The sequence below is a fragment of the Brugia malayi genome, assembly GCF_000002995.4.
Source record: "Brugia malayi strain FR3 genome assembly, contig: Bm_v4_ChrX_scaffold_001, whole genome shotgun sequence".
Taxonomy (NCBI): Eukaryota; Metazoa; Nematoda; class Chromadorea; order Rhabditida; family Onchocercidae; genus Brugia; species Brugia malayi.
In genome coordinates this window covers 9,450,641-9,570,167 of record NW_025062479.1, presented here as the reverse complement: position 1 = coordinate 9,570,167, position 119,527 = coordinate 9,450,641, and the positions used below count along the sequence as shown (strand labels likewise).

The 119,527-nt window shown below is 31.3% G+C and overlaps 22 protein-coding genes and 1 non-coding gene across 35 annotated transcripts; 14 read left to right on the top strand and 9 right to left on the bottom strand.

Annotated features, from left to right (window-relative positions):
* Positions 1–1,027: 1,027 nt before the first annotated feature.
* On the bottom strand, positions 1,028–12,603 carry Bm2376 (Uncharacterized protein; the record flags this gene model as incomplete). Of its 2 annotated transcripts, XM_001898672.2 has the most annotated exons (26): positions 1,028–1,353; positions 1,596–1,812; positions 2,086–2,312; positions 2,560–2,650; positions 2,756–2,890; positions 3,167–3,372; positions 3,560–3,692; positions 4,001–4,146; positions 4,576–4,708; positions 4,891–5,066; positions 5,235–5,373; positions 5,739–5,986; positions 6,064–6,237; positions 6,551–6,645; positions 6,721–6,908; positions 7,129–7,283; positions 7,446–7,620; positions 8,043–8,164; positions 9,536–9,707; positions 9,895–10,084; positions 10,425–10,596; positions 10,683–10,885; positions 10,976–11,114; positions 11,413–11,604; positions 12,145–12,262; positions 12,442–12,603. In XM_001898672.2, 26 exons carry the CDS (start codon positions 12,601–12,603, stop codon positions 1,028–1,030), a joined length of 4,434 nt encoding a protein of 1,477 aa, XP_001898707.2. The 2 variants fall into 2 exon arrangements, with proteins under 2 accessions (XP_001898707.2, XP_042930185.1); XM_043074251.1 differs by lacking the exons at positions 8,043–8,164; positions 9,536–9,707; positions 9,895–10,084; ... (4 more) ...; positions 12,145–12,262; positions 12,442–12,603 and having other exon boundaries at positions 7,446–7,512.
* A 10,774-nt stretch (positions 12,604–23,377) lies between these two features.
* On the bottom strand, positions 23,378–25,992 carry Bm5266 (Uncharacterized protein; the record flags this gene model as incomplete). Of its 2 annotated transcripts, none has more annotated exons than XM_043074249.1 (9): positions 23,378–23,532; positions 23,714–23,896; positions 23,995–24,130; positions 24,316–24,414; positions 24,526–24,780; positions 25,012–25,143; positions 25,371–25,492; positions 25,577–25,639; positions 25,836–25,992. In XM_043074249.1, the coding sequence occupies 9 exons, from the start codon at positions 25,990–25,992 to the stop codon at positions 23,378–23,380; spliced, it is 1,302 nt and encodes a 433-aa protein (XP_042930183.1). The 2 variants fall into 2 exon arrangements, with proteins under 2 accessions (XP_042930183.1, XP_042930184.1); XM_043074250.1 differs by having other exon boundaries at positions 25,582–25,639; positions 25,836–25,904.
* A 914-nt stretch (positions 25,993–26,906) lies between these two features.
* Bma-sna-2 (Uncharacterized protein) lies at positions 26,907–31,272 on the top strand (the record flags this gene model as incomplete). The annotated part of the gene is made up of 13 exons (XM_001898675.1): positions 26,907–27,147; positions 27,412–27,564; positions 27,695–27,823; positions 27,937–28,145; positions 28,281–28,375; positions 28,700–28,928; positions 29,068–29,264; positions 29,510–29,742; positions 29,906–30,032; positions 30,252–30,411; positions 30,573–30,697; positions 30,951–31,101; positions 31,180–31,272. The coding sequence occupies 13 exons, from the start codon at positions 26,907–26,909 to the stop codon at positions 31,270–31,272; spliced, it is 2,142 nt and encodes a 713-aa protein (XP_001898710.1).
* Positions 31,273–32,563: 1,291 nt separating this feature from the next.
* On the top strand, positions 32,564–36,024 carry Bm956 (Uncharacterized protein; the record flags this gene model as incomplete). Its single annotated transcript, XM_001898676.1, has 10 exons — positions 32,564–32,630; positions 32,705–32,799; positions 32,933–33,083; positions 33,330–33,507; positions 33,821–34,054; positions 34,447–34,548; positions 34,718–34,830; positions 35,190–35,312; positions 35,459–35,676; positions 35,872–36,024. 10 exons carry the CDS (start codon positions 32,564–32,566, stop codon positions 36,022–36,024), a joined length of 1,434 nt encoding a protein of 477 aa, XP_001898711.1.
* Positions 36,025–39,432: 3,408 nt separating this feature from the next.
* On the top strand, positions 39,433–40,133 carry Bm17955 (Uncharacterized protein; the record flags this gene model as incomplete). The annotated part of the gene is made up of 3 exons (XM_043074248.1): positions 39,433–39,605; positions 39,861–39,973; positions 40,066–40,133. 3 exons carry the CDS (start codon positions 39,433–39,435, stop codon positions 40,131–40,133), a joined length of 354 nt encoding a protein of 117 aa, XP_042930182.1.
* A 15-nt stretch (positions 40,134–40,148) lies between these two features.
* Bma-mir-228 lies at positions 40,149–40,236 on the top strand. The gene has a single exon (XR_006228217.1). It is a non-coding gene; the product is annotated as a pre-microRNA Bma-mir-228 (primary transcript).
* Positions 40,237–45,736: 5,500 nt separating this feature from the next.
* Bma-tes-1 (Uncharacterized protein) lies at positions 45,737–49,119 on the top strand (the record flags this gene model as incomplete). Its single annotated transcript, XM_001898677.2, has 12 exons — positions 45,737–45,832; positions 46,246–46,325; positions 46,409–46,494; positions 46,634–46,746; positions 46,869–47,063; positions 47,338–47,436; positions 47,560–47,682; positions 47,849–47,920; positions 47,999–48,142; positions 48,460–48,618; positions 48,779–48,870; positions 49,020–49,119. 12 exons carry the CDS (start codon positions 45,737–45,739, stop codon positions 49,117–49,119), a joined length of 1,359 nt encoding a protein of 452 aa, XP_001898712.2.
* A 1,362-nt stretch (positions 49,120–50,481) lies between these two features.
* Bma-srf-3 (Uncharacterized protein) lies at positions 50,482–52,820 on the top strand (the record flags this gene model as incomplete). Of its 2 annotated transcripts, none has more annotated exons than XM_001898678.1 (6): positions 50,482–50,547; positions 50,657–50,889; positions 51,255–51,393; positions 51,490–51,661; positions 52,002–52,159; positions 52,557–52,820. In XM_001898678.1, 6 exons carry the CDS (start codon positions 50,482–50,484, stop codon positions 52,818–52,820), a joined length of 1,032 nt encoding a protein of 343 aa, XP_001898713.1. The 2 variants fall into 2 exon arrangements, with proteins under 2 accessions (XP_001898713.1, XP_042930181.1); XM_043074247.1 differs by having other exon boundaries at positions 50,657–50,949.
* Positions 52,821–54,618: 1,798 nt separating this feature from the next.
* Positions 54,619–55,219, top strand: Bm4218 (Uncharacterized protein; the record flags this gene model as incomplete). Its single annotated transcript, XM_001898679.2, has 2 exons — positions 54,619–54,834; positions 55,097–55,219. The coding sequence occupies 2 exons, from the start codon at positions 54,619–54,621 to the stop codon at positions 55,217–55,219; spliced, it is 339 nt and encodes a 112-aa protein (XP_001898714.1).
* A 267-nt stretch (positions 55,220–55,486) lies between these two features.
* Positions 55,487–58,198, bottom strand: Bm2907 (Uncharacterized protein; the record flags this gene model as incomplete). Of its 3 annotated transcripts, none has more annotated exons than XM_001898680.1 (9): positions 55,487–55,549; positions 55,735–55,806; positions 55,991–56,084; positions 56,333–56,451; positions 56,626–56,753; positions 56,817–56,921; positions 57,198–57,390; positions 57,546–57,791; positions 58,055–58,198. In XM_001898680.1, 9 exons carry the CDS (start codon positions 58,196–58,198, stop codon positions 55,487–55,489), a joined length of 1,164 nt encoding a protein of 387 aa, XP_001898715.1. The 3 variants fall into 3 exon arrangements, with proteins under 3 accessions (XP_001898715.1, XP_042930179.1, XP_042930180.1); XM_043074245.1 differs by having other exon boundaries at positions 58,055–58,132; XM_043074246.1 differs by lacking the exon at positions 58,055–58,198 and having other exon boundaries at positions 57,546–57,632.
* Positions 58,199–62,077: 3,879 nt separating this feature from the next.
* On the bottom strand, positions 62,078–62,275 carry Bm18581 (Uncharacterized protein; the record flags this gene model as incomplete). Its single annotated transcript, XM_043074244.1, has 2 exons — positions 62,078–62,115; positions 62,215–62,275. The coding sequence occupies 2 exons, from the start codon at positions 62,273–62,275 to the stop codon at positions 62,078–62,080; spliced, it is 99 nt and encodes a 32-aa protein (XP_042930178.1).
* Positions 62,276–63,494: 1,219 nt separating this feature from the next.
* Bm312 (Uncharacterized protein) lies at positions 63,495–64,141 on the bottom strand (the record flags this gene model as incomplete). Its single annotated transcript, XM_043074243.1, has 3 exons — positions 63,495–63,558; positions 63,764–63,886; positions 64,008–64,141. 3 exons carry the CDS (start codon positions 64,139–64,141, stop codon positions 63,495–63,497), a joined length of 321 nt encoding a protein of 106 aa, XP_042930177.1.
* Positions 64,142–65,255: 1,114 nt separating this feature from the next.
* Bm18118 (Uncharacterized protein) lies at positions 65,256–69,146 on the top strand (the record flags this gene model as incomplete). The annotated part of the gene is made up of 12 exons (XM_001898681.2): positions 65,256–65,310; positions 65,370–65,536; positions 65,848–65,913; positions 66,002–66,143; positions 66,659–66,916; positions 67,138–67,334; positions 67,551–67,640; positions 67,788–67,876; positions 68,074–68,152; positions 68,312–68,434; positions 68,777–68,911; positions 69,003–69,146. The coding sequence occupies 12 exons, from the start codon at positions 65,256–65,258 to the stop codon at positions 69,144–69,146; spliced, it is 1,545 nt and encodes a 514-aa protein (XP_001898716.2).
* Positions 69,147–69,846: 700 nt separating this feature from the next.
* On the top strand, positions 69,847–70,965 carry Bm4252 (Uncharacterized protein; the record flags this gene model as incomplete). Its single annotated transcript, XM_001898682.2, has 3 exons — positions 69,847–69,955; positions 70,217–70,419; positions 70,561–70,965. 3 exons carry the CDS (start codon positions 69,847–69,849, stop codon positions 70,963–70,965), a joined length of 717 nt encoding a protein of 238 aa, XP_001898717.2.
* Positions 70,966–71,119: 154 nt separating this feature from the next.
* On the bottom strand, positions 71,120–72,279 carry Bm4217 (Uncharacterized protein; the record flags this gene model as incomplete). 2 transcript variants are annotated; one of them, XM_001898683.1, is made up of 3 exons in its annotated part: positions 71,120–71,392; positions 71,450–71,687; positions 71,969–72,279. In XM_001898683.1, 3 exons carry the CDS (start codon positions 72,277–72,279, stop codon positions 71,120–71,122), a joined length of 822 nt encoding a protein of 273 aa, XP_001898718.1. The 2 variants fall into 2 exon arrangements, with proteins under 2 accessions (XP_001898718.1, XP_042930176.1); XM_043074242.1 differs by having other exon boundaries at positions 71,969–72,168.
* Positions 72,280–76,748: 4,469 nt separating this feature from the next.
* Positions 76,749–80,217, top strand: Bma-cpna-3 (Uncharacterized protein; the record flags this gene model as incomplete). Its single annotated transcript, XM_001898684.2, has 11 exons — positions 76,749–76,783; positions 77,064–77,142; positions 77,407–77,510; positions 77,632–77,750; positions 78,009–78,303; positions 78,699–78,774; positions 78,862–78,962; positions 79,089–79,181; positions 79,360–79,495; positions 79,590–79,717; positions 79,857–80,217. The coding sequence occupies 11 exons, from the start codon at positions 76,749–76,751 to the stop codon at positions 80,215–80,217; spliced, it is 1,527 nt and encodes a 508-aa protein (XP_001898719.2).
* Positions 80,218–80,898: 681 nt separating this feature from the next.
* On the bottom strand, positions 80,899–84,744 carry Bma-lron-2 (Uncharacterized protein; the record flags this gene model as incomplete). Its single annotated transcript, XM_001898686.2, has 7 exons — positions 80,899–81,011; positions 81,144–81,275; positions 81,449–81,765; positions 81,978–82,103; positions 82,351–82,472; positions 83,033–83,761; positions 84,526–84,744. 7 exons carry the CDS (start codon positions 84,742–84,744, stop codon positions 80,899–80,901), a joined length of 1,758 nt encoding a protein of 585 aa, XP_001898721.2.
* Positions 84,745–87,489: 2,745 nt separating this feature from the next.
* Bma-tdpt-1 (Uncharacterized protein) lies at positions 87,490–90,376 on the bottom strand (the record flags this gene model as incomplete). Its single annotated transcript, XM_043074241.1, has 7 exons — positions 87,490–87,598; positions 87,927–88,072; positions 88,354–88,527; positions 88,820–89,033; positions 89,422–89,615; positions 89,771–89,887; positions 90,305–90,376. The coding sequence occupies 7 exons, from the start codon at positions 90,374–90,376 to the stop codon at positions 87,490–87,492; spliced, it is 1,026 nt and encodes a 341-aa protein (XP_042930175.1).
* Positions 90,377–91,293: 917 nt separating this feature from the next.
* On the top strand, positions 91,294–92,662 carry Bm5251 (Uncharacterized protein; the record flags this gene model as incomplete). The annotated part of the gene is made up of 6 exons (XM_043074240.1): positions 91,294–91,364; positions 91,565–91,658; positions 91,810–91,863; positions 91,989–92,134; positions 92,324–92,448; positions 92,538–92,662. 6 exons carry the CDS (start codon positions 91,294–91,296, stop codon positions 92,660–92,662), a joined length of 615 nt encoding a protein of 204 aa, XP_042930174.1.
* A 500-nt stretch (positions 92,663–93,162) lies between these two features.
* On the top strand, positions 93,163–95,673 carry Bma-yars-2 (Uncharacterized protein; the record flags this gene model as incomplete). Of its 3 annotated transcripts, XM_043074237.1 has the most annotated exons (8): positions 93,163–93,230; positions 93,325–93,488; positions 93,604–93,750; positions 93,880–94,031; positions 94,285–94,467; positions 94,644–94,882; positions 95,130–95,299; positions 95,372–95,673. In XM_043074237.1, 8 exons carry the CDS (start codon positions 93,163–93,165, stop codon positions 95,671–95,673), a joined length of 1,425 nt encoding a protein of 474 aa, XP_042930171.1. The 3 variants fall into 3 exon arrangements, with proteins under 3 accessions (XP_042930171.1, XP_042930172.1, XP_042930173.1); XM_043074238.1 differs by lacking the exon at positions 93,325–93,488 and having other exon boundaries at positions 93,163–93,235; XM_043074239.1 differs by lacking the exons at positions 93,163–93,230; positions 93,325–93,488; positions 93,604–93,750; positions 93,880–94,031 and having other exon boundaries at positions 94,644–94,894.
* A 1,377-nt stretch (positions 95,674–97,050) lies between these two features.
* On the top strand, positions 97,051–100,682 carry Bma-chaf-2 (Uncharacterized protein; the record flags this gene model as incomplete). Its single annotated transcript, XM_001898690.1, has 12 exons — positions 97,051–97,185; positions 97,494–97,644; positions 97,744–97,885; positions 98,109–98,209; positions 98,342–98,541; positions 98,660–98,747; positions 98,952–99,021; positions 99,305–99,409; positions 99,563–99,748; positions 99,991–100,088; positions 100,215–100,335; positions 100,508–100,682. 12 exons carry the CDS (start codon positions 97,051–97,053, stop codon positions 100,680–100,682), a joined length of 1,572 nt encoding a protein of 523 aa, XP_001898725.1.
* Positions 100,683–103,006: 2,324 nt separating this feature from the next.
* On the bottom strand, positions 103,007–103,599 carry Bm5230 (Uncharacterized protein; the record flags this gene model as incomplete). Of its 2 annotated transcripts, none has more annotated exons than XM_043074236.1 (2): positions 103,007–103,243; positions 103,393–103,599. In XM_043074236.1, the coding sequence occupies 2 exons, from the start codon at positions 103,597–103,599 to the stop codon at positions 103,007–103,009; spliced, it is 444 nt and encodes a 147-aa protein (XP_042930170.1). The 2 variants fall into 2 exon arrangements, with proteins under 2 accessions (XP_042930170.1, XP_001898726.1); XM_001898691.1 differs by having other exon boundaries at positions 103,393–103,548.
* An 8,728-nt stretch (positions 103,600–112,327) lies between these two features.
* Bm5234 (Uncharacterized protein) lies at positions 112,328–116,329 on the top strand (the record flags this gene model as incomplete). Of its 4 annotated transcripts, none has more annotated exons than XM_001898692.2 (11): positions 112,328–112,489; positions 112,900–113,070; positions 113,195–113,263; positions 113,619–113,705; positions 113,807–113,872; positions 113,998–114,063; positions 114,222–114,452; positions 115,305–115,439; positions 115,564–115,659; positions 115,940–116,063; positions 116,235–116,329. In XM_001898692.2, 11 exons carry the CDS (start codon positions 112,328–112,330, stop codon positions 116,327–116,329), a joined length of 1,302 nt encoding a protein of 433 aa, XP_001898727.2. The 4 variants fall into 4 exon arrangements, with proteins under 4 accessions (XP_001898727.2, XP_042930167.1, XP_042930168.1 ...); XM_043074233.1 differs by having other exon boundaries at positions 115,299–115,439; XM_043074234.1 differs by lacking the exon at positions 115,564–115,659.
* Positions 116,330–119,527: the final 3,198 nt, after the last annotated feature.

Below are 119,527 nucleotides of genomic sequence, written 5' to 3'. Positions count from 1 at the left end.
TCCCGCTCTTGGTTAGTTTCGTTCATACATTGTCGAGAACCAAATTTTTTATATCTATTTATTTTGTGAAACGTCAAATTGACATCAGAATAATTTTCTGAAATGCATATTGTATTGCAAAAAAAAGAACATTTTCAATCATTTGTAGTAAACGGTATATGCACAACACAATCAGTTTATTCCACATTCTACTCATGTCATGTAATCATGATCGTCTAAGTTACGCTTTTCAAAAGAAGCAGTATATGTCGCAATTTGATACTTTCAAATCAGTTCTTTGCTTCGAGAATAATACATAAAAATAGCAGTTTTGTTGAATTAAAATAAAATATCTCTCCGAAAACTTAAAGAGACCACTTTTACACATTCTCAAGAGAAAGTATCATAAATTTATAACGTACTGATTAAATTCTTCTGTACTATTCACAGATCGTGCTTATCATTTAACGTCATCTATTGAAACAGAATTTTAGAGGCATTCTAAAATGGAAAGAGGAGAGATGTAATACATATCAAATGCCCATTATGCATATTTTATATATTAGGAACAAAACAAGCCATTTCTATCACGACACAAATGCATCCTGGTAAGGGCAACCAACCAGAAAAAAAGCGGAACTATGTTTATACAGTAAACACCTAGAGTTACAATGCGAGAATAAATGATTAACCCGTTCTTTGAATGTTAAGTAGATCTGATGATATTTAAAGGGAAAGAGGAGAGATAGAAAGAGAGGAGAGGAGGGGAGCGTAATATTGTCGCAAAAAAACTTTTAACTTTTCCTCCAGCAATATTGGAAAATCACAATCATGTGCACCAACAATAATAATAATAGGAAAATAAGCTCCGTAAAATAGACGCAACACCTTTACGTATGTTGCGTCGTCGTCTTTGGTTTACGAAAATATCGAAAATGTACTATATAACATGTAGACTATTTCGATGTAACGGAGCAATCGAAATATCGGGAGGAAAAATGAGCAAAATTAGTGGGAGCACTGATCAATTTCAGTTCCAGAACGAATCCTAGGAGGAATTCAGTTTCGCGTACCTCATACCATTGTTAGCTTCCGTAGGCAAATTATCCGCCACTTCAAGATCAGCATTTTGCCATTCCGTAGCTGCAATTGGATCCGAATGTGCCAATCCTCGGATCTGCACTTCGGTTCCATAACCTGGATTTTCAAAAGCTACTGATGGGTCTCGGTCTGAAAGTGGTTGACTTCGATGAAGTTTCTGGATTACCCTTAACCAAGCGTTTGTCCGTATTGTATATACAACAAATGATGCTGCCGCAGCCACCAGAAATGTAAAGAAAAATGCCGAAATGAATGTATGACTTCGTGTTAGACCTAAATGTATTTATTAAGTTTAAATGTCACTTTATTAGTATTATCAGCAAGATGGCAAGTTTTCAGCTCACTACGTTTAGTTTTACTGGGATGAAAAACACATGAATGCTTAAGGCTATTACATAATTACCAATTCTGGTCCATCATTTTTTAAGTGAAGAAGATTTTTTTCAGCTTAATGAAGGCAAGAGTCACCAATTTAAAACTGATGAACTAAAAATTGACAATATAATGGATTTTACCGAAAGTATTGATGATTTTTGTTTCCAAAAATGGTGAATGGCCGAGAGCATTCGCAGAGACTAATGCAAGGTCGTAATTTGTATTAGGATCGAGGCCGTCTATAACAACTTCCGTGTTGCTAGTTTTCACAACTGTAAAGTTTCCATTGCTGTTTTCCTGACGGTAATAAATAGCATATACTTTATATGGGTCAGCTTCTGTTTCATTCCAGGATATCTAAAAATCTAACATTATCGTGATTCGGGAATAAAGTAGATCACAAAATGTGAATAGCGAGCGAAAGTTTCTTCATGTACACTGTAATGATAGGCCAGTATGGTACAATCTACGCTTCAGTGATAAATTAAAACAATGAAAGATCGGAAGGTGGGATTCACTTGGATGATTACTAAAATCTATTTCTTTCCATTAGAACTATCTACAATTCATGTTGAAGTGTAATTTTGAAGGTTAATTTGATTAAAAATTCATACAAAAGATAGAACTAACCTTGATTGAATCAGGGGAAACGTTTTCATAACGAAGTAATGTCGGAGGTGAGGGGGCCCGTTCATGTCCCCTAATCATGCAGGCTACAGCTCTTGGTGCAAATATTGAGCATAACGCATTGTTCGAAACTTTGTTACCGCTGCACATACCTAGGCAATCCGATGGAATGCGTGTCTTCATGCAGCATGCCCGATGATCACGACCGTCATTTGCACATCGTAGCAAGTCTACAATTTTTTCAAGTAAAATATTTGTTTAATCTTAAAACAACATTTCTACAAAAAAAAAAAATAAGGATCACTTCATTGAATCCACTGTCTTAGAAGAGAAGACGTGTGAAGATGTTCTTGAAATATGGTCTTCATTAAAAACCCCACAACAAATAATCAATTCACTTCATGGAAATAATTTTGAAGTTTTACAGCATCTGCGAAATAAATTAGAAGTTTATGAAGGAAGAGGAAAAAAAAAAACCTTCTGAAAAAGCCGAACAATCGCTATCAATTTCGGGGTTTACTGAACAAACACGCAAGCACTTTTCCGAAATCTTCGCTTCGACACAACACTGCAATACAATTCCTAATTTCATAACAATATTTCGCATTTGGATAAACAGTAAATTAAGAATTGTATTACAAATTGCAATCTTTATGATTTTTTTTTATGATACCTGTAATATGAAACGAGGTGTCAACGGTAAGGCAGCTTTAGCAATGTTCAATTCGGCACTTTTTGTAATCTCAGTACCATCTGCACCAACTGCTTTACAAGAGTATATTCCATTTCGACCTGTTACATTCTTTATCTAAAAGAATCAAAAGTGTCTTTTCAAAGAGACTAATAATGTTAACCAACAAAAAGACAAAGATTCAAACGAACCATATAATATTTACACCGAGATTAGAGTGAACATAGTTTATTCAGTGTTTATGATGAAATCAATAGAAAGAAAGCAACATTGAAAATAGAAACTCTAAATTTCTATATATGGAAAACTCCCGAAAACTATATCTTGCCTTTTCTTAACTCCAGCTGTATGTTATTTTATCAGGAAAAAAAAGAATGTTTCAAGAAAACATACAAGAAGTGTGTGCACATATTGATTTAAAGCTGTCGTCTTCACAAGAACCGGATCGTTTAGGCGTTCCGTACGAATAGCATTCGGTGATTTTTGATAATGCCACTCCAGCATGGGTTCTGGATAACCTTGTACGATGCACTGGATTTCAGCTGATAGGTCATCATAAGCATAGATCTGTTCTGTTACCATATTTACTATGGGCCCAACTGCAAATTTAAATAAAATTTGTGTGCATGTTTTTTTTCTATTAATTTCATAATTTCAGAAAATTTAAGAGAATGGTATGTAATATACATTATGTAAAATGATGCAAAATTGTAGAAAATGATTCCTTCACATTTGTTTAAAATTTCTTTCAAACATACAAAAAAATTTGGATATTTTAAAACATACATTGTACAAAAATATGCATTTGAGCACGATTCTGACGGCCATCAGTGTCCATAACCGTGCATGTTATCAGATTATTGTTTTCAGCTACATTTAAAAATGTTTCGACAGTCATTTTTGACGGTTCACTATGTATCTACAAAATTAAACGCATGGTTTAATTTGCTTCAAATATATCATGAGGATTTCAAATGATTGAATATTTAATAAACGATTTTAATTACTCAACTTTTTCCTCCTAAAAATTTTACACAGTTGGATGCTATTTAATTACAATAACTTAAGTTAACTTATTAGCTGTAGTAATATTTTTACAAAAATTCTAATTGTGCCTCAATTATGGCTAAGGATCCAATACAAAATCTTCCAGCATCATGGCATATACCTTTTAAACACCGACTGATGTGAAGAATTTGTTTAAGAAAGAAACAATATGCTAATTACCAATGTCTTCCCAATTAACAAATCCAAATTAAGTACTCGATCACTGTGAACGGTACATTTAACAGCAATTTGTTCATTCACACGATAGGTTCGATTAGCATTCTCCGGTGTAATTGTGATCTGCGGTTCCGGTAAGGAATATTCATCTAAATTTATTTTTGATATCGAGAGAATAGGAAAAAAACTTCACTTTGCGCCTAATTTGACAATTTAGAAAATTTTATTTCTAAATAGTAATTCCAATACTGTTATTTAGTTTGAACAACGCTCTTGATCAAAATGATATTATTAAGTGCGTGCATCCACCTAGATGCATTCTATCTTTGCTTCAAATTTTAGCAAAGTTGAATTCATTAACTATGTCGTCCAGTTTTAAAATATTGAAATTTCAAAACTTAATAGATATTCTACATAAATCATTAACACCTATTTCTAAGATAATCTTTTATGCATCGAGTAATCTTGGTGAGAATCATCCATCAAACTGTGGTTAAAATGAGGAAACAAGTAGACAGGAGGAGAATGTGCAATTTGAAAGCAAAATTAATACCGTAACATAAATGAAATGAAGATACCTGGAGCAGCAAGCACAGTTACAACTGATGAACTTCTGCTTTGCAAATTGCCATCACTCACATATACGTATACTTCATAAAGAGAATTCATCGTTAGATTTTCCATTACATGCCACATATTTTGTGTTTTAACCTGAAAATATGATAAGCGATAAAAAAATTAATCACAAAATTTCCACTTCTATTATTATAATCAAATTCTAATCGTTTTTTTTTTTTTCTTTTTTTAATTTAACAGGAAATCTCTATATAGTACACACATTTAATACCAATACCTAGAATAAAGATGCAGAAATGTGATTATGAAAGTAGTACCGAATTCCAAACAGATGCATTTCCAGTTGAGACATAATTAACTGTGTATGTTACAGGACCAGTAATCCTTTGTCCATTATAACGAACTGAACTCCAATTCCATGTTATATTTATACGTCGTCCATGATTCCACACAATATGCAACCCAAATGGCGGTACTGGTCTATCATTTTGTTCTGAAAAAAAAAAAAAAAAAAAAAATTGAAAACGTATCAATTTGTGAGAGAAAATATAGCAAAAAATTAATTACATTTTTTCAAATTTTCAAATCTTTACTTAAAAATGTCTTTGTTTATTTGAAAAAAGAAAAAATATGCTGATGTAAAACATTTCAAAACACTTACCGTTATCAGGTAGCGTTTCAAAAGAAATTTTGAACGATGGAGGACTCGAACCATGCTTATTAAATGCTGTCACAAAGGCTGTATAATTTGTACTTGGCTGCAGATCGTCAAAACGAGCAGAATTAGTTGTAACATTAATCTAAATGATGTAAGGAAAATTAAAGAAATACAAAATCTTTTAGGTTTTAACTCTTTTTTAAGGAATCTTTTAGCTTTATTCTTTTTTGCAGTGAAATATATTTCCGGAAAAATTGGTGTATTATCCTCAATCATTCACGTGCCAGCTATTTGGAGGATTAAATAAGATGCTTTACGACTAAAATCATGGGCTTCTTACGTGAAATACATATATGTCTCTGTCTGATATGCAACTATATCATTACTTGCATTTTTTGATCCAACAGTCTAGTGAATTTAAATGGTAGGATTGATCGACATTACATACAAGAAATATCATTATATTGTTTTTAAAATTACAACAAATTGAGGTTGTTGAAATCTAACCTGCCTGAATACACTGGTGCTCTTCTCGAGTGTTACTTGATAAACATCTGCAGGCCTTTGCAATGGTATATCCCATGAAAATATAACTGAAGACGAATTCCTAGAGGTCACTTCTAAATTTGCAACTGCACTAGGAAGATTTGTTGTGAGCCATGAAAAGCATTTAGCCAGCACTGGAGTATATTCTATACAACTTCTCTCAAAAGTGAATGGATGTCTGCATGCCGAAATGCATTCATCGGGTATACCTGCAAAACTCTTCATTGTATAAAGAAAAATGATTAGCGCAAAAATTATAAATCTAAGTTTGCTTTTAAAGAATCACCTGATTCTGCACAACATCTAGTATGATCATGTCCTTCAGAAGTACACTGAACCCATATATCACCATATTCCGAACACTCCAATGTCAGTGGGGTACTGTTAGAACACATAGATAAACAATTTGCTGGAACACCCCGTTGTTGACAGCAATCTTTTGCAAGATTGATTTTTAGGGCTAAAAATAAGCAACAATGTTAATCTTTTGTGTGCTGATTATTAGTTAAAAAAGGAACTTGAATAATGATCAATACAGTTCTCTACTATAAATAACATTTATAATATTATTTATGAGAGAGAACACAAACTGAGCTATGTACTTATTAAATATTTCTATGAATTGATATCACAATGTATCACTTCACAGGAACGTTTCAGAATTTCGTCATATGTTTTATACAATAGCAATTCCGCCGAATAAAAATGAATTCTTCTTAGTTTTTTAGAGATTTTTTTAGTTACTATACTAAGCTATGGAAAGATTTGCTAACGTTTCGAGCAGCAGAATGTGTCAGTTTCGGAAGTCCCAGCTACCACACAGTCATAATTAGGTGGACAGTCTCGTATGCCAGCACCACAATAATATCTGAAAGAGTTAGCATTCGCTAGAAAGATTCATTTTAAGATTACAAAAGCAAAAAAGCCAAGAATTAGGAAATACCTGTGTCCATTTGGATCATATAACGGTTCCCCATGTGGACAGAAGGATGATACCAAAGGATGTGTGAAGAAAACCTGAGCTGTTGACATCAAACTATCACCAGTAGTTCCATGACTTTGTAAATAGACTGTGTATTCAGTATCTGGTGTAAGGCCATACTCAGTATGCGGTGAAGTTACATTATGTACCTGTAACTCATAATTTGATTTGCGAATGATCTAGTTGACTGCTTTTTCAGCAACCTTCAAAATCATCCCACAGCACCTAGAACTACCATTATTTTCATTATCGCATATTCTAGTGGTGTAGGATTAACAGCTACTCATAGACATACAGTAGAAGTCATCGCTCTCTTCAATCCATCTGCTACTAGTCCACTGATTTTAGTGAAAAAGCAAATCAGTACACCTCTATGACATTTGGGCTGCGATCATCCTTTCTCAAAAAGAGTGAATACGAAACAACAAGATGAGCATTTACAGCTGGTTCAGTCCATTCAACTTCAGCAGAATTTTCTGTTACAGTTGTTACAGTTACATTCTGAGGTGGGGAAGGTCGGGTATCTGAAAAGTAACACACTTTAGATTCAAAATGGAAAATGAATTCGGAAAGTCCAAAAACTAATTTACATTAGTGTTAAAAACACATGGAAGCTTGAACCAAAATTCACACAGCAAATTTTCAGAATTAAAATTAGATGTTATGATAACATGTAGAATGCATACCGTAGCCTTGTCGTAAACACTGATAAATTGCAGCAATATCCAAATTGAGACACAATAATGAATGCATTGTCAAAGGTTCAGCAACCCCACCACATATTTTTAAACAGTCATGCTGTACACCCTTTTTAATACAACAATCCGTGTGATTACGTCCATCGGCAAGACACGGACTCACCTTCAATCATTAATCATACAAGAATTTGAATTTCAAAATGCACGTCTGTTTTTAGTATCTACGCGTTTATTTATGTCATGACAGCTTTTCCTGCACTTATAAAATTTTAAATATAAAGGAGTAAAATCGTCCTTCCCCAATTCTCTTGTGAATATTACCAAGATTGTGAAATCTTTTTAGTAGATAAGTTCAACCAGTATTGATCCATTTTATCTCGAATTAAGTTAATCACCCACATAAAGTTTCATATAAAGCTTTACCTAGAAAAATTAAAATATATTTATGGAGTGGGACTAGCCCTCCACCAAAAATTTCCCCGAATGTTTTATAATTTATAATTCAAGAATAACTTTTTGATATGAGAATTAAAAAAAAAAAAAAAAAAAAAACAAAACAAAACCTTAAGAAAAACCAAAACTAACTTTAGACCATTCAGTTCGACAAGATGTTGATATGGCAATCGTTTCAAGGGCGTTTGGAATAGTTCGTACATCGCACATTTTTGAAGCACAGTACGGTGATACTCCGTTCGATGAGCAACACTCTAGAAGGATTCTTGATGGAAAACGATGGACGATGACGTCCAAATATATATTTATACTATCTAATACAATAATAATTATCTATATTTAATAACACCTGTCTACATTTACTTATTTTCAAGTATCATGAAAGAAGTCCGTGATCTTGATAAATATAAGTCTTCAAGAAAAAAAAAGATGTTGGATAAGTTCATTTGGTAAATAATGAAAGTTTTCCTGAACAATCACAATAAAAACTTCAATTTTAAGATTGGAAGCAAAAAATGGCCTGAATTCTAGTTGAAAGATAATTGATACACTAAAAATTAATGATGTGAAAGAATAAAATACTGTTGAACACTAGCAAAAGGGAAAAGTTTGATTGAAAATGAAGCTATTAACAATGACAAAACAGCGGTAATCTCAAGTGCAATATGCACAGCATGTATTTATGCTAACACTTCATTCTTTTAATCGGTATCCTAAAAAGAAACACTTTATAAGCGTGCCTTCATTTTTCTACAATGCTACCACAACAATACGAAAAGTGGAGTAAAAAAAAAAAAAAAAAGGTACTGACTCCTAAGGTATTACGTTTTGAACAAAAATATCTTCAGTGTAAGTCAATTAAAATTGTTGTAAATATAGATGGTCAACTATGGAAGCATGCAAAACTGGTGTTTAAAATATTTTGAAAATCGCCAACTGCATTACATTTATAATTAATTTTTACTCAGTATGACATTCTGTTTAAACATAAACTGTTACGACTAGTACCATTTTCATCAAAATGATGATTTTATTTATTCTTAAACTTCAAGCTAATTGCAAAATTAAATAATTAAGCGTGAAAAATGCTAGCAAAGCTAGCTTATGATGATTTATTTTTTTTTTTACATGCATTTTATGCTTTGCAATAATGCTAATGTGTACAAAGGTAAAAAGATGTCGACGGTTATAAGCTAATGTTAGCGTCGACGCAAAAGTTTTCCAAACGGGAAAAAAGCAAAAGATTAGTGTAAATTTGTAGCATGCAACAGCAGAACAAGGGAATTTTCTTGAAAGTAAGATTTTCTACTCAAATGCAACTAAACTTTCAAATATTGAAGTTTTCACTTGAAACAAAACGAAAATTCCATAGCTTAATCAGAAAAAAATAAACTTCGATCTAACGTGAATTATTGAATACCTGTGGTAAATGGAATATTTTTTTCCTCTTTTTTTCTTTTATCACGGAACAATTATTTCTGGTTTCCTCCCAGTACTGAATTCCTTATAAAGAGGATAAGTTATTTTGGTGTTTGAGAGCGGAAGTCTTTTTCGACCTTCAACAATACTTCTAAGTGACGTAGTCAGTGGTACTACAAAAATTTGAACAAACGAGTAAGGAATACGCTCGATCTGCGGTAGTGTTGAATTGATTGGTGTGACAATCGCATTTGTCGCAGCCAAAGCTCGTGATGACGGTACTGACATGCCATATTCATTCGATGCTGTTACATAGACTATGTAACGTGTTGCTGAGCGTAAATCTTTTAATGTAACACACGTGTCCGTCGTATTTACCTATAATTTCATGCTTTCATTTCTGTTAAATATTATATGTTTTTTCATATTTACTCTGTTTTAGTGGATTTTTACGACAAATGACTCACATGTTTGTCAATAAAGGTATTCATTTTTGATATAATTTCTTTTCTTGTATAGGAAATTATGATTACAGAAATTAGCACTTAAGCTATTCTTCCATTACTTCATCAAACTTGAATTCGCGAACGGTTGAATCGTTTGTAGATGAATCATGTGTCACAAAAAGCCATGTCTGTCGTTTCCCACGTTTCAAGGATCCAACGTCAGATGGTGTAATATCGCCAGCGATATCATCCTCAGCCATTCCACCTGGGATGCTTTCTTCGTAATCACCCGATAAAAGAGGTATTCCACTGCAACAATTGTAAAGTATAATTAATGGAAAGTGACAAAACTTCCGTATATTATCTTATCAAAAATTGAGGATATGATACAATATTTGATTTTCGATATATTGAAGATTTCCAAGTAATCGCAATGTTGCTCATGAGGAGTTAATTAAATGCTAAAAAGAAAAGAAATGAAAGGAATATTAAATAGAGGGAACGATGAAAGGGAAAAATTTGCAGAAATCATGGGCTACATTTTTGAAGAGCCAAGGAACAATTTAAGCTAAGCAATGAAGCAAGTAATTAAATACAGATAGACAGGTAGACATCAAGTAAAATGATAAACCTAACGTGAAAAACTTACTCATCTCCTCCCAAGAATGGAAATGATGGTATTTGCTTATAATACACAGTATAATGATCAATTCCAAGATGTTTGTTCGATGTTTGAGGTTGTGGTGGACGCCAGCACACACGCAACTCATCTGATCGAATCGCATTAACAGTTAAATCCTGTGGATGCTCAGGAAACGGCACTAAAAAATATACAATTTATAGAATAAAGTTCTAAAATAAAAGGAAAATAGACCCAAAAATTAGGTCCATTGTGACGAAAACTCACAGTACGCGCGATTATAACATTCAAATATTTCCGGGAGATAATATAAGCATAATCGATGAGATTTGCGTAACATTTGGAAATTTCCGGAACAAAAATCGTAGCAAAACGAAGGCACCAGCTGTGTTTTACAGCACTGTACATGACTTCTGTTACCACCTTCTGTAGCACATGATAAGAAATTTTTATAATCGTCCGTTTTGCAACTGAAATACAAATCTTTTTTCTTTCACAAACTTTTTCTTTTTCGAAATAAACTTTAAAATATCACGAAGATATCATTAACAGTTGTTTACCTTGTTGGGTCGAAATGATGAATGTGCATGTCTCTTGGCTTACACATTGCCTGACATAACGGTGAAATTCCTTTTTCTGCACAGCATTTACTGTAATCGTAACTGATATTTTCATGAAACCCGCCTTTTAATCCACTCTCTGAAATTTCTCTTCCTTTCAGCAAATAATTTGATGCTATGCCAAAGTTTGAACTTCAAAAAATAAAAGCAGCAAATCATAAAAGTGGAAAAAATGTTGATGTAATAATGACATATGCATTATTATGACTATGCATATAATTTTCAAAGGTTGACAATATCTAACTATATTTTCGACTTTTCACTGAAGGTTTTTTTGAAGATTTTACATTATTATCATCATTATCAATATGAAAATTTGTTGAATTTCCCGAAAGACATTCTCTTATCATCTAAACACTATGACATTAAAAGTATACCGAGAACTTCCAGTTGAAATTCTAGCTGCTGAGGCTGATTCGATATTTGACATCGATAACGACCTGCATCTTCAAATGTAAGATTTTTCAAAACAAGAGTAAAATCTTCCGATGCACACTGACAACATTTATTGTCCATACAATGTGACCCGTCAGAGCAAGCGTCGGTATCTGAACAACTACCCGTACATTCTGAAAATTGCACCAATTATTTCGGGTAAAAATTTTGTTTTTATAGCACATTTTGAAATTCTTACCTTGTTCAGTCTGTTTTTGCAAATTTCAAAAACAATGTAATATACCAGTTAATGTATCTCAAACAATTAGTTAATATTTGCTAACTTATGAATTGATGATCTCAGTTACTTTTTGTATTAACCATAATTTCTACAACATCGAGGAAGTACTCCTTCCAAACTTTTAATTTCAGTTCCTGATTTCATTTAATTCAAAGTTTTTTTCTGATTTCTATGTTCTGAATTATATCCTAAATCATCTCTGCATTTTTGCACTTATGTAACACGCGTATAGCTTACATTAATATTTTGAATCACGATTTTAAATTTTATTACGCCTTTTATCATCAGATGAGATTTGTTTTGAAAGCATGCACCATTATCATGCACCTCCTACTATGATGCAGTGCTTTTGGTTCAACAAATTAGAATATTTAAAATTTTTTCTATTTCATCTCAAAAACTGATTAGTTAATTAGACCACTTAGATATCTACCTTTATCCTTATCAGTTTCAATATTATGTTGTAGCAAAACAGAATTGGCGTCCACACCGGAATTATCCAAAAATTTTGTTGAATTAAATATTGGCACATCATCTTTCAACCAAATTACCTGCAATAATGAAATATCTTCTATCATTCACGAATATCTGAGTGTTTGTTGTGTGTAAATTTTCTCTCCTAAGAAATATCTTTTCCTAAATTAGTAATTTTTTTAAATCAAAAAAAAAAAAAAACTTTTTTAAGAAAATCCAAAAAAAGAAAAATCAATTAAAAAATTTTGAAACTTACAGTAGAAGCATGTCGAACACAAGTATTAAGCATGCATTCAAGACGTGCAGCAAAACCTTGTATAACAGTCATATATCCCTCATCAGATGTCGTTAGATGTAGCTCCTTCGTTTCGCATCTTAACACTATGCAATATAGCAGAACTAGTAATAACTGTACCATCTAAAATTCATTCATTATATTATTTTTATAATTAATATTTGGCATATATAAATCAAACTTAAAAATGATAGCATTATTTTCGATCGGATTGTTATTTTTCTATTCGATAAAGTTAAAATTGTTATAGCAAATCTACATTAATGGTTTTTGCATTGTTAAAGTAATTTCTCATTTAAAATTATCTACTGAAATATTCTAGAAATGATAAATAGAAATTTAAGAAAAGTACAGTAATGATTAACGATAATATCAGTAGTTTTAGGACCTAAAAAGTTAGGTCACTTATAAAACATTCGGTACACAACATTCACAGATCACATGACTCTTTATTTCTCAATCATAGATCACCACCAAACCAAAAGTCACGCAACAATTTTTTTTTCACAAGTCTTAAGTAACGCTGATAAAATAATTTTTCTTCACCAGATACAGGTAAACTAATTAAGATTTAAAATATTTTACATTGATAGGGTAGGAAATTTAAAATAATAATAACTGTAAGTAAAAATTAAATTTAAATAAGAAAATCATAAAATTTTATACAATTTAAAATTGAAATAAAGTCTAAAACTTTAACCTAATCAAGAAATAATAAACAAGAATATTTTCTCCAAAATTTGTCCTAATTCATAAGCAAACAACAACAATTATAATTGTAATTCTTTCTATATGTCAAAACTAATTACACTAAATTTGACAACAACATTGATAGAAGTGTGCAGTTGATTTTTGCGCCCATATTAAATTTAAGTCACACAGTGTCATTCACAAAATGACCTATATTACATATTTTTTTTCTCTTTTTCTCTTTTACTAAAGCCTTCTCTACCGCTCAAATACTTTTTTCCCAAACAATTATCAATTTATTTATTTTTTTTTATTGCATTAAATTCTGGAAAACAAAGTAATAACTCTAAAGACAAATTTAGTCAGTTACATAACAAATTCGAATGAATATTTCTTTTCCTTTCTTTTCGCGTTTTTCGATTTAAAATGAAATAAATAATCAATTAATTTGACTAATAAAATTGTTGAAATTATTATAGAACATTTTAATAAGGAAACTTAAAATAATTTTTATTTTCCTTATTTGTAATTGTTGTTGTAATCATGAACAATCAATTAATTGTATTCTGGAAGAAATAATAAGTGACGGATATTAGATAAAATACATGGTATAATGGAGAATTATGTATGACTATTAGTTTATGCTATTGTAAAACTGTATCAGTCTTTAAAATTCTGAAAATACAGGAAAACAAATAAACAAATATATTAAAAAAGAGAAAAACAAGAGAGAAAATGAAAAACAGAACATTATAAATTGAAATTACAATTGTTTAAATTCATAGAACTTTTCTTAATTTGATTTTGCCTTTAAAAAAAGAACATTAATGAAATTCCAACAAAAAATTTGCTGGAATTTCGAATTTAATTTTAGGAAAAAAGAAATTAAAAAAAAACATCAGTTATGTAATGTTAATTAAGAAAAAAGAGAAAGAAAAATGAAGGAAAAGACAAACCAATGAAAGAGAAAAAAAGTAAGACAAGCAGCTATTTTGTCACAATATAACTAAAATTACTAAACAATCAAATGAAACTTTTGCAATGAGGACGAAGAACTAATTATAAATCATTTTTTCCTGTTTTCACTCCTAAAATAAAATTAAATGCTGCAAAGAATTTAGAAAAGTAAGAAAAAAATAAAGTTGAAAAAAAAAGACTTATCTTTTCATGTATTTTTTTCCTTTTTCCTTTTCATTCCAATTAAATTTATAATGATTTCTTTTTTTAAAAAAAAATCTTTATTTCTTTATTACTACAGTTAATTATTCAACTACAATGTAAAATGTAACATTTAAATGTATGCTTGTTCTCATTTATATAAAATTTTTTACATTGCTAATTCTTATAGAAAGAATAAGACAACAGGAGTAAAATAAGTATATGAGATAAGGGAGAAAATATTAATGAGAAAAGTAAACTGAACATAAAACTAGAGGATGGGAACGGAGGAATCAGAAAAGGGAGGACAAAGGGAAGGTATGTGACAAAGTAGACATATCCTAAAATTAGCCCGGTAAATTGAGGTTGCATGAGGACAAGGAACTGTACATCTATATATAGATGTCTGTATGTATTTATGTATACATGTATGTATCTGTATGTGTGTATTTATGTATACACGTATGTATGTGTGCGTGTGTAATCCATTAATATTATGAAACGCAACAATGACAAATCCGTTCGAACTGATGTCACACGTTCGGCGATTTACATAGATCCTTTTTTTTTTGTAATTTTAATTCTGTAAAGCATTCCTCTTCCTTTGATCTCTATTCATCGTCTCTTATCCTGGACAATGCTATCTTTACAAAATAGAGAGAGAGGGAGGGAGAGAGAGAGAGAATTGGTTAAAATTAATAGCCATACACTCAATCATTCGTTTTCGCTTAGAATTTCGACGTAAACTTTTTTGATTACTTGGAGCATTGTTCAATTTAACTAATTGGTTTAAGCGCGAGTATTTTTAAATAATTCCCTAGTAATTTATGCAAGTATTAATGAAGTGAAAGAAATCTTGTAAAAAAATTTGAAAATTATTTTAAAATACTGAAGAAATATCTGAATTTATGCTTAAAAAATTGCTGTATAAATTCTTTTTCAATTTGTTGACTAATAAAACAAAGAATAGAAAAATGGTATAATATAAATTCAACAATTGTGCAAAATTTTGAAATGTCTCCAGTTAAGAGAATAGATGTTTGAAATTTCGAAAATTTAATTTAAGGAATTTACAACTTAATCAGTCCATTTTATGGATCAAAACTTTTGATGCAGTATGAAATACCACTAATTGATGAGTAGGTATTTATGAGATGTCAATAATGTGTTTGTCACCGAGAAATTTCCTGTAAATCTATTCAACAAATCTCATATTTCAAATGAAAAAGCAAAAAAACGTGGAAATTAAAAAGGGAGAGAGAAAAAGGGAAAAAAGCTTCATATTATCATTTGAAGAAAAAATAAACTGAACTGGTAACACTTGGAGCAATAGCAGAATAATTCTCGAGAATATAATGAGTGAATTTTGAAAATATGGTAAAATGATTCTCGAAATCAAAATACGGCACGCGTCACTATTAAAATATAAATCGTCGTCGACATCAATTCGATAAAGGCATTATTTGTTTTGTATAAATGTGGCATACGATGAGCATATTTAAATAATTGCAAAAAAAGCAATAAGAGAGGCAGATAGAAAACTTTTTGACTTTGATGTTGACTATTCAGATACTCATCGATTAAGACAAGGTTAGTGTTACTTAGCAACCAGGAGGGGAAAAAAAAGAAAGAAAGACATCCTTTGAAATTTATGTCCGTATTGCTTCTCGAGAAGAAACAACAATAGTAAAGCAATATACAAAAAGGAATTGAAATGTTTTTAAAATGCTTTTGAAAAAATCCAAATGAAAAGATCAAATCATTAGTTGAAAATTTCCATTAAGTTAACAAAACGTCTGGGAATGACCGATTATTAGCAAATTTGAATATTTCATTTCATTAAAGTTGAAAAATTTATCATTTACCCATTTCCACCAGTTGTTAAATCATTATTTTCTAATTTGTAACTTTCACTAACAAAATAAACAAATTAATGCAAGCCAATTTGATGCAGCAAGATAAGATGTAAGGACTGTGATATGCAGTAAGAAAAATGACACGAGGAGGAAGAAGAGGAGGTTGAAACAGCGAGTACAACGGATAAAGATATTATCAATGATGCTAAATGCTAAGCAGTGGTTTTGCAGGTGTTGCGCTAACTTTTCTTTTAATAATTCATTCATTCATTTTGTAAATAAATAATAGCGAAATAATGATTAGATAACAGTAATTAATCATAATATTTTGTTACTTTTACTTATTAAATGCTGAACAATTAAACATTATCTATATATAGGTTGTTGTCTTAAGCGTAACGTATATTACTACGAATAAATGATGTCTTTTAATTGTAATTAAAATAAATGACGTGCACTTCATATTCATTCTCTTCGAAATTTTCGAGACAAATTTTTGCTCTTTTCCCCACTTTTCTTTATGAAGTAAATAAATTTCGAAATGTTTCATTTTGCATATTTAATGAAGAAACTAAATAAACATAACGAATAATTTTTATTAATTTTATTTCCTAAATTGAAATTTTAGAAAGAACGATTTTCTTTATGAATGAGTTTTTTTTTCGATTTTTAATTAACTTTAACTTTTAAGTAAAAACTTCAAGATCTTTTAATTCTTAACTTTTTTAAACAATAACTCTTCATGACAATAAATCCTCATTTTGAGTACAATTTTTTCCCAATTCTCTCTCGTTTTTCTAATAATTAGTCCAACAGTCTTTTTTCAATCTTTAAACATTTGATTGTTTCATTAAAAAGAAAAAAAAAACTCTCAGGAGAAAATTTGCGAATGATTATGTAAACATAACTATGAACACATAACCTAGTAGTAGTAGTAGGTAATTAATAATAATAATAACTATACTAACAATAGTAATAACAATAATAATAATAATAATTTAATAGTCCTTTTCACCTTCCTCTCTATGTCACATTTCCCTCTTATTTCAAATTCATACCAGCCAGAATGTTACACAATTTATTGACACTATCAAAATTTTAAATTTCAATATATCTAAAGTATCAAAATTCCCCTACACAATTCCTTCCTTCACATTCATTCATTTCAATCAGTAATTAATGTCTTTTCTTCATTCTTTTTATCCAATAATTTACATTTTTCAAAAAACAAATTCATCAATGTCACCAAGTTTTTATTACAAATCGATATTTTTATGCATTAAAGAAGAATATGATGATGAAAATTTCAAATTTGATATAATAAATTAAATAAAAATTATTTTAGGAAAAGGTGAGGAGGAAAGAGAGGGAGAAAAAAGAAAAGGAAAGAGAAAAAAAGGAGTTGCAATGTGATTGAAATAGATGTTTTTCACTATTTTTAAATGAATAACAAAATGAAAAATCCTTATTGTGATGCATTTTGTTAGCTGAAGATGAGTTTGCCACCATAAAAGGTAACATTAATGACATACATGCTTTGATGAAAGCATTCATTGATTACAATTTCCTATGCTATACCATCATAGACTGTTAAAAAGAAATTTTCTTTTTTTTTAAAAAAAAATTACAAAAGAGAGAAAGGGAAAGCGGGAGGAAGAAAGAAAAAAAAGTGAACAATTAGAGCATTAAAAAAAAATTTTCGAAGTATTCCTGACAATTCCAATTATTTATCTCCGTTTTATATATATATATTGGAAGATAAAGAACATAAGGATACATTTTTTTTTGAAATATATAATATATAATTTTAGGTTTAAATAATAATTTAATTTAAATAGTACCGAGAAATTCATACTTTATATAGAGATAAACTCTGAAAATATCGAACTAAAAAATGCATATCATGAAACTACTTACTATTAAAAATGGAATAATTATGTAAAATTTGAACTTAATGATGGTCATTTGATATGAAGTTCACAAAGGACAAGAATTCAGTTTATTATTAAATAATAACAAGAATGAATATGAAATAGAACGAATAAGATGTTGTTGTCGCAATTTTGGTTACATTTTCCAAATAATATAATGTATAAAATGTGTTTTATCATTGTTTAGATCAACAACTATTTATTCATTTTTTATTTATTTTTCCGTCATAGTTTTGCTTTGAAAAAAGTAATATTAATTTATTCGTAGTTGTAATTTTATTCTGATAAATCATGAGATTCAAGAAGAGGAAGAAAAAGTGTTGAACGGATAATTAAAATATTTAGAAACTGGAAAAAGAAAAGCAATTTTAATATATCAATATGAATAATACTTTAAATAGTTGAGTTACAAAGAAGAAAAAGAAAGTAAGATTAAGGAATTAATGCATAAAGATATTTTCATTACTGCAATTTTAATTTAGATAAAACATCGTATATTCAATGGAATGATATTTTTTTTCTTGTATAATGAAGTATTTCTTGGACTATTAGTATGCATTAAGAAAATGAATAATATATTCTAATAAATTTAACTGACAATAAGTTTGGTCTATTTCATATTGGAAAATCATACAATATAATTTTAAAAAGTACCAAAAACTTTTTTCATTTTTCGTATAAAGAATGATGAGATGCAATAAACAAGCACAAAAAGAAAAAATATGGATTTATAAAATTAGTCTAAAACTTTCCAAGTATCAAGATTTAAATTACTATCCTCCTTCAATCACATAAATGCACAGGAAAAAAAAAGAGAAAAACATTTTCGAAATTTGACTTTCGTTACGGCTTACTCATTCCACAAAGCGATTGTTAGCTGTTCAACAACAGGAGAGAATAAGTAATTCATCTGTTAAAATGATTGGTTCACCTATTTCTCCTGCTTTCTCTTTCTGTCTCCCTCTCTCTCTATCTTCCCAATAAAAAAATTAAATACAAAATCTCTTTTTCAACAACATTCCTATATGACACGACTCTTTCAAAGATTAGTCATTTGGTAAGCAAAATTTTAGCTGTCATCTGCCTTGATAATCAAATTCAATGCATATCATTTCAAAAGATCAAAAGGAAAAAAAAAATGAAGGAGAAATTAGTGAACCAATCATTTTGACAAAAGTGTTACTTATTCTCTTCTGTTGTTGAATAACCTAACACGATAAGTCTATAAATAAATAATCCAACCCATCAGTTAGAGGGAGTTGGAAGAATGGTTACTTTTCTGGACTTATTTTAATCATCAATTTCTGACAGAAATATGATATTAAATTCACATTTTATGATATTATTCAGGCTATTTCATACTTTATCTTAATTTTGGATGAATAATTCTTTTTTTTTTTTCTTGTATAATACAAATATTTTACTTGGTAGATTATCGATATTGCATATCTCACTTCTACAATTCTAGCTAGTTTAATCAATAATTTGCTTCATGCTTTTCATAGCTTTCATTTAGATTTTAATTTCTATTTTAAAAAGTGTGAGGAATAAATGAAAAATAGCTTTGCATCTATTTTAACAGATTACGAGAAAAACTTGTCATACAGAAAGATTCGGAACAAATCAATTGGAATAAGGTAATAAAAACGAAATTATTGAATATTAGTGGAAAGAATTATGTCATTATTTGTTAACTATTTTCGAATGCTAAAATTAATACTTGTCATCGAATAATCGCTTGTTGGTTTTTATTTCCTTATCATTTGTATTTCATATTTTTATTAGTTGTAATTCACAAAATTTTATATTGTTATCATTTATATTTCATTTATAATAACAATATGTGAACTATTTAAATATATGATTTAGTATTTATTTCGTATACAGTCTGCAATACATCATTTACTACTTATTATGACAGATTTTGAGAATGTTATGTATTCGCTAATTTGTATAATCATAAATTGGTATGATATATTTCTAAAACAAGTTGATACCTATCAATCAATTACGTACAATTCTTATGTATTAGCTAAAAGATCTTTTGAACTAAAATGAGAAATATTTGATCTTAAAGCAAATTTCGAAATGAGTGCATAAAATGTCGATGATAATTAAAAAATATTAGAAAGAAATATCTTTTCCAGAAATACATCTATCATCACAGCCTAAAACTTTTCTCATAAAAGACACATTATGGATAAATATTGACAATGAAATAAAAATTTAAGCTGTTGACAATAACAATTTCATATATCAAAAATTATAAAATGAATGAGAAAAGAAAAAAAAAAAAAGCAAACTAATTGATTTGCTTCTTAAATATCCATTGAAAAAAGAAAATTAATTTAATTTATGTCATATTCATTTAACATTAGTAAAAATATTAGTTATTACCATTATCTATCATAACATTTAAAATCATAGGATTAACAAACTACAAAAACAGTATGCTAATAGTCCTATCAAAAACTTAATAGAATATTATTTTTCATTCAAATATTTAAGTTTGAATTTTCCCCAATCAATTTTATGACATTTTATTTTTTTGTTTTATAACGAAATTAAAGAAAAAAAGGCAGAAAAAAAAGAGAAAAAAAATTGAGTAATTAAAATAAGTGTTAAAATGAGGGTAATAGATAAGATGAATATGAATATGAAAGGAAAGCAATAAGGCATGTTAGGTGACACGAAACATATCTTTACATCGGGAGGAGAAGAGGATCAAATTGATGAATTCATTCAGCTATGCAGAAAAACTCGTTTTCAGATGATTCCCTTCAACATACCCCGCGCATACCCAACCGTACATACCTCTGCACCCATCTACATCTCTCTTTTTAAAATAATCACATTTAGAAAATTTGATATGCCTTTCCAAAGTTTTGTTATTCACTTCATTCAACTGTTTTTCTTTTCTTTCCTTTTTTTTTTTCATCTTCAGTCCCGTACATTCATCTTTAATTTAATAGTGAAATGACCATAAAACCTATATAGTTTCTTCATATAATGACCTCCACTTCTTAATGCTTCTTCATTATTCTTAAACAAAATTTTATATAGGGAATGATATATGAGTGAACGATCAATAAGCTTGACTTGCTCAAATGTAAGAAATCAGAATAGTTGAAGCTATTTCGTTAAAATTTTCACAACTAATTTAAAAAAGAAAAGAAAAAACTGAAATCTGGTTATCAAATTAACTGATTCAAGTGTTAATATTTTTTCATGGATTATGACAAAATATTAATTCATTCAATTTGAACTCGAACAATAAATAAATAATGCTAAATTTCCCATCTAAAGTTTTACTTCAAAAAAAAAAATTCTAGTTTTTCTTTTTCTAAAATGAATTAAACAACTATTTCCAGTAATATTGATTTTTAAGCTTTTATACTATATGAATTACTAAACTTTCTCAAACGATCCCGCGCTTTTCTTATATTCATCTTTTCCTAGTGGATCAAGCCGTTACCACCCGAGGCTCTATATCCCCCGATTTCTTGAATCACTTTCGAAAAAACCTTTTCCCTGGGTCAGTTTCCCTCAGTGAAATTTCCCACAATTCGAAAGTATCTTTTTCCTTTTTCGAATTTTACAGTATTTTGATTCAGTTATTTACAAATTTATATTTCTCATCACGAGGTCTTTCATGGAAAGAGAAAAAAACAAACAAAATGGCGCATTCAATGAGAACAGCCAACAAATAGGTAAATATATGGAATGCAGAAGAATCGAATGCATTAGTGTTTAACTGTTTGAAGGTATTCAAAAACATCCGTTGCGGAGGTATGAACTTACGGGGTCAACGAGAAGGGAGGAGACCAATTTCTCAATGCAAAGGTAGGGGAAGAGATGTTAGATGAAACTTTCATTGATTGCAGATGAAATGAACCAAATGGGGGAAAGATCAGAAAGATGTATCGATGGCACTATTTTCCTACTCCTTGTGCGGGTACTGTCGATAGAAGCTTGGCAGATGGATAGACGAAGAGAAAGATGAAGACAGGTAAGTTGTTTGGGTTGGTCTTTCACCTATACCATCGGTCAGATGACGTATTGTCAAGGTCGTCCAACAGAACCCTCCATCTCCACACCATCAGCATTACCACTATAATCAATACTGTCCAATCATCAAAACACATCTCAAATGAGCAATGTTTAATAATTCCACATATACCATACCCCACGATATCTTGTATTTCACTGGCCAAAGAAATAATACACATACCCACTTAAAACATTTGACATTTTACCTACTGAAAAATGTGAAGTCTTGAAAGTATGTATTGTAGCAAGTCACCATAAGTTATTTCAAAAAAAGCACGACACAGTAAATACAGTTCCGCACACTTGAAGCAATTAACACTGAATTCATAATTCAGAAACAAAATGACTAAAACAAACTAATAAATCCTAAGTGATAGAGCTTGGACATTACCTGTTTCAAATCTACGATTCTATTCTGATCGGATGAAGAGTTTATCCGAGAATAATGAAATAAGGAACATTATTTTTCTTTTTTCACTGCTCGAAGCAGCGAATCAAAGCGAAACAGAAGAGTAAAAGATAACATCTATGTGGCATCCTGAATTTTGAATACCAAAATATTTAAAGCATCTCTAAAAACCATTCGAAATATATAGTACATGATATTAAAATAAATAAGTCCTGAATTTACGCAAGAATAATTCACTGAGTGTATATAATATGAAATTTGTGTTGACAAAAACTTTAGAAAATATGAACTCATAGTCAGGGCAAGTTCGCACAAAGCGTTCATATAGCGAAGCATATATTTATATTATTGTAAGACGAGAGAAAAAAAGTTGCACCATAAAAGGAGCTTCATCATAATAATAAAAACAACTCCGTTTATGACATTAATATAATACATACATGAAAGAAACAAATCTGTTTATAAAGCTACCATCCGAAATTATACAAATATCCATAACCTTCTCTGAATCCTGCTGATTTGTAGGTCAGTCCAACCAATCAAAAGAAATATATTGTCGATCAAATTTAGAATACACGCTATCTGCTTTCATGCAATAGTATTATACTTATAAGTTTGCATTGGATATTTTTGTTTAAAACATCAAAAACAGCCAGACTGCAGTACAAAAAGAAAAAAAAAAAAAAAAAAAACAGTACAAAAGAATGTTGAAGGAGATGATAAGAAATTGATAAAACACTTCATTATTACAATATATACAAATTTATGAAAATTGGGCGGTGAACAGGACGCTATAAGGATGCCTATCGTGGTTGCCATCGTAAAAGTCGAGGTCGTAACAACAGACGCGGCTTTTTCGCAACACCTGTTTTCCAGCAGTGTAACAGAAATCGTTGCGTGACATATAATACATGGTCACCTTTCCAGTAGCGCGTCAATTTCAGAGAGTGAAGCGTTTCTAAAGAGTACTATAATCAAATCAAGCTGTTAAAGAAAAGATCAACTCATATTTGCTTGAATAACCACAGCTAACATGCCATCACCACTTCAATGTGTCTTTTGGTATTGTCTAAGGATTGAGAGGATTAAGTTTGATGTAACTGGATATTGTTGATAACTTCTTTCAGAACTCCGCTCACCAATAATGTCATTGACATGAATAGCTGTTCTTCGGCTTAAATCTGTTATCGAAATTTTTGAACAGGTTCTTAATACTTCCAGAACTGCCCACGACCAATAAGACCGGTAACTCAATTTGCCCAAATCGCTTAATGGCTTTTCAGGTGAACCAATTAAGCCTTCTCGTTTCGAAATTTCATAGCCTGAAATAAAACCGAATACATTTTTATCTGAATTCCAAGCGCGGAAATAGCACTACTACTTAATCTCTTCGAAAATTAAATGATGTCTTAGCACTCACTCAGCTGGATAAGAAACTTTCCATAACCGCTTCGCTGAAAAGGAGGAAGTATACAAATGCAGGCAAGGTTATTTCCATCAGGATTACCTTGCTCCTTCGAAAAATAACCTACCATCTGAGCACCCCGACTGTCGACCTGCAATAAAACAGATTTTAAAAATGAAATGCATACAAACGCTACATGCGACCATATCTTACAAAATTCAAAAAAAAAAAAAAAAAACACCTACTGTACGATCATTGTAGATTCAATGTAAATTCATGTAAACTCAAAGCTACATTATTGTAGATAACACCAGAAATAATAAAATCTGACCGAACCTCACAGAGTACGTAGAATAGGAAAGGTTCAACATCGAAATAAAGCGTTTTGTGATCCAGAAACAATTTCGCAAGAAGACACAAGCACTGACAATAAACCTAAAAACGAATAGTTAAAAATTATGAATAAAATTAATCAGGAAAACTGCAGCTACGCAAAAATAAAGACACAAGCACGGTAAAAAAAAAACAAAACAGATAGACCTTTACCTTGTCGTTACTACCCAGGACCTCATATACGGACATTGATTTTTCTTTGTAAATTTCAATGCCTGGTGGTTCCTTTCTTCGACATTCATGTAGATGAATACGATAGCTTCGTTCAAACTTCATATATCGCATACAGTACTGGCATATGTAAAGGCTGTGTGTTTTTCCATAATCATCCGGATAAGGCGAAAAATACCACGTGTCGATTTCATAGTTCCCGTATCTGATGCGTTCAATATGCTTCACTCTAGTAACCTTAATATGAAGATTATATTTCCTATGACTAGGAAAAAGTGTAATACGTCGCACAAATCACTAAGCAAAATCCGACAAAATTTTATCTCAAGTTTCTTTAATTTTGTGTATATAGTGTAGAAGAATGCAGTGGCTCACGAAATACGAAAATCTTTAACTTCTGGATTTCAAAAGAAGAATCTCTTAAGTTAATTTAGTATACTAAACAGATTATCACCATAACTAACCAACCTGTTCGTGTTCTTTCTCCAGTGCTGTTCTTTCATCGTCTATACTGGAATGTGAATTAGGAGATTCGATCATATCGATATGCGTCCTCTTCCGCACTCTTGTTATTTTTCTGCGATCATCATCAATTAATGTCTGCAATGTATAATTTCTCAATTACGCTTGCTGAACCTTCTAAAAAAAAAAAAGATTTACAAGTCAAAAGCCTGAGTTTTCTGTTCAAGATAACAGCAATACATGATACATCAAATTCCGTCATAAAGTTCTATCTTAAATTCGACTAGAAACATGCACACATTTATATCTAAATGTGTTTTGTAAACAGATTTTAATCCTCACTATGTTTTCCTTCAAATACTTACATTTCTTTGGACAAGAATTTTTTGAATCTGACTACGTTGAGCCCATTCATCAAGACGTCGATCGGTCCCTTCATAATGTACATAATACTCATTCCCCGTTCCTCTTTCCGCTGGTCTTTTATCTATAATTACAGCACGTCGTCGTCTAGAACTTCCATGACGCAAAACCATACATACTTCACCCAATGCTAATTGATCATTTAAACCTGACTGATCGTCTGAAACTTCGTAGTTTGTTGAATTACGATCACATCGCATCGAATCCATAGCTAAAGTTAATTTAGATTATTTAAATATCAGAAATCATAAAAGAAAAAAAGTGTGTGAAATGAGCAATCCTTTCATATATAACTTGTAATGTGGATACATCTATGTTACATTAATTATTAGTATATCTGAAATATACATTAAAGTGAATATATTAAAAAAAAGGTATGAAATATTAAAACATATAAGAATACTCACCTCTGTGTAGTATAATGCCATTACGTCGAAGATAACGATGTTGTCGTGTTGTGATGTACTCACGCTCATAAAGAGCTGAGCCAACGTTACTTCGGCTATGGCTTGTTATGGTGGTTCTGCTTCTACACTCCGCCGATACCCTGAAAGTAATACTCATCTCTGTTACTTCATCAACGTAAGTTATCAAGCAATACAACGATAACCATCTCGTACCCTCTATCCTTTACGACAAAAGGACGAGTCCGAACTTTACATACCTTCGTTTGCGCGAATTTCCGATCGCTATGCAACACCTTTGCAAAATCATAAATGTTAGGCAAAACCAAGCAGCGCTTGTGAGATAGGGGGAAGATATTTGGATTAGGGAAATTTATAAGAATATTTCATTCTGATTTAATTTCATTTTTTTGAACTTATTTAGATAATGATGTAAACAGTTACTGTTATTTTTAGTGGATTTGTAGAAGATTAGAGCAGATTATTTGTAGTGGCAAAGCTATTATTGGATTATTTGACAAGAAAATTTTGCATAGAAATGAGTCAGTGACAAATATTAGTGTAATATTTTCAAAGATAAAGTGATGAGTATACGTGATGACAGACTTCTTGATATCCATTCTAGAAAGTGATTGTTTCAGAGCCCAATTATCCAAATGGAATTTGGTGGAAGAAATTAACACTTCATCTGTAATCTCTACTAACTAACAAATCCTTCGTACGTAGCCAATATTTTGTTCATTATTGCACTTGTCCCAATTGTTGGTTAAAATGTTTATGATTAAATTAACTAAATTTTAATTCAACTCATGATTGTATCTAAACTTTGAATATCAAGAAGGGGTTTTGCATGTTACTACTGCATCTTTAAGCATGTGCCAAATTATAATGCAGGATTGGCTTATTCGTGACAAGCTGAGAAAACGAGCAGTCTGTGTAAGGAAAATAAGGATATGACTCGTACTTAAAGACAGTCTTAGTCAAATATCCTAGTCGTTTTGTGCAAACAGGCTTATTATTCCTTCGATATTATTAATTCCGTTATTTTTGAGCTGCTTTTTAGGTTACTCAAATATGGATGATGGCACAGTGTTGGAAGTTCGAATAAACGGTGAAATTAACGGCGATACAGCTTGTTTGGCAAAATTGCAAAATGCAGCAGAAAGTATTTCCAGTCCTTCTACACCAGGAATTGAGACCAGCAGTAGTCTCTCTGATACAGCAATCTCGTTAATGCGGAAGGAATTTGAACATGAAAACTGTGCAGCCAAACCAAAATCAAACGATCAAATTCATGTCGAAAATTGCGTCAAATGTATGAACTCATGGTTTTCTTTTCATACTACTAAATAGGAATAACAAGAAAAACAAAATAACTAACTGTGTAATAGAATTTCGTAAACTCGCAGAAAGTTATTTCTGGCATTTAACTGACCACTGCACTAAACAGACTTATCAAATTTGGAATGCTGCTTCTTGTTTATTATGGTGGTCAGATTTTCTTCTTTAATTGATGAACTAAAACACGGCAATACTAGATGTTATTAAAGAACTAGAATTATTAAGCAGTTTTTTCTAGCTAATGAACAAGTTTTGGATTCGAATGATTCAAAGCGAAAGTTTCGAGTTCTTGGATTAACTTTTCCTGGAAAATGGATGACAAGTGAAAAATTTTGGGATTTGCTTGAAAAAAGCGAGTCGTTTCATATGTGGTTTGATAAAACCACGAAGGGTTTGTAGCTTTCTTTACGTTCACAATAGTTTTCATTCTCTTGAAAAAACCTGTGCTTTAAAATGTCTAGAACATTTACACTAAAAAGTTAATCGATGAATTAACGCAATAAATTTAATTGTTAGTGCAGGTGGTACTAAATGTGGCGGACTGAGTACTGTTTATGACACACCGGAAGAAGCGAAGCTAGCATTCGCTGCGTTTCACAAAATGACGTTTGATGGGAATCCGTTGAAGTTACAGGCGTCTAAACCTTTTTGTACGTTTTTTAGTCGTCTAAATATTTTTGTTATGGAAATTCAAAGTAAAGGACTTTTCCATTGACGTAATCATTCTACTTATTTGTTTTCAGTGCTCTGAGTAATATTTTAGATGATCTGACACCAAATTCTCGAACTATACAACCACCTATGCCATTCAAAATAAGTCTTTCGGATCCCGATGCTTCGAGACGACTCTATGCTCTTCATTTGTCTTCAGCTACTGATCAGACCGTACTATCATCTATATTCGGCAGCGAATGTATTGAAACAGTACAGTTGGAGGTCGATCCGTTCATTGCATCTGAGAAGCAAGCTGAGGTTACTTGTATTATTGAAATATAGAAATTTTGGGAATTGAAGAAAATTCACCAAGACTAAAAGTTAGAAGTGATCAAATATACTTAGTATCTGTAAACCATCAATGACGCATTTTTATTATGTAGATTTTCACAGATTGTGTTCCATACTGTGCAAGAAGCGAACGATGCCCGAATGGAGTTGGCAGATGGATTTGAGATTGATGAAGGCGATCGTCAGCTTACCATGAGGTTTTCTGTGTCAATTGATATAATTCGTTTTGTGTTTCATAATTATTTTTTGATGAATCGTAATATACTTAATCTTCTATTTGCTTTTTTTTTACATTTTTGTTCAGTACTAACAACTGAGCCATTGTGAGCTGTGTCCCCAAAGAAGAGCGATAATATTTTAAACCAAGTTTCGGAGCAAGAACTTCACATAATTGTTGCTCTGAACCTTAAATCGAAATATGTTGAAAATCTGAAATGAAAGATAGTGAAGGTCTTTGATTTGAAGTTTAGAATCTCGGTTCAGAGTCTCAAGTCTATCATAATCATGGGTGATGGTTTCAGACTGTTGACGGCGGATGAATATATTTCGTACATGAAAACAGAAAATGATAAAATCCTCAATGCTCGGGTTGTACCCGTAAGCGCTTCTTCAGCTCCATCTTCATCCTCTTCCCAACCGTCACCATCAGTATCGTCGATAGCAGTTGCAGTTACTTCAGAAACTGCTGTCGTACCATTTGTTCCTGCTCCTGAAATCACAGTAGAAGATGTAACGGGTTTCCTACAACAGGTGCTTTTTCTTTTTTAGTTATATCGTCTCTTTCGGCAAATAATGATCGAATACGTATGTTAGATTAGATTGTCAATAAAAGTTTATTACTCAGAATCTTAGCTTTCTTCATGGATAGTATTGAACCTATTATTTTCAGTATGTTGATGACACACGAACAAATTGGGCAGAACTTAATGAATTAAATGAACTGTGGAAATTGTGCGATGAAGTAAGTCAACTACACAGAGGGATTCCTGATTCTTTATTGAAAATTGCTCTACTGAATGTTTTGGAACGACATCAGCAAACTCTTCCAACACATTGGATGAGACAACATGTTGACAACCTTATCAGGTCATAAAAATATTATGCATATATTTCTTACATAACTCTCGAAAGTTCTTTTTTATTGAAACAATTAAAATTTTTGGTGTAAATCACATATCCAATACTGGCAATTTTTTTCCGGCTTTCTGTGGTCCTGCTGCATATTGTTACTTACTGAATCAAGATGCCATTACAACTTGGGATTGTAAAGTAATGCTTAATTAATCATACATAAAATACTGTTCACAAATACGTTCAGTGTGTTTATTTAGGATATGGAAAAAAGAAGTGCAAAATACAAAAGGTGTTCAGCGTTCCACATCGTACATGATGTCTGCTGCACCATACATTCCCTACGATGTTCCTGAACGAAGAAATTCTAAAATAAGTACGACAAGGAAACGCGCTTTAGCAACAATAATGGGCGTCGGCGAAGTATTAGCCAAAGTTCGGACCATGCTAGCAACGGAAGAAGGGGAATTGGATGTTGATGAAGATGAACACGGTTCTTTTCTCACACTATATACTTTTTTTTTCTGATCTGTTTCATTTTTTTTTTTTTTTTTTTTTTTTTTTAAATTCTCATCTATTATCTTTATAAAGTAAGTTTGAGATTCACAACCTAAAAAAGGATGCCTCTTTTTTCAGTTTACAATTATGAATTTTAGGGAATTATACTATTGATGGACAACCACTATCGTTTGAATCATGGGCTAATATTAATAAACCGGTGAACCCAGCTCCAGTTTATGAACGGCCCCAGTTATTTATCCACCCCAAGATGCGAAAGTTCAGGTTATTTTAAGAGAAAATATATTTCAAGCGGAAAATTGGTAGTAAATATCATGTTTTTTAACTGTTCAATCCTTCTTTACAGTTTTACTTTTCGCGTCTTTATTTTTAGGAGATGGATTTTGCAAAAGTCATAAACTCTCTGATCATATGTCCTTCACATCTTTTAGTTAATGAAAATGTCTCAATTTTCTCGTTTTATTTATAAAACTGTAATTTTAGAAACCAGTGGAAAAAAGAGACGTGGCAGAAGAAAATGAAAGAAGAAAAAATTAAAAAAACGCAGGAAGTAGAGCTAGAAATCCAAAATGAAAAGGATGAAGAATCAGCTCCAGATGGCGAAGTTAAGGCAGAGACAGAAACTCCTGTAATCAGGCGGGAGGTTTGTTTATTTCTTTTATTGTTTTAGATGGATGCATTCGTTATTCCTACTCTTGCTGATGCTTTATTCTGAGCTTTTTTTTTTTTCAGAAAACATGCTAGATTTTTTAGTAGACATAAAAAGCCAAATACAAGAATTATAGTGTCAGTATTCTATTTAAGTTGGAAGAAGGAGAAATGTCATCAGAAAGTTCATCATCATCGTCAGCTTCGACATCATCAGATGAGGATATTGATGATGGAGCAACGTCCAGACACCGTCGACGAAAGCGTCGGAGACATGAAAAGTGATTTTTTTCTTTTCTGAACTTCCGTACAACTTTTTTCGTTTTTTACGTATGTGACATTTCATACCAATTTTGAGCTTAAAATTCAAATCGACTTTTAGAAAATCTTATTTACCTCTGTTTTATTTAAAAGAAGTTTTGTCGTTTAATTTTTCTATTACTCCATAATTCATTTATCATCAGGTCGTTACGACATTGTACACTCAACATTTTATTCTTCGTTGTTAGTATTTTCTCAGTTTATTTTTTGCAGGAACAATCAGTTAAATCCCGTACAGGCTGCAATGGATTCTGTTAATCCACAGTTCACGACACTGTTTGCACAACTCTATGAACATCGACATACACTGTGTCGATTGCTCTTATCTTCACACAAGAATGCTTTTGCATCTGTACTGGGACAGGTAAGGATGTAATCAGATGTACATTTGAAATTTTCTCGAAAAATTAAACTTCAAAAGAAAAGTGCTATCCAATTTCAGGTACTTTCATCACCGCAAGGCATGACATCAGCTCAGCAAAACCAGATGAATTTGTTTATCCAAAATTTCTCAGCACAGAATTTACCAAAATAACATTATTTTTTACATTTTTAATATGGTATTAGGAATATTCTGTTGTGTATTATCTTTTAGAATTATCCTATCCTCCTGTTATTAACGATCGAGACAAGATTCTGTTTATAGATTAGATAAAATAGTTTTCTAACCTGCAATATCTTATTCATTTACTTCCATGAAGCATATGGTTCGAGACAGCAGAGAGAAATTGTGAGTGATAACCTAAGATGTCGAAAAGGTGCACTTCGTTTCTTATTCCAAAATCCAAAGGGAAATGAATAACTGCACTTTATTACCTGATAACCGTAGCGAGCATACTTGGTTATTCCCATTTTTGCTGATACTGTCTCTGTGATCAGTTCAGCTGCTTTATTATGCAGTAACTATTCATGTTTATGGCAGCATAAGTTCATTTTTTTACATAACTTATAACACAGTGTATTGCTTTTATTGGTTTTAATACTGTTTCGGATTTCATTTTTTTCTTTACTCAACTTTCTTGTTATGTTTTGTGCTGCATTGTAAGCTGTCAATTTTTTAAAATATGATTTATCTTAACAACTATTTGTGAATGCATATCGTCTTGTACATCTGTTTGAAATAAGCCTAATTTTATGGTGAAAATCTGTATAATCGTATCAAATTTGCCATTCTTTTATTGTACAAATTTGAACGTCGTGCACTTTGAACTCTAGCCATGTTCATAATTTGTCCCAGTGTTTTATCATACATGTAAACTTCTTTCCATGAAATTCATTCAGATAACTTACAAAACTTTAATTTTTTGCTCCTTCTTGCGTCGTTCCCTTCATAGGTTTATTCTGAGTTCTAAACTTTGGATTTGAATTCATTCGACCCTCTATACTGTTACAAAATATGTTCCGTTTATTCTCATTTGTTCGATGCAGGATTTTTTTAAATGTTTTTCATTTAACATTTTTTTTATCCAAATGACAGGCAAATGTTGCAACATTTTATATTTAAATAAATGTTTAGTAAGCAAATGTTGCTTATCTGGAATGCTTACTAAAGTGCTGTTTTTGTCAGGAATGCGTGCTTGCATTATCATATGGAAAGGATGTAAAGGAAAAGTATTCGCTATGAGGCGTCAGTGAACTAACATATCAAGTTTTATTTTATGTAATTTTTAAAATTATTTGGGTAAATTATACTTCCCCAAATGTGTCGTTGATAAGCGGGAAGCCCTACGCTGAAAATTTTCAGTTTGCGTGACTTAAACTATGCATCGTTGGAGGAAATCCCAGATATTCATTTTTAGCTCGAGTCTCTCTTCTCTTCCGTTCGGATGGAGTGTGGCGATGCACCTGCTGATAGTCCTTCTTTTTCGGACGATGAAGCAGATTACGATTATGGTTGGTACATTCTGTTCAGTTGTACTTCTCATAAAATGTTTTTTGTTGAATTCCACTGAAATGATCACATTTAGATGACTTTTACTGCAATGGAGAAAATTGTGGAATGGAGATATTTGAAAGAGAAGATCCGGAATACATTGAATATGCATGCCTAAAAGTTCCGGAGGTATGTATCATAAAGTTTTCGGTAATTGTTATCAATATAATGTAATGTTATAAGGGAGAAAACGATGCTCGGGATAGATTTTATCTGCTTCTCAACTATATTTCTGATGTAGACTAATTTCATAAATATTTAGGTCGAACGTCTCTTGAAGGAAACTGTGGATCATGTCGTTTCAACTTTGAATGTATCATCTTCACTTGCCAAAATCCTCTTGCATTTTTACAAGTGGGACGACTCCACTTTAATCCAGTTGTACCGCGTTGATCCTTGTAAAGTTCTAGTCGGTAAGCTTTATGCAATTAGTTTTAATCAATGCCTTTTTAGAAGTTGATTAATTGATTAGACATAATAAATTTCTCATATTACGTGGCTTTCTGTTATTGAGTCGGGAGCCTCAACAGCTAGCTTAAACGGAACAATTACTTGGCTAACATTGTTAGCCTTTACTAGAAAACACGTGCATTCTGTCAACTAACACTGCATGTGCTGTGTGTTACTATGTGCTTGTTATTCTACTGCTTAAATTTTAGATTGCTTTGTGTGCGCTGGTTCTTCAAAGCAACAGCCAGACACTATGAGCTGTGTGGTTTGTACGAGGTTACAAGACGAATGTACCAAAATGTATGCATTGGATTGTGGGCATAGCTTTTGTTCAGCATGTTGGATGGAATATATCGAAACACAGCTTTGTAATGGCTTATCAATCACGTCAGCTCTTATCACTTAGTTCCTTAAATGATTCGTTTTTAATTTAGTTCAAAATTTAAAATAGTTTTTTTTTCCTGGTGTATTGGTACATTCTGCTAACCGTTGTTTTATTCCGACCATTTCATCAATTACATAACTTAACGAGTCTAGAGGGAGTTCGATATAAACAACTTCAAATTTTTATAGAAACATTTCATTTTTTTCTGGTAGCTTTGAAGTTAATTAGTTGTTATGCCAATCTCAAAAGGTCATGTTTATGAAGATGAGTAAAAAGTGGATTTTGGGGAAAGGAAAGTGAGCAGTTTGTTTACAGGATTGGTTGTATGGCAAGCGGGTGTACATTACTGTGTTTAGAAGATTTTGTACTAAGGATATTGAGCGAACGCACAGAAATAAGAGATAAATATGAAAGGTTGATATTCAAAGATTGTGTAGAATCACATCCACAGTTGCGATTTTGTCCGGGTATTGATTGTCATGTCGTTATCAAAGCACAGTGCCAAAAGGCCAAGAAAGTTACTTGTACCAGTTGCCGAATTTCTTTTTGGTATGTTCCAAGTTTGCTTCTACAAAACCTGACTGTACATTCTGTCGTCCTGCAAGTGGTGACCAGTTTGGACAAGACCTGTGCATGTTGGTCATTTCCGGAAATGCGAAGTAGCTTTTGTTGGTTGACGATTCAAGCAGTTAGAATTAAAATTAGAGTCCTGCGGTAACCTAATTTTATCGGGGGCATGGATGAAATCGTTATAACAATTTACATCGTAAAAAATTTTTTGAAGTTTTATTCTCTGCCCTACTTTGGATACATTTTTGCCATTATCTAATTACATCCTGGGTTGAAAGACTGGACAATTTTAGTTTCGAATTTGAATTTGTGATTTTTGTTTTTGCTGCCAAAGTTTTGCAAATGTCTTTTATGTTCAGTTTTGTTTATAGTTTTCAATGCGGTTGTGATTACCACGCACCGACCTCCTGCGAAACAATACGCAAATGGTTAACAAAGTGTGCTGATGACAGTGAAACTGCAAATTATATAAGGTTAAAATAGATTCTGCCATATGCATCTTACACTGGAATCATACACTAATATTTTTCATAGCCTTTTTGTGCACGTCACAGAGAATACTTTTCATTTTTTTTATCTGCAATTTCCATTTAGTGTTTTATGTAATTTGGTTTGTTATTTATGCATATTTGGGTAATTTAGTGCACATACAAAAGATTGTCCCAATTGCCATTCATGCATCGAAAAAAACGGCGGATGCAATCATATGCAGTGCGCCAAGTGCAAATATCACTTTTGTTGGATGTGTTTTGGAGGTCACTCATATTTTTTTTTTAATTTCCATTAATTAGAGTCTATTTTATTAATGTTTAATAAAGGATAACTAATGCGGGACTTAAATTCCCTTTCATATCCCAATATTTTGCTGCATGCATATCAGATTAAAATAATTTTTTTTTTCCTTTTGTTTGCAGCAACAAAAACATTCAGCTAAGGAAGTTACCCAGAAAAAATCTGTTCTGTATAAATTGGAGTTCAGATCTTCGTCTCAAGATAGATTTTGAATTTCAAATAAACAAAATGCCATTGCGTATTACGTATTTTCTGCTTCAAATTTCCACTTCTTCATATAAACAATTTAGAACATAATTTTTACGTTTTTTTTTTTGTATAGACTGGAAGAACCATGGAAGCGAATATTATGAATGTAGTCGCTATAAAGAGAACCCATCTATAGCCCAGGAAGCAAATCATGTCAAAGCCCGTCGTGCACTTGAAAAATATTTACATTATTATGGTATGTTTTTATCTGTTTTCGTAGGATTTGCAGAATATTTTTACTTTACCAGCTAATTAATACATTGACCGTTTGTTATGTACCATACTAGAGAAATGCATAACATAATATTTTTTTAAAAAAAAGGTGTTTGTTAAGTTTTACAGAGCGTTATGAAAATCATCACAAATCCTTAAAGATGGAAGAAAATTTGCGGAATTGTATAATGAAAAAAATCGATGAGAAAGTAAATGGGTATGAAGGGACATGGATTGATTGGCAGTATTTGCATAGAGCAGCCACATTACTTACAAAATGTCGTTACACGCTGCAGTACACTTATCCATATGCATATTATATGGAAAATGGACCAAGAAAACAGCTGGTATGATCTTTTGAGACTGTCGAATAGTTAAAACTTTACATGTAACTCCCAAATCTTTTTTTTTTTTTTTTTTAAATACACGTCATTTTAGTTAAACGCGACTTTTCTTTGAGGTTTCATTAGCCATCATATAAGAGACAAGTGATATAAGTTAGAACTGAAATGTTCTTGTCACTTAATTATTTATTTGTTCAGTTTGAATATCAGCAAGCTCAGCTAGAAAAAGAGATTGAAGAGTTGTCCTGGAAAGTCGAAAGAGCAGAAAGTACGGAACGAGGTGATTTGGAAACACAAATGCATGTAGCGGAATGTAAACGACGTACACTTCTACAAGATTTCTTCGACTGACAGTTCCACAGAGTAGTTAAATCTCCTGCTTATATCATAAGAAGTTTTTTCATCGTGCTGTTTTATCGGGTTGTATGTAGTTAGTCGCTGCGTGACATTTTTTTGTTATTATTGAAACCGTCTTTGTATTTTTGCTCAGAACTTCGTTTCATATTGATTATTTTCCAATCATTTCCTTCCATTTATGTGTTCTATTTTACAAATTCATTGTGATTCGGAATTTTTTTTTCAAAAGATTTCTTTAATATTGCCTATTTTGTTGCTTTTAACCAATCGATATTTTGCATTCTATTACCTACATTCTGAAGAGTATGCAAATGATTTACTAGGATTTATATTACTATTGGTTTATATTCTGTAGTTACTTATTCTTTCAGAAAATGATCATGTCTCGAATTATGCCTTTTAATTTATAGTAATAAGTTGCTGTTTGTGTCATGTTTTCGATGTTTTTTTTTTTTTTTTACATTGAAATATTGAGTTTATGCGCCTTTGATCATTTAGCTTGCAGTGCTTCGACCTCGTATTTATGTCCAGTAAGATCTGTGAAATTGAAAGGGGTTTAGTGAAGTATTTTAATTTTAATATTCGAATTTACGTAGTCGAAAATAGTTTATGGATTAATCCAGGATTTCATTCTCGCTTTCTTAAGCTTATTTCCGTAGCATGCAGATTTGAAGTTTGAGATAATAGAACGGTCCTGAAATATCACTTTGTATTGATATTGTTGAAATTAGGATACACTTCTTTTTTATTTCACAACAAAGAAATAAATTGACAGTTATTGTTAAGTATTTTATGAAAACAGTTTCACTGTTTTTGAATATGCGCCATTTTACATGCACCATTGTTGTGTCCTCAGTTGAACATTTGCCTTTTTTATTGGGGAATACTTTGTTTTGTGTATTCGCACTGTCTTTAAGGCCATTTTTCTTATTACTGACGTTTGGTTCGTGTGTATGTATCCTTATATTGTGTTTTTAGAAATCATTATGAAGTCTTCATTATTTCTGACAGGATGTATCGGATATTATGGAGCGAAACATCATTAAGATGTCGAAATTTAACGATTGGTAGTGTGAATTAATAGAAGTGATTGTACAGATAGTGTAACCTCGGGGTGGATGATAGGTTTTGCACTTCGAATCTGCTGACAGCAACTGTGAAGTGTTTCAAAATGCATAAAAATCGCTGGTGAGTTGGCGAACACCAGCACTGTAAAAGAAAAAGGTAGTCGAAATTTGGCTTATTGTCTTAACTGGTTCCCGTCACTTCGTCTGACTTTTCGACGTAACGTTTTTAACGGTGCAATCATGAAATGGTTCAGTGATATTTTTATATTTTTCGTTTATTTTTGATATAGAACTGCAATAGTCAAGGGGCTGGAGTGAAGAGAGTTCAAATTCACATTTTTGTCAATGGCGGTGTTAAATAGATCGGCGGAAAGGAAATTATGTGCCATTTTGCGCAATTAATGATAAATTATGTGCTTATGAAGAGAAGAAATGGAATTGGTGATTCAAAATTGCCGTTTCAAACTGAATTTCTGTTGTCGTCGATTACATCAAGCATTACACTATCGGTTACCGTTTAAAGCTCAAAATAATCAGGAACGATAGGCATCCGAGAGATAATCCTAGTTGTTATTCTGAACGACGAAGAAACGTTTAGAGTCGGAAGGTTGCTTGCAACTCTTCATTCATTATTGAAAAATAATTATGAAACTATCAAATCAAAATTTACTCATAATTTGAATTTCAGAACTGGATTATTGAATAGAAGTATCGTTAGTGATTAAGTGGGAAACTGAATGAATAAAATTATGAAACAAACAAGACAAATGATGTCTCCGTGAGGAGGTTTCAGATTTGAACGACATCCCAACTTTGTTACGAAATGAATTCACAGCAATGTTTTAGCAAAAAAGTTCAGATATCAGGCTTTGATTCTGGCATTTTTTGTATCTATTGGTGAATATTTGTTGATAATTGATTTCTCAAATAAGAAAAACAGAAAAAAAGACATATTAGCTGTAATTTAAAAATAGATGTGGGTCGCTGATAAAAATAACATGATAAAAACTTCAGATGACAATATTATACATATGTACAATTATCTTCCTCACTTAATTATACTGAAAGAGCACAAACTTTCTCATCTGATGTAGTCATCAAAATGATTAGGTTATTTTGTTGTAGTTAAGGTTTCCTTTTGATTATACCAAAAATTCTTTTCACTTAGGATATGTTTGAATAGTAACCATGACTTTGAAACTAAAATTCCAAAATAATTTGTTAAGTAAAATAAATGTCCATCTAAGCTCTTCAAGTAAGTAAACCAGTAAGAAGCACACTATTCTGTCAACTCATTTTGTAAGAACTGACAGGGAAAGTAGTGGTTATGTCGGTGTATATCTGGGGATGTATTTGAGGATGATACACTGAAAAACAAATTTCCCTCTTACGCGGATAGCTTTTAGTTCTTTCACAGTTGCGGTGTATCTTTGTGTAACGAATGTAGATTTGTTGCATATGATAACTGATCAAAGTTTCGACTTTTCCGATTAATGAGTGTGACCTAAATCATAGAATATTGAGAATGTTCAATTGGAAATAATATTGAGGTAGATGGATGCAGTAAATTGATTTTGATGGTGATGAAGAATAGATCTCGTGATGATTGTGTATTTGAGGGTTGTGTACATCTCACGCTTACTTCCCATATGTAAATGTTTGGTAGGTTGGGGGAATAAGAAAGGTGTATGGAATGAAGACCAGGGTGTATAAAGTGAACTTTCGAAATTGGTACAGCCCAAGGACATATCGCGTGACGATGATGCGGGAGAACGATAGAATGGCAGCAAGAGAAGGGGAAGGAGAATAATAGAATGGCTGTTACCAATCACGGGTAAAACTCCTCACAATATTTCTACCTCGTTATTGAGGGATAGATGTATGTGTGTATGTATGTATGTGTATGTTTGCCTGCCCATTTGTAGCTACACCTAGAGGTCGTCTCCCGAGGTTTTGAACTGGAAAAAAGTGAGGAGGGGAGGCTCTGTTTGTTTCCTCGGGTATTAGACACGAAAAGAATGGGATTGAGTGTTTGAGCTGGGTTAGGTTGAGTACAACGCAGACGGTAAAGCAAGTATTGGATGATGGACGGATGAATAATGAATGGGAAGTTTAGCTTCAGGAATAATCAGAGGAGAGAGGAGTAGTATAGTGGCACAGTTGCAAAGGACGAGAGGTCGAAATTAGAGGGAAGAAGTGAAAGGTAGGATGGCAGTGGTATCAATTGAGTGTCTCGAAGATTTTTCGCCAGTTCCAGAGGCATAAAAGGGATAGCTAGACGGATTGGGTGAGGGCGAAGGTTGCGAGGAGAATAGAAAAGCAGTTGTGTGTGTATATGTATGTGCATCATGTCTCCGAGTCAATGATGCCTCCTGATGGTGGCGCGACAGGACGGATGCTCGGTCGGTTGATCGGTCGGGTAAATAGATTGGTTGTTCAATCACTCACAAGAGTTATAATTGCTATTGTCCTGCTGTCACTCACTGTCGATGTTGCTGTACTGACGAGGTAGATGGTGCTGCTGTATTACCCGCGATGGTACTGGTCATGTGTTGTTACCAATAACAGCAGTGACGGGGAGGGACTAGGGGTAGAAGAGAGGAGAACAGTATATCTGCTAAATGGGAAAGTGACAGGTTTCCCTAAGTTCTGCATCCTTCTGCCTCATAGATCCTTCTGTGCTTATGTACGATCTTCTATCCTATACTGATCCGTCAAACATTGCAGGGAAATAATTGTTTAATGAGTATATTTTGTATCCAGGATAGTGACAAATTTTAATGGAATATTAGCACAGTTCGTAGAGTATCAGACTGCTACCAAAAAGGGATGCAGTAAATTCCAGGAGGAGGCCATTGATCTTATCGTTCCACACCGTAACGTTTCCTTTTTTCTCACTGTTCACATTTTTTCTTCCCATTTCTCAGTTTCCAATCAGTTCAATTTCTATAGAATATTAACTGATTAGCATCTGCAAGTGAACCTGATATACCCTGTTCCGGCATTCAACCGAATACAACATGTAATGCTGGATAAACATACCTGAATTGCTGCTGGCACATACTCAATGGCACTAGATGAATTCACGGTTCACCTCTCCTATCCGTGTATTCGCCAGTTCCATAGAGCTGTGCAAGTATTTGCTATCTCCAATTAATTTTCCCTCCAATATGTTAACAATTGCGCATCTTAAATTTTTTTTCTCATTCACGCTATTAATGATTATCCCATTTACCTGGTGGTATCCTCGACCAATCTCTTCAATCTGCTGTACACTTTTCGCAATGAGTAAAGTGATTTTTGCATTTTAATTTGCGCCATCTTTTACGAATTACGCTCGTTTGTTTGTTTTGAAATTTCGGCATATTTCTCACTTCAGTTCACTAATTTCATAATCTTTCACGTAAATGCTTTTAACAAAGATTTTGCGTCATCTTAATTCAAACTGTTTCTACATTCTCCGACTGCGTCATTCTGTTTAACTGGCCCTGATTCGGTCCTGCATAGCAATAATTTAGGGAAGAAATTTCATGGATAACCTTTTCTTTTAATTTGGAATTGTTCTCGCTATCCTTCAAAATCAATGCTTTTTGGATAATTCGATTTTTTTAATTGTTAACAAATCATTGATAATAAAAGAAAAATCACCATTTTGATCTTTCCTTTGTTTTTGAATTTGCTGAAAAGATCCAAATGGATAGCTGAGAGAGATGACGAGTCCATTGTTCAAATACATATATATATATATGTCTCTATATGTTGAATCCATTGTTCAGACATTGTCAAAATCTCCCTCCTAAAAGAATGATCAGTGACCAAACATTAAGCTGATCTAGTCCATTTTGATTTGTGACTTCAGGTGCAAATGATGTCTCACTACTAAGTGTATCTCCCAACAGAATTTAATAAGTGATCAAATCCAATTTTCATTAACACAATAAACTCACTTAACTTGCTAATTGATTTAAACAGATTGGTGAAGGAATCCTCTAACAATTGTTTTAATCACACAAAAAAAGAAAAAGGCCCTTAAGTACTCTGAAAAATCATACCTCGTTATTTTTCTAACGAATTATATTTTTTTAATCATTAACTGATGACATTTAAACCGACTTAGGAACCATGAAAAAAGATAATTAATTTTAAAATAGATAATAAATCAAAATTGCGAGAAAATTTCCGCAGCGAAGTGAGTTTTGACTAACGGAGGAGAAGTACTAGTGTAAAAGGACGGAAACAAGCATTCGAGTTTGGATTTAAAACATCAAGCTAAAATTATTAGGAATTCCGCATTGTTTGCCTAGACATTTATATATATAGTTTTTTTTTTTTTTTTTTTTTTTTTTAAAGTTTAATCTCACATGCAGAAACATTTAGTATTTTAAATAAATGCAGTAGAATTATTAAAAATTTTCCTATTGTTTGTAATATAATTATCACCATCACTCATTTTGCAAATGTCGCTTTAATCTAACATATTTTTTAATTTAAGTTAAAATTGGAATTACAAGCTGGATTCTAGTTGCATCACTAATCTATCAAGGGGTTCAATTTTAGGCGAAAAACAAATGGAATGGTTTCGAAAAGTACGAAAAAAATAAACTGATTGGATGAACGATAAATTTGTGATAATCTTATCCATGCTGTCAACAGTTTCCACATGAATAATGAGTTATATCTTCATTAGTAAACCTCATTAATCTTATTTTTAAAGATACATCAATGTTTAAATTAATAAAATTAAATTTTTTTTTTGTTTAATCATATTTATCTGTAACCATTTTTGTATATTATTTGCGTTAAAATTAAGTTTACCTAATTTACTGCAGATCCTTGAATCATTCATTTTCCTTTCTTTCCCTTTTCTTTTTTGTTTCCAAATCCTTGCAACACATGTTTTAAAGTAAATACACAAACGATGAATGAAAAAATGCGGATGATTTCACAAAGGTCTGAGATTTAAAAATTTCGGATCAAAAACACTTGAATGTCTGATAATGATTTTCAGGTATTTGTTTGTTGATAGCGCTTTTGCATATGCAATTAGTTAGTATCTTCAGTTCGAATTTTTGTTGGGAAATCTAAAATATAAAAAATTATTACTTTTGCTTGCACACAGTTTCTTTCTTAATAAAATTTAAGGAATTGTTAAATTATATGGTTAGCATCATTTTATCATTGATTGTCAAATATTTTTGTATGAAATATTTCGCAATAGTTAATTACTGAATACTTATCGAAAGCTGTTACCAAAATATTATTGCAAATATTTGAAACAAAAAAATAAAACGTAAACTCAAAGTGACAGTTTATGAACAAGTTTTTCCAACACTTTTTGGTGGTCTTAATGTTGTAGCTATTAAAGTTGCATAACTAATATTATTATGCATTGATTTACAATTTCCATACGCTATGATACATACCGGAAGATGTGATAAATTTTCCCATAAATTCCATATTTTCAACTTGAATGAAATATAGAATAGACAAAATGTAAATTAAATTCTATTTAGATAAACGAAATCAAATTTATCTCCTTTATTTGTGTTTAATTTTAGTTGAAAATTTGAACTGTTAGATTGTCCAAAAGCAAGTTTTTCTCTGGATTTTATCTTCCAACTCAACTTCAACTTATTTGTTTAAAAACAGTGGTAGTTTTAAAATCAAATATTTGCTGGAGTTGTAAGAGATCAAATAACTTTATGGTATCGTTAATTGATGATAATAAGAAATTTGTCATATAAGACATTTTTACACTCTTAAATGATTATCATCCTGCTTTTTTCTTTTTTCGTCCTTTTTTTTCAAAACCAAATCTTGAAAATTTTCACATTTTGTGGGAATTTAAAAGTTCCGAATGTGAGGTTAATTAGACTGGACCAATACTTTCAGGATACGTCTCAAAATGAAAATAGTTTGGAAACAAATAATATTGCAGTTCATCTTAATTTAAGGATTAAAAAGGTAATTTGATGAGAAAACAGCTCATTTAAGATCCATTCTAAATATTTCAGTTTAAATTAGATGCTTTCAACCTTTTTAAAAAAGAATTTATAGTTTGCGACAAAAGAAAAAAGAGTTCGAAAGTTTTTACAATAACGTTGGTAAGATAACTGCTATCTTTGTTCTTTTAATTTTGCGTAAAACACTTTAACTCTTTCACCTATCCATTAACATGAAGTACTGCCATTTAGAAATGATTTTTTTTTTTTTTTATTTGAAGATATTCATATATTTCTTATTTTAATTTGACGTGTATTTTAAACTGCAATTACTTTTATCAAAATATATTATGGCTATTTCCTACCTATTGTAATGACTCGAACGAATAATTCGGGTTTCAGTATATACGTTTACTCATTATTTGCATAAATTTGATAGTAAATTAATTAACTGTGGCAATGAGCATTGTTAATTTATGACACTGTTGTCTTTCATGAAGGATCTTTGAATTTATTCTATTTTGTAAACAATCTTTTATCTACTCATTAAGTCCTCTTTCTTTTTTTTGTATTTATTGTGTGGCTGAAATAAATTTTTATATTCATGCGACAGCTCATAAAATGCTATATGAAAGAGCTATTGTTCAGACAGAAGTGCAAGCAAATAAGGTCTAATTCATGTCAATTTCCTGTTAAAAGATACTGTGAACGGATGAAAAATGAAAAACTATCATAATTGTTAGGATCTCAATGATTAGCTGTTTTATAACAGTATGAAAATAAGCTATAAAATGTCACATTTTCATGATTTAAATCTAAAAAAAGCAATAAACATAGTCGTTGTCGTTTTTTCTTTTTCTTTTTCAAACATTTCCAAATTTACTTTTCTTGTTTTCAATTCATCGTTCCCATCCTCTACAATGACTGAGAGAGGGAAATTATTTGATGGTGTGCTGTTTCATGGAAATTGATCGATATAACACAATGGAACATTTCAATAATATTCCCTTCTATTACACGAAATTACCCGTCGTGACAAAAAATTACCACTTATATATATGAGTGAACTCCATATAATAAAATGGAGCAGTATTTGTTGTAAGGTAGGTCAGAGGAATAAAATTCACTCTCTTGTACGGAGGAGTTTAGATCAACATTAACGAAAAGAAGGCATTACCACAAATGGACAATCTTTTGTCACGGACGGGCAATAAGCATAACCAACCAACAACAATAGTAAGCTAATGATGACAGTGACATAACTTATTGGTAACCTCAAGAAAACATTGGGACAATTAATAGATGAATTTTGTGAGAAAAGAGAATATGATTGTATTTATATCAAATGAAAAATTTATTCATCATTCTTTATGATACATATTTCAGCAAAGTAATATTAGCATAGCACATGCTAACAATTCACATCTATCAAACAATGATTCTAGAAATATTTTAAATTTTAAACTTGCAAGATGAGATTAAAAGATAATCCATTAATGAGGGAAGAGAAAGAGAATGAGAGAGAAGGACAGATTACGAATAATAAATCTGCTTGGTTATTGCAGTTATTTTTGCAAAAGAAAAGAGAAAAAAACACGAGAACTGAAATGCTAAGCACAATGTCAACGATGGACGGAAGAAGGGATATTGACGTTGTCACGGCGACTCAATCGGTGTGCTACAATACAATATTGATTGTGAGTTCGATTCCGGATCATTGCAGAAAAACTTTGCTGTATGTGTTTTACAATGGAGGCAAGAGCTTTTTAAGGTCAGAGGTTATGAGAAAATCAAGAGATGTTTTGAGTGTGAAATGATATAAACTGAGTTACTGGTTATACATCTACCAGTCACAATAGTGATGTTGATTGGCAAATAAATGAATGAATTTTCGATTGTATCACTAGTAATCACTTATCATATCACCAGTAGCTTATCACTGACCAGCGAAGTTTGTTAAAAAAAGTCTCTTAATTATCATTTATCTATTAGAGATTAGAAATCATTTGATTAATAGTAATTGATAGTGCCGGATGGTCATTTCATTTTGTCGTTTTTGGATGATAAATCTTCATTTTTTTAATATCATAGTTGAATTGAGAATGATTAAACACATTTAGGGTCTTTAACACACTGAGATATTCAGTTTACAATTTTTGCTATCGAAAAATTTCGTAATAAAGAAATTAATGCATACTTCTTTTTCGCTATGACGGAAAAATGTTCCTAAAATTAACCTTAATAGGGTCACGTTGGACAAAAAGATTTCACATTAATGAGTAACTTTACGAACCTTTTTTCTCCCTAAATCCAACACTTAGGCATTTAAAAGGCTACACAGTTTCTCAAAAGATGGCAATTATGGCAGTTTGGATCGATTGAAGCTACTCATAGTCATCGGTTTTTTTCGCTTTTCATCTATAAATTGCTTCCATGTTAGCTTACGAGTTCACTTCCCGTTAAATAACGTAGTGAAAATGATTGGACTTCTTCATGCTGTGACTGTTGCTTATTTTCAAGTTTAGTGTTATAGCATTTCTATTCGGGTTCTGCATCCTTTTTTTCCTTTTTGGTACATGCGATAAAATATTGACAAAAGATGAATCTTAACTATTTGATCAATGCTTTCTATTACAGTATAACGGTATTGATAAAAGATTACAACCTGGTCTATTTGGTGAGTATATTCGTAATCCGATGCATGTGTTGGTTGTGGAAATGATCAGTGAAGTGGATTGTCGTCGTGGCGCACATGTCAATCCAGACATTTTCAAGCTTGAAAATAAACCTAAGGTTTGCTGTTTATCGTTTACGCTAAACTGAGGTTCAAAGGAAAAATCAGCTTCAGTTTTTCTAATGAAGTTTTTATATGTTTGATGTTTGTTTAAAAAAAAAGTCCTTCCAAGAATTTGAAGGCAATCGTTCGGAGATCGGAGCTTAAAGAAATTGTTACCATGATATAAAAGCACTTATCGTAATACGTTAGCCGCTTAATAACTGCGGAAACAGTTCCCTGAGGATTAGTAGTTTATACTTTATTTTTTACGTTTTAAAGAATATACTTCAAGCCTTTCTTCTTTATTCCTTCTGTAAGATGCGGTAGGTATTTAACTTTTCCAATGTCAGCTTCACGTTTGGGAATATTGCTGCTTTAGTTACTCTTAAAGTTTATAGAAATATTATGGATGTTTAATGACTGTTTTCAGAATATATTATGTCACGAGATCGGTGCAGGTTCTCCTTGTTTAAAATGTAATTGTCCGGGTCTCGATTTGCACTACTGGAGGTAATTTTTTTTAATGCTTGGTAAGGACAGAGATATTTTCTTTTCATATCTTTTTTACTGCACTGTAAAAATAACTTTTGCAGAAAAATGTGTAAAGTATGTTCGTGCAGAATGGATGATCACGATGTAATTTTGCCACGAAACATGGATCATGGTCAAATAGTGATAGGTTCTCATTTTATTTCATCTTTCGCTGATTATTTTCGTTCATTTTGTTTAAAAACCCAAGCATGTCGATCTTACACATTAACTTCAGTGTTTAAGAATATACTAATCCATATTTCGTTAATTATGTAATTCTTTTACAGGTCGTTTGTTTGACTTTATACCCGAGTTTGAAAGCAAATTACATTTACATCCACCATCACCTTCATTACCGTACTCAAGAAAGGCTTATCCCGTTCATAATATTAAATATGAGGTCTACAGTTTTCATGTGAAAGAAGTAATTAGGTATATCACTGAAAATATTTGCACTTTAATTTAAGAAATCTTTAAATTAGCTCGCAAAAACTGATTCGCATTATCTTAAGCAACTTTCAGAAAATCAAACCAGAGTCAATGTACAATGTGAAACTTGAAGATGCTAAAGAAAAAAACAAAATGTCGGAGTATACGTGGGTTCCAACAACTGACAGAGTATTAGCTGAAAAATATTTCAGTACTCTTCCAGAAAATGAACGCCCTATTGCTGATACTGAAGGTGCCCTAGATCGGCGTCATAAATTGCTGCATCAGGTTTGATTCCGTTTTTTTTTTTTTTTTCTTAAGCAACCTTATATGTGTGTGCATCTTTTTTTGAACCTTGGTAGAGTGATTTAATCAAAGTTCTATTTAAAAAGACAATTTTACTGTTTTTCTTCATCATTCATATCACTGATCCTATCTTTGTACGAATGATTTTAAATTTCACTTTTTAATCTCCTTCTTTTGTCAGATTTGAATGCTCACCCACGCAATACATTCGAACGTTTCTTTCACCTTGTTTCCTCATTTGAATATTTCTCTTCAGTTACCACATCATGATTCTGATGCATCTGCAGCGAAATCTTTGAAGACTGAATTGGATAGGAAGGAGCACGCGAAGTATGTAAATACTGTGAAGGAAAGGGTTCGTTGCATGTTCTTTCTAATTCTGATTTCTATATTGCAATGATTTATGTAGCCGAACCACATGTTCTACTTCAGATGAGAACAAACGGTAATGCCACTTAAAATATTTTGGAAAGTTTAGATTGTTGGTGTGGGCAAGTTGATTGAGTTCTCTGAAACGAATGCGTTTTATGATAGCTGGAAGAAAACTACAGCACCTGGATCACATAGTATTGGAAGCGTCGGTTTGCAAGACAATTATGGGGTTATCAAGAATTTTGCTGTTACATTCATTTTGTACTTCAAACTTTCTGCATATTTAATCTCACCTATAAACGATTTTTATTTCAAATATCTCCAGCTTTATTTGGAATGTTGATGAAACCGGTGTTTTTTCATATCAGACAGTCATTGAAATTTTTGAGTTTTAGGAGTGTAAATTTTGCCACAAGAATTTGCAAATCGGAGAGATCGCTGTTGTGACAGATCATGGATCACCAGATGTCAGTCTTTTTAAATTTTTTTGATTAACCAATTTTTCGGAAAAATTGCTGTATGCTTCCATAAACTTGAATTTTTAGGAAATGTGGCATGTCAACTGCTTCAAGTGCCATGTTTGTAATCAGAAGCTTGTGGACCTTCTGTATTTTTATAGGAATGGTATTTATTACTGCGGTCGTCACTTCGGCGATTCTGTTTATCCGAGATGTTCCGGTTGTGATGAGGCTGGTTTCATTACTTATAAAAATTCTGATGTGAAAGTTTGGACCGAAAAGGCTTATTTTTGGATTTAGGAGGTGTAATGGATGCTTCTGGACTATTAACAAATAAACCAATAGATAAATTAAACGTTATCCTTTAATGAATGACATTGTCTATCTCTCTGAGCTCAGTAATATCCATGCTTATCGATAGTTATGGCTTATCCTAAGATCTAAGGGCGTACTTTTGTTGATGACTGAATATTCCTAGGGATAGAATCCTCAGTTTTCTTAAGTATCTTACTTTTGTTGAGAGTCAATAATTATGGGTGCTATTTTAGCTTATTTTCTCGAAAGAATATACTTTCGCGGAGGATAAAAGTTGGCACTTGGATCATTTTTGTTGTTTTGGGTGTGATATGCAACTCGGTGGCCATCGTTATATGATGAAAGATGAACAGCCTTACTGCTTTCATTGCTATATGAAAAGATATGCAAAGGTGGATCCTAAAATGTTATTTCATAATAGATATTTCCATCTTAACATATTAGAAAAAAATCTTGTATACTTCTAACAATGGGTAATTCCACATGTAATTATGTAATTGCAGTTAAATCAAAAATTTATTTTCTTATGTTGAATAGCTCATAAACATTTAGACTTGCCGATTTTGCCTCATCAAAATAGCACCTGATCAACAGCGGATTTCATTCAAAGACCTACACTGGCATGCTGGAGACAATTGCTTCCGGTGTGTTGTCATTTTCTTTTTTCAGACTGACTTTAGAAAGGAATGTCTGATACCGATCGCTTATAATTGACTACTGCGATAAGATTCTATGTACTTCTCATGTGACAGTACTCATATGCATCCTTTCATCATATGGAAGCTGTTTTTAGGTGCAGATACTGCAGTAAAGTGCTGCTGAATCAAAGGTTCATCGTCAAAAATGAGGAGGTTTTTTGTAGTTCAGAATGCAAAAGAAATTTTGTGGTTTGAATATTGGTGTTTATGAAAATAAAGACACTCTTATTGTATTATCTTCCTCTTATTTTTGGATTTACTGTCTTGTTTCTCTTTCTTGATGTGTCACCATTACGTTTCCTGTTTTCTAACTTCATTTATAAGCTTGATTGAGTCTACACTTTACTAGTAGTAACATGAAACTTCACTTCTTTTCGGCTTATTTTTGTTTTTGTATTTTTTAAGGCTTACTTATTAGAAATATTAATAAATGTTCATTCAGCAGGTCAGTTATAACGATAATAAACTTGAACAAACACATTTAGTTATGTTTCACTTAGCAATTGCAGACACTGATAGTGCGATATGCATATGTATCTTTGTCAGCTGTAAATCTACCGGTGTATTGTCATATTTCATTCCTGAAAACCGTATATTGCTATACATGCGTGCCTGAAAAGCATTAGGTTTACTTTCATTTGTTTTCATATTTCACCTATTTATAATGTTTTACACTTATCATCCAAGTTTATTTTTCACATCTTCCATGATGATTTTTTCCTGATGTTGATTTTCAAAGAAAGTTGCAGTTTTTCTTTTTTTTTCCTGCTAATGTTAAAAGTCACATTGTTGTGTGGTGTTTGGTTGGTTTTTGTTACAGTTTCATCCCATGGTCACCTTTCGGAAGGGAAGATGTTTAAGTTCCCAAGATTAAAATACTTTAAAAATGATTGTAATTAAACGCCCAAAACATGCATATAGTCAGGAATGGGAGAAAGTGAGTATGGTTCTCACTCTTACAATATTTTATAGCGTTTTAAAAATGGAAGAACAACTAGGAAATCGGGACTTGAAATAGAGGGAGATGAAAAACTAAGTGGGGAGAAAATCAAAAGAAAAGATGGAATAAAAGGATAAAACTGTGGAGATTATCAAGTCGATGGGATTATGCATGGATTGACTCATCCAAGATCATATTTTACAATATTATATATCCTCATATCTATTTTTCTTTTGTCCTGCTTACAGTTTAGCAGTTGATTCGTTCATTCGTTAGATTTCATTTGCACCACAGCAACACTTCAACCTTGACATCAGTCATCTCCTCCTTCTCTCCGTTACCATAATTTTGTACTAGATACATTTGATACCGAATTTGTCAAAAAGTTTGCGAAGTAGCGACTTACTGCGTCACAAATCAGCATTTTAAATAATGTTCAAAACTCGATTTGTTACTACACTTTGATATTTAGCATTACGACAAATGATTGAAATAACAATCCATAATATATAGGGGAAGATGAAGTCCATACAGTCGTGAGAATTTCCGCGATCTGTAAATCATGACTATCGTTCGGTGTAGTGCATTTCAGGAAGGTCATTTTGATACCCATTCCGATGACTGAAAAAGATAATGAAGTATTGGCTGATCACAATCAACATTTAGTCAAGAAATTCTACCCTGTAAGTCCTATGCGTTTCATCATTTGCGCTTCAATTTATATGTTTGAGAAAGGGAAACCTTAAGAGATTGCCTGGAAATGAACGGTGACAATCAATTTGCTCATTGTAGATGAACATTTCTGTGGTACGAAAGCGTACGGAAAGTCAGGGAATAATCCTACAGTTAAGTGCTTTGATATGGTTAACCTTACAAAATTCATCACATACATTACTGTTGCGGTATTCGAGAGTGCGAGTTGTCGAGAAGGTGTTTCTTCCCTCAGTTGCTGTATTTTACACTGAGCTTCTCAAATTAATCATTTGCCTGCTTTTCATCATTTATGAAGAAAAGAGCGTATGCAGGTTATTTAACTTCATCCTTAAAGTTTCGGTTCCTTCGAGAGTCAAAAATTTCCCATGCAGGTGCATTCTCAGAAAAAAGTTCTGTTTGTTCCGATAGTTAACTGATTTGATAACCTATATCACTGTTAACAAGTGAGTTCGTAACACTTTAGAAATGGTGAATTTGTTTTTGTTTTCTCTTTAAGACTTTTAAAAACTATAGTGGGTGCTTCATTGGCACCATATTTAGTATGACAACGTTATAATACTTGGATTCAATTGTGGTAGGTAGTTTGTTGCCATTTTATTTAATTCAAAAGGCTAAAAAATAGGCTTTACTTCTGTAGCTGGATGATTATCTGATTATGCTCGCGAGTGAATTTCAGTATGTTGAATCTTGTGAAGCGACAAGTATTTTATAATTTGAAAGATACTTTCAAAGTCTGCATTCCTGCAGTGATCTACATTATACAAAATAATCTGTTTTATTTGGCAGCATCTCATCTGGAAGCAGTAACATATATGGTTACTTTTTCTCTTTATAATTTTGCATGAGAGAGAATGAAGAAGGAAAGTAGTTATCATGATTTTGAAGAAAGAATATGAATTTGCATTTTCCAGGTGACTGCACAGTTGAAAATTTTTACAACAGCAATATTTGCAGTAATTATGTTGAAAAGAACCATTACTAGAAAGCAATGGCTATCGCTTGGTGTTCTTTTTGTTGGTGTATGTCTTGTTCAGTTAGACCAACAAGGAACAAAGAAGACCTTTTTCAGTGATCCTTATTTAGGTAGCACTTTTCTGATTTTAATCGTCAATTCAGCCTTTCTAGCCAGTTGCCGCTAAAGAAATAGTTCTAAAACTTCCGTGGTAAGGTACTTGGGGAAATGCGAGGTACGGAAGGAGAGTCTATGTGTACTATACAATTGTTCCAGTAGTGGAGGATACGCTGTAGTGTATACTTTAATCAATCCTTCTGTATTTTATCACTGAAGGTTGTTAACCCTTAAGTTGTATTACAAGTAGTAACTTATTGTACAAACAGAAATTATTATTTGTATTTATCAAAAGATTTTTAAATGATAGAATAAATAATAAGTTTCTCACTGTTAATTTCCCGTTCTTTTCAGGATTTTTGGCTTCTGTTTCTGCATGCGTTCTTTCCGGTTTTGCAGGAATATATTTCGAAAAGATTTTAAATACCAGTCCATCTGTATCGGTATGGATACGTAATGTGCAGTTGGCATTGTTTGGAATACCTTCAAGTTTCATTGCTTCTTTTATGAAGGTTTTGTATATAAAAATATATACAAAATAGGAAATTTCCTATGTTTATTATTGTACTACGTCACTGATTTTTACACTTTTTTGTTGCATAAATAAAAAAAAAAAAAGCCGAAAAAGCATTATCGAGGAAGTCTAAGATATCCGGAAGTGTTCGGTAATTTGGTAGACGGTTCATGTTTAAATGGTACCATTACTATAATGCAGTTCTATACTGCATTTATGATCATTCATCTGATGAGGCTTCCAGTGTCGGCCGTAATTCCGTTTTAACGGATTGCATGGAATCCGTTTGCTTAAATCATTAGGAAGCATGTCCCACTGTGCCTTAGTGTTTTTCGTTACTGCCACATTCAAAGTGATTCTGAGTCATAAGATTGTTATATAATAATTTGTTTCAGGATCATGAAACAATTTTTAATGAAGGTATGCTATATGGTTTTGATATGCTAGTTTGGGTTGTTGTTTTCTGGTATTGCATTGGTGGTTTATCCGTTGCAGTATGTATTAAATATTCTGGCAATATAGCGAAAAATTTTGCAACATCGGCTGCTATAATTATTAGTATGGTAGCGTCAATATATCTTTTCGACTTCATTCCTAATCCATTATTTTTACTTGGAACCGGATTGGTTATCACCAGTATCTTCCTATATTCTTCTTGAATTTTTCCATGAGATCATGGAATTTGCTGGGTGAGGGAAATTAAATTTCTGCAAGATTTATGCATTGAAAAGCTTAAAATTTTCCTTTTGGTGATCTATTTGAGAAAATATTTCAAAGATCACCCTTTTTAATTAGTGTAGTATATGTGGAAGACTACATTTTTCTCATCTGTTACCATTTTCTACTTAATGCACTGATCACTTTTAATTAGTTAATATAGAGATTGAAACAATTCCAGATACTTTAGATCACTTGAACAACCATAAACCTCTGTCCATTTTAAAATAATATTTATACTTATAAGTAGGAGACATTTATCAAGAAAGTCATATGAAGGATCATTTGTTTTTTGCTACAAGTAAGTCAATATTAGTTGTCATTAAGAATATAGCTGCAAAAAATTTCTACAATATTGGAATAGGTAGTACGATCCCAGTTACTTTAACTCCACTTAAAACCCCACTTAATGGTCCCAAAGTAAAACCCCTAATTATGGAGAGAGTGGCAGAAAATTTATTCACCATTTAAATTTAACAATGAACCTGCGATACTATTCAGACACGTATTTCATTTTATAATCTAAAGATATTTTTTATTGTTTCTTATCCTGTCCGTTTTTTTTTTTTTGTATTTTCATTTTTTTTAAAAAAATTTTATGGCTATATTCCTTAGAAACATCATATTAGAAACATCACATCATATCAACTTCTATTCATAAATTTACTCTTCGAGAAAAGAATCGGAGAACGCATTTTTTGTATTTGTTGGGAGTGCTTTTTTTTTTCCTCTAAAAGAATGAAACTCTAAAAGTGTTTCATTAGTGTGCTTTTTTTTTTTTTTTTTTATTTATATTCATGAAAATTTCTGGGCGATAATACAGTTAAATGTGCCTCGATTTCTTTTGCATTGACTACAAGGCATACTGTGTCTTTCATTCTATTTCTCGTTTTTAAATTCATTTGAAAAAAAAATTGTTATAATACTTCAGGTGAAATCAATAAATGTATCTTGATAAGGGTCATAAGTTTCAAATATTTTACTAATATTTTGAAATTAAAAATGTGAAACTCTAAAACATTACGTGGCAACATTATGAAAGAGATACCCAAGTGTAGAGGAAATGCTAAATGACAGTATGTTATTTGCTGTACAATGTTATCTCTTCGCTTTCAATGTATGATATAATGTCATAGTGTATAACAGCTAATAATATTCGACTATCCATCACTAAAACGGACAATTTCGAGTATTTCTACTATTATTGTACTGTGAGTTCAACATTTTTTAGGCAATAAAAGGAAAATTGTCACAGACTAAACTTAGATTAATGAAAAGAAAAATATGGGTGGCTGTTACTGTTTTCATAATGGCTCACGACGAATGAAACATGCGTTACCGAATTTTACAAGCGATGGAGTGGTTTTTCAGATTCTGAATAGCCTCTGATGGGTGATGTTCGTGTGGAATTAGTAGTGGTTGGGCTGAGATTCTTCGTTGGTTAGGTTGTGATGTGCGAAGGACCTTGAAATGGAGGATTGAGAGGGGTAACTCTTCCAGTTAATCCCTTTCATTCCGTTAACTCTAATTCGGGATTGGCAAATTGTTGATCACTAGATATCATCCTTATTATTACCATTTGCTCTACAATAATTTAAAGAGATCTTTGTCAGTATTGTAAGCTATGTATCCTGGATTCCCACACTATGTTTGTATGGGTTTCCCTGTAAATTGGATGTTTGAATTGTGAATTTATACAAGCTTTCTAAGTTTCAAGTGTTAAGACATCCATATCTTAGGATGCTACTACTGGTAAATGATGCTAATTTTGATACCAGTAATGATTTGAAAGGAAAATGGATGAACATGCGGTTGGTACCGTCCCACAATTTATATTTTTGTTTTTCCTTAGCGTGTATCTTATTGACATATCACTTCACGTCAATGTCTGGTCGTCAAGGAGGCAAAGCGAAACCCTTAAAAAAGCCTAAAAAGGGACAGAAGGAGCTCACTGAGGTTTGTCTTAGCATACTTTATTGATCAAATAGGGCCGATCCCTTTATGTAACAGGACTTTTATGATGTAAAAAGGTCATATGAGATTCTTCTGCACATGTCTTTCTCCAAATCATAATCATGAAGGATTTTTTGCCATTGAGGAGAGATATCGACGAGTTATCTGATGAAGTTTGTAAGAGTGTCAAAATCTTGATTTTCGCATTTTATTCAGAAATTTGTTTCGAAAAAAAAATCGTCTGCAATAATACATCGGTGTTTAGGAGGACATTGCATTCAGGAAGAAACAACAGGAAGAAGCCAAGAAATTGCAAGAAATTCAGGCAAAAGCAGCTCAAAAGGGTCCGCTTGTTGGTGGTGGTATCAAAAAATCAGGCAAAAAATAGAGCTTGGATGATAATCTCTGACATTATTTCATCGTGTTGTGGGTCGTTTATGTTTCAACGCCATGTAATGATATAAATTACTGACAAATAATAACAGTCACACATATGTTAGCTGGTTTCTAAATTTCATTTCGTAACAACTGGAAATTTTTTCCATACTTAAAGAAGAGGGGAGGTAGCAGGTTGGCTGCGCTCTATGTACACATATGGGTATTTTCGTATATATGTGCATGAGAATGAACACTGTTTACTAAGGGTTCATTTCTTTTAGGCCATTGGGTTTGATTTCATGAGTTGTAAATCGCTTGCTACCATTTCTTTCACGAGCTCCTGAAAAGCAATACTTGTGCTAGTAGTGTGTGCAATAATTTTTGTAGGCCTTCTCTTGAAGGGAATACCCAATGATGCACTTACAAAAAAAAAAACTTTCCACTGTTCATCAGCTTAGTGTACTAAAATGGTGAGTAAGGACAAGTACGGCATGAAAAAGGAAAAGTTGAAAATTTATAACATACCTCAAGTGTAGTTTTTGCCTCCCAGTTGAGTTTTTGTTTCGCTTTTGTAGAATCACCTATGAGTAGATCCACCTGGAATTCATTCTTTTCAACATCATCCACTTTCACTCTATTAACGGCTTACAAAGATATAATGAAGCCCCAGGTAAATGACTGTTGGGCACATGGCTTAGCTGGCTAAGTAGTACAGGACGAACTCATTTATTATCGAGACTTGAAGAAAAGCCCTTACTTTCCAATCTTAACCTTCACTTACCTCCGTTGGTCTGTAGTATTTGGAACTGACTCTGACTCGAACGATACCAGTGTCCTCTTCTTTCCCAACTTCATGCACTCCTTCACCCTCCCAACTGTAAAGTGTAAAAAAATAACCAGTCAGCATAGTGTGTTTCCATTCAGTAATCAGAACTGGAAGGTCGAGCACTAGGTCTGTGGCTTAATATGCTATGCAACCTTATTTACAAAGTGTACACACCATGTGATATGGATCACACATAAAAAACAAATGAACCTGAAAGAACAAAGAAGATTTTTTTGTATACCATGTACTGGACGTAACCAACTATGGGTCAAGTCATTGGTAAGTGATAAGATTTACATTATTTTTTTCCCAATTTCCTCGAAAGCAAGCTCGGCGAATCGGCGAACAGTATAGCTCTTCCCCGTTGCAATAACAAAATCATCAGGCTTATCATATTGTAATATTCTCCACATGGCCTGCATATCAGAACTACACGTGAAATTCGGTGTTAAAATTGATTACGTATCTCTGGACAGTTGTCACTGATCATCACGAACATACTATGTGGTGAGATCTGACAGTAATGTTTGACACAGATACATTGTTTTATTGGCTATAAAACTGCGGGATGCAACTATAGGAACACTAACCTCGACATACTCTTTGGCGTGTCCCCAATCACGACTGGAGCTCAAATTTCCCAATTCCAATACTTCTTGCTGCCCTAAGGCAATTTTTGCAACTGCTCTCGTGATCTTACGTGTAACGAATGTCTCGCCTGTACACATGGCATTTTTAATGACTGATAATATGAGCAGTGTAAACAGAAAGAAAAAGTTACCTCGTCGTGGGCTTTCATGATTGAATAAAATTCCATTGCAAGCGAACATGCTGTATGCTTCACGATAATTGACCACAATCCAGTAGCTATAAAGCTTCGCGGCAGCTGTAATCAAAAAGAAAAAAAATTAAACATCGAGATTATTTCAGTTGTTCAATTACCAACTAATAATCAGCCAAATATGGTACTCTACCATATACAAATTCCTTAAATAGGGTAGCGATCAGTTAAAAGTCTCTCATTTGTCCTAACTACGATATCGATGAATATTATCATTGAAGAAAAAGAAGTTATCAAAAAACTGATTTAAAATAGTTCTAGAACGACAAGATATGATAAACTTTCTTCCGATAATTATCAAATATGTTAAATAGAACATACCATAAGGTGAACGAGGATAGAACGGTGTGGTTTCTTTTTGAGGCACTTCTTGTACTTTACCATACAATTCGGATGTTGAGGCTTGATAGAATTTTACTTTATTAGTTAAACCACAGGCATGAATGGAATCCAGTAAACGCAGCGTTCCAACAGCATCAACTTCAGCTGTATATTCTGGCAAGTCAAAAGATACCTATAACATCCATCATCAATCGTCAGACAAAAAATGACTTAGCTAATATTTGAATAGCTAAGTATTTGAAATATATGATATATATTCAAATGTATTAAATCTTCAGAAATGCAAACAACTAAAAAATTAAGGAAAAGAATTTTCAAGAAATAAACCTTGACATGACTTTGAGCAGCCAAGTGATACACTTCTGTTGGTTGAATCTGACTGACAATTTTAATCAGGCAGGATGAATCTGTCATATCACCATAATGGAGCGTGAAGCTGGAGTCGGCATGATGAGTTATTGGATTTGAATACAAATGCTCTATGCGGGCTGTGTTGAAGGATGACGATCGTCGGATAATTCCATGCACTTCATAACCTTTCGACAACAACAATTCGGCAAGATAGGAACCATCCTAATATAATTAAAAGAACATCACGAACAGAACTGATTACTACTTATTATATTTGATCATTTTAAACCAATTTATTCAATATAATGATTACAAAAATATAACCCTAAAACAGTACTATTTGGATAGCTGCCTAGTAAAAAAATAGCAATTAATGAATCGATATTGTACTATCTCATATATCCCTGCAAAGGATCTTAATCGATTTTTTATCCAACAAAATTGTATATATAAAGCTGAAATGAGATAAAGAAAAAAATGACTACCTGTCCCGATATTCCAGTAATTAAAGCAATTTTCCGTGCCCGACATTTGTATCTTTCCACTTCAGAAATAGTCTTCATTGAACTCCTATTACCAAGACAGTTTTCTTGCGTCTCTGTATTCATTTTCGTTGCATTAATCGTCATAATAAAATATTTAAGCTAAGACAAAAGAAAAGAACGGTTCTGAATCGACCGAAGAAAATACTGAAAACAAGGTGATATTTCGGGAATCATTTCTACATCCGAAAAATTTTGGAGAAATCAATATTCAGGTTTTTTTTCCTTTCCCATAGGAAAAATTTTTGTTATTTTTCACGAAATATCTGTAGATGTAATTTATATCATACTAATACATTAACATTTCTTGCTAACAATGCTCGTAAAAATACAGAGGAAATCATTAAAAGGTTTTATGCTTCATTTGTTGAACATTTTTGTTGAACATAACATTTTTGTAACTTCAATAAGCAATGAAAATGAATAAAATCACTTGATATTATTGTAAAAGATGAATTTTCATCCTTCTAAATAATATAGAACGTTATTATTCACACTGAAGTTGCTGATTTGATAATTGAAACACAGATATAAAACTAACTGCTTGAATTTTAGTGATAACGGTTGATAATTAGCCGGATTTATATTATCCAAATTTCAACTGACTCCCATGTAGTTATTCATTCATTGTCCGATTATCAAATCAATATTTGAGCAAATGGAAAAAATAAAACTATTTTCTCCCAACTTTAAATAGAAGAGGTTATGAGGAATACCAACCGAAACTTCCATACTCTACGACCATTTTCAAATGTTATCACAAATCAGTCTAAGTTAATATATAACTATTTTTAAGTAACTTCCTCATTCCTGGATGACTAGATTAGAAGAAACTAACACAATTTTAAAGTTCATTCTGGAATCACTAAGTTGGATCTGTCAGAACTGCTGGAAACGTTTGGTATAATTAAAAGTAAGCCTAAGTTTTTACTTATTTGTTTTACAACATGGAAAAAAAAATAAACTTCAACCACTGAATCAAAAACTTTACACAACATATTGTTATTCAGTGTAAACAACAAACCAGGAAGTTTGTGGAAATTAGAAGAGCCTAAATGTAGAAGAAGTTGAAATTTATCATTTAGACGTGTAAATAAGAGTCAGAAAATACAAAACACTGCTTTTAAAAGTCTAAATGTGCATCTTCCTCGATCTTTTCAATATTCTTGGAGATGAGTAAGATGGAAAAGAGGATAGTAAAATGGATTCAAACAAATACAATCTCACGCCTAATTATCGACTACAGCAGCTTTCTCTACTTATTTGCGACATATTCCTTCAATTGATGAAATTTTTTTTTTGAGGAAAGAGGGAAGGAACGCGAGGAAAATTATTCCTGCATCAGTAAATATTTACAAAAACTTCATAATTAGTTTAGCAAAAAGAACATTTTTGGCTGAAATGTTCTGGAAATGATTTTAAACATTATTATTAAATGACATTTACTTTTACATATTCCATAAGAAGAGTGATAACACATATCAACTTGCTGCGTAAATGTCATTATTCAGTAATTTCAATTATTTATTTACGATCATAAAATCCTTTAAAACTTGTAAAATTCTTGTGGGAAATGGAACAAATCACAGCCAACTAAATCTCAATTACACGAGTGATAAAACGCCTCTATCATGTTTAGGTCATTCTAATTAATGATTCCACGAATATGGGAACAGTGTTGTTCAGTAAATTTCGGATTCTCTGTTTATTCAGCTAGGAGTACGATAACAATAACTGAATAAATAATGAATAAATCCAGTTCTACGTAATAGCATTTGACTTATTAATTCTGTTACTCATTTTTGTCCAATAAAAGCCCTAGAAAACTTTACTATTTTCAGTGGAAAGTTGGTACTTCATCAAAACATCAGCATTATAAACTCAGAAATTTTTGGAAACAAAAAACATAATAAATGCACACTGAATATGTAATAGAATGAAGGCATTAAATGTTTGTAGAATTATGACCAAAGCTGACTACTATTTCATATGGCACGACATGCACAATGTATTCTGCAATAAAAATTGTAACCAAAAAAAAAGGCAACCTCACCCTTCCTTGCCTTTAGAAGTAGTATTTCCCAAAACTCTTATTTCAATTCCTTTTAAGTAAAATTTAAAAGCTAATGTAAACATATAAATCACCAGTCATTTGAGATTTTTATTATGCTCTCCTCATTGTAAGTGAACCCATGTAGAACTCTTTCATTCACTGGAACTTTTTGAAAAATATTCCAAAATTCGAAATGGCGACCAGTACAAAAGAGGCAAAAAAAGTACGTTATCCCTGCAGTTTCGAACATAAAAAACGTCTATAAAACTTCGCATGAAATAAAAGTAGGGAAGGGGAATAAAAATCTCTGGAATGATGTATTGAGATTTGTTCTCATTTTGTTTTAAAAGTTAGTGTGAAGTATGCAGACAGCATTTCTAATCTGATCATGCTGTACTGGAAAATCCCCATTTGTTCGAAAGAAATAACGAGATGTAATCTCTTCCTTACGAGACAACGATCAATAACAGATGATAAAAATAAAAAAGAAACTCCTATACTTCTATATTTAAATCTACCATGTAGAGTACAGCAGCATTCCATTAAAATATAGTAATAAAATAGTAATAAATGACAAACAAATTGTGTCTTGACATAATCAGTATATCAATTTGTAAAAAAATTCGAAGTTTTTTTAAAGTAGATGCGACCATGTCGCGTTTATGGATACACAAAAGAAACCAAATTTTGTGCCCACTATGTAAATGACCCAACAGATTACTTCTTTCAAAGTAAGCAGCTGCTTTACTAGCATTTCCTGTTTTTACTTATTTTATCAATGCTCATCATGCTTGTTCAACTTATATTCTGGAATCATATCAGTGAATTTTTTTTTTTTTTTTTTTGGTTTTTTGGTTAAAACTGACGATTCCAAAACGAAACATCACAAGAGAAAGGCAACTTTTACAATAACGAGAACAGGAATTAATTTCATTAGTAATAAAAGCTTATGAACATTGTACAAATGCATAGAAAGAAGAAACTATAACAAAACTTGAATAAAAGAAAACGGGGCCAAAAGACAAAGCTAGAATCTACTATTTATTCCTATGGTAATAATTCAGAAAGTGCTAGCAGAGAAATCAAAAATATATCAGAAATATGCTTACAGTAGAGGTTCTTTTACAATATTTTTAACCATATTTTCACCTAAGAATTGTATAAAATCTGTTATAACCTATCCACACATATCTACACACTTTTCTTCCGTGCAAACTTAAATTTGAAATCGCACAAAGTGGACGCTATGGTACCGAGTAATACAAGGAGACAGCCTATACAATGCATAAATGTAAATGGGTTTTTGAATAAAATAACTGAAAGAACCATCAATAAGAATTTCCTTAGCGTTATAACCATTGCAACATTCAGCGATGTAGTCAGCGAAATAAGTGTATGCACATTCGTAATACATATCCATCTGCAATTCGTTAACATTTCCGGTTTTTAGAATAATTATCTAATAATTATCCGTTAAAGAATTTGGTTCAAAAATAGAAAACTGATTGCTAATTAACCACAGAGAGTATCTCAATACTTATTTCTGACTTTTTTTTTTTGTCAGGAGTCTCATCCATCACAGCATCTTAATAGCTTCGCTCTGAAAACATAACTTATAATTGTGAATAGCAAAATTATATTAACCTAGGAACTATAAATGATGAATTAAAAACATTAAAACTGGAGCTCTTGACATCTCGGACTATATTATTCTTGAATAATATATGGTCAAACAAATAAGTAATCATGTCAATCTACCATTACAGTTGAGGACAATAAAAAAGAAGAAAAAAACTGCTCACTGGAATATGCAGTTCAAAACCATATAAATCCACAATAAAAGAAGAGGAAAACGTAGTCCAAAAATGAAGAAAACATCCGAATTGTTAAAATGGACTAGAGCTTGCCAGATATCATTGAAAAGAAAAAAGCCCGGTAATGATAAAAAATGCTGCAAAATTTTCTGTGTGGAAATTTTATTTCCAGAAAAATTAGAATAAACCTACTGATAACAGCATACATAAAAACAATACGAACACATTAGACTTACAATAAAAAATATTGCTTCCCGTGAATGATTCCCATATGTACAATACAGATTTTCTTGACATATGCCTAGATAAGCAGACAAGAAAGTTGCAAACATTAGTAAAAATCTTCCTGAAACAAAAAGCCAATCAGTAAAAGACAGACAACATAGATTGTTGAAATTTTGTAGAACAGAAACGATGGATAAGCTGGAACTGTGGATAAGATGGGTTGCACCACTGTTTCCACCTGCAAGCTAGAGAGAATACTCACTAATTTCTACTCTAATTGGAATCTATTTTTACATGCTTCCGAAATTACTGATATGCATTCAATCCAAAATGAAATTCTCAAAAGCTGATGCTCAAGGAATTGCCTCATTGATCTTATAATAATCCTAGACAATTACAGTTTATATTCAGGATAAAAGTTCAAATAATAAAATCGTTAAGTTCCAAACAATATCTTTTTAGCGAATAAGTACTTTAACACAAACAAGAAACAAATAGAACCTGGATTGAAATGCAAATTAGATAATGAATGTACACTTTTTCCATCCTTTTCTATTATGTGATATTTCGAAAACTGATCAGCTAATGTGAAAAGTACAACACCCACGCTAACGAACATTATCGACAAGAGCTTTCCCAAAGAACAAATTCTGTTCCTCAAACAGAAACACATTTGCAAGCAATATTCTCTGCACAACAGACCATCATTAACCAAAGGAACATTAACTGTAACTTGTGAAAATAGTTTTGGTAGCACCTTTAAAGATCCACATAAGTTGGAAGTGAAACATATAAAGTAAAAAAAAAAAGCGTGGGACGAAAGATAATTACTATTTAGCCAAACCGAAATGTTCAATCATTAACTTCCATTAAATCTTATCGGGTTACCAGAGCATGTTTTACACATAACAAATGGCTTGGACTTTGTATGTTAAAATAATATAACGTCATTCCGAAACAAGTCTACATCATTAGCCACCAAATATCACCTCATGGTTTACAGTTACGCTTTTCATGTACTGCTAAAACTTAAATGAACATATTTCAAAAGCTAGTAAGCATATCTTTGTAATCAGTAATGTTAAACTTGTGCTGGAAAGCAAAACAGATCAAACATATCAAGAGTTTTCATTCCTATTTTTTATAAATGCACTTTAAAAACATTAATCGATGATATTTGACGAAAAATAACGAGACCGTTCTCTTTGAGGCCGGTTATCGGAATGGGTGGAGAACGAAATAAAAAAAAAAACTTACCGAACGGAATATGATAAATAGCGGTATGGAAACATTATATCGCAATGCCAAATTGTTCGAAACATTCACCACAAAGAACATAAAAACAATGCGTGCCTCTAAAATAACCTCTAAAATATATTTTAAAAAATAAAAAAAAAAATAAAAAAAAAAATAAAAAATAACCTCTAAAAAAAAACTAAAACTGTTTAGCCATTTTGAAAAAAATTTAAGGGTGCAAACAATGAGATTTTTTCTGCTTAGATCATTTACGAATAAGGTCCCTAACAAAGCTTATCAATTTTTGAAAAATGGAAAAGTAACCGTAACAACGGCACTCTGCTTCGTGATAACTGCTTGAAGTAATGCGACTGTTTGAGAAAGCCAATAAATGATACAAAAATGAATGTTGAACAAGTTAGCAAATTCATACATTCCGGACTACCCCTTAAAATCTTTTTTTGAATTATCGAAGCACTTTTGTGCAATAAGAAGACTTCTTTTTATTTATCTTAAATTATTCTTGATGATTTTGAGTTATTGTATGATTATAGATAAAATAAGATACTTTGTAAGAATTTCAACAGTAACCATACAACCAATGCATCCAGTCAACACTCCTCCAATTGCAATACCCGCCATGAAACGATGCGTTTGAAGCTTCACCTGATTATTTTTACAATAAAATCCGATTAAATGCATTGCTTTATGGAACTGCTTTTTCTATTCCCCAATATTTTACAAATATTTGAACAAATCAAGATTATTCAGTAATAATCACCACTCTGAAAGGTGATCATTTACACGAAATTAGTCTAACAGTGAAGAGTGGGTCGGCGCTAACGAAGAACTAATTGTTTATTTCCTTCATTCATAATCAGGTGATTTCTTGGACTGACAGTCAGGTTACTAAGAAATAGCATCAGATGTGATTATATGCTAATTTCTTCGATGGTATGGAAGTTAATTTGCATGTTAATTCGTTAATCTGATAAAACAAAGTTTTTGGAGTTATTGTTCACTTTTGTTTCTTGCGCATTCGGTTGCTCTTGTGTGATAATCGGTAGCTTCTGACTTCTCGACCTACCATAAAGAAGGAAAGGAATACGTGTAGAAAAAAAAAGGTATTTTGAGGTCGTTATGTAATAATCTGCCAGCGTATTAAAGCTTGATCTGGATATTTTTTAAGAATAAAGCTTGATTAAATGTGTGGTTTATGAAAACTGCAAGATGTAAATTTAAGATTCTTCTTTATTAAGTAAAGGTTAGGGATATCTCGGCGTATATTATATTTCAGCATACAATATTACGGGGGATCACTAAAGTAGTCGAAAGTGTGAGCAAAACTAATAAAACCCACAAAAGGTTTTGTCCAGGCTTATTATATTATCCCTATAACACCGTGAAACAGAAGAGATTCATAAGTTACTTGAAAGAGAAACCTTACCTCATAATCCTGTGCGGTATTTCCGAGAACCTGAAGACTCATCAATCTCTAACCATTCTCGACGAATGACACCCATCTGGCAAGGTATCACCGCAGCATACTGCGGTCTATTCTACTTTGTAGTAACTCAGGTTTGTTTCTCACTTTTCTGTATGGGTATCACTGCATTTCCGTTGAGATGTGAAGGATTTTATCAGTTTAACATGAAAATTAAGTAACATTCAAAAATCCGACAATATCGTTTACGGAACGCAATGAAAGATACAGCTTAACAAGGTATTAAAGTATGGTTTCATTAGCATAAATTTACATGAAATGTTCCGGGTTTTTCAACAATCAGTGCTGGTTGATGATGGAAGCTACTAGTTCATGACGATTTGGATGCTTCAGCGTCGGCTATATGTTGGGCTGACGTCGCTTAACGGTAGCGTTTCTTTCATATGGTACTTTTTTTGCATGCTTTGATCACTTCTTATATTTCAGTACGTTTAATGGATGGACGCAGATCACGCAGCGCGAATAAGGCTTCAACGTCGGCTATGTGTTCATCGTTAGGTGATTGCTCATTATCAACTAGTAAACGAAAGAAAATGAATGGTTCGGCATTTGATCCAGCATATGATTTCTTTTCTGATATCGATCTTATAAAGGTTATTATAATTTTCCATCTTCAGTGACTAATACGAATTAATCATTTCAATTCTGACCGCAATATCCGTCGACATGCACTCAAAGCAATAAATTCGATATGCCCTTAAAACATCAATTATCCGAGAAAATGCCATAGTAGACATGCTATATAGAATACTGGAAACTCGTATCAGTAATCGTGATAGGCACGATATGTCATGTCCCATTTTAATTATGTAAATATTCATCGTTAACACTTTCCTTTCGAATTTTGTGGCATTTGTACCAAACTTTAAAAATGACATTATAATTATCCATCACTCTATTTCAGTATCTTCGATTTCATCTAAAGCAAACCGATACGGAACAGAAAAATGCACTGCTTTTCGAAATATTGGTAAAAAGATTCTGATGTTATTGTTCTTTTTAATTACAAAACTTTTATTAAATTTAATTACTAACATCGTCCTTAACATATTTTCCAGAATGTCTGTGATCCATCAAATTTGGAATATGCAACTTCGTTGCTGGAAGAAATGCGCAGCAATGTGAGCACTGAAGAGATCGATTTGTTTAGTTCACTTCCGCTGCCAGTTGCTTTAAAGATTTTTCGCCTTTTGGATCCAAGTGAGAATTTCATCATATTTTCACTACTGTCATGACCGAAAATATGTTTTTAAAAAATGCATACTAGTAAATGTAAATGTCATAAAAAGATGAATGAAAAAAAAATCTAATAAATTTTGCATTAGGAAGAAGGAATTGACGTGATTATCAGAATTTTTAGCTCGAGTAATTTAATATATATATTCTAAAGCAAGTTTACGATAGTAACCTATTGGTATTGTCATGCATTTGATTTGAAGTAGATTTATTGTACTAATCATGAAATTATTGTATCAATTATTACTTTAATCTATCCGATGAAGACTGTCAATACTTGCTATCTATCCTCTGTTGATTATATAAAATATATTTTTAGATTTGTTGTTTTGCTTAGAGATTCTGTGATCACTGTTATAGTGCAGTAATATTAACGATTATTACTTCTACATCTTGCTGTTATGTCCAGACTGCGTTGAACAGAAGAGAAATCTATGAAATGAGAATTTCTTTTCTCTAAATTTTTAATTTTATTACAGAGTCACTTTGCAAATGCATGCTGGTATGTACTGCTTGGAGAAATTTATGTATGGCGCCATGCTTATGGAAAAGACTATGCACACTTCAGCGCATGTTTCGACTGTGTTCAGCTGAAACTGAAAATGAGCAGCTGAAGAAGCACACAACACGCGATGGTGTAGTACTGTGGAAGGAAGCATTTAGTGAGCGTTATCGTTTATGGAGGAACTGGCATGCAGGTCGTTGTGTTATTCGTACATTTGAGGGTCACACTCAAGGTAATTTTTTCGCCTTATTCTTAAAATTATCGTTAGTTATATTGTAACACTGTTTTGATTAACAAATTAAAGCTTATCGATGGTCGGGTGGCTTTACATTATCAAGTAGGACCAGTTGGTTTATTAGATCGTGTTAAAATGGTCAACTTATCTAAAAACTTATCATCAAACTGCACTGTTTCTAATTACTAGCTGAAATATTGTAGCACAGCATCTCTTAGGTATATCTTGCGTTCAATTCGACGGTGATCGTATTGTGTCGGGAAGCAGCGATAATACCATTCGTGTTTGGGATATGAAGAGTTCTGCTATGTCGGGTTTAGGTACCATGACATTGACAGGCCATTCTGATACCGTTCGCTGTTTGCACTTAAGTGGTAATCGACTTGCTTCTGGCTCCAATGATTTAACTATCAAAGTTAGTGGACTTCATTTTTTTTTTAAGATCAAGATTTTTTTAATGGTCATCTCTGAACTACAGTGATTTTAAATACATTATCACTATTGGTTATTTTAAGATATTTTCATTTTCGATCAGCATCGATTAGGAATCGAGGTATGTTCTACCCAGTAAAATACCAAGTAAGACGTGATTTTAACGAAATCACTTTATTACAGTGAAAAAATCTTGAAGGTTTGGGGTCTTGCTGTAAATCGAACATGGTCTTCTATTGCTTGTCGTCAAACAATGATCGGGCATACGAATTTCGTTCGGTGCCTGCAGGTAATTCATTTTTGTTTAAAACGATATGCACTTTTTTTTTCATTGAATCCTAACTTGTATTTTTTTTTTTTTTTTTTTTTTTTTAATACTTTCTTTGAAACTGGGAAAATTATATCACTTATGACATTCAAGGTGGATTTCGTTTAGATGGAAAAGGAACGATTGATCAGTGGTTCATATGATCATACTTTGAAAATATGGTCTACTGAAACAGGACAGTGTACGAAGACTTTAATGTAAGTTTTACATGAATCAAATCATCAAAGCTATCAGATCATAACATCTCCTAACAGTGACGTTATCTGTCAAAAAAAAAAAAAAACTGATTGTGCAGAATGTAACCGTCCATGTTTATAAATGTCTTTTATCATCTCACTTTATCATGAAATTGGGTTTAATGCAGTTGTTCATTTGGTATCTTTATAAGTTTTAGAGGTCATAATGGAGCAGTGATCTGTATGCAGTCCGACGGACACTTGCTTGTATCGGGTTCGGCTGATCTGTCGATGAAAGTTAGTTTATTAGTATTCCAATGCAGATGATTTCGAGAGAAGTATTTGATAACAAATGAAAACAATGGAAAATTATTCCTTTTTTTCTGTCACTGTTTTTAGCATAAGATTTACCATGCTGAACAAAATCCATGCTTGCTGTGAAAGCAACTATTTAAGTGCTGGGATGAACGAATGGATATCTGTGCAATGACACTGCACAACGCACATGACAATGCGGTAACATGTCTTCGATTTGATAATGAGAGAATTGTATCAGGATCTGTCGATCGAACAATTAAGGTTAGATTTTCTCAATTTTTGTGTTTAAATTTGCTTGCACATCTTTAGTGACATAATGAATGCTAACAACTACTATTCTATGCATGTCGAAGCTTGACTTTACCGTAGCAAATTGTAACGCATTTTTCAAAAACTAGGGAACTTCCTTCTGTTTTAAATGACAGGATACGCAAGTTTGAATCACTGCTAGCTAGAATCGCTGTGGGTCAGGTCAAAGTCTTCCTGGCGAGCACAGTTTTTTAAAACAGAAAGGATGAAAAGTTTTCTTGGAGTATTCGAATTTGTTTTTTTTTTTTTTTTTTTTTTTTTTGAAGGTGAGATAAGAATTTTATGACTTTTAAGATGTGGGATTTACGAACTGGAAAATGTGTGCAAACATTAGATTGGAAATTAAGTGAAGGTCATACAGGTGTAGTTCGATGTCTTCAAGTCGACTCATGGAGAATTGTCTCAGCAGCAGATGATCGGACTATCAAGGTGCATGCTCTGCTTTTTCGATGATAAATTATTTTAATAATTTTATCGCTCTGCTTTATCCAAATTTGTGCAGTAACCTTGTAAAGTTTAGGTATGGAATTTGCATACGGGTGAAAGAATATGTACTCTTCATAGCCATACCGACGGTGTTACATGTGTGCAATTCAGTGATCAACAAATTGTATCAGGCTCTTATGACATGACCGTCAAATTATGGGATTTTGGTGTTTTTTGACGACCTCTCATTCTCCCCTTGATAAATTTCACTTGACATCTACATTTTTATACACTTTTATTGTTATCTCTATGATATTTTCAGTTATGTGTTAACGTTCCCTGACTGAAGATAATTCCCGAAAATAATGATTTGCTAGCAAATTTAGCGAAGGAGTAGTTTATGCATGCATCATTTGAAGTTTTTCTAATCCATGATTTTTGATGGTTGATAAGTGGAAGGAAAGGTGTAACTGCGGTAATTTAATGTCGAAGAATGTGTCATAGTTGGATTTGTTATATATATATATATATATATATAATGGCAGAGGTGATCGTGAATGTTTTTACATGGATTTCCCAAGTGTAGAATTCCAATCATTTATGACGCATCTCCCATACAGTAGATGTAGATCATTATTGTTGATTTGTTTGATTAGTGCACATGTTTGTAATATTTTATTGAGTAGATCCATACTGTTAAGCGAAATTACACTAAGCTCAATGTATGTATTGCGAATATTTATAACTGTTATTTTTGGTGTTATGTAACAAATGTTTCTGCGTTATTTCATTATTCATAAATCAAACACTGGTTAAATTTCCATATTTCCTTCTCTCTTTTGGATTTTTAAATTTGATTCATTTTATGTCTGATTCTTTTTATGTCGTACGTGTAGCGGTATATTATACTTCAGATTTAGATATTCGTAAATAAGGAAATGTTTTCTGGAATGGAATATACTATGTGTCGCCGAACAACACGCCTCACAAATGAAAAAGATTCTGACAGTGAGGAAGATGCAGTTTGGGGACTTCCCTTCAGTTTAGGTAAGCCACAAAGTATTTCTTGCTCAATATTTCATATTCATTGAAAAATTTATTTCATATTTGTTTTTCGTATCGTTCATCAATGTGCAGATCAAAGCGCAGATACACTTCTATCACCTGCCATCATCAGGATGTTGTAGCTGTTCAGAAGAATTAGAATGTCTGTAACGGCTTATTTTTCAGATAACATAGGCTATGGAAAAATAAGTCCCAACCGTTGGTTTCATTGGCTTTAAAAATTCATAAGTTTTGTAATTTCAGCAATGTTTGATTTCAAACAGTGTGATCCGAAGCGATGTACAGGAAAAAAGCTATTGCGTTATGGCTTTACCAAAGTTTTAAAGCTGGGAACCAAATTTCCTGGTTTGCTGCTTTCTCCAGGTGGTGAACGAACAATTTCTCCTGCTGATCTCGTTTACATTAAAACTGGCGGCCTTGCTGTTGTGGACTGCAGTTGGAATCAGGTTTCTGTTTTTTCATCGTTAATTCTAGTTAAGTTTTGCATGTCACTTTAGTGAAGCGACTTGAGCAAAATTTTGGTTTCAGAAAAATTTTGGGGCTACACAAATATGTTTTTATTTAACTGCAAATTTTTATCATTTCAGGTTGGGAATGTTGATTTAAGCAGAGCAAAAGCTTCGCACCGTCGTCTTCTGCCGTACTTAGTTGCTGCAAATCCGGTGAATTTTGGGAAGCCATGCCAACTGAGTTGTGTCGAAGCACTTGCAGCGGGTCTGTATATTATTGGTCTAAAGAACAATGCACAGATGCTTCTTTCTAGATTCAAATGGGGTCCGAACTTTTTAAGAATAAATATAGATTTACTGGATGCATATGCTGCATGTAAAAATGGTGCTGATATTATCGCTTATCAAAATGCTCATCTGAAAGCACTGAAAAATGAAGCAGATGAAACGAAACAGCGATCAATTGATATGCCAGAATCGAATTCCGAAACTGACAATAATGATACTGGCGACGATGATGATGATAGTGACTATAGCAAATAAAGTCATGTGTATTAACTTTTGTTAATCTTTTTCTTCTACTAATAATAGAGTTTTGACACCATAGCTAAATTTTTTTCGAAGAAAATCTTAATAATGTTTAGTCATTTGAAAAAGACAGTTAAATATGAAAATCATTAAATTTGGGTGCAGTTGTTTAATCAGATTTGATTTTCTTGTAATTTTGCCAGCACGCACAAATGTACATTTTTTCACGTTTCAAAAGGCGTTCGTAACTTTTCGTTCCCGGTGCGCAGTATGTAGTTCGAATGGAGTTTCGAAAAAGGTGGATTAAGTAGGGTGCATTTTGAAGCATTGCATCGTATCTTGCTGCCGTTGATTCAATACCTCGTAGTACTTGTTCTGTGATATCTTCTGTTGTAATGAGTTGTAGACCAGATCTTTGTACTTGAATCATGGTTGTTTTCAACTGAAAATAAGATATTTGGAAATTAGAATTTAATACAACACACCACTAGCTTGATACCTGATGAGTATAGCGAAGATCGGCCCAGCATAAAAACCCATTTTCACGTAAAACTCGGGAACATTCCAGGAAAAACTGCTGACAATTGCCGTACAAATGACTACTTTCGATATTTATTATGATATCAAATGAATCATTGACAAATGGCAATTTTTCCGCATTTCCCCTAAAAATTCTTCCGGAATATGTATTCGCAATGATTGGGTCAATGCCACTTACAGCTGCAAATGAATGCGCCCTGCAATTAATTTTCAATACCTGAGTAATTGTAGTCTATTTGTCACATAGTATTTAGTGTACCCATTTTATAATCATTTGTGTAACTTTAATGTTGAGGTTCTCGTTTGTTTGGGAAGTTCGCTATTATATTTGCTCGAGCTCTGCTCTAAATTATTTCCACCCCACAATTACTGTTATTAATTTTATTTGGGTAGTTACTTTATAATTCAAGAAAAGTAAGGAAGATCCCAAATACTTTTGTGCTTGTAAATATTTTTTTGCAAATTTCATCCAATTAACCTTAAGATCCATTCGATACCACCACCTTGACCACAGCCAACTTCGAGCAACTGTAATCCGTCAAAATTGGGATACTTGGGACATAAACTTAATGCTTTTTCGTAAAGTGTGATATTAGCTTTACAGCAATTGTCCGTTTCGAATAATTTTCCCAAGATTGGGAAATCCTCATCTTCCTTACTCTGGTATCCAAGATTCATGAATCGTATACTAAGCTTACTGCACAGCAAGTTTAACAGTGGATAGAGTATTAATCGATCGAACAAGAAAAAATAAAACCGATGCAAAATATCCATTAAACGACCAATCATTGAATTAGTACTCGGGTTCTAAAATCTCTTATAAAGCAAACGTGAATCCAAGAAGAAAATTCCTGTATTCATTCAGGAAATTTGCAATAGAGTTAAAATTTATCTGCTATAAAAAATTCCAACAATTTTGAACACACAGAGTTCTAAAACTATACAATAGCATGGATAATTACAACATTAAGTAAGCTGAGAATTAATCGTTTTTGTCAATTATCTAGGATTAGAATTAGATTGTTGAAATGAATGAACGATTCCTTGTTGAACATAAGATAATTTAAATGGAATCATTCAATGCTGACATATATTTGAGAATATCATATCTACTAGAAAACACATGCTAATGATACTAGAGATTAGTAAAATCAAAATGAAATTATAGCAGCTATAAACTGATAATAAACAACGGAGATAAAACAAATCTTTAACCGGAACTGATTAATACTATCAATTTGGAGGAGACCTTAAGGGTGAAGAGATGACCGAATTGTGAATGATCACTTTCAGTTGTTTCGAGATCTCTTTATTTGTGATCAAATTAGCTGATGTTATGTCATTCTGCATCAGAACATATTCATCATTCATTTTCTTAACTAAACAAATACTAGACATAAAATTAGAAAAAAAAAAGAGAAAAAAAATATATACAAAACAAACGATAACTCAAATGAATGCGCAGGATATTTTAGTGAAATAAATAAAACAGAATATTATCATGTAAACATAAGATAAAACAAAATCAAGTTAAAACTATATCCATCTTAGATAGAAAAGCACCAAGCAGCAAAAATATTTGTTAAAATCATTTTACACAAATTAGATATTAAGGAAGCAATAAAAAATTAACAAATTAATAATAGGAAATAACTTTCATCTGAAAAATCTAAAACTTACTCATATCGTAAGCATCAAACTAATGATATATAAGCATAATTCTTTCTCAAAATCAGTCCCTTATTGATTGAAGACAAAAAATATAAGTCTTAAAGGTCAAACAAAGCGACAACAAAATTGCAAATAAAATAAGTGCAAAACATGGATTTTTAAAAACAACATCACAATTTTTTCAACTTTTTTACCAAATTATTAATGTTTGGAAAAAAAGTGATGAATGGTGGAAAAATACTGAAGAGTACCATCAAAACAAATGCAGTAAAAAATATAAAAAATTGTGGTCAATTTTGAATAAAAAGATATAAATTTTAAATGAAATCTAAATAGCTTGTTAAGAATTAGTCAAAAACCTAAACTACAGAAAAGCAATAAATCGAATCATCGTAATTCTTTAGAACATAATTAAATGAACCATAAAAATAAGAGAAAGAGCAAAAAAGTCAATACAGATAAGTCAGAAATTGTAATTTCCAGAAACATTAGTCAAAATAACAAAATAAGATAATTTTTTATGGTATGAGGGAGCGAAAAATATTTACTTTCATACTAATTGGATTAGTAAACAATGGAAATAAAATTAAAGCAGAAAATTTTAATATAAATTAGAGAAATGAACTTGTAAATCTCAACTTTTACCAAAAAAAGGAGTTTTGAAAAAAAAATGACATAATTAATAAAATGCAATTAGCAAAAAAAAGACACTTAAACATAATTCACACAAAAATAATTAAAAATAATACAAAAGTATGACAGCACATAATGCTCATCAATTACCTTCTTGATAATACTTTCAATCGATGATGCCAAGAAGTTTCACGCTTTTCGAATATAACTGCATAATGCGGGATAAGCATATGCTATTTCATGCAAGCCAATGTAATGACATGTTATGCATGAGAAAGCAAATGCTTTGAAAAATTTTCTTTTACCTGTAAAATATTTATGAATTAATTGAACTACTTTCATATTTCAAAACTCAAATAGGTTTATTGAATCATTTTTCTTTGTTAGAAAGGAAAAATTCTAATTAGCAACTATTTGAATCATTTCTTTTCAGAGCAGTCATTCAACAATTGATTTCTATAATGGACGAATGATATTTTATAATGATAGGCATTTTATATTCTAACATTTTATGATAGCAAATTATGTAATCCATTTTTTTCACTTGATGAAACAAAATTTAAATTGCATAAGATTTAAAAGTATGCTTTGCATTAGTTTTTCTCTCCAAAATAAATACTTTTAGAAATATTTAAAAAGAAAAAAAAAATCGTTTATTCATGAAAAACTTTCGACTAAAACCAGAAATAACTTAGACGAGATATTATTTGTTGTTTTTTTTTTTTTTTTTTTTCATTGATAAATTGCTGAATGTAAATTAATTGTCAGTAATTAAAAATTTGGCTGAATATATCAAATCTATAAAAAACAAAAACGTTGTAACAAAATTTAATTCCTTGCGAAATCATAACTACGAACTTCCTGTTCCTGTTCAATATGAAATTCATTTAAATTGATGAAAGACCTGATAACCTAATACACCATCTCTTATTTATGTCTTAATTTTGACTCGTTTTTATTCATTCTTATTGCTTAAAACTTGAATGTAATAAAGTTATCCGAATATTAATTTCTTGGGAAAATAAAGCATTCAAAAACTCCCGCTTTTTTCTAATCAAAATTTTTGTTTGTATTATTTACTTCATTGTTGCTAATTAAATTTCAACAGTTTGAAGACTTTTTTTCAATGCAATGCAATCTGTTAATTTGTACTACAAGTGCCTTTTTTTGTATTGCTATAATTATTTATATTTGTTACTCTTTTTGTGAATAATCATTTTTTTGATTTATTTATAATTTTGGATAATTATCTACCAGCTACTTTTTATAACGATGAAATAAGCAAGTGTGCCTCTACATGTGCAAATTGTTCGAGATTATATTTAAACATGTTTTAAGTTTTGAAGTAACCAAAAAAGAATATTAGGATAGGAAACAAATACATATAAATGAATACTGTATATTATTGTTGATGAAATTGCGAACATTTTGCAATTGCAACATTTTTTAGTTTGGTATATAAAAAATGAAAGGGAACTCAAATATTCTTAAATAAAAAAAAAAAAAGATTGTAAATAATTAATGAAGATGACTCTATCTGGAATATATTTTGATAGGATGTTGTAACATAATCACTGCATGGATAATATTTTGAAATTAAAGAAAAAAATAACATCTGCTATACATTTTATAAATATAAGCAAAAATAAGAGAAATTTAGTTAAAGAGAAAAATTAGAGATACAAATTAGAATAATAAGAAAACTCTCTGAATATTTTTTAAAATGAAACAAAAAAAAGAAAGACACAATAATTTAACAGTCCAAGTACTTTAAGTTAAAGCATTTAAAATTTAAGATAAAATATTGGACTAAAATTTAAATATTACTCATAAAAATGAAAAAAAAAAAATAAAATTCCATAAGAAAAATAACTGATAAGTATAAATGCCGTAATCATAACCAGTAATAAATGAAGAAAAAAGATCGGCATCTAATAATTAATACCTGATAAGTAGTAACGACAACAGAAACTGTTAGCTTACTGTACATAGATAAAAGATGAATAAACAATAAAAATCCTATTCTAATCGTTCAATGATCATCCCCCCATAGTAAACGGAACAGAAGTCCGACATTTTCCGGTAGATTTATTCTTATTAGCTAGAAATAATATAATGTTTGTTTCAAGATTATTATTATTATTATTTTTTTGTTTAAAGAAATTATAGTGAAATTTATCGTGTTTTACCATATAAATAATATAATTACTTAATTTCCGATACTATTAAGTAAAATTCATCATAGTTTTATCGTATCATTTTACATATGATCCAAAGAACATTTCCCATTTGCGAGGTTTGAATTTTAAGATAGAATAGCTGAAGATTATGACTATCTTGCTATTACTTTAAGCAAGTGACAATTACACAAAATAAATAAGTGATTAAAGCTAGCTAAGTAAATTAGTACACTTACTTAAATGAACTAGTACACCAAACAAAAGTATGTTTGAATAATTGCTTTTAACCGATTAATCATGTATATTTTCACTCTGTCAAATTTTTGAACAAATCTATGCCGAAATTACAGTGGAAACGCACGTACGCCACAAATCAGCATTGGTTAGAGAGGAACTACGTTTTTGCAAATTGTTCCAGTCAATGTAGAGTGGAAATTTCACGACATTCTTTTTTAAACGTGTTTTTGAAATCGTAAAGGGAGCAATCGTGGAGAGGAGGGATGGGATGATGGGTGAAGTTGGTTCGTTGATTTATATTGCTTATTCAATTGATTTTTCTCTAGTTTTACTTGTTTACTAATTTTTTTTTCCTTTAACTATTCTTTTAATGTATTGCATTACTTTTCATGACTATTAATGAGCCAAACGAATTTACTAGCAGCGTAAGAATCTATTTCTTTAACGCGAAATTTGTTTCAGTTATTTATCGTCCTATGCAGCAGATTTAGAAAACGAAAAATGGATGCATAACCGTTGTTTAATTAATGGGAATAAATGGAACAGCAACTCGAATTGTCGTTCAGTTGCAAGTAGTTATATTTTCAATTCACTTTCATTTCTTTAGATATATGTGGATTTATGCAGGATGAATAGATGTCAAAATTTGAGATGAATTAATTACTTGAAGGCATTGTTGTAGAGGTCGTCACTGCAGGCCACCATTTTATTGGCCGTGAACTTTGATCTTATTAGTTACAAAGTTTTTACGTGAATATCCATCAGTACTGCATGTTTATTCCGGATGGCATCTAATTATTATCTTCTGTATAGCCATCTTCATCTACATTCATGAAAATTTTTAATATTCAGTGCACTTCCTATAGAAACAATCTCAGGTGTTCGAATTAGCGTTTCTTTATGCTCCAGCAGCAAAGAGAATTTTCTTGAGGTTAAGCTTTTTCTTTTTTTTTTTTCATTTATCAACTTAGTCTTTTAATTAGTTTTAAAAATTAAATTTTAGATAGAATTCCATTTTCTGTATTTGCTGTTGGTATAAGGTAATAAAATGATGTAAAAGATTTTATTCAGAAGCAGTTTTTTGTAGTAAGCTTAACCACTTTGTATCATCATAATATTACTATAGAAAGTACTAAATGATCACTTTTTCTGCAATATTCCTTCAACTTTAATGCCATTGCTTTTTTTTGATCAGATCGGACAAACGGAAACAGTTATTGGCAACACTAATCCAGTTTTCAGTCGTCGCTGTTGTGTTTCATACTGCTTTGAAAGTTCTCAGAAACTTCAATGTGTAATGTTAGTTTTATATTGGCTTTTATTGAATGCTGTACTATTCTTAATAGTTCTGGTTGTAATTTATGTTTTGGCACGAAGTCATTTATCTTTAAGAAAAATCATTAATTGTTATATTTTGTAGAAATCAAGTTGATGGAAAGAGCGAAAAGTTTATTAGTATGGTTGCAAAAGTGGAATGTATATTAGGAGAGGTAATTTCACGTGGTGGTTCCATCGACCTGCAATTATTTCCAAATGGAGGTATATTGTTTGAACTTTTTTTAATTTTTTTTTTTTTAAGAAAGAGGAGGAATATTTGGATAAAGATCAGTAAATAAGTTTTCGATTTTAGATTAATTAGGAAAATGACTCATGGGTGTGATTGAAGAGTAACAGCCATATGCATGTTACATGACAATTCACTGGAATAACTTCTATGTTGCATGTAGGTTGCTGGGGCTCCTTAATTTCTAACAAACAAAATTTAAAAAAAACAGTCTTTTCAAGTCGTTATTGCAGGAATATCGTTTTTACGCTTGGAAACTCATGAGGCGAAATTGTCAGGTCAAGCTGTTCGTTTGCAGTTTAAAGGTCATAGTTTACATGCACCATCAAATGACTGCCCATTAGACGCCTATTTTGTGATGTATTTGGTTCCGGAAGACGCACCAAAATTACTACTGCATAAAAGTGAAGCGATTGCCGAGAAAAATCCTGTGTGGAAAACCTTTCTCATTCCTATTTCTCATTTTTCATTTGCGTCCGCCAGCTGCTCGATTGAAATTGATGTTTATAACTACAATGTTAATCGCGAGTATGTTTCTAGTGTTATGCCAAATGACTTTCCAAAATGTGAAATATATTATTAAGCGTTTTATGTAAAAGTAGAAGGACAGAGAAACTAATCTTTTTATAGAACAAATTCACTTTCCTTAGTGATGATCCCTTCGCTAAGTGTTTGTTCTTCGTACTGTTAAAAAAAAAAAAAAAAGAAACCATTATCATTTTTCATCAAGTGAAAGTCGTCATCATTTCTGGTTTCTGTGGGAACTCTTTGTGTTGTATGCTAATGAGGTTCTTACATGCGTAAATATTCATTGAAATACTGGCATATCCCTTAAAGAAATGTAGCAATATTAAATTAAACATGAATTATTATTCACATTTCTTGATAAATTGTGGAAAATGTGTAAAATTTCTTCATTTCAGGGACAAGTTGATTGGAAAATGTACGACATCATTTGATCAGCTTATGAGAGGAATTGGCGCTTTAAACGCTTACAAAGTATTTTCTTTCCTATAATTTACCAAGTAATCATATTAATTTATTGTTTCATAATTTGTTCGTAATAATCATACTAGATCCTTGCAGTTGTCAAGTATTGAGGGCAAAAAGAAAAGGAACACTTCAGTGGAACTGGTGGACATTCTTCATGTTGCATCATCTTCATTTATTGATTACCTTAAAGCAGGGTAAGTGGATTTGTCTCTTGTGCTATTTCACCAGGTTGTGTACATGTATACATGTTATTTTTAGTAGTATGTGCAACTTCCAGCAATTATTAATTATTGTTTGTCGTGAAAGACTACATTTTTCAGAACGCAGATCCACTTCTCAGTAGCTGTAGATTTTACAGCTTCGAACGGGAATCCACTTGATCCGTCATCACTGCACTATATACATCCACACAAGTTGTTTTTTATTCCTATTTGATTTCAATCCAGTGACTTTAAATCATCATTAGATAGCAGACAGTATAATTTAGCACTTGCTTTTAATGTATTTTGGTGCATATTCTAGATCATTGGAGAATTTAGAGAAGTCGTTTAACAGTAGTTTTAACATATATAGTTGAAAATCGTGTTCTAGATTTAATCCCTATATGACAGCCCTGAATGCAGTTACATCGGTAATTGGGAAATATAACAGACATGGACGGATCGCTGCACTTGGTTTCGGAGCACAAATACCCCCTGATTATAAAGTTTCACATCTCTTTTTTCTGGTAGGTCCTAATTTATATTTTTATGCTAATTTTATTTTCCATTTAGCATTCCTCACCTATTGGACCATTTCATGTTTGTTTTGTAAAACTGTAGAATGGTGATGTCAAAGATCCACATGTTGACGGTATTGATGGTGTACTGAATGCATATCGTTCTGCTTTACTGTCTCTCCGACCGTATGCACCAACGGATTATTCAGAGGTCATATATCATACTTACAAGTGAGCCATTTTAATTTACTTAATTTCAGTAATTATGTATCAAAACACTATGGGTAGTGAAAGCTCAAAATGCCATTGAAATGATTATTTCATTGGTAGTGATTTTGCTAATGTATTCTATATTTTGTGATTTTACTAGGTTTGGAGCAGCGGTGCAACGCCAGGGAAGCAGTGATCATTATTTTGTGTTACTTATTGTGACAGATGGATGTGTGACAAATCCGGAGCGAACGGTGAATGCAATCGTGGATTGTGCAGAATTACCTGTGTCGATTGTCATTGTTGGAGTTGGTAACCAAGACTTTTCTCCAATGCAACGTTTACTTTCCCCAATACTTAAATCTTCTGAAGGCCGTTTATTACGTCGTGAGGTTGTTACTTTTGTGCCTTATACTGCTTCGATGACCACTAATGAGCTCGTTACTAAATTGTTGTTAAATGTACCACGGCAGTTTCTTACCTGGGCCATGATGCATGGAAGGTTTGCACCATCCAGATAGCATTTTTATCGTTGTATATGTCCCTGCAAATCATATATTACTAGACCTTTTCCATTCCTTTATCACGATTCCCAGCATAGTTTTACTATCAACATTATAACTATCTAGAATTTCATTGGACTGAATATATCTCATCTTTTATACAATATACTTCTCGACTTATGGCTGGGAAATATGATTTTGAATTGGCCATCCAAGATCTGCATTCCTAACTTCGGCAAGAAGTTTCATTCTATCTCTCTGTATTGTTCCTGGGATGAATATAGTTCCTTCTGTACTTGTTTTTTGATTAAGATGCTTGAGTGGTGTGGTGATTTCACCCAAACTGTTTCTTGAGGATTTGCTGTTATGCTTTTTTGCTAAATCATTGTTAGTATCGTTGCGGAATCATTGCTAGTTATGCAAAATTCCATAGTTTTTATAATGTTAGCCGTAAATGAAAATATCGCTTTTCTATTACGTGTGTCGTTATGTGATATATATATATATATATATATATATATATATATATATATATATATATATATATATATATATATATATATATATATATATATACTTTTCTAGTGCCAAACTGATATGGGTTTATGCAGTGTGCCCGGTATTGATCATGGGTTTCTTAAATAAAAAGATTGTATTAGGTCTTCTGTTCTCAACTTGAATTTTGTTTATGGTAGGAAATTAATACAAGTAGTTAGTTGGTGTTTCATCTAAACTGTGAGCTGGAGGTAAATCGAGATCTACTGTTGGCGGCGGCAAATAAGATTGAGTTATTACTGATGGCACACCACTTCCTGAAAAACGCGACAATGTTTTATCAGATCTGAAATTTAATGCTTATTTAGTTATTTTTAGACAAATAATTCCCTATCTTGCATTATCCCTTTCGAGTGGCAGGATTTATGATGTCTCGTATATTAAAGAACCTGTTATGGACATAATCCTCTGTTCGTTTTCCAGCGCTTCTTGATCCTTCATTTTTTTCCTTCTAAGTGATATTCCATAGCGGACTAGTGTCATTAAACATATAGTGATCAATAAAATTGTCATTATGACAGCTGGAAAATATAAAACTTTAGCATTAAAGTATGTTTGAGGTTAAAAAGAAGCAAAATTTGGGAACAGCAGTAATATCGAATAAAGAGCATTTTAATCCGAAATAGGTCCAGAACCAAAGAAATAACTTGATTGTTACGGCAGTATTTTACACATAAATTTTGAGAATATCAACCTAAAATAATCCAGCCAACGAATGATAGCGCATTGCCGGTTAATGGAAGAGGTAGGTCGTTGGCAGGACAGTGATCCACAGCTCGTAACGGAGTACCAACTGAGGGACAACCGTTAATATTATCGATACAAGCAGTAGTGCATCCAGGTTTATCGATGTCAATATCAACATTTTCTCGGAGATAAGTCCGAAACCACTCCAAAGCTGAATCACATAACCAAGGATTGCCACATACGTACATAATACGCCGTTCATTCGGAGCCGGTAAAAATGAATTTGTAAATGTGTTATCTGGTAGCGTTTGGAGCTGATTGAAACTAAAATTAATTATTCTGATGAGAATTATTAAAATTAATTATTCTGATGAGTGGGGAAGCGGACAAAGCATTTTTTTTATTCGGTTATTATTATCATAAATTAATTAAACATTTTGAATAGATTATGCACCATTCAAATTTTAAATAATACCTAATTTTGAATCTAAACTTCTATAACCACAAATTAAAATTTTGGAAAATTTAGAGAAAACCTGATATCAAGATGATTCATTTGTGGAAGATTTGCAAAAGCGAGTGGTTCCGAAGTATCAATGCGATTGCCGCCTAGATTCACTGAATACAAATGATCCAAACCTTTAAAGTAGTCGGATCGTATCCTGGAAAAGGAAATAAAGCTAAAACTTAAATTCTTTACCAATATGTTATACAATATTGAACTGGATTTTGGTAATTCACTTAGAAGCTAAAATTGAGAGAATGTTTGATGTATTGTTTTAGTCAAATGTTATTATTGGAAGATTAGTTCAAAGATATTGTGGATTATTTTTAATTCTTATTCTCTTTCGAGAAGTTATATGTTAAACTTTTCATCAATTTATGAAAAAATAGACAATTCCAACTTACACAGAAAGACGATTTTTATTCAGAATAATTGCTTGAATATTTGGTGTTCTCTGAAAAACACCTCGCTCAATTGTATCAACAGCTGCTTCGGACATTTCCAAACGTATTAACTTAGATATATACTGCAATTAATTTGTGTAAGTTTTATGATTTCAACATAAATTTCAGTGGTGAATAATTTTTGTAAATTATCGAATAACTTAGTTTGATAAAAGATGATGTAATTCAAGTTCAAATTGCACTACGATATATAATTTATAACTTGAGTTCAAATTTAATTGTGATATATAATTTGTTTTCAAATGTTGTTCATGACAAAACAATACAATGCTAAACATAGAAGTAATCACTTGAAAATAGAACAGTAAAAGTCAATAGAAAGAATTAAATAATGAAAAAATATAAACTGGATGACAAATGAATGGAGCAAATATAAATACATTTTAATTTTCATGGCTAGATAATTATGAAAGTAATGAATTAGATAGAATAGGATAATAAAAAGTATGACTTAAAAGAATGGAGGAAAAGATATCAAAATATATAACAGTGATAATTAATAAAAGAAAACAATCAGAACAAAAAGTGAAGTTAAAAATACAGTGGATGCAATTAGTACTTTCAAGTAATAAAGATGAAAGAACTAATTGTTGTTTTTAGCTAACAAATTTGTTGCAATTACCTGAAAAGCGTTTGATGGTATCACGGCAATTGGAGTTTCACCAATACCTAAGGTTAGCAAATGTGGGACGAATGTGAACATTTCAGGTTTCCAGGAAGGAAATTTGTTACCAGTAAGATATAAATGTTGCAGATTAGGAATTCCTTGAAATGCTTGCGGAATGATTTGTGAAATGCCATTAAATTCAAGTGAAAGTGAATTAAGATTTGGAAAATCTAAGGTACCAACAGGAACTTCATTAATTTGATTCAAACCTAAATTCAGATTAATCAATGTCTCTCGCTGATTAACTAATGAGGCAGATGGGATGATATTCAATGCATTAGTTTCCAGGCTTAGTTGTTGCAAGGAACGTAATGGTCTGAAAATAAGTGAATCATCAAGAGTTTGATCCGTAAGTCGATTTCCAGCTAATTCCAATTTCTGCAGTACATCTCGTGATTTATAGTTTATGAATGAATTAGAATGCAGTTTACTAATGCGATTTCGATTCAGGGATAGTTTCCTGAGATTAGTTAAACGTGGAACACCAGTTGCTGGTATTGCACCTAGCTGATTATCGGAAAGGTCCAAGTCGACCAACTTATCAAGACTTGCTCCAGCAAATGCATTATCATCTATTTGATTTAGATTGCATCGATTTAGCACTAGTCGTGAAATCGTAAAATCATGAAATGTAGAGGCTGGAAGGCTTGGAATTACGGTATTTGTTATATGGAGAACAGCTATCTGAAATAATGAAATGATATTATCTATTGAATTGTTTGAATATGATCAAATTTTAAAGGTAAAGAAATAATAAATTTTTGTCTTAAAAGAAAACCTTTTCTAATTGATTAAATAAAATATAGAATTTCAAAGTTTTTGATGAAATTAATAAATTTCCCAAATTTCAAGAATTTCAAAAAGGTTTTTTGGAAATTATATGATTGATTAAAATAGAGATAGTTGAAAATCGAAAAAAAAATTTATTACACCCAAAGTATTTAGAATAATGCTAATGATTCATCACTATAAACTAATCCGTTATTCCTTTGTTATATCCCATTTTTTGAAACAATGAATCCTTTATCTAAACCTCAAATAGTATGTGTATTATATGACAGTCAATAAAATTTTACGATAATAAAATTTCGCGACAATAAATGTGAATCGATACAATATGGAACCGAATAATTGAAACAGCGACGGAATAAATGGTACTGATGAAGAGGAGGAAGAGAAGACTGCCATCGATCATGTCTTTTTTTATTAACTGATTAGGGAAGACTTTTAAGGATGTAGAAAGTGGGCTGGGATTTACAATGAAGACAGGTGTACATTTACTATTTGAGATTTAGGTAAAGAATTCATTGTTTCAAAAAAATGGAGTATAACAAAGGAATAACGAATTGGTTTATAGTGATAATGATCTTTGATTTCATTTAAGAAATGAACTGTAAAGCGTTCAGTTATATATATAATTGAAATAACATCAATAAACAATGACATACTGTAACACTTCGTGCTTCCGTTATGGCAGTTAATACATCGGATAAAGTAGATGCATTTTCACAAATAATAGCGATAGGCTCGTGAATAGATGGTGCACAACGGCAAGGTGATTGCAATGGTGGACATTGAGTAAGCGAAAATGGAAAAATATTTAAAAAATGAAAAATTATAAGGAGTGGTAATTGGTAGGAATAATAATACAGGTAGAGAGGATACATGTTGTTAATAATATTAGTGGTAATAATAGTAATAATAAAATGAGAATGAATTTTATTTGTATGCAGATGAGATAATAAATAACGAACTGATATTTAGGAAAAGGAAATCATCGATTTAATGACAAATAGATGATAATACTTCGTACAATTTTAATGTATGAATCCAGCCAAATGTTAAAAGCAAGCAAAATGAATGCTAAGCCAAGCTGTCTCTTAAACACTTCTCTCTATTCACTTTGCTATAGATGTGATGTATGCAATATCGCTGTTACGTTGACAGTGTGGACAAACAGAAACGAAACTACAGACAGATAAAACCAGCCTGTAGTACAATTTCAACTATCTTCTCCAAACACTCTACTCCACTTTTTTCTTCAACTCTTTTTCTCATATCACCTGAGAAATTCTTATAAATATATATTTTAAAATAGCTGTAAAGTAAATAAATAGTTTAATTCAACATGTATAAAAGCTATTCTTCAAGTAACAACTATGCAGTGCTTAGCAGCATCAATTGGATGAAAGAATTAACAATACTGCTTTCTTCAACTATATCCTCTTCTTTAATCACCTGAATTACGATACGAATTCTTTGGAATTCAGTTTAATAAAACTACAAGATCTGTAAAATTACTGTTTGTTTACAATGTTATAAAGAATTGATGACTACATCATATCATCATGAAGTCAAGAAATTTCAAATTGAACCTATTCATAATTCTCAGAGTTATTCTTTCGTTAATATAACGATATTTTGCTTAGCAGTTTCATGTTTATTTATCAAAATTTTTCACTACAAATTTTTTTCTTCTACAACCACTTTGTTTCAAATTTTTTTTTTAATTTCTAGTGAAATCAGCAACTGAATCCGTTCACTGCCTGTATTTTAGAATAGTAACAATGGACAAAAATGTCAGAAAAATCAAAACAATAGTGTCAGATGCTGCTAACGCAGGGAAAAAAACGAGCAATAATAAAGTCCCAATTCTCTACAACTCATTTAGATAATTTTCCACATCTTTCTTTAAAACAAAATCATTATTCCTAAAAACGTTTAGCAACCAATATGACGAATTCTGTTCTTAATCAATGCATTATCAATTCGTATTACAGACAAAATGATCACACTCATTATTCGCTCAGCTAAGTCAAACAACCAAAATCCCGCGTGCTAAAAGTCAATCAACATCAGCTGCAAATTTCACAACTGATAAAATCATTTTCGCAGTCGAAAGAAATAATTGTATTACCTAATGAAGACTGACGGATACAAAAATTCAACATACAAAGTTTTGGATGTTCAAAATCTTCATGGATTTCGCTCAAGGTGATACCGCAGTACATTATCAGAAGAAGGAACTTCTTGCGCATAAATCTCCAGATATAGCTAACGAAATCCCTCGTGAATTTCTGACATTTTTCCAATCAAATAATTGTGTACTTAATTTAAAGTAAATAAAAAGTGAAGACTCAACATAAACCATAATTTCGGACATTCTTCCTGATAGATCTTAGTGAATTATCTTTCGGAATGTTTACTAACAGTATTTAGAAAGTCTTTTTTTTTTCAAACTATGAGAGAAAAATGAAAATAAACACAAATGACACCCGTGTAAAGCAATACCAGTTGCACTCTTAATTTAAAATTAATAAAACGTGAAGACTCAACACAAGCTATAATTTTCTACATTCTTCCTGATGGATCCAGCAAACTATCTCTCGGAATGTTTACTAACAATATTTAGGGAGCGTTTTTATTTAAATGTGAGGAGAAATGAAAACAAACACAAATAACACCGTTTTAAAACTAGTTGAAATGACAATAAATTTACATAATCAGGCTAGTAAATGAACTAAGCCCAATAAAAGCACTATTAATAGTCCGCAAGACAATGATTTTGCATCGGACAAGATTATACTTGAGAAAATACAGATGTAGCAGAGTTTCGAGATTTCTAATAAGTTCAAAAGAGACAACGAAATAACTAATATCAACTCAAAAACGTAAAGGTGATTAAAAGTTATTCAAACACTCATATGAATGATAAACATTAAGGAACAGTAAATCAGCTATACAAAAAAGGGAATCTCGTTGCAGACTAGAACGAATAACCTCCATCAATATATTTCCTTGTCCAAATCTTTCCAGACCGTTAGTGAAAATGTTTTAAATACTGACTACTAAAAGTGACAAAAATATGAATCCAGACAGCATGAAGCACAAATATGATACTCTTGTATCAGTTAGACGGAAATAACGGCCCCCTGAAGAACAACTGAAATTGAAACAGGAAACAGAAGCATAAGATACTAAATTAGTTATAAAAAATATATCTGAAGAATACATGACAATGATCTTATAATTTATCGAAAAAGAAATTCCGATAAAACTTACTTAAATGCACAACACAAGTACCAGCGCAATATTACTAATTACACTTTCAAGTTCCAATATTTTTTAAAAAAATATATTTACGTTAATCTCATTTGAGGGTTAACAAAGTACAGCAGTAGGAATATATATTATAGGAAATAGGACACTGTTTAATACACATTTACATTTATCGAATTACATTAAGTAAAGCATAAATCAGTTTTTAGTAAAAGTAACTGACAATAATGCAAACATTCTGCAAAAAATCCAGAAGCACTGCAGTGAATATAAAAGTTATCTTACCAAATCAAGTGCCTATGGTTCAGCTTTTTGAATTGCATAATCCGAGAACATAATCTGGGAACAAGAGATCAGTGAAAATGAACAAGAATAGCCCAGTGATCACTTGGAAAGCAAAGTGAAGTACGGATTCTATTCTGCCCTTCAAGCGAAAAATCCACTCCTGAGAAGATGCCAGCACTAGAACAGCAAAAAATGTACAATTCAATAAGTAATCATTTGGAATAAAAAGTGTTTGTCAGAATTTTCAGGTCTAATTAGTTGTGCATTAATATATTAGCACTTCTAATCGTTAACCCTTTGGTAACAAAATACTATACAGAATTAATGATTTACATTGCTCATAAAAGTTTATAGTAACCTAACGACCAATAGTGAGAAAGACTTTCTATGAATCCCCCAATGAAATTATATACAAAATAGGGCATACTATATTGCTTGTCATCGATGTCGTTAACGACAAAGATAAAACAATAGTCTTTGAGGTCATCTAAAAGTCTCAACACACCTTTTGTAGATAATGCGATCGAAACGGCATCGAGCTTTTCCAGTAACTTTATTGTTATTCAGCAAAGTATCCCAAGTAAACCTGAATTTTGGTCTCGATCCTGCGGCAATCCACGCATCTTCGAATCCAGGAGGAAGTTCGCAAATCTATATTTTAGAATGATCACTTATTTAAAAGATATTAACAAAAATGACAAAGAAAATTATTTTATATATGTGAGATATTCAAGACACTTTAAACTCTTCCTACCAAAAAAAAAAAACGAGCATAAAATAGAAAAATTGTTTTAGCATCGATACTTGAAATCACAGCGACAAGAATGATAAGAAGCCAAAGATACCAGAATTACCAGAATATCTGATACAAGTTCTCTTAGAATGAGAAAAAAGCTAAGTGTATTAGGAAAACAAGACGTGAGATTATTTACCTCACTATCACGAGCATTTAGATCACCTCCAAAAACGATAACAGTTTTGCCATCATCCCATTCAACCAGCTGTTTGAAACATTCTTGGATTTGTGTGAGTCTTATATCAGAATGTTCCTTCATACTTTCTAGATGTGTATTTAGCAGCATCACTTTGCGTCCCCGTAATGAAGTCTGAGAAAAAAAAAATAGTAGAACACAACATTAAAAATGCAAACTATCAAACATTAATGGAACTGTCGATTGATGAGAAGTAGTATTATTTAAAATATTGAACACTAATACTCATTTTGACCATATTTATACGCTACAAGACAAAAAGAGATGATCATGCATTAACGGCCTCAGGATACGAGAGATAAAGAAAATATGAGACAAAAAAGTAAAGGTCAGTAAGTTAACTTAATTAAGAAGTTATAAACATTTTTCTTCCAAAGAGGTAATATAAATTCAAAAGTTCATCGACCTCCACAAGCTGCATTGATCGTCCCATTCCTGAACGTCTGTATGGGATCGCTTTATGTGAGATTAACTCGATGAATGGCTTCAGAAGAACAACCGTAAAATATGGCAAATTTGGAGTTGCAACCAAGATACTGTACTCACCACTCAGATTCTTCCTGACCTGCGGAACCAAATCTGGTGTCATTTCTTGTAGAAAAACTACATCTGCAGAAATCCTAAATTTGGTGAACATTGAACGAGCATAGCAACATGTACCTACTAGTAACTTGTTGTACTTATAACTTGTTTAATAAATCTAAATCTACTTATAAATTATTTAATAAACCAGGTTGATGTTTCTTGAGCCATATAGCGAGATGAAAACATTAGAATCACTCAATTACTTAGTGCATCTCTTGCGGGAGCGACAAGACTGAACACTGGTAAAGACCGATCATGGCTGTGCATGTCTTCTAAATATGTTACAGTTTTTTGGAGTAAATCTTTTCGAACAGCATTTCAATCTCCTTTAGCACTACTGCATATTATTGATCCATATCACTATAGTGTAATTAATCCCATGCCAAGAACAGAAATAAGATTGTAAAAAGATGTGTCACAAACTTAGAAATTATGTAGCATACTGCAGTAAAACGAATAGTAAGATTATTTTCATCAAGACCATCAATGTTCCACGACATAACAGTAAGCGAGAAATCGTCATTTGGTTCACTTGTAGGAAACTCAGATGATGCTTCAGTTGAATTAGTTTCCCCTTTGGTTTCCAGTGTATATGAGAAGAAACGATCTAGTGCAGGCTAAATAATAAGTAAAAGAAATAAATGTAGCACGTGAAGAAATTATAAAATTTTAAGATTCAGTGGACAGGACTATTAGTAGGTAAGAGAAATTTGTGATGGACATTAATATTATCTATTCCTTTCTATAAAATGAAATGACCATAGATACTTGCCTGCAACTGCCAGTTAAAATCTTGCAAAAAAAAGTGCGCACATGCTTCATCCGTTTTAGTGATTTGAACAAACTTTTTCAACGCTTCCTCACATTCCTCATTTGATGGTTCTATCTCCTGCAAAGAAACACCGTAAACACCAAAAAAACCGGAAGGAAAAGTTACGATAGATGATTATAGATAGCTGTGATATAAAACGTAACGGATTTCTCCAAGATCATACGGATCACAAATCATTCTCGATGGTAGCCTAATCGAACTTAGGTATGACTGCATAACATACTTCTATAGGAGAGCTTACACTCAAAATCCTGCTAAATTTGCCAGTAAGTTGAACAATCAACTTTAAGCATTAGGATGTGTAACCATATTTAAGGTCACTCTTTCAACTTGCATAATTCATAACATAATGTTTCGTTAATGTGACACTCCCCCACTGATCGCTGTCACTCGATGAGATGAGCGGTTTGACTTTGAAAAATAGTCTGACTATATTCCATCTAAACCAAAAACCAAAAGATAAAATAAGCTTACAGAACTGCAATTCTCCGCATAATCCTTCGATTCAATTTTTTGTGGGCTCTCTGACGAGTTAACAGTATCCATTTTCAGTTATGAATATTATGGTCGGATGGTTAGGAATTTATGGTGGAATTAAAGTCTGAAAATGGACACTGCAAGTTTTAATAGATTCCTTTGAAGTTAGAAAACAGATTTGTAACTTTCCTTCGTCTATCCTTTCCTCAATTCTAAACCTTCAATAAACACAAACTTGCCGTCTTCTTTACCGTTAAATTTAAATCGATGAAGGAACTGAAAAACGAAGAATGAAGAAGTTCGAAGAAAAGTGAAGAATATATCATAAACCTCCCAGATTTATCCCGTGAACTCCTTCCAAAAGAACTAATCCTTATCCGAAATAAAAATAACACGTAACACTGCCAACTGAGATGAACGAAGAAACAATACTGGAAAGTCTGTTGGTGTCGGATTTGATTTTTAGCCTTTTAACCACCAACCTGAAGCAATATTAATTTGGGCCCATACACTTCCGAAAATAGGGTTTTCGTAGGGTTTCTAAAGTTTGCAGATTAATAGAATAGTGTTTAGATTTTTAGTAGAACTGAGAAGGCTAATATGACCAATAGGTCAGACGACTAATTGATCATATAGCTTTTTAAAATTGGGGTATGAAGTAAGAGTAGCCACAGCCAGCCGCAGTATAGATTTGTTTTTCTTTTCCTATACAATTCGAGATATTTTTTCCTTTTTTTTTTTTATAAAATGGAGGTCCTTTCAAAATTCACACTTTTTCAATTTGTATTTTTTTTTTTTTTTTTTTTTTTGATTTGTTAGTTTTTTAGAAATCTTGGTTAGTCTGTGATTTTTTTATTTGCAGCATTCTGTGTTAAAATCTTTTTATAAGTTTTTTGAATTTTAGTAGTTCCATTTTTTCTTTTTAGTGTTTTCCTTCGATAAATGAAAACTGTAGTTTTCTTATTTTTTTTTCAGGTTCATCAATTATGTCCAATTGTGAAACGAAGGACTGTATTATTCTTTCCAAATATGACTGCGACTATACACCAATGTATTGGTACGAACATTTTTCGAGGAGTAGATTGAACAGACCTAAATCGAAATATATCGCCTCACTTTCGGATCTTTGGGGATTGTTTCTACTTATGCATTTGTAATTTAAATAAATGCTTCATTTTCTCGTAAGTTGTAAATGTTAGAATTCAATACAGCTTAAGTTATATCCTGTTAGATCATGTGAGCCTTTCGTATTTACAGTGAAGAAAATATCTGGAAGTTATGTAAGAAAGTATCTGCATTGGACGAACTAAACTGCTGCAGTGCTGTATTCATTTCCAACAAAAACAGGATGGTAATGAACGGCTCAATTACTTGTATAGATTTTTGCACTTGTTTATTGCAATTGAGGACGCTTTATTTTAAAAATTATCAGCTTTGATTATCTACTGAAGTGTTTCACAAAACTGTCCCATGATTTTTTGAATAATATGCATTATTTTTAGGTTCCGTTGTGGAAACAACGTGCTGCTGCTGCAGGACGAGACTACGTGATATGGGTTAGGACTAGTTTTGGAACATATTTTGAAATCTTTATCTTTAGAGATTTTTTTTTTTTTGTATCTTAGCCATATTAAGCAGTCCTCTTTGAGATTTTTTTTAGTTACTAGAATATTTGTTACAGGATTATCATGTAATCTTGTTATACTCAAAGTCGGGTTTAGTATTTGTGTATGACTTTGATACAACGTTAACATTTCCTTGTGATGCTCAAACATACTGGACTGAGACAATTCGTCCGGAACTGAATTTGGATGCGAATTATCACAGGTATGTTTCATTTCTTTCATACGTAAGGTGCACCAGATAAAAGGGAAGTACTGGTTCTAATATTTGATACTTGGAGTATTGTATGATAGTTGTAGAAACTTAACTTTGAAAATAAGGAAAAGGAACGGAAATTTTATCTGCTATTCTATGCGAAGTTTACTTTTTTCTCCCAACTTTTTTGTGTTTCAGGTGTTTTCGAGTTATTAGTGGCTCACATTACCTGCAGCATTTTTCTTCTGACCGAAGTCATATGTTGGAAACTAATGGAAATCATAAAGCACTACCACCTCCTTGGCCTCCCATATATGATCCAGGTATCCTTTATAGCCGTCGTTTAACTGAAACCTAGTTGGTTCATGACAATGAATTTTGTTCTTTATTCAATGTTCTTTATTGGTTTCAGGCATCGGAAATAACCTTCATAGCTTTATATCGATGGACAGTCATTTGTTGGAAAATATCAGCAAAGTTTATGATGAAAATTCATTCAGTGAATTCATTAATGAACAGTTAAGAAGTGAATGTTAAATTTACTTATGCATGTTTGTTAAATAGGTATACATCTGTCATCTTAATTTCATTTTTATATACTTTATCTTCGTAAATATTGATATTTGATCTATAATTTATTTTTAGCATGGTTCGATTTCTTTCACTGGATTTATATAGGTGAAAAAGGGATATTAAGGCTATGTATTAAAAGTAGAGGCGTTTTATAACTTTAGATGATTTGAAATCACTATTGTGCTTTTTTCTTTAGAAGTGTTGTCAAAATTTTTCATGTGCATACTGCTGTTCATATCCTTGCTGTGTAAGTCATTTGATTTAACCATAAGATAAATTCATCATTGGTGATTTTTCAATAAATTATTGTAAATTGCTGGATTTGAAAAAACTTCATAAATTATCTTCACATGGGATTTTAATGCACTGCAGTCAAATCTCCGGAGTTCTACTGTTTGTGGTTACGCAAGAAATCAAGTGTTTTCGAAATCTCAAACCGGTTTTGTTCAGGAATTAAATTGATAATGTTGCGATCGCTGAAGTTAAATTCCGAAATGACGACCTCGTTTTGTCATTTATTCCTTATAGGAAGGTCAGGTAATCTTCAAAATTGTTCTTTAAAAGAAATTCTGCTTATTTGTTTTTGCCTAATCATATGTATACTGAGTAAAGGGGAGTGTTTTCAGATTTGAATTAAAGCGTGCTTTTACTACTTCAGCACCAGTAAAAAATATTAAGCAATTTTGCGCTGACCTTGCGAAAAGAAATCTTATTTCTACCTCACATCCACCAAATTTGTCGAGTGATGATTTTAAAATAGTATCAACTCTCCCCGATGTTATTTATGCAGGTAATTATGTGGGTAACTTTTACAATGGACTGCTTTTTATTCAAGATAGTTGAGCTTGGTTATTTCTATATATGGTTCCTTTTTTTTATGGTAGAAAATTGTTTCATTATTTCAGGATTTGATCCTACAGCGGAGAGCCTTCATATTGGTCATTTACTAATATTAACGAACTTATTTCGAGCAGCTTTGCACAGGTGTCATGCAATTGCCCTGATCGGTGGAGCCACTGCACATGTTGGAGATCCGAGTGGTCATATTACAGGTGCCGTGCTTGTTATAGCCGTAGATTTCAGGTGTGACTGCCGAAAGCCATTAATTGCCGATTGTTTTCCTCTACTTTTTCACTCTTCAACTTTTCAAAAGAGATCCACGTCGTATTAAAAAATTTCAGATCGAAATATTGTTCCGGGTCATGAAATCGACCAATACGTTAGGAAAATCAATTTGCAATTAGTAAGGTTATTTAATAATTTCACAGAAAATAATGTCCCAGCGAGGAAGCATCATCTATCGATCGTCAATAATTCTGATTGGCACTGCAAGGCAAGAAAGATTTCTAAAATAGCATAACATAATCCACATTTTTATATTGACAGTGAATTCTTTACTTTGGGATGTGAAATGTGGAATTTCAGAGAATGTATATATTTCACTGCTCGAATTGAAAAACTGCAAAATCTCTAATGTTGGTTCTTATTCAGCTAGATGCAAGATTGGGTTTCTTGCAATTCACTTACAGTAGTGAATCTGAAATAACAATAACTTATGTTGCAAACATCCACGTCATTTCTTGTAGATGAGCTCCATTCGATTTCTAGAAGTCTGTCGTGATTTTCGATTAGGTGATATGCTTAGATTGGGAATGGTCAAATCCCGGATGCGCGACGGGTCAGGCCTTTCTTGCACTGAATTTTTATATCAGATACTTCAGTCATATGATTGGTATCGCCTTTCGCGTGACTATAACTGTCACTTTCAAGTAAGGGAGAATATCTGCAAGAATTTATCACTGAACAACAATTTTATGTTATTTACAAACTTGGCAGTCAATTTGAATATAAGTGCAAATGCATATAGGAAAACAGAGTCAGTTTTGTTGTGTTTTATATGGAAAAGTATACAATGCATATATATGAGTGTTTATAATTATTATAGATAGGTGGAAATGACCAACTCGGCCATTTTGACGCTGGTTACGATTATATAAAAAGGAAAACTGGGAAGATATCTGCCAGCATTTGTTTGCCTTTACTTACTGATGCTCAAGGGAAAAAACTCAGCAAAACTTCAAAAGAACATAGTAACATATGGCTAGACGAACGAAAAACATCGCCTTTCACTTTTTACCAGTATTTTCGTCAGAAACCAGACTCAGTTATCATTCCCTTGCTAAAGCAAGTTTATGTGTTTTACATTCATCCTTTCATTGCTAGCAACAGTATATATTTTAATGTATGTTTAAACTTCAGAGAACTAGAACTTTTTGTTCTTGAATTTTTTGAACACTGGACGTTCTATAGAAAAATACTTATAGAGAAACGAAATTCATATATGATTGAAGTTAAAGCATTGACTTGTTTTCTGAAATGAATGAATGCAACTGTCTTCCAACGAACTCTATTAAGTTTTGCTGTTTTATAGGCACTTTTCTTTGCAAACTATCGAAGAAATCGAAGAAATTGAACGGGAGCACCAAGCAAATTTAGGAAAGTGGATCGCTCAAGAGAAATTAGCGGAAGAGTTGACAAAGCTTGTACATGGAAGTAATGGGTTGAAAATTGCAAAACAATGCTCGAAAATGCTTTTTAGCGGTAATTTTTCTTATTGGTCGTGTAAGCATCAGTTTGTGGTGAGACTAATAGTGTATGAAGGAACAGTTTCAGATTCTCTTTCTGAATTGCGGAAGATGCCAACTTCGTTTATAGAAGAACAGTTCGGTACTGCATCTGTACAGCAGCTTTTTCGATCCAGGTTTTCAACAATAGGGGAATTAGCGGACAAAGTACATAGTGGTGACGGATCTAGCATAAATAAAATGAAAACAGGAGCTTTGAAGTTGAACGGAATACAGTTTACAAATCCTGATGAAGTGATCGATTTCGACAAGATTTGTTTGAATGGCAAAAATATCACACTTGTTTGTTGGGGTAAACGAAAGTATCATTTAATTAAATGGATTGGTTGATTAAGGTTTGAAAATTACTTTGTATGGTACTCAGTCATTCCTTTTGCTTTAATCATTAAACTTTGGAAATGGCAGGAGTGCGCATGTTACAGTACTTTACATTGGCGTGTAAAATACCAAAATATCACAGCTGGTTTGCATGAAACAAAAATCTGTTACCTATTTATGGCAGATGTGCTTGAAATTTTCACCGATCGTATTCTATGTACGCAGTAACCTTTTGTCAGATTTATTGTAGTGGTCCTACCACGTCGTTCATAAAGCGTTTAGAGTATGTAGCAAAGAAATATTCTCAGAACTATTTTCGAGGAATATTTTCATGAAAACTTGGTTAGCCAATGAAACTGTTTAATAATGGAACACATTGTCTGTTTACTGCTGCTTTCGTGCTGATTTTGATCCTACGAAATTTTTTTCGCCGCTTTCTAGTTCCTGTTAATTTGCTGTATTAATTTATTTACTTGCTAATGTAATAATTCTATTTTTCTTTTTTTTTTATTTCTTAAAGTAATAACGGCAAATTTCCTTGTGGTATGAAGCATCCCATTAACTCTCTAGCTGCTGGAGTCCGAGATTTTAATAACATCACCAACATTATTGCATATTACTACTCAGTTAAACATATAAACATGTATATAACAGTTTTCAAATTTAAATCACACTTTAGGGCTTATCTGCTTCCATAAACCAAACCACATGTGAAAGTGCGAAGAGGGTGCTGCTTTTTCAACATTTTCACAAGTTCCAGTGGATAGAAACTAATTCTAATTTAGGCGGATAAACTTTGTTTTCGTGTGAAATCAAGAAATACAATTCAAACTTGACACTCAACTCGAAATCCAACTTCAATTCCTCTTCATCCATCATCCCATGCTACTCCGCAAACGCGCGAACTGCGCTGAACAAGTCCCAATCTAAACCCAACCCACCTTGATCGATCAGCATTTCGGAAATTCAGGGAGCCATTATTTGTAGGTCGCCGAACTTTGCTGAAACGAATTATAAGGCTTTGTAATTCAAATGAGGAGATAGCGGGAAATTATTGTGTTGAGTTTGTGCGGTGTAAGGTGTTGTGGTTTGTGGGTGATTAGCTTGGCTTTTCTAGAAGTTTTGACGGTTATGATATATTTCTGTGCACTTATATCACTAATAGGCTCAACTTAGCAAAACAGCTATTCGAAATATGAATGCCCTATTTTACACTTCATTACACTGCTACTGTATATTGGTTAAGATTGCCTCTACAATAACTAAGAGTGTACTTGTAAAATAGGGTGGAACCCATAAGTAAGTACAGTTAGATTGCTGATTTAGTAGTCTTTTAAGAGTAGAACTGTTGCAAACGATAATTAATATGTTGAAATAATTTTCATAAAAATGGCCGAAAATATAGCGAGAAGTAAGGTAACAGCAATGTTGCACTATATGCCAGAGATTATTTGGCATGATAGGGACTCCTTACTTTCTGTGGATTTTCAAACACAGGAGAACGATGGAGTCGATTTTTATAAGGTAAAATTTATTTAATTTACCTTAATCTTTTTTATGTTGCAGTTCAATGTTTTTTACCGATAATATAACGTATTAAAACATACCTATATATTGCCTTTATTAAGGGAAGTTTATCTTATCTTAATAATTAAAATATTCTTTTATATATTTGATAAGTTTTTGATAGTTCGGATCTTATAAGGTGAGCCGATAACGTTTTTTCGTCTTTTTAGTAATTTATCATACGTTAAGCGTTGATAATGCCAGTTAACACTATTCCAGATGATTTTAACACAATAAAAGATCATCTATGTTTATTGCAATTATAGTTGGTAACATGTAGCTTACGAAAAGAAGTACGAATTTGGAAGATGGATTTTCGGATGTTGCCGTTTGGAATTGAAGATCTTGGAGTATATTTCATTGCAAATTTAGTTGGTCATCGTACAACTGTTAATGTTGCACGCTTTTCACCAGATGGTATTTTTTTAAATCAAGAGTATAGCGATATTGAAAATTCTTATCAATCAATCTTTTTCTTATCAATTTTCTTGTCAAATAATTTTTATAAAACTGAAGGACAATTCCTTGCGAGTGGAGATTGCGACGGTTGTATAATCATTTGGAAAATTGATACGAACAGTCCAAACCTGATATCGCCACGAGATGACGACTTCCCTTCAAATGTTGAAAACTGGGTCAGATACAAAACTCCATTAAGGTAAGAAAATTTGCATAAAATATTGAACACATTTGATAGCTCGAAGTTTGTGTTTCATCTATTTTTCCGAGTGATGAAGCACTATGTCTTTTCTTTGCAATCACTTTCGTAAAAAAGCGAGTCCTTAATTAAAACCCAACCTCATCTTGCTTTGTGATTCGTTATGAGATGATATTGTAAGACTTTTAAACTGTTCATGCTTCTTATAATGAATTCGATTCAGCCACAATAGTGATATTTGTTCTTTGTGCTGGAGTCCGGATAGCAAGCGTTTTGCCATTGTTTCCAATGATGAATCTTTCGCAATATATGAAGCAAATACAGGTGATATTCAGTCAAATATTATTTTACTTCAAAAAGTTGATTTTTATATCGACTAATTCTTAAGGAATGAACAGGGGCATAAAAATTTGCAGAAAGAAAGTCGTAGCAATAAACTTGTAAAACAGTAAACAGGTAGACGCTTGTGGCACATGAGGTCATATCGACGTTTCCCAAATGGTGTTGCGTGGGATCCACGTGGGAAGTATATCGTTACAATGTCCACTGATAGGAAATTGGACATTTTGTGTGGGAAGAAAGGAACTCGTTTAATATGCATCCAAAATGTTCGCTTGCCGGAGACAGTTTTACGAAAATCAAATTTAACAGTTGGTGTAAGTTTCAATTTGATTTGTTTCGAAAAATAAGACATGCAACTTACGCTTGATCCATTAAGGAATATTAATTGAATGATACTGAAATTTCATTGCCAAAAAAGAATCCTCATTTTAGAGTTACAAGTTATTTCACGATGATCAATTAATGTCCTTCTCTAGGATTCCGGATTTCTCACCTGACGGTGAATTGCTAATTGCACCAAGTATGTTAAAAAAATTTTTTTTAATATTATATGTTGAATCAAGGTTTTTTATTCCTATGTGTGAAGGAAGAATAAACAAGAAAGTAGAATTTCTGATTTCAATTTAACTTTTCTATCTCTTTCGTGCGTCTTATATGCATCTGTGGAATTCTGAGTAAATCATAAAATTTCTACTACGTTATTATGTCTTCTCATCTCATTCAGGTGGTATTTTGGAGACGGGTTCTTCAAATGTTTTAGGGACCTATATTTTTCGTCGTCATGAGTTTTCGAAGTAAGTTTTACAAGTAAAATTTTTCTTTGAATAATTGTTAAACAATCATGAAGTTTCCAGTAGTATCAGTGACGACCTAAAATATCACTTTTGGAAAATTTAATATATATGACACTTCACATTTCAGCACAATCGTATTTCGTGATACCGAAAGATTTCATTATCTGTAAAAAAAGTAGGCAGCCTCAGAAGGGTTAACAGTGGGAAATCGGACCATTAAAAATTGATCGAACTTTTTTTTTGAGTACCATTTTCAGTTGGGACTTTGTATCTACATTTTTAGAGGTCGTCCGGCTGCATTTATTCCTTCTTCAAAAGCTACTTTTCGTATATCTTGTTGTCCTATCTTGTACAAACTTCATAAGAAAGTTGTCGGTAACCCATTAAAGTAAGTTTTTATTTGATGAAATTATGTTGTAGTGAGTTTATTAAGAAGAAAAAAATTCTTTTATGTGTTTCTTCCAGTCTGTAATTGATCTGAGAAATTTGTTAAAAATTTCTTCGAAACATTGTTCTAAATAATGCTAAGAAGTCTATTTAGACTTCCATATCGCATTGTTTGGGCTGCACTAACGAAGAATACTGTGTATATTTTCGATAGCCAACTCTGCAGATGTGTGGCTTGTGCTACTAATCTTCAGTACGATACTCTCACAGATATGTCATGGAGTCCTGATGGACGAGTTTTGATGATTTGTTCTTTGGAAGGTTATATTAGTTTCATCAGGTATGTAAGTTTTTATCAAACTGTATTTCACTTATGTACTATCGTAAACTTATCTCTATCTTCCCTCAGATTAACTGTTGTACTAATCTATTGTTTTCGGTTTAGTTTAAGCATTAAGTTGAATTTCAGTTTTAGACGTTTATAAGACTCTTCAACTTAGGAAAATATTAGAATTTTTCATTCATTGTTTATCATTTCTATGCTTTCGTTTCATGCATGGTTGTTCGAATAATTTTGTTCAGGTTTGACGAAGTGGCGCTAGGTGAAAAATATACTGAAAAAATACCTGAACTTCCACCATCCCCGATATTTGAACGAGATAGAAAAGGACCTAAGTACAGTAAGTGATTCTGTGAGTGTTCAGTTTTCCAGTCAGATAACTGGAACCAATTATTCAGTAGCTTCAAATATTGTTGCTATTATATTGTGATGAATTTTACAAAGTACTGCTATCAGAAAATTTCAGGGAATTCTTTAAATCAATTTGATAAAAGACAAAGAGAGAGCTCACCACCAAATTCACTTCTGAAATATTTTAAAAGAATTTCCTCATCCCAAACAGGAAAGGAAGGAGATCAAGCTAAGACGTAAGTTTATATTTTTGAACTATTAATTACGACTATCTAAAATTATAATATTCAGAAAGATGTTATTATTAATTAACAAATATTAATTGGTGCAACTATTAGAGTATTTTGATTTGGTATACGATTGGTGTTTTTGTATTTGGCTAGAGCAATTACAAAAGAAAACATTCAGAGGCATATCAACACTAGACAGCAGAAGGAAAGAAGTTGGTGATGCTGTGAGCTCTAGCGATAATCCTCGAATAATTGTGAAGCGTCCTGCTAAATTTGACAGCAGTAAAAAGGAATCTGATAATAAAGTTAGGGACAAGAAACGGGCAAAGTTAACTACGTCACCATTGTTATAATTTGAAGAAATTACATATGTTATTTTTTGTTCATCTCTTGACAAAGCTTAAAATAATCGTCATACTTATTATGAATTTGTTTTCAAGGTGTGAACTCATGTGTTTATATGTATCTTAAATTATCTATTAATTATATCCTTGTCTTGTATTCTGTATCCACTTGTTCTGTTCAACAAACCCTTGCTTTTATCTGGTAATATTGTCTTAATCTTGTTGCGTCTCATAAGTTTCCATTTCACTTTTGTTTTGGATGACTTTTTTGCATTTTCTGCGATTTTGTTTTTATAATTCTCCTTTGATTTTCATGTTGACGTCCGAATTTATTTTGAATGATTTTTAAATTTTTCTTTGAGCAATTTCTGGTGATGTTACTTCTCTTGTTTGACAGTTTCTAATAGTGACTAATCCAGTGAGTCCTTTAATCTGCTTTCGGAGCAATTACATCTATAACTTAAGTAAAATAGGCCAACTGCCAATTTCTTTTTTATTTTCTGGAATTACTTCAACTATTATTTATGTGCTACCATTTTATTTCCCAACAGCGACTATTCCTAATAGTATATGATAAATCATCATGGTTTGGCGCTGTGGAACAGCTATTTTTACCGAAGGGGAAGAATGTTTATCTTTCATGTCGAAACTATTTCATAAATAGTTTTGACCGATCGGATAAGAGCAACTAATTTTTCGGACACGTAATTAAACTGATGAAATTATGGTCTATGATATGTCGTGGTATAATTCACTTTACCCTGCTGAAAATTCTGTCTTGATAGACTGCGCCTTCGTTTTCTGTTAACATTTTATCTCATTTGTTAGCATATTATATGCTTCCTTTACAATCAATATTCTCGATGACTCTAACTCAAAAGCGGGTTCGGTTACTTTGCGAAGACTTTAGAAATTTAGCTACAAATATTCCTTAGAAAAAGACAATAATAGCAGAGACGAAACATAAAGAAACGCATAACTTCTTTAATTTCTCGAAAAGCTATATAATATTGGGTTTCAAATAGTTTTGTGGTGCATGATGCCGTATAATTAAGCGATATATACTATCAGTTGTAAACAAAGGTTAGTAGTGGTTAGTATTAGAATTATATTCTACGAAGGAATTTCAAACCATATACCATGTAATTGATCGTTTTGGCAACATTAGCAATAAATGTCGATTATTAGTATATCAAATCCTCTATTTTTCTTGTTTTTCTGCTTACTGATACCACTGTCGTTAGAATCCTTAAAGATATTGGAATTATTCCAAATTCAGTACAGTGTACAGTTTACACTATTGACATCTGAGGTTATCTCTGGACTCTTCCTTGGTAGTTAATAAAGAATTGTATATCCTCAGATACTGATTTTCCAACAAAAACAGAAATTCCCATTTTGTGAGAAACAATGAACAGTTAAAAAAAGAATCATTTTCGACTTATGAATCATAAAAAAGAGTAGGAAAAAAAAAAGACCAATTTTTTGTTGATATTGTTCGCTTATGATATGATTTAGAGAGGGAAATACTTCTCGGACCATTTGTATCATGCCATATGCGATAACAATCATTCGTAGTTCATTATCTGCTTGTGGCATCCATTCCAATCTAAGTTTTTTTTTTTCCATTAGTTCTTAAAAAATAGTTAAAATCTAAAGTCGATTGCATTGTTTTTATGAGGTTATTATGATCATCAGGAATATTCAAGGATTTTGTTCGGAGTATAAGTACAATTATATATCGGGAAGATGGCGAATATCATTCTATTGCTATCTATTTGCATTTCCTTTTAGGACTAGAATCATCAAATTTCAAATAGTAGTAATAGAACACTAGAACATCTGGTTTTTTTGTTCAAGATATCATTTTTTTAAACGAAATTTAATTTACCGTAATGAATCTTCATCAAAAAATGTACAATTGGGCCGAATGAATGCATAAATTTTGCCTTCTTTTATGAATTGCCATTTAGTGCTCGTAGAAAAACAACAACGATATGATGTAAAAAAATTGGAAATTGAGTTTGATACGAGTTTAATTTGGCATCGATCACATTGGTCAACATATGATGAGATTTGGACGATATTTGAGCAAGGTAATTCCAAAAATCCGAATATTCTCATGCCTCAAATTCATTTTAGTGTGTTTTAATCAAATTTTCCTCATTCTTTTATTAGAATTTAATTTCACCATATTTCTTTTACGGATAGAATATGCTTAGGAAATCTGGTCATCTGACAACAGATACTGGAGGTTTTGAATTCATTAAACGAATAGAAGTTCAAATTTTATTTTTAAAAACTTCCAGCTTAGTATAAATTTGAGGTCAGTATTACAGTTGACCTGATATAGGTTGCCTAATTTTAGCTATCACAGTTCCACATTCTTCAGGATCGGAATCATCGAACGTAATTGAAAAAATTCTCTTGATGCCTTTAGAAAGAATCATTTCCTCAGGTCGTAAACTAACACTGAGCACACGAACGTTATTTTCATCCGTTATTTCAAAATCAATCGGACTGAAGTTCACTATATTTTTGATAATATATCCTTTGATAGCCGCTTGAAGCTGCAATAAATGTGACAAGAAAGGACATGAATTGTTAATTCAGATAAAACTTCAAAATTCATTTCAACAGTTAATTTGTAATCGTTGTTTTATAGTCAAAATAATGATAACAAATCCTGTATTAGTAAATGCAAAAAAAAGTAATTCACCTGAGCAACATCTACTAGTCGTATATTAAGCATCTTATAATATTGAAGCAATGGTAATGGATCGAGTTTTGTTAGTTGTGGTGCCACTGTGGTCGAGAAACGCCTAGCTGTCCGTGTAAGTTGAGCTGTTAGGGAATGCTTTCTCGAATTCATCATGCTGCTACAACTATTTTTATGGGATCGATTATTATCCGATTCCATATTCATCGTATAAGAATTACTAAATTGCAATAATATTTGATAGATGATAACATTTCAACAGTATGAAATGATATTTATCAATAGTTGAGATTACAATTTGGCATCAGTGAATGGATAATAAATATTCGGAAAATGTATAATAAAAAATTTTTTAAAGATTAGTCATTTTTAGTTCTTGTTTTTTTTCTCAGAGACTGATTGTCTGGTATAACTAATTATATAGAATTTTCTCCAAGAGAATTTGTTAAATGTGAAAATTTTCAGCTTTTAAAATATTTGGAAGAATGTATTTTTCAGGATATAAAAAATCATTGGCGATATTTTTGATTGTAAAACTTTTGATATCAATCTGATTTCACTGTTTAATCAGATGGTACCGATCAAATTTCATCCTTTAACGAAATGGCATATTATTAGCTTTCGTCAGTTATCAATTTTTTCATATCAGTTAATAGTTAAGGATTAAATCATCTTGAAGGAGAAATTCACATGTTTAATAACGTGCAACATGAAACTTAAGCATAATTTTTATCTTTTGAAAATATTATTCAGAAAGAAATTTGTTAGAATTCACTAATTATAAATTTAAAAATTAACGAATGAATAATTCGAGTTCATTTGAAAATTTAAAACTTCTTAGAATAACGAAACTGTGTACATAATATGTCAAAATATTTTATTACAATTATGTTAAGGAAGATAACGCTGAAGTAGAAAATACGGCGGACATGAAATGTTAGTACAAGAAGTGATCGCGTTCTGTGCTTTCCCAGGAATAACACTTACTATTCCCAAGCGTGTTTTTTACCATTCAAATTTTAGTGTAAAAAAAAGCAAAGTTAATAAAACAGATTGTCTGAAGTAAGTAAGAAGATGGAATCGGCAATATACTGCAATCCCGAGAGAATGCGGAAAAAGAAATGCAAAAAAAGGAGTTCTAGAACAAAAACGAATTTTCTTATTAGTTAAGTTAGTAGTGCGTAATTTTGAAAATAATTGTATAAAGCTTTTCCTTCGCATTTTTCTTAAACAAATCAATATTGTTTTTGTTTCCTGAGGAAAATTCGATAAATTAAACCTGTTAGCTCTTATAAAACTTTTAAAAAGTAGCAAATATTTTATTCTGTTTTTTTACAGTAAGTAAAGTTTGAAATTCCGGTATGAACATCGAGATATGTTTATTGTTAGATGTGATGTAATATCAATTCCTTTCATTTTCTATATCTTAAATGAACATTTGATTGCAAAAATTTCCTAGATAACAAAATATTTCATCACAAAGGTCGGAATCAAAAGTTTAAATAAATAAATGTTATGGAAACATAACACAGTATTTGTATGTTTATGTATTTAAATGTACATATATGCTTATGTATGTATGTGCGTGTGTGTATGTGTGTACTTTAAAGTTGATAAATGTGAAGAAAAAGAAACGGACGCTTATATTCTTCAAATTATGCTAATCATTAGTGTTTAAAAACATAATGAAAATTTATATCCAATTATTTGGAAAAATCAGTTGAAATAATTTATATTAAATTATAAATCTTTTAACAATAATCATAGAAGCGGCAACTGAAAAACTAAGAATAGAAAATAAAATTTTTGAAAACGAGAAAATTATTTTTGGATTTGTATTCATTAATAAATTATTGCACAAGAAGTGTAATAATTCCATATGATTAATGTATAAAAATAATTTTTAGAATGCAAATTGTTTTAACTAAAAATGCGATTTTTTTAAAATCATTGCTAGTATAGTTAAATAAAGTAAGTATAAAATATGAAAAGATAAAATGACCAAGAAAACATTTGAATCAAAAAAAAAACTACTACTTAACAAATAATTAATTATTCGAACAGTACCTTTCATAACAAAATGAAAATTCGCTAATTAAAATAATTCTTTGATATTCATATAAGTTTATCCAACTTTGCTTCTCACATTCCTTTTTTTTCTTCAACTTATTCTTAAATGTTTAGTTTTTAACAGTAAACTTTCATAATAAAAACGTTGAAGGAAAAAGAAAGTACAGAATAATCAATGCGACGAGAAAATTCTATACCGAAAAATATTTTTTTTCATGTATAAAACAACTTCATGAAAACAAATATTGAAATGTTAGATTCCATTTGGTTTCATTTTGATTAAGCGATAAGTTATATCAGAAGTTACATTGAGAAAGAATTCAGAAGCGATCAGTGGAAAGTACAAAGTTGATTTCTAAGCTATTATCTCATAATCCGAATTAGACTAACATACAGTACAACGTGGGCAAGAAGTTGAACAGTTTAGTGTAATAAGATTTATCAGATAAATCCTCCATTCGAAAATGAAAAAAAAAAAAAACGATGTTTGTTAATTGCATTTTGATAAAAGCAAATTTTCATTTAAATGCATTTATTATTATTTTAATAATGAATTTCATATTTTATTTCTGAAATCCTTTACTTCTTTTTGGACTATTTTTCCAATTTTTATAGGTCGAAAGTTTAAAAAACATAAGTGACATCATATTTTTAATATAACATATTGTAATATTCTCCGGATTAATTTCCTTATTTGTTTTTTTCCTCATAGTAAAAAATTAAAATAAGTTCCTAAGAGAAAAAAAATACTTAAAAAAAATAAGTTCTAAAAAAATAGTTAAGGAAGTTGATGAAATTCCATTTTTAATCAAATTATTTGCTTTTGGTTAAATTAAATGCGAAACTTTCCGTTTTCCTCGTAATCAATCCAGAAAGATGCAAATATGGAATAAACAGGATTGATGATACTTTGGAAATTCTGTCTCTTAAAAAAAGTACCTGTCAGGACAAAGATTGATTAAATAAATTGACCATTAAATTTGTTACACAGTTTGCCACATTTTACTGATAAAAACACCATCGTCACGCATGTAGGATTTTAAATATATTCATTCATACGGGGATTTTCTATTATTTAAATTATTCCTCGAATTTATTTATTTTAAGTGGGCCAAAATTGCGAAAGGATTGTATTTAAGGTGCAATTAACGAGCCAAGCTTTTCCGCTCCATTAAATTTCAATTGTCAATTGTGGTTCATTATACAAAATAATGGATTAAAGAACTGTTTTTCTACTTTTCTTTGTCTTTCGTAAAAATTTGCTTCAAATTTCATATTTTCTTTCTTATACAAAATTTTTTCTTAAGTGCTTTGCAATTCGTTTTATGTTTTATGAAATAATTAATTGTGCTGTTCAAGAAATCAGCTCCATTGATAATTCAGTAAGTTGAGAGTTACACCTAAATCAAACACAGAAGATCGAAACTTCTAGAAAGAAAAAAAATTAATCATTGAATTATTTGTAAAGATGAGTAAATCATAAAATAATTAATGTTGCTTATAAATTAAATTTTTCCTTAAACAAAAGTATAGCCATTGATGAAGAAGAAGAAATTAATATCAAAAATTATTAATTTTACGATATTAATATTTTCAATGTGATCTAAAACGATCAAAATATTAATCGAGCAATTCTTTAACAAAGAATGTAGCTGTTAAAATGTATTAATGCAAACAACATAATTGAAATTAATTGCAAATCACAAACTTGTACAATTTTTTATATAATTAATCATGTAATCGACTCTAAGCTTTTTTCGATATCGATTAATTTAGGATAACTATAAAAACTGCTGCAAATATATTAGATAGAGCAAATAAGGAAAAAAAGAAAAATTTATTTTTAAGATTAACATTAAACAGCAGTAAAGGACTGAAAATAATATTAAACATATAAATTTAGCATAATTCAAAACAAATGATAAACGAAAAGGAAATTTTTCATTTATCTGAGATTACTTCATTTCTCATAATGCTCATTAAAACAATGTAACAAGATAGCTGTTATTGATCGAAAATGAATATACCTGATTTACCTACCTTATTATATACTTATTATAAAATTTCAAAATAAAGTGTCATCAACGATTCATTCCATTATAAAACCACAATGATTTGATACATATTGTTGATTGCTTTTCACTAAAAATTTTTAATGCCTTTGTATTGATATATAAGCTACAAAATATTTACAAACGTTTATTTATGGATAGATCGGAGAATTTGAAAAGAAATAGGTTATCGGCTGGTTCATCTTGTATGACTGAAATGAATGATGAACGGCCTTGACGCATATCACTCTGTTTATACAAGCCTTCTTTTTCTTCTTCCTACCTTTTTTCCGCTTCATCCTTTCTAAACGAACTGTTTCACTATTCAATACAAAGCCTAAATTTCTATTATACATCAACACTTTACCAATCTTTTCCATTCACTTACTCCTCCTTCATCATTCTTTTCACCTCTTAATTCTGATTCATTATTTAATTCCAGAAATAACACACTTCAATACCGAATGGATATAAATCAAAATACAAAGGAATTTTTCTCGTTTCTTTTCTTCTCTCTCCGTACAATTACCAAATTTATCAATTTAATTCTCAAAAATAATTTCCCATCTTATTTGTAACGCTAATTGTTCATAACAGATTATTTCATTCGATTCGATAATAAAGTCTATTTATAGGAATTTCGAAAAGTCTTCTAAGCTCTGTTATAACATTTAAGAAGCTGGTCGGATTTATTCCTTTCATTCTACAAACTACTTTTTTTTATCTTTTTCATTTCAATTTTACTAATTCTGTAAATGACACATCCGTTTCATCTTCAATACACTATATTATTACTATATATATACTTACATTATACATTATATATGTGTATTTTAGTTTTTTATAAATATATGTATAAACTTTCAAAACATCCAATAGATTAACAGATCAATAGCAACCATTAATTAATTTTGTATTTGGTGATGAAGACCGAAACTTCGCTTCTCCCGCCAAATTGTTAACTTTGCAATACACGTTCCAACTTTTTTTTTTCATTTCTCAATTCTCAGCGATTGTTATCTTTTTTCGCGTTCTCTTTCTTTCTCTTTTTTTCCCCAGGCAATGTCTGATTCAATTTATGCAAATCGTGTTTTTTTTTTTTCAACAATTTCTCACGTATTTCCTAGCAAAAAAAAAAAAAAAAAAACTAACGTGTTAGTAGTAGTCATTAAAACTGTATTATATCATAAATCATCTAAAATGAAAACCGGTATGCTTCATCGTCGATTAATTAAAAGGGGAAAAGAACATTTGCAACAATTGCTGGATCGAAATCATTCGGTTTAAGTTATTCTAGCTTGTGAGATAATAGAAAATTATTGTAATTTTTCTCCTTGAACTAATCAAAGGTAGAACTACAGGTAAAGAAAGGAAAAAGTGTAATTTAATTACAAATTATAAATATTAGTGAATTAAGTATTATGAACTGGAGTATTCGTATGTGTATGAAGAATGGAGAGCATTTTGAAAGGCTAGTTTAGCCTAGCGTAAAGCTTATCAAGCAACTTAGCATGTCACGCGGAGATTTAATGAGTTAGCTACTATCTGATAAATTGAATTGAATATGCCATTGATGCTTCATCTTCTAGTATCATTTGAATATGTTTCACATTCTTCCTCTTTTCAAGCGAAGAAAAAAAAATGAGTGCTATACGCATCATATTTACATTATGTTTTCAATGCACACTTTCAGTTTTAATACTTTCTTGCTGACTTGTTTGGTTTGTTTCTTAAATGCTTTACTTAAAAGCTATATATTTGTCGAAATTTAAAAATACTCTATTCTGTTGTTATTTAATCACTGATTAATTCTTTTTTAAGTTTTCCTATCATTGAGTAAATAATATAACAGATACACTAATATAATGAATTTGTTTCTTTTTTTTTTTTTTCGTCTGGGGGGAGGTGGAGAATGGAGGAGTTGTCAGAGATAAGAAAAAATAATTTTGGATGAAGAAGAGGCAAAATTCACATTGTTTCCTTAAATAATTTAAATATTTCTAGAAAACAACAAAATTAATTATTTATTTGAAAAATAACCAATATTTATGGCTAAAAAATTGGTAGTGAAAAGTGATGCAGAAGGATTGAATTTCTGATAGTCTTTTGTATCACCGATTTTTAATGAAAATTCAACGAACTTCCAAACTCAATAAGTAGGTAAATGCGGTAATAGCTTAATGTTCTCTTAATCCTTAATGAAGTGATAAACGAGAAGTGAAAAAGAATAAGAGAAAGAGAGAAGTGGAAAGAGGGAGAGAGGAGAAGGAAAAGTAGATAAAAGGTAAAGATGCGAAAATATGAAAATTTGAAGCTGGTAACTAGGAAGAAGAAAGTGGATACATATTGTAAGATTATGTATGTGCGACCTAATTTTTCATGACCACAAAACATGAAATTTTCTATTAAAATTATCTCTTTTCTCATACTTTAATAACTATACTTGGCAATTTTGTCTGCTCTGCAAAATTACCAATTAATGCAGCAAGCAACAACAGCAACGACAACAGAGATAAGAAAAAACATTAAGGATTCTAAGATTTGTTAGGTAAATTGTGAGCAATTTTTTGATGAGATAGTAACTGTCGAATTAATTGGTAATGCAACTATCTTATTGACAATTTATTTACAAAAATTATTAACTTAAGAATTAATTGTAGGTGTGAGACTTAGTTTGTAAATTTTCAAAACATTTTTTTTTTAATTTTTCAGTTTATTTACAACATTTTTTTTAGTTTTTTTTTTTTATACAAGTTTATACAAGACTTTACCATCTGCTCTGTTGAAGTTTCTGCTTTTCTCTCTCTCTCTCTCTTTTCTACTAATCCCATGACATTCTTCCTTCCCTCAAGTATTCCATCTATGTCCAAGAACAAAGTGTAAAGAAGTTTTTTTTCTTAATTACACATTAAATTTTCGTTTAGTGAAATTCAAAATGATGCGTCACATCGTTTTATCAAATAAAATATGCTTAGTCTTTCTAGAACTATTCAAATAATTTATCCATTTTTAAAAAGGACACAGCTGCTGAAAGTAAATAATGGACGGACTTGAATATCATCTTATTTAATGGCTTCTTTTAATCCGTTTTTTTCCCCACCCCCCTCCCTCCCTCACCCTCCCACACCTCCCCAGAATGTGTTATGGAAATTTTAGATCCAAAATTCTTTATATTATGTTTAGTCATGATTTTCACTTCCTTTTGGCTCGCATTCTCTCCTTTAAGTTCTTGAATTTTATGTGAGTTCATTAAATTATAATTTAATGAAAACTCCACTTCCTTTATGATAATTTTGAATTTTGAGGTATCATGGTGGATGGATTTTTTTTTGTTTTAATTAGGATACTTAGCAATTTATTAATCTAAGTGGAACACCAGTGAGATAATAACTTATTAATAAATTAATCATTTATTATTACTATTAGTTGTTAGAAGAAATGTTTAGTGGAATATTAAAGTTATTTTATTCAATATTGTACTATTTATTTGTTGCTACCCAAAATTTAATATCAAATTTACCGTATCTTTTCATGAGCAAAAATTATTTCACCAGTAATTATTCTGCATTTCTCATGATCCTCACTTGCCAGTAGACTTCATCGCTTTCATTAATTCAGTAGACTGTTTATGTTTGTAGATGTAAAATGTTAGTTAGTGCCGATGCAGTAGTAATTGTTATCAAATAAGATGATAATTGAAAATTATTCTATTGTAACATTTATAAACCCAGAGAATTCCCTCTTTTTTTTCTACCATGTATTCTAGTTCACTTTTTCCCATGTCGCAGAAAGTTTATCTTTTATCAAATCTTTGATTTGCATGAATTCATCAGCCATAAGGCTATGGAATGAATAGTTTGATAAATTTAACAAATTTGATGGGATTTTTGATTCCGATGAGAGGTTTGTTAATCATATTATTTTGCACAAGTTGTATGATGCTATAATTTCATTATGCTTAGTAATACTTTTACATATACTTTATGAATCATTGATAGCTGATGCATGAACAATTTTTTTTATCACGATAAGTTATACCGAAGTTTTCTGGTGACATATATTGAAAAAATGAAAGTATTAGAATGGTAAGAAATCATTTTGTTATTTTCAATAATTTGAAATTTAAACAAATACGAAAAAGTTGGATTTTGGATTGAATAACTTTAGTTGTTACTTTACAGTAAATCGTAAAAAATTTAATATGTAAAACTATATCTGCATCCTATCTTTTTTTCTATTCGCAAATTTAGGTAAAGGTTTTTAATTTTGTTTACAATGATGAATCCGCATGTATATAATCGCTAATATTCTATACTTTCTTATCAGTGTCCTTTGAGTAGAATAGACTAATTATACCAATAAAATTATAGCAAATAATATTGTGATATTATTTGAAGAAAAGAAGGATCGTTTGAAAATACTGACTAACATAATTTATATTTTGAATTTATAACATTATTGAAGACATTTATTACCAACACAAATTCATTCCATCATCAATTATAATGTCCACTTTTTGATTATAATTGATTGCAGTTGGATTTTTGATTACAACTGATTACGATTTGATTGCAATTCAAAAGATCAAAAGTTAACAAAACAAAAGAGACAAGAAAAAATTCAGCAGCAATTAAACCTCCATCAATTATTCTTTTCCCGACTGAAGCACTATCGACTTAGTACATTGATATTAATGAAGTGATATACAACGAACTCTTGAAGTGTTTTTTTGCTTTTTTAAACGATATAATTGTCTTACGTTATTTATTATTTTTGAATACAAATAAATTGATGAAGAAGGTAAAGGAATGCTAATGTTAATGGCATCAAATGATTTACCTAATGGAAATCGGAAAATGATGGAAAATGATCAAGAAAGAATCAACAAACAAAAACCATTATCTAAGCAAGATTCATTGATAGGAAGGCCATCAACTTCGCACCCAACCTTCGAAGAGCATATTCGTTCCATTCCGGTGCTTTTTGCTTGATTTGTTTTAAAAAGAAACGTAGTTTTATTATGAGTTATTGAATTCCAATGTTTCAGTTGTAGATAAAAACTTAAGTATTGCAGAAAATGACAGAAAAAGATTTTAAATTTTGCAGTAAAAATATTCAATATTTGTGGTGGATAAACAATGTAAACGAGGAAATAAGACTAGAAAAGTAATAGAGTATTTTGGAATTATTTTTTGCTAAATTTTGCTCATCTAAAATTATAAATAAAATATGAAATTAACCGAGATGATCATATGTAACAAATTCTAATGATATAGGATGATTTCAAAAAATATAATTATTATTTTACTATAAGGAAAGTGGTATATAGCGCCAATGATATGAAAATTCAGCTTTATTCAAATCACTCATAACCGTCATATTATAGGACAGAATATTTGATAAGGAGGGGTCGTTGATGAGTGTTACTTTGGACTCACTAATCGAACTACTTATTCCAAGTGGTAATTACTCAATTGAACAATCATACATTTTTGCTGCTTTACTTAATATTCGTATTTTCATATCACCACCAGATTTGATACAAAAAATTTTACAGGTCTATTTTAATTTTTATCTAATTTAACCTAATACTTTTACTTTTCTCATATTTTAACACGTAAAAAAATTAGCTATGCAGTTTCTGCTGTAGATAAAAAAAAAATTTAATTTTTTTATTGCAGCAATGTGTTTTCAAGCAGAATGCTACTGGAGCAAATTTTACAAAAGAAGGACGAACACGTACTTTCCGTGTAATCTATAAATTATGTTTAGAATGGACTCGAAGCATTCCATATGATTTTCATGATCAGCAAATGCAGCAACGTTTGATTGAACTGCTTAGTTTATGTTCCACTGATGAACATTGCAAATTACATACGGATAGATTACTTCAACAACTTTATCATACGGGAAGATAATTTCAACGTTTACTGTTTCAGCGCTAAAAAAATAAATGAAAAAAATAAAAATGAAAAAATCGATAATATGATCTAACGGAAAAGGACCATTTGTACATTTGTGGACATAAAGAGTAAATGTATAAATTAAAAGTTTTCACTTGAATATAAAATGTACCTAAGTTGTAAATAACATTGCGCATTTTAGCTTGATCGAGCAGAAAGATTCGAACGAGCTCTGATAAATATTTCGTCAAGTGTGGCTCAAATCATGAATATTGACGATAATAACTATGTTTGTTCTAATAATTTATTATATAGCTTTTTAACGAATGAAAATTTAAGCATATTTCACTATGTCATATTATTTCACAATCTTTTTTATAGTAATTACAGAAAGGATTAGTGGAAATTTGTCCAAATCCAACAACTTTAGCGCGGCAAATAACACTTATTGAATTGGTTAGAAAGCATTTCATTTACTTCTTATCTCATTTTTCCATTTATACAAAAAATTAAACAATTGTTTTAACAAATTAAAATTTGTCTATAAAATGCTATAATCCTATAACTGAAGCAATTGCTAGGAGCGATTCAGTATGATTGGTCCAGATGAAATTGTTTACGCTTCAATGGATGACGATACTAAGAAAGTTTGTTTTTATTTGTGCAAGTTTTTTTTGGAAATTTTGTTCTAAAGATATAACATAAGACGAAACAAGATAAACAAAAGAATTTCCTGCATTGTTCAAAATAACAATATAAACATTATTTTTAATTAAATTTAAAAATTTTTTCTATTCCTATTTAGAGATATGGTAATGGTACAAACAACATAAAGTACTATATTGATTGGTCTAACCGATTGACATATCTTACGGCTACTGAAATACTACGATGCAGTAAAAGACATTGTCGGATACATACCATTGAGTATTTCATTGATGTTGCTAAAGAATGCATCAATATTGGCAATTTCAATTCATTTATGGCTATCGTAGCTGCTTTATCGTTACCGCTTATAGCAAGACTGAAAAAAACTGTAATTCGTTTCCATTCAATTTAGTCCGTTCCTATTCTTCCGATTTTCAGTTTTTTTTTTTCTTTTTTCTAATTGTTACCAGAATGCTATTAGAGACTTAATATATATAAGACTTAACATTTATAATTAGTTTGTTGTGCAAATCTCAATACATTGCAAATATTGAAAATTTATTTTAGTTCTTTTTTTTGTCTAATCAGTGACTAAGGAAATGATTTTATCATTAAAATTATACTTAAGAAGGTGAAAAAACAAGAACTGCCAAGATTTATTGATTGATTGCTGATGGAACAAATTGGCAAAGATTTCTTCGAGAATTTCTTATAGAAAAGTTATATAGAAGAACTTCCAATTGTTAAAGATAACTTTTCGGTGCTATTTTCTATGTCGAAACTCACTTCATATATTAGAAGTATTAAGTATCAAATGAAAGTGTGACATATATTTCATAATTTAGTGACTACAAAATGAGAATATTAAATTGAACTTACCAGTGACAAGAAAATGAACATATATGAATTGTTAATTTTATATGAAATACATCCTAACAGTCAGTTTCAATATTACTAGTAATAGGTTATAATTAGATACTTGAAAACATACAAAAGATTATCAGAACAAGGTGAACAATAAATTTTTGATAACTTTGAATTAGTAACAAATTTTGATTTTAATTTTTAATAAGTAATACCATTTGAACAACCCTCTATCAATTGCTACCTTGCATACGCATATTTTTCATTGTTTATTTTTCTTTTAACAAATTTAAGAAGTCCGAAGTTATTAAAATTTTATTTCATTAAGCTTTTTGTTCAAATATTGTTATGGAAATAAAGAAATAAACAGTTACAGTGGAATCGTGTTGAGAAAAGTAAACTTGACATTCTGCGTCATCAGTTCGACCCAACAGCAAACTTTGTTAGCTATCGGTCAACTCTTAAAGCAGCAATATGGCGTTTTAATAGTGCTCGAAATGAAAGTGATGCTGTAAGCTATTGCATTTTTTCAAATTAAATTTTGATTTAATTTGTATTTTTTTAAAAGTAGAAAAGTTTGTAATACATCTTGTAAAATTTTCAAAAATATTTAATTTTGTGCAGAATTTTTTTAGATTATCATACCATTTTTTGGTCTTTTAATCAAGGATCTGTCATTGCTGCATCGTCAGTGTGCGCAATTACTTCCAAATGGGCACATAAATTTTAAGGTCTAAAATCTATTTGCATTTTTAGCAAATAGTAGAACCGATGAAAGTTTTTGAAGTGTTAAAACAGAAGAATTGTTGATATAATTGATGAAATTATTAATTAATTAGTGGGAAGATTATTTAAATTAATAGTACATTTGCTAGTAATGTGGTGACACTATGCAACTACTATAACTATGCATTATTTGAACAAATAATCTAACCAGAACAATCCCAATATAAAAGAGAGCAAAAGAATGACCTAATTGATCTAACAGAACAAATCTTTTCATTTTTTCAGATGTTCAGCCAATTTGGTAGCGAAGTGTCAAATTTTCTGAAGTGGAAAAATCATAAATGTTTATTTGAACGTGACACTCGCACTTTGCATCAACTTCTTCTTTCTAGGACACTCACTGAAAAACGTTTGTTATGCTTTTTTAAAGCTAATTTTTGAAATTGCTTTTAAAAAAATGTTGAATTTCTATGAAATGATCAGAAAAAAAATACTGTTCTTTTTTTTTATTTGAAGGATACTATGATAATTTTGACATGAAATTATATGCATAAGTCACAAAAAAAATTAGTCATTTTAGAATTAATTAAATTATCATATAATTGTGAAATGGCCGAACAAACAGCAGAAAAGGAGCTGTACAGACGACTGAAAAATGACAATAACACTCAATGAACAGTGAACAATTAACATATATGTATTATTTTTCAATTATGCAGTATTTTGTTTCTGATTGAAAACAATAAATAGAAAGCGAACTTTCTCTTACAATAAGTAACCATGCAGCAATAAGTTATTTCTTCCTCAGTAATAGTTAAAAAGTAGGGAATAATAATATACCACTTGCTCCATCTTACGTTTCAGTTTCAATCCTGGCCATTCATTACTGGAAGAATTGAACCAAATGATGAAAATTACTTCCCTATATTCTATTGTTCTCATCAATAAATGTGAAATATATAATTTTGTTTACCTACACACAATTAATGGAAAGATTTAAAGTAATTAAATTACCTTATTTTGAAATTAATAGTGCAAAATTAAATTTCCTTCAAAATCGTTAAAAATTCCTTTCAATAACATGCATACTACAAATTATTTTATAGAGCACAAATAATTTATAATCAATTTATTTTACTCGCTTTTGTGCTTTTCCTTTTAGTGCGGTAATTAAGTTAAGTCATTCAAAAATATCGAATCATTTTTTCATGCAAAGTTTTAGAATTAATATTTTAGATGGCAGCAGTCGATAAAAAATCTTCTTAATAATTTCTGAATGAAATTAGTAATTTTCATAAACTATAAAAAGAGTTAAGTTGTTTGATTGCAATCATTTTAGTGATACGGAAAATGCCCTTATCTCCCTAATAATTCTACAAAGATATGCAATTTGACTCAAATAACTTCAGATTTTGGAAACATATTTTAGCTGCATAAATAAAATTTGTTTAAATAAAACAAACAACATAGAATTTCAATTTATCAATTCATCCAGTGCTTTGATTTAACATCAAAAATATAAAAAGTTAATAATTGCTTACAGAAAACTTATAAGATTTATAACTTGCTTTTTTTTAAAAAAAAAAATTTAATTTGAATAATATGTGCTTTTGTGATAATTAACTCTCAGAAATAGTTATATGAAATTAATTGCTTCTCGAATATATGATAATAAAAAAAAAAAGGTTTCAAACTACCTAATTCACTCGTATGGACTCAATTAATTTAAAACATCTAAAAAAGCTGAATGGTCTAATACAATTTTATTTTTCTACTTCATAATAAGCGAGAAAGTATCTCTGTGAATATAGGTGATTTTGAATGTACAAAATTGATTGCACTTTGACATAACTGAAAAGCTTTTGCTGGTTACATTATTCATCCATAAATATTCATAATTCATCGAAAAATTTGAATTTCTTTTAATGTATGTTTTGTTCACATGTCAAGCTTTCAATAATTTTTACTATTTTCAAAGTTGTCACCTCTTCTGCATAACTTTGTCCACTGCTAATGTACTTATGCATTTATTATCAATTATTAATATGTAAGCCTCATATTATGAATTGCTTCCATTGTTTTCCGACCAATTCTGAATTTAAAGGAAAAAGATCACATGAATTTGATTTTTTTAATGTCATTTATAGAAAAGAGTAGTTAAAAATGATCAATAAAAAACAAAGTAAGAACTAAGCATTAAAATGATATATAATACAGCTAATATCAATTTGAAAATATTTCACAGAAAAATTTAACACTGTAAAAACTTTAATTACTTTTTTCCACCAATCTAATAATATGAATAAGTAGTTATTAATCTCAGATTAGACTTACTGAATACTATGACATTTGTAAAATGGTTACTTTTATCAATTCTTATTTTTTTCAATTATTGCTTGCATGAGTGCATGATAATGATAAATTAATATAACTGTTAAAATGAGTTGGACCATATATATATATATATATATATATATATATATATATGTATATATATATATATTAACTCTACTTTTAGAAAAAAATTTAATATATTTCGAAGTTTCTACCTTTTTCTCCTTTTTCTTTTTTTTCAATGAGAGATAATGAAAAACATTTCAGAAGTCATACCGTTAACATTTTTCAGAAGTATAACCAGTATTGCACATTACTGTATGCCAAATTGCGCCTTGTACATAACAATAATACACCCGCCTATCCTTCATTAATTATTTTAAATCCCTTTGCAGTTCACAAATATTTATTAGTTGTCCGATAATTCACTTTGCATATGTTTACGTCTGGAAAATTTTAGACGAGAAGAGAAGAGCTTTTGGTAGATTCTTTTGAAGAGGTTACTTTCAAGTATAAATGCATTCAACCGTATTTGCGCGTTTTTGTTAAGTATTTTCTTTTCATTATTGGTGTAAAGCCATTGCCTATTTTTCATTTTGTCAGCATGTTTACAATATTAGTAGCCATCATAGAATGAGTCTTTTTATAAAATTGAAAAACTGAAATTCGTGTGATCATACTCCATCTTAGTTGAAATATGGTTAACATGTAAAATTTCTGATTGATTTGACTGCAAGTATGCAATGTTCATTCTACATGTCAAATGAACTGCTATGTATTACTGTTATTAAGGAAAAGTCAAAGTTCAATTTTATCACATATCTATCGAAGTTTATTTGATAATGAAAGATCCAAAATTACATTGTAGAAGATTCTTCTAGACTGATTAGAATAATTATAGAATACTTAGATGTTCCTGGAATTCTTCTTCCGTTCTTTTTTAATATTCCTACATTTCCGAGCTTAGCCGACCCGCTTTATGATGTTTGTAAACGTAAATATCGAAGGAATTTCTCCATTATAAAATCTTTTTAGATAAAAGGAGAACCAAGCTAAGTAAATTGCATGAATGAATAATCATATAAAAATTAATTTATTTGCAGTACTCATTGGTTTGCCATAAAATTATGAAATGAATGATACTTTTAACATATTTGAAATGAAGCGATCAAAGATTATTCAAGAACTTATTCAAATAAAACGATAACTTATTTGCTTTTAAGTATCCCTTTTCTATAGAACTTTTTATGCAACAAAAAAAGAAAGAAGAAAGTAAAACTCCAACTTGAATGAACAAATATAAGCATATATTAAATGTTTGGACAAGAACATATCAACAAAGGTTACTACTACTATTTGACAAATGACTGATTGCTTAATAATGCGAATGATTAGCTAATTACTGCAATGAATAAATATACGATAAACGTATGTATATGTTATTATGATTTAAATTATATTAGTTTATAAAATTTAAATTTTAATCTTTCAGCGAATTTTTCGTTTACATTAATCCACCATTGGACGTGATTTTCTTCT